We start from the raw sequence: 144,179 nt of genomic DNA on the forward strand, positions 1-144,179 counted from the left end.
AAGCTAAGGCAGCTGTACGAGAGGCAGCTGTACCCTAAGGCAGCTGTACGGGAGTGAAGGCAGGATTCGCCTACAAAATACTCTTCCTATAATGAGCAGTGACGATGTCATAGATGAGGCTCTTCCATTGGCAACAGCCACAAATCAACAGGACTTCAGAGTTACTGTCAAACCTGAAGACCTTGACCGCTTAAGCACACGCGTCGCTGTTTTTGCTTATGTTGGAGGCTTTCGCACTAACTCTGGGGTAAAACCGTTGAAGTGCAACTACTGTCAAGAGAACCTTCTTGCTGATAGTTGCGATGCTGAGTGCAATGGTGATGCTAATTCTTTAATAGCAAGTCTCAATCGAGGTGGCTTGAAATTTCCGAACGCGTGCGTTGTGACAGTAGTGATGCACACTGAAGTTGTTATTGCAAAGTTGCTGCTGAATGAAAAAAAAATGCCGCGTGCTTTCTGCAGGCACGAAATCACAGATGTATTGTTCAACAGCTTGTGAAGAAGAGCTTGGCAGCATTTGAGAAACTGGTGACTTGTGCGAATGGGCACGAACCAGATTTCGTGATAAATATGTTGATAAAATGTGCAACAAATGTTCTACTAAATAATTATTGCAAAGAGAGGAATGACGCAGCCGCTGTTGCTAAAGCCGATGCCCAAGCTGCGGCAAAAGCACGGAAGTTGAAAATTGTTCCTCCAAAATAAAGTGCTCATGTATCATTTGTAATTTTCATTAGTATGTTCATTTATTTGTGTTTTTGATCATTGCTTCGTGCCCCTGTTTCGTGTGTACATGTTGAATAAACTAACTCTTACTACAGGAAGTTTCCACGTTTGACAAGTCTTTTATAATTAACAATACCCTTTGAATACATTCAGACGCGAGAGCAAACAATATTGCTGAGATACAACTGGTTCACTGCGAGAGGATTGCCAGAAGCGGCGCGCTCCCGCAGGATCGGTCGGACGGCGAGTGATGACGTAGCTGACGTCATGTCACGTGAGGCGCAGGCCTGAAGAATTTTAGGAGGTGTTGATCTTCCCGAGTAAGCTGTGTCAATGGCCATGCGATGCGCGAAAAATTAGCAACAAACCGCCGGTAATAGGCACAGAGTCCTAAAAAACGTCGCACTGATTTTTTGTCTGATGGCGTCAGGAAGTTTGCCACGGCGGCAATTTTATCCGGGTCGGGTCGGATCCCTTGGCTGCTCATGACGTGACTGAGGAATTGAAGTTCGTTGAAGCCGAAGTAGCACTTTTCTGGTTTTGGAGTAAGACTGGCCAAGCGTATTGCTTCAAAAACTGCTTCGAGCCTTCGTAAGTGTTCCTCGAAAGTCGCCGAAAAGACAATCACGTCGTCGAGGTACACCAAGCAGGTTTGCCACTTAAGTTCCAACAGAACCGTGTCCATGAGACGCTGGAATGTTGCTGGCGCCGAACACAAACCGAAAGGAAGAACCTGAAATTCATAAAGTCCGTCGGGCGTAACAAAGGCGGTCTTCTCACGGTCTCTCTCATCCACTTCAATTTGCCAGTAGCCGCTTTTTAAGTCCATAGATGAAAAGTAGCGTGCGTTTCGTAGTATATCCAATAAATCATCAACACGCGGAAGAGGCTAGACGTCCTTCTTTGTGATCTGATTAAGCTTACGGTAGTCGACGCAGAAATGCAAGCTACCGTCCTTTTTGACGAGTACTACAGATGATGCCCAAGGACTGTTAGATAGCCGAATAACACCATCTTCTAGCATCGTTTTCACCTGTTTTTGAATTGCCTCACGCTCCTTTGGGGCAACTCGATAAGGATTTTGCCGGATGGGTCTGGCATCGGAATCCGTGATGATGCGGTGTTTCGTCAGTGCCGTTTGACCAACTCTTGATGTGGATGAGAAGCAGCCGTGGAACTTGTTGATCAGAGTGAGAAGGCGGTCTCGCTCAATGGGAGATAACATTGGACCAACGTCGACAGGTGTCGGTGTAGTGATAGTAGACGCTGCTGTATCCTCCACTAAATGACAGTCTTCTGTTTGCGAGAGTTCGTCAAAATAGGCAATAGCCGTGCCTTTAACTATGTGTCGGCGTTCTTTGCTGAAATTTGTCAATAGCAGTTAAGCGCATCCGTCAATTACAGGGATGACAGCCCTGGCAACAGAAATGCCGCTAGTGAATGCGAGCTCCTTGATGTGTTCAGCGATGCCACTACCATTTTCTAATTTGTCACAGTGCACGGATACGAGAGAACAACTTCATGGCGGCAGTATGACGTCGTCATCGGCAATACGGAAGCGAGGTGGCTGGTGTTCTTTATCTGTAGCAGTCTCCGAGCTTACACTGAATGTTACGCTTGTGTCACGGATGTCAATCACAGCCCCATATTCGCGCAAGAAATCCATTCCCAGTATGAGCTGTTTACAGCACTCGTGGAGAATGACGAGGGTGGCGACAAAGGTGGAACCAGCAATGAAGAGTCGGGCCGTGCACTTTCCAACCGGTGTCATCAACTGAACTCCTGCAGTTCTTATATTGGGTCCCTGCCATGGCATTTTCACCTTCCTTAGTCTTTCGGCTAGCTGTAGGCTTATTATAGAAAAGTGGGAGCCAGTGTCCACAAGAGCCGTCACTTGGAGGCCATCAATGTGAACGACGAGGTCAGCGCTGATAACGTCGGTTACGTCAGCGGTTGTCTCATTCGTCGAATTAGTCGTTGCTGTCGTCTTCTTCGGTATCAATGGCTTCGAGCTGTAATTTGTCTGCAATGGGGGCTGTTCAGAATTGCGAATATTGGCAACCCCACCCCCCGAGGTCGCTGCGTCTAGTTTCCCCGTCACGGGCTAGGGGACCTGCCCCTGGTGACGTCGGCAAAACTGCGACGATTAGGTGAACTGGGCCGCGCAGGAGATGGACAACGTGATCTGGGCATTACTGGATTCTGCGGCGGTGTGTTCACAGGGGCGTAGCTGTACATGCGTTGATCGTCGTACGCATTGTAATCAGGGTAGCGAGGAAATCTCGAGTACTGAGCGTCGCGATAATGGCAAACTCTGTAGACGTGCCCAGCTTCGCCACAATGAAAGCATACCGGTCGACGGTCAGCGGTACGCCACAAATTGGTTTTTCGACGCTGGTAGGTAAGGGGAGACTCACTATTGGTCCACGTTGTGGGGCCGCGTTGTGGGGCATGTTGGTTATACGGCATTCGTCTTGTCGGAGGAATCGGTGAGGTTGCGAAAGTGGTCGGTGCTGACAGTGGCTCTGTTTGCAGGGTTGGTGGTGGTCCAGTCATTGGAATCTGCTGTGCTGAAGGCAAGACGACGGGGCGTCGGACTGCATCAGCATAAGTAAAATGTCGTCGCACACCATTATAGCCGGATGAAGAGAAAGCCTGGCGGACCTCCTCCCGGACAACATCAGCGACAAAAGACAATGCCGGCGTCGCTTCAGTTGCTGGAATTAAACTAAGCTGCCGAAGCTCCTCCCTCAAAATCTCCCGGATGACTTCCCGCAGAGGCCTGTCGTTGTCGCAAAGGCTCGCCGCAGTCGTAACAGGGCTATTCGCTCGAACATTGACCGCGTTCTGCTGGTGGTACCGTTGCTGTAGGACCCGCTCAATAGCTGTGGCTTCTTTCGTGAACTCAGCTACTGTTGTTGGCGGATTTCTCACAAGCCCAGCAAACAGTTGCTCCTTCACGCCTCGAATTAGATACTACAGCTTCCTGTCTTCCGGCATCTCGGGATCCGCCCTGCCGAAAAGACGGGTCATGTCCTCGGCGAATATAGCGACGCTCTCGTTTGGTTTTTGAATTCGAGCTTCCAAGAGACGTTGCGCATTCTCCTTTCTGTCAAGACTACTAAAGGTGTCAATCAGCTGGTTGCGGAAGTCGTCCCACGTAGCCATGCTTCTTTCCCTGTTGATGTACCACGTCTGGGCGTTGTCTTTCAGGTAGAACTACACATTCGCGAGCTTGTCTTCTGGGGTGGCCCGCTGGTTGTACTTCGCGCAGGGTTCGAACTGGTCCAGCCAGTCTTGTGCATCTTCATATGTCTCACTTTAAAGCAGTCAGGAATCATGGGATTCTGAAGTGTCATGTGCGATGTAACTGCAGTAGCCATAGTGGTTGAAGGAGGCAAGCGATTGCAGGCAGTTTCTGGAAAGGGATTGAGCTCGGGAGCTAGGCCTCGCAGACGGCGGCTGGAACGGTGGACTGGTGTGTCGACGGGTGGTAGTGATTCCGGGCATGAATGTCGGGTCCGCGAAGGGGTGCCAAGCATGAAGACGTACCCAACACCTCCACCAGTGTGACAACGCGAGATTGACTAGCACACAAAGCGCCTCAAACAAATACGATTTATCGATTGCAGGAAACAGACTGCAATGACTTCTTCGTATTTTGCCCTCGGCCAAGAACACTCGCGCTGCTTCGTTGTCCTCACCACTGGCACATACGTGCGGCAATTTTACCCATACAACAGATTTTTTAGTAGCGGTTAATATTCGGAGGAAAATGGTGATGCGAGAATGCTCTACTTCATCTCTGAGAAATTCCCCGGAGTTCAACCTTCTATTGACACCTTTGAAACCTTCCCCATGTCAATACCGATGCCTGGAAGCTTTAATCACTCGATTGCGCTGTCGTATTCCTTCATTAAATCTTTAGTTGTTTAGAGCAAGCTTTACTACCTCCCTGCATTGTTCTTTTTGATGAGAAGAGGAAACTGTGAAACACTTTTTGATCTCTTGTTGAAACAATAAGAAAGCTATCACTAGAAATACCACTACGAATTCTTGGATTAGCTTTGAGAATGACAAATTTACTATCCCTAGGTGCATACCCTTAGGTACAGCAACGGGAAAGTGTGCGAAGCCGCGCAGGGTTTCATTGAACAGTCTATGAAATTTACTCAATAACCTCAATACAAAAACGTTCTCAGTTAACCAATGCAGGCTACAGGAATTTTTTTTCGATATCAATCATTTAGTGCTCCTTCAGCAGAAGCTAGTTCATCAATGTTTTTCTCAAGAATAGTTTGCAAAAAATTATTATTTCTGTTAATATTTTTTCGCAAGTATTTAAAAATATATAATCCTTTTTTTGTTAAGCTAACCCATTCTTGACCGATCCCCCAGGATGAATGGTTGGTTGGTTGGTTCCTCAACAACTTGGCGCAACCCACCCATGGGGATAGGCCATGAATTGGACACCGACTTGCTTTTTAAATTAATTCACTTCTTGAAATGAAGATTTCAATTCAATACGTAATATAGGTAATAATTAAAATTTGTTGGATTTCTTAACAAACAAAAAACCTTGAAAACGATAACAGCATAAACGCACACAAAAAATGGAAAATTCTATACATAAAACAACTGAACTTAGCTATGTTTAGCATTTCGTTCTTTTTGTGCCGCAGCGTTAAGATCTACATCTTTATCTACATCTACCATCTTCAGAAGTGTTTAATCCTATTGGCCAACTGCTGTACACCCTCGTGTATTCTGTCATGCAGTGTGCTTGTTCCGAAGGTCGCTTACATTACAGGCAACCCTGACGCACATTTAGAGCGCGGCTACTAAGGCGGCTTACGGCAGGTCACTGAAGAACTAACACAAATGTTCAAATTTCACTTCTACTTTTGATCGAAACAACAACAAAAGGAGAAACGAAAAGGGCATCAAAGAAGAAGAAGAAGTTTCTTTCCCTGCCATGAGCCACTTTTTAGGCGACCAAATGAAACAAAACAATGGGTGGAAAACAACCTCGTCATCCCCTCACGGACCGAAGACGCCGGTGAGTGCTCATGGAACTCCTACAGGGCCACTCAGTGCAGCTGAAGCTGCTGCAACAGAGGACCTCACAACGATGGGCCGTTCCTTTCTGTCACCAACCAAAACCGCAGTGTCCCCGAGCCTCCAGCCAGTTGCTTACGCTAAGGGCTTCGAGCCATTTGTCGTCTCCAATGGGCCACCAAGAATAGTTCAGCCCCGCACATCGGAACCGGAAGCTGTAGCTCCACCCCGTGCACCTGTGGAAGCTCCTGGGAAGCTCAGAACGTACAAAAACTGGCGTGTAAGTATGCACACTGATTTTTGGCAGCATAACCCGCTTTGAATGCAGAACACGACAGGACACGTATGAGGAGGCATTGGTGTACACTTCTATGACAAGCCCTTCTGCGAAATTATAATAGGTAGAAGAAGAAGTAGGTAGGAGAAAGTTGGCAACGCGTTTGCAGCGGAAAGCAACAACTTATGCACTTGTTCGACAGACGCGCAACTGTTGTAGAGACGTGAAGACCTGTGCTACGTGTAGACTTGTGCGGCGGCCTTCATTGATTCAGGTATATATAGAAATAGCAGTTTTAGGATATATTGTCACTGTGCCCTAAATGGTCAGTCCATTTCAGTGCGCCATATTATTTTCAATCCGACAAGCACAGAGGGGGGGGGGGGTTGAAAGTTTGCCAGCACGTGGAGACATCCCATGCTGGCGGAATAATATATGCCTTGAATGTTTTGGAGAATGTCGACTACAAACGATCAGTTGCGTTTTCTGACGACTACATTGAAAAGTGCCACAGGACCCGTTTAGCATTCATGCTTACAGTTCCGTGTGTGCGAGTATCGACAAACTATTTAAAGTACTGAACACGAAGTGGCGGTGACCTACGGCGCTTCATGCCGCAAACATGCGACGTAATCTCATCTACCAATAAATGCAATTTTCTGCCCACCTGAAATCGCTACAGCTGCAGAACTTTATCCCGCGGCTCCTACATGCAATCCTTCTAGACAATAAAAGTGGTACACTCTTTACAAATCCTGGCTCGAATAGACACCTGCAGGGAGGAAATCCGGTCAAATTATGGTTGCTTCTATATATATGTGCACACTCGGTTTGTTACGTGGCTCCGTAGCCATGTCTCTGAGGTAGCGGCCCTGTTTAAAGTGGCCTTCAGAATAGCCGTAACAGAGATTATCCGCGCTTTTAAGTCATATTTTTCCTGGCTAGGCACGACCTGCCATAACGCGTGACAGCCCGTAGGGCAGCCTATTTGTATGCGGCCCTAATCAGGTTGGTGAAGAAAAGCAAACTAATTAGAAAACGGGCACTAGCAGATTCGCACAAAGCTGTGACATTAACCTACAAATTACATACATCACTGCAATCGAACTTGCAACCGCGTGCATTCGAAGCACACACCTTACCCATAGCATCACATCACCGCATAATCGATTGTATTTTTTCGGGGGTATATATCAACCAGTGTAGTACGAAACGCCGTTCCAAGGAACGACGTTGGAAAAACTAGTTCCTTTTTGGAAGACCGAAGGAACGCCATCATTGCATTCCGAATAGGAGAACTGTAACAGCAACGCGTTACATATATGATGAAATGTCAGGGAGAATGACGTCCCTTTTATAAACGTCCTACTCTAAGCAACTGGCGCGCGCACGCACGCAGCACACCACGAAGAGCAGGTAATTTATTTTTTTATTTATTTTACACTGTCAGCCCCGTGCTGAGGACCATTACAGGGAGGGTGTCACATAATACATAGTATTCACACAATAAAACAGTATTGAATAGCACATAGGAATAACAGATGAAGAATTATCAACAGGAAAAAAAGGAACAAACAGCAGTGACTATGTCAATTAAAAATCGAGAAACGAATGCTTGCACCAGAAGTTAGCAGCTATCACTGCATAGGAATCTCTCTAAAGCGTCTTTAAAGTTGAATGGCGTCCTTTGTTGCACAACCAAATCAGGTAATCTATTCCACATTTCTATTACGTCTGAAAAAAAAGGAGTGGCGGAGAGCATTCGTGCGTGTGAAATTGCGTTGAATAGCTCTGAGCTCTGTTATCATTAAACGATCACATTGTCTTCCAGGTGGTTGAAAATATTTACACTGCACCTTGACCCCTCTTCCCTTTCCTACGCATGAGCACCAAAATCTTTAAATCGAGAACAATAACGTAAACGAGGTGACGTAGTTTTACAAGGGTATTGCATGGAGTTAGTTGGTACCTAAGTATATCTTATTTGTGGAGAGAAACTCAACAGGAGGTACAAAAGGAGGGCGGACAAGCGACGACGTCCTTGTGAACCCTTTTGTTCTTCGTTCCCAGTGTCATTGTTCAAACCACTGCAATCTTGCACTTCATAAAACATAATTTCCACTCGACTTTTCAGGTACCAGCATCATCTTGTCCTTCACCATCGCCCCTTCCCGGAGATGAGCCAACCACTAAAGTCACGCAAGGTGGCCAGCCAGTTCCCGATGGCGGTCGCATTGTTGGTGGTTTTAAGATGACAAACTCCAGGAACGTCGCTATCGAACGTGCCATGGAAGCAACGCCTGCCACCCACAAAGACTGGGTGCCTTTTATACACCTCTACTTCTGCGTGCTTTTTATAATCGTCATGATCCTCGTGCTTCATTTAGCTATCGCCATTAAGCAGGGTTCCGAGGTGACGACGTTGGCTCTCACCGATCTGCTGAGCTACTACCCCGTGAGGCCGTTGCCGAACGTCACTGCCGACGCGTGTCAGCACACAGGAGAAGAAGGCTTATTGTTGAAGTCCGAAGTGGCAACTGGAATTGCTGTGGTCATTGTGGAAGAAGGAGACGAAGCTAGCGTCAGGTTTGTCAGTTGAGTTGAATAAACTGTTGTCGCTGTGCCCGGGGCTAGGCTGCCAGGGACACATCGTTCGAGGAACATCTTTTGAGGTCCTCGGCGACGGCCCTGGCCCTCTGGACGGGCCACACCTGGTCTTCGAGGGCCTCGCTAAAAAGGGCGGCTTGCCATTGCTCAGCAAGGTGCCCCATTTCGGTGGGTCCCTCAGTTGACGTCATCTTTTCTCGTGGCCTATCTTGATCTCTTTCGCATTGCCAAAGTATGTGTGCCATATCGGCCCGTTCGTGGGCACACCACGGGCAACCAGGCGACGGGTGCAGCGTGGGCCATAAGTGGTGCAGATGGTAGGGGTTGGTGAACGTGCCCGTCTGCAGCCTTCTCAGGACCACCGCCTGCGACCTGTAGAGGCGCACGTGGGGTTGCGGAAATTTCTTCCGGTATTTCCTATAGTACGCAAGCACGTCGTGGTACGTGGCAGGAAATTCTTCTCCATAGTAGTCGGTGCACCTCTGTTGTCTCGCCTCTCCCGCAACAACTTCAGTTGCTGCAGCAACGGACGTGGTGGAGGTGGTAACTTCGGCATTGCCAGTGCCTGTGGCCACCACCGTGCCTCGGCCGGTGCTCCTCTTAACCACGGTGGCGGCTACTCCCTGGGTGGCTGCGTCATGGCGGGTAAGTTGCCTCGCGACGAGGTGGGCGCGCTCGTTATGGTTGGGTGAGATGCCGGTTATTCTTCGGCTGTTGGCGTTGTTGCTGCTAGTTTTACGGCTGTTGTTGTTGATAGTTCCTCTGTTCCCCATGTGAGCGGGAAACCACTTGAGGGCCTTGTCAGTAATCTTGCCTGACGCGAAGTCTCCAGCTCTGGCGTTAAGCATGCGTGCCACCTCCTCGGACACCCAGCCCTTAATATAGCTCCGATTCGCTGATTTAGAATTGCTAATAATTAGGCTTCGTCTGCACCGCTGTGGAGCACCGCTAAAGCTATGGCCATTTCTTCTGCAGCTTCGGATGATGGCAGCCGTGCTGATGCCGTGACCCGAACTTTCCTGTTCTATCCAGGACCGCCATAGAGAAAGCAGGTCCCTCCGCCGCTGACCGGACTCGCTGTAGATGTTGCCGCTGTCGCTGCAGTCGTTGTTGTTGTAGCAGTAGCAGTGGTGGTAGTGTTAGCGCCTCGACTTCTCCTTGCTCGTTCACGGGTAGCGGCGGGGGTTCCGAGCATCCCCCATCGCCTCCTCCGGCTGACAGCGGATACCTGGCCGCATCGACGCAGAGGACACCCTCTTGGCTTCCATGCGCCTTCAGGATTGCCGCAGCTCTGCATTTGCGTCATTGCAAGTCGTGAACGGGGTGCATGTTCCTGGGGATGTTTTCTGTCAGTGTGGCGTCCCTGACTTCTGGTAGCAATGCTTCCTTCAGTCCACGCGCCTCGTGATATTGAATGCCAAGCAGATCGAGAATGCGTCTTCCCGTCTTGTGCCAGACAACCTCTCGAGCTGCGCGATCCTCTGCGCTTCTGCTATCTTGTCGAGGGTGTTGTGCACACCCAGTTCCAGAAGCCGACGGGTTTCCGTGTACTGGGGCCCACCCAGGGCTACCTTGAACGCTCGACAAATCGCCGCTTTCAGCTTCTCGATTTCGCTTCTGTTCCAGTCGGCATACGCGGCGACATTGGCTACGTGGCTCAGCGCATACGCACGTATTAACTTCGTCACGTTGTGTTCCTTTATCCCTTTTATTTTTGTCGCTACCTGACGCACGAGGTGCGTTGCGGCGGCCACTTCCTTTTGCAGTCGTGCTACCAGCTCATTGTTCGCACCGTTCTCTTCCAGCCACAGGCCGAGCACTCGTATTTTGGACACCATTGGTATTTGGGTCCCCTCTTTCGTCATGACGCGGATGCCCAAGCGACGGGCGTCCAGTACAGCCTGCGGGTGAAGTCCTTTCTTGCGTGGTCTATGCAGGAGTATTTCCGATTTATCGGGAGAGCAGACAAGTCCCGTGCCTTCGAGGTGCCGCTCCACGGCCCGGACGGCCTGCTGCATTCTCTCTCGCATTTCACCAACGATCGTATTCGCTGTTGTCCACACGGTCACGTCGTCCGCGTAGATCGTGTGATTGATGCCCTCTATTGCGTCGAGACGGTCCGGTAGTCTGATCATGCTGTGGTTGAAAAGCATGGGAGAGAGCACCGAGCCCTGTGGCGTACCCGCACCCCCCTTGTCAACTGTTCGTGGTGGGGAACCGTCGACCTTCACCGTCACCTTTCATCCGGTCAGGAAGCTGCTGACGTACCGGTGGAACCTTGAACCAAGACCTAGTTGGCTGATCTTGTCCAAAATGGCAGCATGTTTTACTGTACCGAAGGCGCTTTTGAGGTCTAACCCGAGCAGGGCGCGCACGTGCGTGCTTGGTGCGTTAATGACCTGTTTCTTGATTTGCAGCATACCATCCTGCGTCGAAAGTCCTTTGAGGTAGCCGATGATGTGTGTGCTGAAGGCATCCCACTTCTCGAGAAACGTCATCACCCTGTTGAGGCAGGCGTGCTCCATGACTTTCTCGACACAGGACGTCAGAGATATCGGCCTTATATTTCGAACCTCAAGCGGTTTACCTAGCTTGGGTATTAGTATGACATCCGCTGTCTTCCATTCTTGTGGAATACGGCCTTCCTTCCAGCATGCGTTGATATACTGACGTAGCTTCTCGATGGCGTCATCATTCAGGTTCCACAGAATTCTGTTGGTGATCTTGTCAGGACCGGGCGCCGATTTAGTCTTCAGTAGCTGGAGGACTTCTCTAATTTCCTGCATGGTAAATTCCGCATCTAGTTCCTCGTCGGGAGCCCCACAGTAGTCCATGTGACTCTCGCCTGCCGGGCGAGTGAGGTGCGTCAGGATGATCTCCTCCACGAAGGCCTGTGGGTCGTCTTTGTACTTGTGTCGCAGCTTGGCCATCTGGACACGAGTCACCGTTCTAGTGCTGGTTGGATCCAGCAGGTGCCTGAGAATCTTCCATGTGCCCCCTGCACTCATGTTTCCGTCCATCGTATCGCACAGCTCCTGCCATTCCTGTTCGCACAGTCGAACGCAGTGGGCCTCAATCTCTCGGTTGATCTCGGCAATCTCCTTGCGTATCTTCCTGTTCAGTTTCTGCTGACTCGCTCTTTGCTGCATAGATTTCTTGGCCTCTACAAGATGCGCAAGCCGGCTGTCCACCCTGGACGGCTCGGGAACACTGTCGTCGACGCTTCCGCAGGGCCTGTCGCCACCTTCAGGCTATTTGCTGTTTATTGTTTGTAATTTTGCTCATGTAACCCCCCCTATGTAATACCCTCTCACGAGGGCCTTTAGGGGTATTATGAATAAATAAATAAATAAATAGATTTCGCCTGTCTGGCCATTCAAGTTTTTTTGTAGCTTTTCCTACGTCCGCGAGTAGTTCCCTGCTCCATTCCCCGATATTCTCGATCGGGCCCTCCTGCTTCTCTCGTTCTCTTTGCTCTCGAAATTTGTCCAAGTCCACGACTCTAGCTTTTTGGCGGCCGTCCAATTTGCCTCTATCCTCTCCCATTGTCATGCACAGGACTCTGTGGTCGCCTCCCAGATCTTCAAAGGTGTTCGACCAGGTGAACGCGCCCGCGTCTAACCAAAGGGAGAGATCAGGGGACGTGTCGCGGCACGCGCCTTGTCCAACCCGGGTGTGCGATGCCGGTTCATTGAGTAGAACCAAGCCAAGCTCGTCCATAAGTTCGGCCAGCCTCTTTCCTTTGGGCGAGTCGGCTTCATATCCCCATTGAGTGTGCGGTGCATTGAAGTCTCCGCAGATAAAGAGGGGACTGGAGGCGGCCTTCGCCATCGCTTTGCGAAAAAGGTTGCCAAAGTTGTGCGTAACGCCCCTTTTTGAAGGGGGACTGTACACGTTAAGCACGAATAGGCCGTTCTTCTGGTTTCCAATGCAGGGCACGACCTCAATCAGGTTGTGGTCTATGTCCTACTCCTCGCTGATATCAAGTGAATGGTCAATAAAGGCCGTCCCTCACTTAACTAGGGTACACACCTTTATGTCCTTCTGCGTGCATTCACACGGAGAGTCACACGCCACATAGCCTGGTAGCTGAGCCCGGTTTAATGGTTCTTGCAAAGCAATCACGTCGGGAAGTTTGCTTTTCGATAAGTTTTCATATATTGCACCATTGTAGCCTTTTGTTTTTGATGCCCCTACAGTTCCATTGCAAGACGATGCGTCTGCCGACAAACTTGCTGGACGCAGCCATGGTTGCTATTCATAAGCGTTAGGGGAACGCGACTCTCCGTGCGTCCCTCCTTTTTCAGTGTGGGTGGTGTTGACATTGCTGCTTCTATTGAGGATGGTCGATGCATCCCCTCCCAATTCGTCGTGGCCTCGTCCCTGTTGCTGCAACTGCGCCGTCCCGCGTTCCAGATATTCGATGCGCTTATTCACAGCTGCAAGTTGGTTATTGACCGCGGCATACTGTGCCTTCCTTTCGGCGTCAGACTCGTTCAGCCGAATTAGGAGCGCCTCAAACTGTCGCTCTGTCTTGTTGGTTAGTTTGTCTACCATTTCTTCGATCACGTCTATCTTTCGGCCTGCCGGGCGTGCCCGCTTAGGCTCTTGCGTGTGACTTTCAGCGCCTTCAAAATATTGAGAATCGCTTGGGCTCTTACACTTAAAGCCCACCGCCACCGGCGCTTCATATTCACCTCCACAGCCCATGTCTGTGTCCCCGTCTCCTACTGCTGAAGTTGTGTCGCGTTCATCGGCAGCTCCACGAAACGAGGAGGCGCCAGAGGATGGGGTCTCTGCGGGGTGTCCTCCCATTCGCTTGAGGATTTCGTTCAGTGTCTGTTGTAGCTCCTCAATTTTCCGCGTTGATTTTTCATTCTGCTTTCTGGCCTTGGCCAACTCTTGTCTAAGCTCCCTATTCTCTTTCTTCATATTCTCCATCCTCGCTGCCAGGCCGGGGTCGGCGGCTGCACGCGGGCGGCTGGAGAGAGGGTGCCCCTGTGCGGAGTCCGCCTTTGTTCCCGTGACTACGTCACGCCAGGTGATTTTGCGTGGCCCTTTCTGTTTCCCACCAGGTGTGGCCCCTTCTATGTCTTGTTGGGAATGGTGTCGGTTCTCGCTGCGGCTTCTGCTCCGACTTCGACTTCTGCTCGTACTACGACTTTTGCTCCGTCTTTTAACGGCGAGGGGGATCCGGATCTGGTTGAACGACCCATGAACTGTTGAGAGCGGGTTCTGGATCTCGAGCGACTAGGGTGGCCTCCTTCCCACGCACCAGCATTGCTATCCGATGGTGACGGGGTTCGCTCTTGGAAGTCTCTGAACCTGCCTTCCACCTTTTCTGATTTACTATGTGCGGCACCTTGTATTTGGCCTTGCACATCCGGTCAGCCGTGAGGTGCACCTCACCACATATTCGGCACTGGGGCGTACACTCGTGTCCATTGATGGGGTTCTTTATTCCACAAATTGGGCACAGTTTGATATCTGGTCTTGGGCACACGTCAGGTCTGTGGCCGAGCCTGCCACATTCCTTGCAAAAGTCTATCTGTTTCCTATACAGAGATACTCTTATCATAACGCTGTCCAAGTAAACCCACGAAGGAGCTCGGTTTCCTTCATAGAGCAGTATCACGTTTGTCGTACTACCGAGCCTCTTCGTATTCGTTAGAGAGGGGTTTCTTGTGTTCACCAGTGCTTCCACGAGCTGATCTTGATTATATTTAAGAGGTACATTGCGTATGATTCCTTTTGTGATATTTTCAGGCGCTGAAACATATGCGTGCGTTTCGTACCTTTTTCCGCTGATAGTCAAAACCTTCATCTTGGCGATTTTCGTCGCTGTGGTTTCCTCCGGTGTGCTTATCACCAAAATGTTTTGCGTGGGGTAGGGGCAGATCGTGATCATCTCGTCGTCGCCCACTCCTGCTTCGTTGCGTATGGCCTCATCAAGACTCGCACCGCCCGTGCTCCTTATATTGTCGTGACGTCAAGACAGAGGTCGTACTTGAAGACGCTGAGAAAACAGCAGCGGGTCGGTCTTTTTATTCACCGCGCGCGAGAGAGAGTTCCTCGTCTTTCTCGTTGTTGCGTTTTGCATAAGAGCGTGCAGATGCGCGTATGCGCTGTCGCCTTCGTCTTTCTCGCGGGACGCACGTGACAATATTCAGTCCATCCCTCGGTCGCACAATTACCTTGATATCGTCCCTGGGCAGTCTGGGCATCTTGCTTGCTCGTAGAACCTTGCTGACAATGCTTCGGCGGCCTTGATGCATCGGGCTTGGTGAACGGGCGTCTTCTTGTCTCACCACCTTGTTTAGGCGCGCGCGTCGTCTTTTTTTTTTTTCGTGTAACTTCAATCCAGCCATCTGCAACGCTGTCAGCGTCATCGTCTTCACTCGTGAAAACGCTTCTTGTTTGTTCAGTTCTGTGGTCCATGGCTTTCCCTGTCCCTGCCTTGTCTACATTCATCTTGGCTGTTCTTTCAGTCTTCGAGTTAGACGTGGTATGCGCCAGGCCCAACCACCGTTAGGCCTATACGTTCACTCGTATAGTTCTTGCAGTTTACAAGCCTTAAAGCTCGTAAAGCTCACGCTGACCCAAAAAGCTGGTATCCATGGGTTCGCGGTGACTTGATCTGTCCCATGGTGTGCCACTTTCAAGGGTAGAGTTCGAAAAACCTCCGGAAACATTCACAAATCGACGGAGCCGATGTGACATGCGTTTGCTCCCACTGGCGACCGTAGCGCCTCCTTTGTCAGTGACGATGAGGACAATCATGATGTAATGACGCAACTGAGACAAAAGAACCAGGTAGCCACAGCCACAGCATCTGAGAAAAATGTTACAGACGTCCATGACACCCTGGCCAGGGTTCAAAAGCTTCGAAACTCTGATGCCGCGTCTCCGTCTCGAGCTTGAAAGTACCGCCACCAACACCCATTCGAACGTAGAGTTGATTCGTGTGGCCGATTGCAACACGAGTCTTTCTTAGGGGATGCTCAGTCAGCCATTTCAATTAGACGTCGTGCTTTTTTTTACCAAAAGTACCTCATTATTTCATTTACTGATTCGGCCATTTCAAAAAATGAAACGTTTTGCGTGGGGTGATTCTGAAAGTTACTGGTTGCTAAAGGACCGTTAGTTTGCAAAATACATCATTCACAATGTATATAGAAGAGAACCAAAAAATTGCTTCCATTGTTTATTTGTACGCATCATATACTTCAACAATTCTCACAAATCAGTGCTGAGATCACATGGTGTTGTCTTGATGAACACCTACATGTGTTCCCTTATCAGCACCTTAATGGTTTCAAGATCGTTTAGGAATTCTCTCATGTCGAATTGCACCCCACTTTATTCTACCATACTGAAATTTCGAAAGCTGGCGATTTCATTTATTACCTTCGCAACTGTACCCCGCAGATCTCCGCAGTTCGTCGATTTCGAATTTGAATGCATACCGAATGTTGGCGGGTAGAACCATCTCGTTACGTTAATTTTAGATTTTTATTTCATTGTTGAGAGAGCTGCGGAAGCAAAAAAAAACAAGGGTAAAAGATAGATGAAGATTGGCCGCCTCACGCACGCCTAGTTTTTACCATGCACTGGTGTTTGCTACGCTGGGGCAAGTTCTATTGATAAAAAGAGCGACCTGATAAGGAGCGTCATCAAAGAATGCGTACTGACGCCTCTTTTTGTCATTGAAATACGCATAGGCAAGTCACTGAGCATGGCATCTGTGCTCCTTGCATGACGCTGATAATTCCGTTGAGAAAGCCTACGAGATCCTGTAGAAGACATAAGGGGACACTTTGCGGCAAGGACCGCACGTTGAATAGTTGGCTAAGCAGGGCACTTTGGAGTCATTGTTGGCAAACGTTGTGTTATAGATCTGATATGTCAGGATAGCGTCCGATTTAGAAAGACATTCGCATTTGATGGTAGAACAGAGTTCCCAAACATTGAGATCCCGCAACCTCCCGGATCACATTTTATGGCCGCGGTATCCAACGACTTCAACCCGGCAAGCCTTATTTGCCGTACTAATATTACTAGTCTCGCTTGTCTCACGAAGTCGTGGCCTTGACATTTTCTGTGCATTACCGGCAACGGTGCAGCTTTATGAAGTAATGCTTTGCTTTGTAGCCATACATGCTTTGCATGCGCACGCTTACATATACCGAGCAGCTTACCTCAAATTATTAGGGCACAAGCTACCGCGCGGTGTTACAGTGCCCTGTAATTCTGAAAAATGTACCTTAATATTTGGCACCATAACTCGGGCACCCACCCCAGGTTGTCGAAATTTACGGCAGTGTAGTTTTGAGACGTTGAACGTCAACAAATATTAATGCTCTTGAATGAAAGAGCTCGCTTCGCAGAAATTATTGCGTCGGCATCAGTGTCTGCATGGGCGTCGTTGTTCGTGAGCGAAAAATCATCTTAAGCGTGACCTAAAAATTCAAAGACGCAAATAAAATGAATAATTGTGGGTAGAAGTGAGGATCGTACATATGCAGCTTTCGTGGCAAGCAGGCGTTCTACTTATATACGCAGTTAAATAACTTCCTCTGCTTGGAAATGCAATGAAAATAACCATGTTTTAAAGACACGAGTCATACAAGCTTCAAATTGAAACCTGTAATATCGCAGTAATGATTCGTGGTACAAGTGTACATTGCTATCGGGCGTCAGAACATGTCATCATACCCACTTCATAGTTTAGAGTCGGCCACCGATAACAAAACGCACACACGTTACGGCGCGTATTTTCTTGGACCATGTGGTGGGTCCATAGCAATTTGGAAGACTTTCACGCGGATAAGTGCTCGTGATCTAAAGCATGCCACCCGTTATGCATAATGCAGCCATCTGTGAATGCTTCCTAGACACAAGCAACTTTCACCATTATGAATTACATTGCGGCAATCTACAATTTGAACTTTTTGTGTAACATCAAACAATTGAAGTACGCACTAAGTCGTTGAGGCACGCACTAGGGACAAGATATTGCTATCGAATCCAACACTTGAAGATGTAGATAAGGGTATACCCCAATTTTCCCTCTCACGTGTATACCATTTCCTTAATTAAAAAAACACGGTTGATCCTTCCGTCTAAGGAATTGGTTTAGCCAGAAAATGAAATGTATATTTTTAGAAGTAGTTGAATGTAAAGATTCATCTTCAGTGACACCTATTTAGCATGAAACTGCGTAAAAAGAAAAGAATTGGCAGATCCCACGTACAGTGGGAATTGCTGATTTGCAAAGCACAGAGCAGGAAGGTTGATATGTCACTTTAAAGTTAGCACAGCATTACAAAACGGAGGTAAATTATTCCGTACATGACTTTCATGTCATGATTATCACATTTGGACGGGCCATTTATTTTCGTCATCTATGCACGTTCCTTGATACCAAATTTGGTATATGTAGTGCTAGCCAAATGGCCGTGAGCGGGCTATGAGCATAGCATATAGTCAAGTTTTACATGGCACGAATATCATGATTATCAGGTTTGGACGTGTCACACACCTTCGTCGTCCATTAACGTACCGTAATACCAAACTTGGTATATGTGAAGCTTGCGAAACGGCGGCGCGCAGACGTAACATTGACGCGCGCGCACGCTGCGCGCAGGGTCGCTACTCTAGCAAAACGCGAGAACTCTTTAGTCCGACCACGGACGCCTGGAACGACGTTACCCAAACAGCACCGCGTCTGTTTAGCTTCGTGAAGGAAGGACGCCAGGCGCGCTCAAACGCGCATGCGTCAAAGCAACGCAGCGCGCCGTGCGCCTGCGAGTATATGCCAGGCTAATCGGCGCCTGGCGTGGAGTCGCCGGCGTGACGCGACGAAACGAACGCCGACGTGCACGCGCGCCGGGTCACGTAGAAGTCTTTTGGCGTCTTGAGTGTGGTACGAATCATGTTTTTACATAACACACGTCTCATGATTATCATGTTTATACCAGTGACATACCTTCGCCACACACTCAAGTGACGTAATACCAAATTTGGCGTATACGAACCCAGCGAAACGGCTGCGAGCACATCATGCGTGTGGCATGTAGTCATGTCGTTACATGACATGCATGTCATGATTATCATGATTGGACGTGTTATTTACATGTCATCCGTTGACGTAACGTAATACCAAATTTGGTACATGTGAAGCTAACGAAATGGCAGCGAGCGCATCATGAGCGTAGCGTGTAGTCATTTTCTTAAATGACACGCATCTCATGATTACCATGTTTGCATGAGTCACATACCTTCGTCATCCATTCCCGTCCCGTATTACCCAATTTGGTGTATGTGAAGCTAGCGAAACGACCGCGAGCACATAACGAGTGTGGCATGTAGTCTTGTTACATGACATGCGTCTCATGATTATCATGTTTGCACCAGTCATATACCTTCGTATCCATTCACGTCACGTAATACCAAATGTGGTGTATGTGAATAGGGAAACGACAGCAAGTGTACCATGATCATGGAGCGAAGTCATGAATCATGACTTACAAGGTTTAAATGACATGCATGTCATGATTTCTACGTTAGGGTCTGTCACTTGTGTTCGCAGTGCAGTCATTTCATATCATGCCAATTTTGCAACATGTTATGTGAACAAAACCACCGCAAGAGCAACAAGACCATGAATTGTAAATCATGACATTCATGACATGACATGACAGTCATGGTATGACTAGCCAGTTATACTCGCCATACAGTCATGTTATGCCATGCCAAATTTGGTATTTATAGCACTAACGGAACGGCCAGGAGAGCTAAAAGCCGTAAGCGGATAGATAGATAGATAGATAGATAGATAGATAGATAGATAGATAGATAGATAGATAGATAGATAGATAGATAGATAGATAGATAGATAGATAGATAGATAGATAGATAGATAGATAGATAGATAGATAGATAGATAGATACGCTCAATATCGCCGAAGTTCGCTAAGAATTGATTCACATTTAAAATAAAACAAGCTTTTACTTTGAAAAAAGTATTGAACAGAGTCGAGCGTTGCGGTTGGTGGAGAAAGTGCAGCGACAAAGAAGTGTGTTGGGAGTGGGCGGAGAAGCCGACAGGTGCGTGTGCTGGGGCGAGCGTGCTGCGTGTGACGGTGAGAGTGACGTCAGGGTGCATCTGCGACAGAAGCGTGTGAGGGGAGCGTGATGTGTATGTGCAGCTGCGGCTTAACCCCCTTGGCAGAGCTCCAACATCTGTGGCGAGGAGAACGCGTCGCGGCACGTTCGTACAGACGCACGTACGTATGGCATGGCGCGCGTGGGTCAAAAAGCTGCTGCGCATTTAAAAATGAACACAAAAGGCACTAAAAACAGTGATGTTGTGTTTCTGACTTGCCTTCGTTCTTTTGAGCTGCCATTGTGAGACATCCATATATCATAAAACATGAACACAGAAGGCACTAAAAACGGTGATGTTGTGTTTCTGACTTGCCTTTGTTCTTTTGAGCTGCCACTGTAAGACATCCATATATCATGAAACCCAGAGCGCTTTGAATCAGATGAGATTGATAATAACACCGTAGTATAGCAGTGCTACTACATATGTCGGATGTTTCTCTGTTGAATACAAAAGGGGTGGGTGGAATTCCCCCAGAAGAGCTCTAGAATATTTGTCGGGCTATATGTAAAACTGCTATGATGCTTCTGGCCATTTGCTTTTGACAGAGGCGCCATCGTGGCAACGCGTTTCTTTTTACAACTAAACCCGTTACCACAACATGGACCATTTTTGGCTCCATAGTTGTCCACCGCCACTCCCACCAGTGTCCTCAATATCACTCGAAATGAAAAAAATCGCAGCATATGCATGAAGTGAATGATAATGAGTGGGGCGAAACGTTCATTCGTCCGTGTGTACGAACGTGCGAGCGGGCTGATGGACGCATGAATGGACGGACGAACAGAAGCTTGGATGGACAAACGCATTGACGGACGTTCTTCCAGCACCCGCGTCGATGCCTGTTTCAACCGGGTTAACGCCTTGAGCACCACTGCTGCTTCGCATCCCATCACGGTTTCCTTCAGGGAGATGGTGAATATTTTCCACTTTCTCACTCTAATGTTACGTGTACCGACACGCCCAACTGTCGATTCAAACGCATGTACGGGGGTAGCGTTTCATTGTTCCTTTTGTTGCCTAAAAGATATTGACTTATAACGAAAATGTAAGTTCAATGCTTGTTAAAAGAGAGAATCCAGATGAGAAGGAAAGAATAACAACGTACATTTAAAACACATTGACTCATCTTTACATATTACTGTTAGCACGACTACTTCCACTTTCAATCACTCGAGCCCACAGTGTCGTGTCGCAATTGTGTACGTAACTTTGCGTTTAAATACTGATCATTGCCACCTCACTACCTAATACTTTTATGAACTTTATATTGCGAAGCAGACAGCCTAAGAGTGAGAACATGCGAGTAACTGGGTTTGTTCTGCATCAGTGCTCCAATGTTTATGTACAGATATCACGCGTACTGTTAAGGGGAACACTTGCGTAGCCGCCATACTTGGATTTAAATCTTGAAAAATCACAGTGGCTCAAGTTTACGAAAAACCACCGGTGGTCGAGAGTTTCACTCCTTTTGACAGACTTGGGCCATGCATGAACATTTTTTTTATCGACGCGCTGTTCGAGGGTCGGGAAATGAACGGTGCCCCTTGTAGTGTTTTATCTAATAGTGGTCCACTCGTGCTGCAAGTTTGGGTGCTTTGTTATCGCAATATATGCCACTGAATTATTCACTACAATATCAATGAGAACCAACACACAGAGATACCAGTATTCTACATATATACACCACAAAGTAGAAGGGGGAGGGGGGAGGCCACTGTTGTAGCTCAGTTGGTAGAGCATCGGACGCGTTATTTCAAGGTTGTAGGTTCGGTCTCTTCCAACGACAAGTAATTTTTTGTCCACTTTTCTTTCTTCCCATTCGCATTGATGTGACACCTTTAAGATACCCTCTACATTCATTGACCTGTCGTATTTCTCAATAATACTGCGTCTATCAAAAACAAAAACAAGCTTGTAAGTTGGCACTTCTAAACCACGATATCAAAAACACGTTTATCAATTATTTATCAATTAACTCATTTGATACGATGCAAAGACACTTTACCGGGTGACGACTGAATCTAAACACTGCTGTAAGCTTTGAAGATCAGTGTACATGTCAACGCTCAGAAAATATCGCTTTTTTTTTGTAGTGGTCATGTCCCGGACAATGCGCTGTAACAACACGTCAAAAGTACACATTAAAAACTGCCGCATATACGTTTTTATTACTGTTGTTGGCAGGATATTACGTATGTACAAGTATGCTGCTCGCCGTTTGGTCTGGCTATAAATGAAACACGTGAATCTATCTCGTCAGCTTTAGCCTGGTCATATACCCAGAGAGGTCGCAGATGGGTTGTTCGTCCGTCGTAGTGCTGCAGCAGCTGCCTCGCTCACTTGCTTGCGCGTCACACTGAGGAAGATTTGCTCTAGTGAAGTGTCGGTGATATAGAAGTCCTGCAGCTTGAAGCGCTTCTTTATCCTTGCCATGCGGGTGAACATCTCGCTCCAGAGCATCTGAATCCGAAATACCCGGAACTCAAGCAGTCCCTGCACTCCAGAAAAGAAGCGATGCGGCTCTTTGAAGTTCGATACTATTGGCACAAAAGTGCTCCCATTTCTGATTTTGTGTCAACGACCCGTTCGTTACACGCCTAACAATTGCCTAGCACAGGTTGTGCCGAGATATCTCGGAAAGTTCCCAAATAATTAGAATCCTGCGATAAGATTACGCGCACATTGCTAATGTTAGAGTTTATCCTAGGACTAATGCAGCCACCAACAATGCTCCAGGAATATTTCAGGTTACAAGCATGAATGCCGACCTGCTTTACAGGCATTTGTGCTTGTGAATACAAAATACATTATGGTTGTGCACCGTGTCGAAGGCCCAACGCCGCCGATATTTCCTCGCGAGCATACGTCGATCCCAGACCCAACATTGATGTCGACCAGTGACATTGATATCGACCAGTAACCTCGGTTGTCATGACACATGGTGCGCAGCAGTGTAAACGCTACTGAATGTTATGGGTCGCGTGCGCCCTTCTGGCATTTGTGTATATGAAATGTCGCTACCATCGATTGCATACCAGGCGTCTGCCACCAGCTCCTTCACTTCCTCCGTTGCCGCCACAACAAAGTGATCCTGCTACCCTTCCTCTGGTTCTCTTTTACTTCACTGTACGCCTTAGAGCTAATTAGATCACTTGACGATCGATGAGGTTGCGCGCCGTTACGCATTCAGTATCAATATTTTTCTTGGCACAAGTTCAACAATAATTGTTTTCTCCAACGTCACAATCACGTGGCATTATCTGATTCATACAATCTTTAAAAGCACTCCTTCATGACAAAATGGTTTTTAAAAAATACGAAATATAAAACAACGCATTTTCGTTAGAAGCATTTTGTAATGCGTGGCAGAATCTTAAAATTCCACCAGGGGTCAAAACGTGCACATTTAAGAAGTACGCAGCTGCGCCGGTACGCGTGCAACCTTACGGACTTATTATCAGGTATTTCGGAAAATTTAAATCGAAAAAAATATGTCGTAGAAGGCACTTTGAAGCAGAATTTGCTGTAGGCATTCTAGGATTCCTTGGAACGGTCAGTCATACACCTTCAAGTATTTCTCTCTAGAAGTGTGCTTGAAGCGAAGCTATACAGCGTTCTTCAGCTTTTCTGCATGAACGCATGTACAGCTGTCAGCACCTTTACCTTGAACGCTCCGGCACGTGTCCTCAGCTTGCTTGGACTGAGGTCAACACCACCAAGCGTTGAAAATGATATTGTTACACAAGGCGAGGTGAATTAATGGGGGTTTTTAATGGGCCGTGAGTCCGCGATCACCGTATAATGATGATGATCTCCACCGCCATGGCTCGTACCCACTCAGAGGGATCGCAGTGGAGGCAACGTTGTCTTCATTCTCTACCCGCGCTTCCCTTGTTTTTCCTGGTAGTGAAACTTCTTATCATTCCTCCGGTCTCAGACGAAGCCCTCTGGGTGAGTCATCCTTGCATACTCCATGTAAACGGCTTCAGGCGGGCAACATGCGTCACCTCTGTCTTGCTTGAACGTCGGCCACTAGTGGTGACACGTGCAATTTCATAGTTGACCTCGCTTAAACGATGAAGTATCAAGAAAGGACCGGCGTAGTGTGCCAGTAGCTTTTGGCTCAAGCCACGTCTGCGTATTGGGGTCCACACCCACACTAGATCACCGGGGGCATAGGTTACATGCCTGTGTTGACTGTCGTAGCGAGTTTTGGAGGACTCTTGCGCTGCCAGTGTACGTAGGCAGGCAACTCGACGTGTCTCTTCCGCACGACACAAAGTTTCCGCAATTGTTAAATCGTCATGGACGACAAAAGGAAAGATAGTGTCCAGCGTATGTCGAGGTGAGCGATCGTGGAGCAGATAGAAAGGGCTGTAGCCTGTCGTTTCGTGTTTCGACGTGTTGAAGGCGTACGTGACGAATGGTAAAACTTCATCCCAGTGTTTGTGGTCGGAGGCGACGTACATTGACAACATGTTGATCAACGTTCGGTTTGTGCGCTCGGTGAGGCCCTTAGTTTGTGGATGATACGCAGTTGAGTGTCGAAACTTGGAAGCACACAAATGAAGTAATGATTCGACAATATCAGCGGTAAATTGTCGTCCACGGTCACTTATTATCACGCGAGGAGGTCCGTGTCGGAGGATGACTGAATTCAACAGGAACTCCGAAACCTGGAATGCCGTCGCGGAGCATAAGGCAGCCGTCTCGCAGTACCACGTCAGGTAGTCGGCGCATACAATTATCCACCGGTTACCTTTTGAGGAGCGTGGAAATGGTCCCATCAGATCGATGCCGACCTTATCAAAAGGGGAACCGGGAGGCTTTACAGGTTGCAAGTGACCAACTGGACCCGAGGAGGGCCGCTTGTGGCTCTGGCACTGCATACAGCTGGCCACGTAGTTCTTAATTGTCTTGCTCCATTTCGGCCAATAGAACCGCTCTTTCGTGCGACAAAGTGTTCGTGCGGTGCCTAGATGGCCAGAGGTGGGGTCGTCATGCGTGAGACGCAGAACAGACGTTTGGAGAGACGCAGGAACAACTAGCAGAAAGCGGGTGCCCGTCGTGGACAAGTTTCTCTGGTAAAGAAGACCATTTTGGACGCAGAATCGGCCTTCGCTTTATGAATTTCTCGCTCCAGGGAAGAGAGCTTTCAAGCTTGGGTCATTACGCTGCTCAGCGGCGAAAGTCACGGCATCGGGAAAGCCAGACGACAGCGAAGCGATAAGGTGGTCAAAGTTATCGCCTTCACAATCTGTCGATGGTAGCGGCATTCTAGAGAGGCAATCCGCATCAGCGTGTAGACGGCCGGTCTTGTATGAAATGGTGAAGACATGTTCTTGCAAACGAATGGCCCATCGTGCGAGGCGGCCGGATGGGTCACGAAGGTTGACCAGCCAACACAGGGAATGGTGATCTGTGACGATAGTGAACGGGTGACCATAGATGTATGAGCGAAACCGTACCACGGCAAAGACTACCGCTAGGCATTCCTGTTCGGTCACTGTGTAGTTGCGTTCAGGCTTGCTTAAAGAACGACTTGCGTACGTCACAACGTGTTCCTTCTTGCCAGAACGCTGAACGAGAACAGCACCGATACCGATGCCACTTGCGTCTGTGTGAATTTCCGTGGGCGACGAAGGATTGAAGTGCCGAAGTATTGGCTGCGAAGTTAACAAACACTTCAGCTTGTGAAAAGCGGCATCGCACTCGGAGGTCCACTGAAACGGGCTGTTCTTGCGTAGAAGGCTCGTCAGGGGGTGAACGACACCCGCAAACTTGGGTACGAACCGGCGGAAATACGAGCAGCGCCCAATGAAGCTACGCAGTTGTTTCACAGATTTAGGACGCTCGAACGATTCAACGGCCGCTGTCTTTTGCGGGTCAGGTCTAATGCCATCTTTGTGGACGAGATGTCCTAACACCAATGTCTGTCGCTCGCCAAAGTGGCACTTTTTTAAATTCAATACAAGGCCAGCTTTTTCAATGCAGCTGAGCACGAGGTCTAGGCGAGTGTTGTGCTCCTCAAACGTATGGCCGAAAATTACATCATCAAGGTAACACATACATATATGCCATTTTCAACCACGCAATATAGAGTTCATAAATCTTTCGAATGTCGCAGGAGCATTACATAATCCGAATGGCACAACGTTGAACTCGTAAAGTCCGTCGGTCTTAACAAATGCCGTCTTTTCTTTGTCAGCTGCGTGCATCGGAATTTGCCAGTAACCTGATCTCAGGTCGACAGATGAAAAGTAGGACGCGGAATGCAGGCAGTCAGGAGCGTCATCGATGCGCGGCAGTGTATAGACGTCTTTCTTGGTAACAGAATTCAGTCGGCGGTAGTCAACGCAAAATCTCCACGTACCATCCTTCTTCCTCACTAGAATGACGGGAGCAGCCCACGTACTCGCCGATTCCTGTATTATTCCCTTTTCCAGCATCTCTTGAACTTGCTCGTTGATGATATTGCGCTCCAATGGTGCCACTCGGTAAGGTTTCTGCCTAATGGGATGCGCCGATTCGGTGTGGATCTGATGAAGTATCCGGGACGCTGGGATTAAGGGCCTTTGGCTGTGTTTAGAAAAATCGAACACTTTCGAGTGCTTAGAGAGAACGTCGAGCAGGGTATGACGTTCGCTTTGGTCAAGTGACTTGCTGACCATTTGTAGCAATTGGGCATCTTCTGAACCTTCTAAGCCTAGATGTTCATTTTGGCTTGTAGCATCAACAAGCGCAACCAGCGTCATACATGACTCGGGTCTAAATACTGCAAGTTTCACGCCGGCTGGCAGAATTGCAGGCTTCATGGAACTGTTCATAGTCCACACACCTGCCCGTCCATCAACGACTGACACTATACAATGGGGAATGAGAATGTTCTTTTTCAGGCATGCCGAGGGAATTGGTTCGAGCGTGGCGTCAAACGTGCCACAGTTGTTACTGGAACATGTCACAGGAACACACACAGCAGAAAATGCAGGAACGACTTTATCCACGGAGACGAAAAAGATGCATTCCTCCGGACAAGAATTTTCCAAGAGCGCCGTTGGGAAAGTACCGTGTATAGAAAGATGTCCACTTCTGCAGTCTACAGTTGCCCCACACTCACACAAGAAGTAAATACCCAAGATAACGTCATGTGTAGACCGCGGAATAACCGCGAATTCTGTGCAAAACACCTTGCCACACAGCGAGACGTCCACAGTACAATATCCCACCCGACACAACACGTCACCACTTACACCACGAAATGTCACCCCACGGTTCAGGCAAAACATCACTTTTGGTCCTAGCAGGTTCTTAAAATTTACACTCATCACCGAGACTGTCGCGCCTGTATCCACAAGTGCCATAGTAGCCACTTCATCGACACCCTTACGGAAACGCCATACATGGCCCATATATAAGTTATATCTGGCCATATATAAGCATATATGGCAGCATATGTGGCCATATATAGGCATATATGGCCGCATATGTGGCCACATATAAGCATATATGGATGTATATCTGGCGGAGTCGGTTCATGTATGGGGTTATATACGGCCATATATGACGCGGTTGGCCCATATAAGGAGTCAAATCTGGCCAAATAAGGCACGGCCACACCATATATAACATATCAAGTGGATCCTTATATGTGGAAGTGCTCTGTTATTTGGGATGAACCACGTATATATTTAGCAACGTGATCACACTTTTATGCGAATTGTAATATATAACAATTTGTACACAAAGCTGACCTGCTTGTTTTTCATAACAATAGGAGTATTAAATATATATGTTGTTTCTGCCATGCAAAAAAACCGAAATTTCAGGTCAGCTTTGTGTACGTGATAGTTGCAACTCAGTTGAATGCATATATGCATGCATTCGTGTAATTTAACTCGTACATTTTTCATAGCATTTAGGTTTAAAACAATAAGTTGCAATTAATACGACGTAAATAATGTATACAAGAGCAGACATGTTTTACGAGGAAGGAATCGTGTCAAGTCGCAAAACGTATTGAAGCTTCCGAACCTCGCTATTATTATAGAGCCATCCTATATAGTATTATGTAAAGACAAAATGCATGCAACTTATATCGTTCACATTAATGCATTGTTTAAAGTGGCAGCAAGAAAGAGTAATTTCAATGCACTTTTAGCTTCCACATCGGTGGACAAAATTTCTGATTATTTGAAAGTTTTGATGGCTATATGCTCCCTTCATATAAAAAGATTTTTCTTAATCCTGTTGACCCCTCATCTGCGATTGCTTTCAGCAGCCATTCACTATAATTGCATGCGCAGTGCAATGTTTAAGGGAGTATTTTCAAAAACAAAAAGAACTTACGTGAATGCAACTTGCAGGCACTATTATGATTACATTCAAGATGGAAGTTGTACTAATTTATTGCAAAAATACATCTTGCGTTTCCTTTGGCTACGTATAATGTTCCTGGCTGTGCACATAGTAAATTTATCGAAAATTTTATGATTGCACAAGTGAACAAATAATTTAGTATAATGTTTGCAAGCGTCAAATAAATCTCACGTCATAGACATGTACGTTAAGAAAGGTGCAACTGACTCACACGTGATACATATTTAATGGACCATGTAATGAAATGCTGAAGCTTTATAGCAACATTTAACGTAGGCTGCCGAATTCACAAAACTTCTATTTTGTGTCGGTGTGTCATTACTTAGTCGAGGTCACTAAAGGGCACGTGCCATCATCAGGATTAGCCTAAACATTGCCTTGTGAATACAATTAGTATGACACATTTTTTGCGGGCTGGCGTGATACCTAAGCCAAACTCTACATTATGTAAACAGCCCCTTGTTGTGCAGGCGCATAACGATTCAAACTGCTTGCGAACATATCCTTTCAACACCAACACGGTAGTGCACTTACTTATAAGATATGTATGCCGGTACATACCCACCAAACTGCGCAAGTGCACACTCACGTATAGAGATTCATGGGCACCCGGACACTGGCATTTCATTCAATGTGGCTAGATATTTTCGGCCATGTCAGAATGGTATGAGTGTATTATTATTATTATTATTATTATTATTATTATTATTATTATTATTATTGTTGTTGTTGTTGTTGTTGTTGTTGTTGTTGTTGTTGTTGTTGTTGTTGTTGTTGTTGTTGTTGTTGTTGCTGTATTTCGCAAAACGCCCAACAGCAAATCCATATGCTGTCATACTGCGTCGTTATGTAAGTTTTTTGAGATCAGTTATCTTGGTGTTCTTTTTGATAGCATGCTGAATTTTTTCTACTTGCATTAAATGTGCTGCCATGCGAGGCCTTCATTCTCTTCCTGTTGGCTCAACATCTCGCGAGAATCCGGTTCTTTTACAGCCTTCTACAAATTGTACACCGCGATATGTCGTGGTCAACTTGAGTACATATGCATATTTGATTTGGAATGGCCTTGCTAAATCCAACAGTAGCGCCACTGAGTGAGTCCAGAAAAATTTCATAAGTATTTACCCTCATCGTTTCACTAGAATCCTTTCAACACTGCTAGAATATTATATTTGCCATCAGTTAACGGCCGGCAAAATCGCGCTGAGCTGTTATTTCTTTACAAGCTAGTTCAGGGTGAGATATTCTGCCCTTCTCGGTTGTAATAATTTTGAAACTCCGCGTAAGTTATCGAGAGAGAATCTGCCGTTGCATGTACCTGCCAGCTTCTTTCAACACTCTATCCTTTACAGAATACCGAGTCTATCTAACGTCAACTTTCTCAATTCGTTATGTTTTTCATAGTCTACAGTCATTTTTTTTTGTCAGTGAGGGCTGCCCTGTCCTAACGTAGCTTTGCACATGCACAGATTCTTCCCTTTTCCGTCTTTCAGGAAGCCTTCGCCACGGTTATGTATATTCTACATTATTTTTCAGTCCGATTCCATGAATATCTACTCTTTTATTTGTTGTTTCCATTGTGCGTTGATTTCTTTTCGACTGCTCGTTTTTGCTCTTTTTTTGCATTTCTGTGGACAGTCTGTAATGTATTGTTTGTTTTTGTTTTCTTTTCGCGCGCGCCAGCATGAAAGACCCTATGGTTGTTCTTGGGTAGGTTAAAAAATGATTGATTATTGGTTGATTGAATATTATTATTATCATTTTAAATGCTTGCGAAATAAGATGAAAATTCCGCTGAAACGCGTCTTCGTAGCCAGCGTACACGAAGCAGCGATTTCAGCTCCACGGAATGCCTGTCTCAAAGGTCTTGCACGTGCAGCTTTCTGGGCCCACGGGAGGAAGTTGAAGTCCATTGTTCGAAAAAACTCGCCTGACTGCATTGATTGCAAGGGGTGCGCACAGTAAAAAAAATACAAAAAAGGGCGCCCGTCGGATGAGTGGACGCTTCGGAGAAAGTTGTTCGAAGAAGCGCGGCGCGTAGGCACCATGTAGCCCTGCCGTACGTGGCATACAACAGTCTGTCGACAGTCGACACAGCAGGAAAGAGAGTGCCGCGGCCCATTTCAAGTAATGACGAAGAAAATAGTTTGCACAAACATTCAGTCGTATGGTAATAACATTGCGTCAATAATAGTTAAAAAATGAAACGTCGTTCACCAATAAGCTCAGGAAAATTTAGTTCTAGTGAAAAGTGCGTAAATCATTGATCTCAAGGAGTAATGTAGTATCCATTGCAATATTCATTGTCAAGCCTGCGTGCACTGTATCCGTCCGCGTCATTGTTGTTTTTTTTTTTTTTGCTCGCTGGAGTCATGGGTGCCGTACGTGCTGATCGAGTTTGTTAATTTTCATTCCTTTTGCTCTTATTTCGTGTTCAACTACTGCTCCAATTTACACAAGATAATCGCGCAGCTCTCAGGAATCTACTTCGCTGTACGTGGCGAAATTGTGGACGGACGTGGAAGTGTTTTTGTGTGCGTGTGCGTCTGTACGCTGCTGGATTGGCGATTGTCAACTTTTCGTGCGAGAAGAAAATGGATACCCACGCTTGCGGGCAAGCGTTACTTCAAAACTTCTTCCTAAAGCAGTACGAATGTACGTGGTGGCTTTAAGGTGTGAATAGGTTATCAGGATTAACAGGCTCCTTGAAAGACAAGTCTCGGTTAAATGTTGAGGTAAGTTCATCATTTTCATTACCTTCGCACGTTGTTTATAAATATTATGATAACTCGAAAACATACCACATTGCATGCTTGCTGAGTAAATAACTTTATGCTAATCGTGGTTACGTCATTGGGCTGTTTTGTTGAAGCGATACGACAACACTTTCTTTTTTTTTCACTTGATGCAGACAGTGCTCTATTTAATCAAAAAATCTACGCCAGGAAAATGTTGGTTTTGTGCCATTGTACTTTTTATAAATATATTGATGTAAATATACTGCTGTTTTATTTTTCTCATTTTAACGCTTGAAGAAAAACCAAGGATAAATTACAACTTGCGCAATTACAAATAAAAAAGAGTTGCATATCTCAAACTCCAAGGGTGTCATGAGATTTATGAGCCCACGTTTGAATTTGTCTTGCGTTTGAGTTTATCTTTCTTCGTCTACGTTCTACTTGTTTTTATATTTACGTGTGTTTTGATAAGGACACGCAGTTAAAAATTTTGTTGCTAGTTTGATTCTTCAAAGCAGGGTGCTATGTCACGGATCCAAATGGAAAAACTTAAGAATAGCCCGTAATTTAGTTTCCGCCATCTACAACCAGGGTGATATAAGTGTAAATTTGACTGCAATGCGTATATCACAGGCGACATTATCGTTACTGATGTCGCAAAATCGCGTGGTTATCTTGAGGAACTGCGCATACCCGCATACATAGTTACACAAAATAATGTGATGTCACGTTTTAATCCGTGAGCACTGTAGATAGTTTTACGCAAGCCGACAAATAAACTGGTATGATGCATTAGGGCTTGCAATGTGTGAAAAAACTGGGGGACCGTTAAGCTCCGTTTTTCACAGTTGAACGTGATAGCAGTATTGATCCTGTTTCTTGTGCGTAATTCAATCACTCAGTGTGTACTCTTTATTGCATGATGCTACTTGAACAAATTTAATTGTGGAATAGTACTGTGTAATTGAGAAGGTTGAAAGTGTCTCAATGAAGGTTTCGCACATGGCTGCGTTTTGTGTAAAAAAAGGGTAACATAGTTTAAAGAACAAGAAATATTATGTAATTACTGAGTTGCGCCAAAAAAATTGAAATACAAAAGGAAGACACCTAGACGCAGCACCCACTGACAACTGAAACATTGTTGGAGAAAACAGACATACGTATATATGCGGTTACGAGAACACGTGCGGTGAAAGAAAAGGATTAGATGAGCAGACAGATTGTATAAATGATGCGCTTCCAGGAAAGCTACCTCAGTAGCAAGCAACATAAGTGAGAGTTACGTGACACATGAATCCCCAGCTTTGTTTATGAAATACGCCTCTCCGATTTCCCGCGCTATACCGTGCCACTGAATTTAGCTTTAACTACCGTATTCCAAACAAGGGCGCAGCCACACTCTCTACAGTATGATGATTGGTTAAAGAATGGTTGTTAATTCCTTTAAAGAAGCTTCGTGATCTACAATTATATAAATAAATTCTAAATAATACTTCCCACACAACAGCGCAGTGCCGTCCACCACACGATGTCCACACTGTGAAAGAAAATGATCAGATGTCTGCTTATCTAATCATTTTTTTCCACCTCACGTGTTGTCGTAATCGCATACATATGTCTGTTTTCTTCAATAAAGTTTCAGTTGTTAGTGTGCGCTGTGTCCAGGTGTCTTCCTTTCGCACTTCAAATTTTTTCGCGCAACTAAGTTAAGATGAAGTACCAACTCGCCCAGCAGAACGTGCTTCTCAATATAATGTGTGTAAAATGTTTTAGAACTTTTTGCACCCACTACGCAGTCGTGAGGAAATACGTTCAGTAACCAGTGTGCCTTTTGTAATGGTTGGCTGTCATAAGACCACGAAGTCACTTTGGTAATAACGTGCTGTGATGCTTGATGACAATGCACGCTTGTATTATGCAAATAGCTGCGATATTAAATGTGTTGTAAAACCTGCATGCAGGATATATGTATTTATTAAGCATGACAGTTATTTTCCTTGCATTTACAACAAGAGGAACTTATTCATGCTTTATTTCCAAGCAGATGCATAGCTGTGTTGTAGAGCACTTGCATGCCATGCAAATTGCCTGCATGATTTCGATCATCACTCAAACCCGAAAATTTATAATATTTGTTTTATTTGCATTCTCTCAATTTTCGATCATTGACAAGACGATTTTTCATGGAGAGCCACCGATGCCTACACCGGAATTTCTGCAGAATGAGCTCTTTACCACTGTTACGTTAATGATGCATTATTGGCAAAATGGAAAGCGGATTACGTTTACAAAGTACATTTTTAGTGTCCCGTTGGCAAGAAATATTGTTAAATGCCTCCGTTCCCACGCGCACAGAGACCTATAGACACGAGTTTTAGCAGTCGTTCTATAGGTCATTAGTCACAATACTTGTACATAACAAGCTTGCATACCAATCACTTTCGACCGAACTTCTTAAAAGTTGATTATCAACTCATTTAAGTTATTCAATGCACACGCAGTTCATACGGTCAATAGCAAGTCATATTTCGTTTTGACTGACTATGGACGCTCCATTGACACGTGTCAATGGAGCGTCCATTGACACGTGTACACGAGAAACTTTTCTCGTGTACACGAGAAAAGTTTCAAACATAACACACTGTGAAAGATATCTTTACGAAACTCAAATTGGGTTCTTTTATGCTATTTATTTTTGTCAAGTCGGAATCGATAAAGCGGAATATTTACTTGCGCCGTACTAAGTCCCAGACCGTGTTGACCATAGGTTCAAGATAAGAATAATCGCATGCAATTCTGACGTGTTTCAAAATGATTTGTTACCAAAAAAAAATTACAAGATGGAACCAGCTGCCTTCTAGCATTGCCTCTACACTCCCAAATTTTTGTTTTATTTCATGTTAGAATTGTTCCGATTTATATGTTAGAACATGTTCCGATTTATATATGAATTTCTCTTGCAGATTGTGATTCAGGTGACCTTGATTATTTGTTTGGCTGACTATGTATTTTTTTGTATTCTACTTTTCGTAAATGCTCCCCCAATGTAATGCCAATTGGTGCTGTGGGTAATGAAATAAATAGATAAATAAAAAAGTGTCGATAAGTAAGCAATAAATTTAAGCACAAAGAATGTATCTCTTCAGGAAAAGTGGACTAACAGTGACATGTGCCCACCACAAACTTTAAATATGATGCCAAGTTACATTTTAGCAAATTGTTGTTGAGAATAACTTGAGATATATTGAGGATAACTTAATTGAACAAGAATGTTCTGGGGTATGTACTGCCTTTGTTTTGGAGATGATAGTGACTGCATGCAGACCTTTCAACAAACAGGTATATTTCTAGCTGAAGAATGATTTGAGCAGCTATATTTTTTGCCGGTGACACAGGCTGAACTAATATAGATGAATCATATTTGAATGGCTTTATATAAAGGTATCCATATAAGGCCATATATGAAAGCACGGATGCCTCTATATATAGCCATATATGGCCATATACAGCAGCACCCATATATGGGGATATAAGGCCCATATATGGCTATATCAGGATTTGAACATATCAGTTTATATACGGCCCATATATGGGGATTCCGTATATGGGCCAGATATGCCCAATTCCTGATGTAGCCATATATGGGGATTTTTATATAAGTCCATATATAGGATTTTTGTAAGGGCAACTACACAAACTTTGTTCTTCAACATAAACGCTGACGGGGGTATATCTGTAGATAGCACTTGTGATCTTGCGGCTTCACCCCCACTGGCCGCACCGACTAGTTTTCCGGCGGCGGTGTACGTGCGCGTCGCCGTGGCGACGGTGATCGTGGAGCACGGGGAGCTGAAGGTGGCGTCCAACTTCGATCAGAGGCCGGCGAGGGGTAGCGTGACTCGGTAGGTGCTCGTGGTTTCCGTGACGTGGAGTGCGGATAGTCGAAATGGTGATACAAAGGCCAAGACTGTCGCTGATATGGGCGGTGGTCACAAAAACGTGCGATACGACCCGGGACGCCACAGTTGTAGCATACCGGAATCGGTCGAGGGGCACGTGGCTGCCCAGAGTAACGACTCCTCTCGGAAGGCATGGGATAGTGGTGCCGCCCTTCAGGGGCACTGTATGCAGGCGATGTTGGGTAAACAGGCGGGCGAAAACTTCGTTCGTAGTTGGGAGTTGGATGACGGGGGAATCCAGCCTGCCGTGTGCCTTGATATTCATAAGCGTCTGCAGCGTTGATCGATGGTTGCCATGGTGGAAGAGAAACAGGAGTCCGCACACGTTCTGGTTCGTTTACGTACACATCCTGAAAATCACTGAGGCGATGATAGGTCTGCTGAGATCGAAGCAGCTCTTCTCTGACAATCTGCCATATGGTCAAAACAAGCTCGTTAGGCGGCACTGTTTCAACACTAGCAACAGTGGGGACGTTGGACAGACGGCCGAATTTAGGAGAAATTCGTCGCATCTTGAGGGATTCAAAGGTACGACAATGCTTCATCACGTCAGACACGGAGTTCAAGCAGTCTTTCCCAATTAAGAAATTATACACGTCTTCGGCTATACCCTTGAGAACGTGTCCAACTTTGTCTTCTTCAGACATCCTCCCATTCACGATCTTGCACAGCTTCAATATTTCTTCAATGTATGTCGTACATGTTTCTCCTGGAAGCTGTGCCCTCTGAGACAATGTCTGCTCCGCGCGTTTCTTCTTTGCATCTGAATCACCGAAACACTTCTGCACTTCTTCAACAAAACGTTCCCAAGTAGTGAACATGTCCTCGTGGTTCTCGTACCACATGAGGGCGGTGTCAGTTAACGAGAATACGACGTGATTGAGCTGTTCGTTTGAGTCTCAGCCATTGCTTCTGCTCACCCGCTTGTAGTTCTTGAGCCACACGTCGCCGTCTTCTTCTGAGGTTCCGCCGAAGTTTGGCGGCACTCTGTAGTACGGCGCGGAACCCATCGGAGTTGGCCTCGAAGCGTTGGATGGCTGCTCTTGGGCCATTACGATCGATGAAGGTGGAAGTCCGGCGAGGCGGCGGCTGCGACGAAGTCCTGGTAGTGAAGCTCCCGTCTTTGGGTTCGTCCTACCCAGCACCTCCACCAAATTGTTACACAAGGCGAGGTAAATTAATGGGGGTTTTTAATGGGCCCTGAGTCCGCGATCACCGTATAATGATGGTGATCTCCACCGCCATGGCTCGTACCCACTCAGAGGGATCGCAGTGGAGGCAACGTTGTCTTCATTCTCTACCCGCGCTTCCCTTGTTTTTCCTGGTAGTGATACTTCTTATCAATATGTTTGTTGCAGTTAAGGATAGATGTAGCGCGCGTATGTTTCACTGAGCTTCATCGATTTACCAAGTCCCGGATCACTCGCCAGCGGCCCGCAGACGCCTCGGCTCATGGGCGGCTACGTCACAAGCACGTGATCTTAAAGTCCCGAACGGGCCTGATCGGCCTCGGGCCATCTGCGCGCTTCATGCTGGCTGCATCCGCTGTGGCATCTGCTATGTCAGGCTATGCCGTCTGCTCCCTCTATAGCTGTCACACAGGCCACAACGACGACCCGATTCCAACCTAAGCAGCAGTTAGGTAGTGAATAATACCTATTTCTGCTGTGATGCAACTTACTGTAAGTGAACTACTCGAGCACGTGCGCACCATAGACCAGTCCTGTAGTTCTACCGCTGTTTCTATTCGCGAGTATAACGCATGTTTGCCCGACTTTCGAGAATACGCACATCCTCGACGTGGCTCAGAACACCGATGACAAGAACTGTGTGCGCACAAAATGCGAAATCCAGAAACATGCAAGAAGCGGACAGCAAAGCAAAGAGAGAGCAAGAGCACGTCAAACATTTCTGTGTCTAACTTAAGGTGGCTGCACTGGCATGCGTCCAGCGCTGTCGGCTGCCAGCTGCCTGAAAGAAAACATTCGCAGAGTCCCGGGCCACCCGCAGGCCGCCAGGCACGCGAAAAAGCGAACATGCGCCCGAGCGATCCCGGACCAGTGGGTGGAGGTTCCAGTTCGTCCCCAAGAAAAAGGAATGTGGCGCCGGCGTCCAGGGCCGTACGCAGCCGTCCGGGACGTGTAAATCAATTAAGCTCACTATTACATTGCCGTTTCCAGTCTGCCTGACAAGTGGGTCGAATGCATTCACTTCGCATCCCGTTTTCGCCACGTTTCGCTCGTGTCTCTGTTATCGCGTGCACCCATGGCGTTTGTTGTCTTATATTTATCTCGACAATGAACCATTGCGTGCGACAGATCACGCAATTTTCGTGCAGGAAAGAACGCCATGGGCACGTGATAGCGTGGCCACGAGCGATACGTGGCAAAAACTGGATGCTAAGTGAGTGCATTCGACCCGCTGGCCAGGCACACTGGAAACAAAAATTTACTAGTGAAACAGACGCGCGCTGCATCTATCCTTAACTGCAGGAAGCATATCACTTTCAACGCTTGGTGAGGTGGACTTCCAAGCGAGTCGAGACAACGCGTCGGAGCGTTCAGATTAAAGGTGCTGACGGCTGTACAAGCGTAATAGGGTAGTTTGTGGTCCTTAAGTTTCATCCTTGACTACCTTGCTACGAAGCTCTGCAAGAGTTCCACGCACATATTTTTTGTACTCATAGAGAATGTCAAGCGGAACCTTATCTTGACGGTGGCATAGCCACAACGAATTAGGTTTATCAATTTTATGCTCTCATCCTGGTCACCACAATCACAATGAAATGGCGGCAAGTTCTCCTTGTACAGTTGACTTGAGTCCACATGAAATCAGAAGTGGGGCTCCTTAGTGTCTAGCAATCCTGACATAAATGACTAGGAGCTTGAGAGGGTAACTCTAGACGTTGTTTTAACGAAACTTGCCTCGTAGCTGTGCATAAGCTCCACGTCTTGGAAATTCTTCCTGACTTCCCGGGCCACATCTCGCTGATACAAGATGTCTTGTTTGCGGTCCGGGTATGTTTTCACGGTGATAGTGTAGCCCTGGCCGAACTTTTGTTTCAAGTGTGCCAGCGAACCCAGGCACTGCAGCCTTCCGTCTCCAAGAATGGCAATGCGATTGCATAGAAACTCCACATCTGCGAGGCTACAGATGACAGAGTTCAGAGCCCATTATTCATTACAGCGAAACAAGAATATTGCTTCGCAAATATACAGAAAAGTCCCAGTTTCGCCACAAGGGGGAATCAGTGAATGAAATAACAGCAAATTAGACTGTCATATGAAAACAGCCTAACCACTCGCACAGTTACTAAGCCTGGGTGCTACAGTAAACGAGGTGACCTTCGTTTCGTCTGTGGCTTCGATGCCCTGTGCGTCTAAGTAGGGCGTGTTACCGCCACCTTGCGGGTGGCAGCGAATAAGCCTCAGCCATGGCTTAATCATCTTCGCAGTGTATTGTGAGGGCAGCTCCGTGCTGGCAATTACTCCGTGTGTGCAGTTCTATTTGTGCCCTTCGTTATATACTTAGCGAGTTTTTAACAGATTGATTTAGTCCGCCAACACGAAATGCTTCCCTGAAGCTTCGACAGCAAGTGTGGTGTCTCGTAATTGTGCACAGCCTTAAAAAAAAAGAAGAGAAAGGTCTAGTGGTCCATTGTTAAAAACACTCGCTATATTGAACCACAGAGACCCGCAGGCAGAGCTTAGCCGCAGAAAAACAAAATATTTTTATTTATTAGTAAAGCAAAGGGCATATACGTCATCAAACATGAAACTTCAAGAAATTATCTTGACACTGCCGCGTTGGCAGTGTCAAGATAATTCCTACAAAAATATAACCACGCGATGACGTCACACGTGGTGGGTACATTCCCCCATAGGGTTAAGTTTAGGAAACTCTATGCATTCCCAACTAAGTTCCTTGGCGAGCATAATGTCCGAGATCAACCACATTTTGTCATTAAGACTTAACTAGGTCGTCAAATGGTGCCGTCATTCATGACATCATCGTTTGGGCAAAGGTGGGTCAATCATGGAGGCAGTGTTAAACCAGGTGGGTCGCTCCCATCTTGGAGGCAGTGCATAACTGCATTTAGTGCGCTAATCCCTTGGCGGGCGGTGGGACTGGTTTAATTATTCGACTGAGAAGAAAAAGATTGCTTTCGCCTTTCTGTAGGGTCAGGTGTATACATAAAAGACGCCGTGAACTATTTCCTTTCTGTACGCAAGCTGGGGATGAGGCCGGATTTTGCAACATCGCCAGCTGCACAAGTTAATTCTATTCACCTTAAGTTCATCGGAAAGAATACTTAAAATAATTTCGGTGACATTTTCGCCCGCGTTTTGCTGACATCATTTCTGTGAGAAAAAAACGACGTCCAAAAAATTCGCTGAACGCTGGCGCAAAGCGCTTCCGTTTTCAAAGATGTTGACCTTGGTTGGTTGGTTAGTCTACTCGATTTCGCCATGTATGGGTTAGCTCGAGTCTCTTACCTGTGAGAGGATAGCACAATAGAAATCTTCGTGCGCCTCTGCAGGGAGCTGATGTAGTTGACAATTCGCTTCCGCGAAAGGATTCCTATTCCGGAGTAAGGCTCGTCCAGCAGGAGCATCCTCGGCATTTCGATGAGCGACACGCACAGGCACAGCTTGCGCCGGTTCCCTGCGCTGCACATGCACGTGGCAGTAACGCATGTAGGCACCTGCACACTTTCATAAGCAGGCTTAGTGCTTTTTCAAAGACATATTCTTCACCAGTCGGGGTGTTGTAAGACGAGCCGCTCTGTCTATATTGTTTCTTAAGAAAACAATAAATTAATGAGGTGCTTTTGGCCAAATTATTGGGCGCGAAAAACAAGAGATTTCAGTCTGCAGCCTGACGAACATTTCACGAGGTCGGCTGCATTTAAAAAGAAACAGATTTGAGAACGCTTGAGCCCCACCCTCAAAAGAGCAACGCGATAGGAAAACTGGATTCCCCTGACCACTGCCTTCTCAAACGCTGTGCTAGCAGTGTGGCAGTTTGGGCTAGTTGGTATGACATGACGATAGCTTTAGCGTGAAAACAGAACGACAAAAAAGACAAGAAGGACACGAAGGACACGAGCGCTCGTGTCCTTCGTGTCCTTCGTGTCCTTCTTGTCTCTTTGTCGTCGTTCTGTTCTCGCGCTATAATTATCGTCGTGCTGTGCTAGCATCAGTTCTCGGCTCATGCCAGAACCATGCTGTAAGAAAATGAATGACTATGCGTGTAACGTTGGCCGTTTCAAAGTATCCTTGAAGGTATACAGTCAGTTCAGTTGTAGGGCCTCCACTACCCCATAAACTATGCCTCTTGCAAACATAGAAGGGCTCACTATGCTTCCGTAAGGCGACACGCGAACCTACGCAGCTGTATATTCGCTCCATATCCACGCACTCGGCTGTTCGCGTTTTACTTTATGCCACTAGTAGACTCATTGGTGACCTATGGCGCCACATTTAGTAGCTGTAAATATTGGACTAATTCAATTTTCAGACATTCCTGCGGCTTACACATAGGAATTACAAATTTCCCCTGAATAGTTGGCAAGCTGTATCATTCATTACAGAACAGGATGACCCAAATTTGTTCCAACACATCATGTCTTGCTACCAGCTCCAAATAGGCACTTTGATCACAGCCCTAATTTGGCCGGCATACTGACCTACTTTTTCCCAATTAAAGGTGACGCACATTGACTTGGCTGAAAGTAAGCTTCGCTTCTCCCTAATTAACGAAACAGAGTGGCAGAAGTGTAAATTACAATTGAATATGTATGCGCAGTAAAAATGAAGTTCAGGTAAAGGGCCAGTGGCAGAGAAGTGAACGAGATATTTAGTGTTGTGACGGGCAGATAGAAAAAAGCGTCGCAGAAGAAACTTGTAGCAAGAAAACAGACAGTGTCATGATTAGCTGAACAGTATATTCTTAAGTTTACGCCAATTCTTTTTAACGCGGCAGCGTTAAACAGCTTGTTTCACCGAAATCCAGGTGTCTGCATCGCAGTCGGCGGCGCCTTCATTGATTGTGAGGCGAAAATTGGCATTTTACGACCGTAAGAATTGAACATCAAGGCAAATAACTAATATACGATCTTCGGTCTGAGTGAACAAAAAAACCGGGCATGCTGCATAGCAGGCAAATGTTCTACCATTGCAGGGCTAATGTCATTTTCGTAAGAAAGCGCTATAAGAATTTAGAGAGAGGAGTCTCCTTAACGCATGTAATATATTGCATGTGAGAATTGTAGCAAAACTTCACGGTGTCTAAATATTTGACTTGCGCAGCGAGTGGGTGGTTTACACCAGCGAACCCAGCACAGAGTGTGTAACTCGGCAGGTGCACTCGCCACCTCATACAAACGCGTAGCGGCACCTTAATTTAAAAAAAAATGAAGGATTCGGTTTAGTGGAAATTTCGCAGCGCCACTTGCAGTTGCATTTACCTTCAAACAGAATATGTTACGAACACAAATGTTCCTTTCCTTGCGGTGCAACTGAAAGCGATCAGCACTGGGCCCAGTTGCGCTGTGGCATTCTGCTCTTGATGTTGAAGCTCAAGCAACGCCCAAGTTTTCATTTCTTTCTAAGAGCGTGAGTACTCGACCACGTGACGTAACTATAAGACGATCGAGTGCCGTAATTTGCGAAAATTGTGCCTACCTATACGTGCCGACTAGATGATCTCCGACGTCATTCAGATTGAAAATCTCCAGCAACGCCTCCACGTATTCTATGGTGATCGGAATCCCGCGCAGCCGGATGTACAGCATCAATGTCTCGATGCCCGTCAGAGCATCCAGCAGGGCGTTGCTTTGCGGGCAGTAGCCGAGGTGGCTCTGAAACTGTTGGGACGAGAAACAGCGTGAGTGACTTTAACGCACATACCCGAATTTTGGAACGTACATCTGCATAGCGCTGTTCAACGATAGTTGCGAAGTATCTGCCCAGAATAATAAATTACTGCAAGCGTGCTGCGCCTTAGTGCAAAGAAAACAAAAAAAACGCATCAACTGGCGTAGGCTATTCTCGAGTAATACTTTTACTAAAATAAAGGTGTAAATGAAAAACTTGATAAAAGTGAAGGAAGGAAGTTTGGATAGCTTGTTTTTGTTAACACAAAAATATGTATTCCCTAGGTCCCTCCACTGGCGTGTTTCTGTCATGAAGGTGATGTTATAAAAATAATTTACTGACACATTTCAAAAAAGAAATGACAGCATATCCACGGGATGAATGATGGAGAGTGGGGCGAAGCTGGATCTGCACACCGCTGCCGCGTCGCTTGGGCCTCCCGCTGTCGTACGCTGGGATCTTGTCGGCACTGCCTCACAGCTTCACAGCACGCTTCTGCCTCACACGATCGCACATCGGGGTTCTGTCTTCGAGCACGAGCCGCGACCGCCTTGCGCGCACGCCACTCTGCAACTTGGCCCATCCGCCGACCTTCTCAACACGCACGTGCGCCAAAACAGCTTTTGCTTTGCTACACCACGCCCCCTAGCGTACGGCACCGCCGACAAACACGCGATCGCTAGCGTCTTCGTGTAACGTCATTCCTATTTTCTCGCGCGCTCGCACATAGGGCGCAAGGCGCGCTCGCACATCGCGCCTTGCGCGTATGATACTTTTTTCGGCAAACCATGAATCATCCACTGGCCGCGTCCATCCGTCGTCTGGCTGTCTGTGTTTCTGACGCATACAAGAAAGAATGAACGGACACATGTACAAATCCATGAACGGACGGACGCATGGATGTACGCGCGAGAGGATGGATGGACGCATGAACGGACGGATGGACGCATGGACGAACACGGGGCTTGAGGCTTGGACGGATGGATGGACGGACGCACAGATGAACGCACGGATGAACGCACGAGAGGATGAACGGTCCCACGGATAGACGGATGTATGGACGCACAGACGCATGGACGGATGCACGAATGGACGGACGTACGGATGAAGGGATGGATGCATGGCCGGACGGAAGCGCGGAAGAAAGCGCGAAAGGAAGTGCGCACGGACTGATGGACGCTTCGCCCCCCTCATCATCACTCATTTCATGGATATGCTGCGATTTTTATTATTTATAATATTACAAATAACATCCTTTAGTATCGTACCATTTTCATTTTTCAGCGCATATGCATTTCGTTCAATGTACAAGTACCGCCCACTACGGCCGAATCAAGAACTAACGAGAGGTGGCTACATACGATTACGATGGGACGCTTACCCCACGCTTTAAGGAGCATCTCTCCTAAAATAAAAAGGAGAGCACAAGGCACTGTTGCGGAGCATCAAACCAGCAACCTTCCGATTTGCAGGGTACGACGCTAACCACTCGGCCACAGAACGTACGTTGTCAAGCTTGCTAATGGGAAGCCCTTTAGTAGACCTTGGAGCTCTAACTTCGGCGAGTTGTCGTCGTCAGTAGTGCGACGCGCTCGCGTTGGGCGCGCTAAGCTTGTCGCCTCTTGCGTTTTGTTGAGCACCCCCTGCACAGAGCGTGGTCTGTCCAGCACACGCGATTATGAGACTCGTGATTCGGGAGGACACAAAGGTCATTTCTTTTGCTGCCGCGGCCGCGTTTACGAAAAGAGCACGCTGCTCCCGCAGGAAAAATCACGAATTGAGGCAGTTATTCGCGCTTGTTCTGTGTAAAATTGTGTATTCGTTTCGTACGTAATTCTTTCTGTTTGAACAACGCACTTCAATGGTAGATCTCCAAAAACTGGTTGTCCACATTTGCCCTGTGCATGCTCATTTCATGAGTGCTTTTTGTGGAGGAGGGCGCTGCGAATTTCAAGCTCCTTGCCATTCTACGCGGGACTTCGCGATTCGTTGCTGTAGCATTCATTCATTCACCCCTTAGCGAAATAATGCACATTAAACGCTCAACTACCTCTGTGATGACATGTCTCACTTTTGTGTTATACCGATTCCTAGAACGATGGATCAGCTATGCTTTTTGACGAAATTCTGATGAAAACCACAGAATAATGAAACCAATGATTTTACAATTGCGTTAACGGTACTGTTTGAGGTGAACTTTATAGGTTGTGACAAAGATGCGGGAAAACATGTGGACGAAGAGACAACTTGCCACCGGCTGGGTGGAAAGTTGTCACTTGGCCGTTAGTGCTCTGTCCTATTGTGTCGGGCAGCTCAGCCCCTTTTTTTGTATTCCGTAAAGCGCTACACCTGTTCAAGTACAAACAACCGACCTGCTCAACCTTTAACACTTGTGGACCGAGCTGGAACCTATGGATTACGCACCCAATGCTCTTATTCATTGTGTTACAGAGTGGCACTTAGTGTGTTCGGGGGAAGAGGGGTATAAATTTACATGCACACCCTGGGAGTGTTGCCGCTTGCAGCCATAACGGTGAGGTTGGGGCCCTAGTTTGCCAGCGTGCGTCACTTAGAAAATGAACATTTTATTGAATGAGCAGCCGACCTATCAATAAGGCTTCGCATTCCGCATCATATCTCCTGAAACGCGACCCGCGCTATGACCCTCCTTGGCATCTTTATCTCCTATAGTTTCATTTTTATAAAGGTTGTGCCAAACGAAGAAACGAACTGAAGGCAAGCAGATTGGGCGAGTCAATGAGGTTTCATAATAAAAATTTCAAACCGTATCTCAACACAGGAGACAGGAAAGAAAAAACACACGCGGCGCAGAAATTGCAACTCTAAGTTCACGTTGCATGTTCAGCGCCGTTTGTGTATCTTCTTTTCTGTCGCCTGGGTTAAATAGCTGCTTTATATTTTTATCACGGAATAGACAAAACATCCAAGTTATGCTCATTTATTCATCGCAAGAATCCCACTCCGGCAGAATTTAGGCCTTCAGGTAGAATGGTAAATTTTAATGAAAGCTCGGCTGCCCATTCGTAAAAGTTATCACGGGATTTGATCCCCCAACCTACTATAGTCAGCACTCGAGCACCGTGGAGGGTTTACAGACTGGATAGATGCGCAGATTCTTTGCAAATTAATTATATTCATTGCCCTGATTCTGCCACCTTGCTTCTCACATTGCTTGGCAACATTGTGTGTGTCAAGTCATTCAGAAGCAAGCGACGGAAGTGATGGAACCGACGTACCACTAAAGCGTCCGCATTCTGCAAGGCAACAAGCACACGTGTTTGGTCAGCGCTTAGTTGGTTGTCCATGTGAATTTCCGCGCAATCTCAGTGTGCTTGCGATGAGCGCCAAGTGTCGCACTGTGGGCGACGCATGAATACCTTTGGCAGTCAGCAGTCGCAAAACACTCGCACCAAACGATTACCGCGGCTTGTACTGGCATGCTTTATGTTTCATTGACCCTACCAATGCAGAGTTAAATGCCATTATCTGCAAGTTTATGCATTGTTCCGATAGCGATCACAAACAGCTTTTTCCCATCCTCAAAGTTTTAGATCTGGCTTTTGTCCGAGTGCTGCGGCTACACAATTGGGCCTTTAGGATTGCCTGGGCAGCAATGTCATCTAGCGACGGAATACACAACCAGGAGAGCCCAAAACTGAGCAGGTTGTAAAGGTGGTTTATTGAAGGACTGAGCAAGCGGGTGGTAGCTCTAAACGAACGCAGGCGAACCCAGGTGACGGTGCTTGATCGCCGATCTCGTGCCTTTTTCTTGTGTTGATGATAGCTGAGCTGATGGTATCAACGTCTTTCTTATTCACTACAATTACCCCCGTCGAAAAAGTTGAAGCCATCCTGGCAATCTAACACGTGGGGACAAGCGGGTCAAAGTATATAGGGCTTCAGACGGTTTACGTGAACGATATCACGTCCACGCCAACGACGGTCGCTCGGTGGCGTGAGGGGTTCAATGGCGTAGTTCACGGGTGAAGTACGCTCTACCACGCGTTAGGGACCATGATAATTAGAGAGTAGCTTGGGTGATACACCAGGAGCGCAGGGCCGTACATGAAGCCATACAAGTGCTCCAGGAACGAACGTTGGTGCAGAACGATGGCCGTCGTCACGGGTCTCCTTCTGGCACTGTTGGTTGGATGTAGTAAACCGCTTGGCTAGCTTGCGGCACTCTTCTGCGTAACGAGCGGCTTCCGAGACAGGCTTGAATTCGGAGGGATCTGGCGAGTATGGCAGTAAAGTGTCGATGGTGTGCGATGGTTGGCGACCGTACAGGAGAAAAATGGGGAAAACCTGCTAGTGACTTGCGTAGCGATGTTATACGCGTATGTCACAAATGGGAGAACGAGGTCCCAGTTTGTTTCATCAGAAGCTATATGCGTAGCGAGCATGTCCCCCAGAGTACGATTGAACCGCTCAGTCAAGCCGTTCGTCTGTGGGTGGTAGGCTGTACTCTTCCGGTGAACAATACGGCACTGTTGAAAAAGTGCTTGTATTACATCGGAGAAGAAAACACGCCCTTGGTCACTGAGGAGTTCTCGAGGAGGACCATGACGAAGCACAAAACGATTGAGTATGAAAGTTGCGACGTCTTGTGCTGCAGCTGTGGGGAGAGCAGCAGTTTCAGCGTACCGTGTTAGATGATCCACTGCCACGATAGCCCATCGGTTGCCTGCCGTTGTTAACGGTAGTGGTCCATAGAGGTCGATTCCTACACGGTCGAATGGGCGGTCTGGGCATGGAAGCGGTTGCAATGAACCTGTTGCAGGATGTGGCGGGCTTTTCCGCCGCTGACATTTGTGGCAGACGCGAATGAACTGGCGGACGAAGGTAAACATTCCGCGCCAGTAATAACTTTTTCGTAGGTGCTCGTAGGTCTTGAGAACACCAGCGTGAGCACATTGCGAGTCGGAATGAAACGACGCGCAGATGGTAGAGCGCAGCGTTCGGGGAATGACTAGTAGCCATTTCCTACCATCTGCTGAATAGTTGCGCCGGTACAAAAGGCCATCCCGGATACTGAAGTGCGGAGCCTGGCGGCGAAGGGTTCGAAAGGTTGGAAGTGTCGGTGCCTAGGATAACGCGTAAAGAAGTGAAGCGATCCATGGGTCATTGCGTTGTGCAGAAGAGATGGTGTCCTCGTGAAGAGCTGACAACGTGTTGTCCGAGGAAACAGATGCAATGTCCGGGGATAGGGGAGATCGTGACAGTGCATCAGCATCGGTATGCTTGTGGCTGGAACGATATACAACGCGAATGTCATAATTTTGAAGCCGAAGAGGCCAACGGGCAAGACGACCCGATGGGTGCTTAAGCGAAGATAACCAGCATAATGCGTGGTGGTTCGTTACTACATCAAAAGCACGGCCATAAAGGTATGGGCGTAACTTGACAAGCGCCCAAACGATCGCTAAGCATTCCTTCTCGGTGACGCTGTAGTTTGATTCAGCCTTGGTGAGAGTTCTGCTAGCGTAGGCGACGACATACTTGGTGAATCCAGACTTGCGTTGCACGAGAACCGCACTCGGGCCTTTTTCTTGTGTTGATGATAGCTGAGCTGATGGAATCAACGTCTTTCTTATTCACTACAAGGTATACTTTACCGAAGAGGAATGGCGATTCCAGTTGGTCACCAACTGTGTCCGAATCTCAGTTGACATTGTCCGACGTCTAATTGGTACGTCTAATTCAATAAGGTTGAGAGCTGAGCTAGTTGGTAACTGATCATTATACCATATGGTTTAGAAGCCCACTTTTTATGGGACAAAATTGACAAGAAAGACACTACACTTGTGGTGAATGTCGTGTCTTTTCTCTTTTGTCTCTCTAAAAATGGCAGCATATCTACGGAGTGAATGATAGAGAGTGGGGCGAAGCATCCGTCCGTCCATTTCTTCTTGCTTCCGTCCGTTCATGCGTGCGTTTGTGTGGCCGCCCGTGCGTCCATCCGCCCGTCCGTGCGTGCGTCTGTTAGTGCATCCACACGTCCATCTGTGCGTCCGTCCATGCGTTCGTTCATGATTCCGCTCCTGCGTCCGTCCATGCGTCTATCCATCCGTGCAGCCATCTGTGCGTCCGTCCGTGCACCTGTCTGTGTGTCCGTTCGTCCACCTATTCAACACTTCTAGTACCACCATCTCGCATCTTCTCGTCATATATTTCTCATATAGACGTACCGCCATCCAGCAGACATTCCAAGGAATGAACGAGAGGAGGCACACACACACTTTCTTACGGTTTGCGCTTCATGTATACTTTCCACCTTTAACCTCCTCGTGTTCATGGTATATACTAGTCCACTGTATTCGTGGCACTACGGTCCAACGCTCGCTAAACCTTTCTAAAATCAAGGAGGTTACGCCCAGCGAGTATAACGTAGCAATCCTTTCTTGTCAGATAGTGTTCAATGTACATGCCAATGGCGGCTATGGGGAAACGAGAGAGAGAGGAGAATTGGGCTTTTAGTTAACGCGCACACTGCGAATTTTTTATTGTTCAAGAACGCACAAAAGAAATCTCCCACCGGCACCACCTTGGAGGTCAAAATGTAAGACTGGTTACACACTACTACTACTACTACGACTACGAGGGACGAACGGGCGCCACTATGAGGAGCTTCGCCCCTGTAAACGCGCTAATTAACAATACGGTATAGTGGTACGTGTGTTGCGGCGTGGTCACCTTTCCATTGAGCGTTTGCTCTACGCCGCTTTCAAAGATTTCATACTCCGCGCTGCGGCATGTTGCGATAGTTCCACTTTTTACCATATTTTACGGGACAAAGAGAAACTACTGCTTGGTTAAGTTTCCTTTTCGTGGGGCATTTCCATGCCTACTTGAACCTATTGTTAAACTTACCGAGTATTTCTACTATCAGGCCTGTGACAGGAGCGTCTCAGGAACGCAGAATCACTGCGACTACGACTTGATCGAAAATTGCCGGAGTTCACCTTTGACGCGACTGAACGCTACATTGTGCAGCTATGTGCAGCCAGCTGCCCAGCGTCATTAACCTACCTCGTACACATTACGCACGACGGACACGCCACCAGTGTATGCATCACCCTCCTGCGGCAGGATTTCGCCCGTCAGTATCTTGAAGGTGGTGGTCTTTCCAGCACCATTGACTCCGAGAAGGCCGAAGCACTCGCCCGAGCGCACGCTGAAGCTCAGGCCCTGCATCAGTGCAGATGACGTTCGAAATTGGTTTCATGCAGCAGTCCTTGTGAACATTCAATGCATATTCATACTATTTGTTCCCTTATTCAATGCGCACCACCCTGACCTTGCAATTGCAGCGAGTAAGAGTGTCCTAATGAAAAAAATTTCTCACCTCACGTGCCCGTTGCCTGACACAAGTATGAGGCTGTGAATGCAACGAATTTTTTTTTTATTACAGTTGACTTGTTCCTTGTTCAAGGAACCTTGCTCAAGGAAAATCCTTGTTCTTTTTACGTCCACCCATTCTAAGCTAGTCAATTGAAGCATTGCTTTTTCCGGTCTAAAAGCAATTCTAACTGGCTCTTGTCACCACCAGATAGAGTGCAGTTTCTCGCTCTTAGTTCACCGCCTTCAACAAGCAGGCTTTTCTAATCCCCTGCTAACTTCTATTGCCGAGGCTCTCCTAACGTTACTAAGATTGCCTGATAAGACACAAAGCAACAGTTAACTCAATAAGCCTCATTATAGCAAGGCTGTTATTCCCTACGTACACGAATTTTCCCATAGGCTAAAGAAGGTCGCTGGAAAAGGTGCCGGTTCCGGTGCGTGACACCACTTATCGTCTGCGCAGCGCATCGAATTGCGCGCGGCAGCGGCGGAGCATCATTGCGCATGCGCAGACCAGTGTCACGCGAATTTGGCTCAGTGAGGCCATTGTACCTAACGCTACAAAATAGTGTAAGTGTTGCGTTCTGCGCATGCGAAAAGCTCGCTGACCTATGTCGCAGAGTCAACAGTGAAGGACCTAAGAAAGAAGCAGGCACTAAGAAACACGCTATGTGCCATGTTGAATGTGTTTTAGCGATTTTCTACAAGATATTATTTACTTGTGGACAATGGCCAAACAGAGCGATGCATGAATGATCGGTTCAGGAAGCACGCTAACTTTCTTAAAGGTTTTCTTCCCAGCCACTTGGCAGATCATTGTAATAGGTCTTGTTGTCAGCCAATTCTTGACAAGTGTTTGATCACGGGGGATATAAAAATCGGCGCGAGCACGAGATTAGTGAAGCCTTCTATTTTCAACAACTTGGTGCTTCCTGTGTTAGCGTACCCTCAATTTTTCTTAACTGCTATGAAGTTAGTTATCTGGGGTCCACTTATATGACCGGTTGTTGATAAGGTAGGCCGTATGGTGAATGTATGCAATTCTGCTTATAATGCGTGGTTATGTGCAGATCCTGTTTTCTATATATTGCAGTTAGTTTGCAGTAAACTTTGATTGTTTTTTCAGGGCTCTGTTCTCGTCTCTTCTTTCCCTTCTTGTCGTTTGCGCTGTTAAGCACTTTCTTCGTCTACCACGCCTTCAAGAACTTAGCCAAGATGTATGATATTTGCATTTTTTCTATTGTAATACTGCGCTTTCTATGAATGTCTGAGTAATAAATACTGATTTGTGGGGTTTAACGTCCCAAAAGAGTAATGAATACTAACTACACAAAAGGTATGTTTTGAGGAAATAATATTATGAGACCTCTTAAGCTGCTAAACAATACAAGAAAAATTACAAATTTCGCAGAATCGTCATTTTCGTCTATATTGAGACGTGATTTTTACTGTCGAGTGTTTCAAATAAATATGACCTTCAAACCTAAACAGGAAGAGAAAGACGAGGTATTTTCATATGCCAATTGTTATCATTACATATTTTTGTTTTAAGGAAGAAAATAGGTTTTGAACTTTCCCATTGATGAAAATAGGGAGTTTCAAGGCGGCAGCTGTCATATGACCAAATGGGAAGATAGGCGCCAATAAGAATGCTAAAAAAATATTTTCTTCCTTAAAACAAAAAACGTAATGATAGTATAGGAGAAGAACTGTTTTTTTTTTTGCTTTCAATTTATGTGTAAAGGTAATTTTTATATGAGCCACCGCATGGCGTAAATTGCATCCTAATATGGACAAAAATTACGATTTTGTAGAATTTGTGATTTTTTCTCATAAAGTTTACCAACTTGAGAGGTCTCAATTATTTTTTTTCTCAAAATATACATTGCGTGGAGTAAGTACTCACTACTCAGATATTCATAGAAACTGCAGTACTCCAATAAATAATTGCAAACATAACACATTTTGGATAAATTCTTAGAAGCATATGTGCCAGTATTATTGCAATATTATTACTGAGCTTCAAACACTTTACACAAGAATCTTTACTCAACATGTAGACAAAATTTGGTATTGAACGTACTTTTAAAATAAATTTTTTTCATAAACAACACCCAAACGACATTCCGGAAAGTTCCGAAGGCAACCACGTGACTAAACATTTTTTTCTCTCCGAAATATGCTACCGTTTCACTGCTTTCAATACAGTTAATCAGCACAATACTTTTCGTATGAATTTGAGATGGTCGCCAAAAAGGCTGCGCTTTTGGCATAAAATCACCCTAACAGCTTGTCATGAACACAGAAAAAGGTCCTATGCTTATTAAACCCTTTATTTACCAAGAAATATATTGTAAGTGCCTCCTCTCAGGCACTGTATAACGCTGCTTTTTTTTCACAGTTCTAAGGCGGCTGCACGTGCTATTGTTGTTAACATGTGCAGCAGCGGCATTCATATCTAGTAGAACTTGCTGTTGGGATAGTTGGTGCATGTTTGCATTAAATATTAGTCAATTTTTGCGCCAAAATGATGACCACACAAACAAAGAAAACACATAAACAGGATGGGCACTCATTTGCAATTGTTTATTTCTTGAGGAAACAGGCTGATATAAACCCACTTTTCGCCAACGCATGTGCAACCTACTCGGGCCGTCCCTTACCTAATGACGCTATAGGACACATGAACGCTAGATACCGTGCTTTCAGCTCATACACGATGAGTGAAGTTTTGCTAACGCAATTGATACCCCGTTTCTTTTCTGAAAGCCCTTCGAAATTGCTCTGGGTGTGAATCCACATGAAGTGACATACGCTCTTGAACGGGCACCGTCGTTATTCTTTGCCGTAAGGGCGTGTTTTCTCGCTCGATCATTGACGCAGCGCCTCGTCGTCTGGCTAACATGTCTCTTTCTGCACGATAGGGGTATCTTGTAAACCACTTCAATGGCAGACTTCGTGAATGGCCACGTATGCTTCTTTTTACAGCCTTTCAGGTGCTCAGCATGATCTTCAGCGATGCACCGGCGCAATTTTGCTAGTTTGTTAGGGGCACCAACACCATCAGTACTTCATGCTGACTCGCCACCTTTTTATGGTTGTACGTATGAATATATGGTATATTATGAATATATGGTACAAACAGCTGCTGGTGAGCACCCCTCCTGTCCATGTGTTTTTTTTTTTTGCGGTCGTGGTTTCGACGTAAAATTGACTATTCAATTCAGGCATTCATGTCTATTTACAGCACATGTTTAATGTCTGTAGCACAATATTACATGATATGTTTGTATTCATATTTGCATGTTCAAGAGAACAGCAGCCGTGCCAATTTTGTCGATTGGATACTATTTCATAATTCTGCACAAAACTATTATGAAATGCCCACCCACCCTCAATTATTTCTTAGTATTGTTAATTTAATCAAGAAACATAAAATCCATTATTCAACTTAGGTTTGCGCATCACCATCCAATTGATTGATGTGTGCAGTTTAATGTCCTAAAGCCACCGTTTGATTATGAGACGCTTTAGGGGAGGGCTCCAGAAATTTCGGCCACCTGGGGTTCTTGTGCACCCAAATCTAAGGAAATAGGCTTACAGCATTTCTGCCTGCATGAAAAATGCAGCTGAGTACTTTGGCGACTAAACCACCAAGGCGGGGTCATCATCATCCAAACTAATACAGATGTGCCAACCGTAATTATAGCTTTTAATTGACTATATTCTAACCTCACAGCAAAAGAAAAGAGTAGAACGGTTTAAAAGAAAGTTCTCCCCCCTCCTTTCTATGATGTCCATAACGCTTTTTAAGTCGCTTTTGCTAGGGTACGCTTTCGCTCTGCGGAAAAGTGCTTTTTGATTTGGAAGTGGCTCGCTGTCACAGGACACAAAAAATTTTTTTCCTATATTACTCTGCCATGCAGATGCCATTCAATAATGAGTACTAGTATAAGTGCTGGCCGTCTTTCAGAGTGATTTATGAAGTTTTTGCAGCCTTAAGCGACGATAAAGAAAATCGTATGCCACTTTTTTCTTTTCGCCACCCCCTTGAGCTCCTCCTTTACGAATATCTGGAATTTCTGGGTCGCCTGTCAAACAGTTTGACGAGCTCGCCAAATGCTACTGCGAGTTTTACACCCGTATTTTAGAATGTCCCTTCACTAAATGCTTCACCTTGACTTGAGAAAATTGATTCCAGCGCAGTCTCTAGACAGAGCAAGTCACTCAATATCAGGGATAATCTGCTGTGATTCTCAAAAAACGCAGCATGATTTTTAGACAAGCGGTGGCGTTGTGCTCAGCTAGTACAAGTGAAGGACGAGATTCGTGTCGAGGAGCGTTCGTATATAGGGACGATAGCATTGTTTGCACTGTGGGACAGTTCAAGAGTGATTTTGTTGAAATAGCTGCGCTCTCGTGTATTTTGAATGAATTAGCGTATGTCAAATAATTTCTACATATACTTTTATACTTTTTTGCGTGATTCAGTCTAATTTGTTGTACTGCTGTAAATTTGGAGCCCCACCGCGGTGGTCTAGGGGCTATGATACTCGGCTGCTGACCCCCAGGTCGTAGGATCGAATCACGGCTGCGGTGTCTGCACTTCCAATGAAGGAAGAAAACCTGTAGGCCCGTGTGCTCAGATTTGGGTGCACAACAAAGAACCCCAGGTGTTTAAAATTTCTGGAGCCCTCCACTACGACGTTTCTCATAACCATATGGTGGTTTGGGGACGTTAAACTGCACATATCAATCAATGCTGTAAATTTGGAATTTCAAGCTCAAAAATGCTGTGTTTGTTTTTCCTGAAACCTGCTCCAAATTTAAATTTTCTCCCTGGAAAAGCAAGATATAATGCTCCAAAATATTGCTCCTGATGATAGCTTGGTTGCTCCACCTCTGCTAGCTGTAAGTGATTACTCTTTCACCCTGCTTTTGTGTGTCCATTTTATGTTCTTTGATGTTGCATTGTTTCAGGGGGACATATTATGTGATGTGCTTGATATTTTACATCTTTAAATCAATTGTTCTGCGTGGTTAGTATCTAGTGACACTGTTAAGCTATTGTAATTTTGCCTATTGTTTTCACTCCTGTATTATTGTTTCGCCAGTATTCTGAATGTCTGAACAAACAAGGGTTATTGTGAAATGAAAATGCCATTTTAAGACTGTTTTGTCATTACATTCATTAGAATACCACTAGCCTCGCATAATATGCATAAGGCATGCCACAACACATGCAAACTGTGGCGTATCAATGTGGTAATTGTAGTGTGCATTGATATCACGAGTGTTGAAGATTGGGCGAGTTGGTTCGTCGTACTTGAACTGGTATAGTGCATTACGGGGAAGAAGAAACGGCCGAGCAGACCGACACAAGAGGACAGAGTGCTATGTCCTCTTGTGTCGGTCTGCTCGGCCGTTTCTTCTTTCCCGTAATGCGCTATACCAGTTCAAGTGCATTGATATATTATTTGAGTATATTGGAGAAATAAGGCATGCTGCATTGCACTACTCTTCCTGCTGTTTGTATGCTTCACTGTATTGTGCTTTTGTGCTGCATTGAAGCGTGTTCAAATTAGTTCTTCATATTTAAGTGCAAATAAAGGCTCTTCTGTTGTACTTCGATATACATGCATCGGTCGTTAGAGCTCCATGCCGTACCATTGACGTCTGATTTTCGGTCTTCCTTTGTAGCAAATGGCATTCAGCTCTGCACAGCTGAAAAGCGCTTTTGATGAAGATACAATTTGTCTATGAAGCCTGTATGTGCTCTGTGTCTAATAAAATAAAGCTTGATTTCATTTTGCAGTATGGCATGACTTTGTGAACGTTCTGTTATGTGGGACAGCTCATTTTGAGTGATGCCTTCGCATTCAGCTAGGATTACATGTTATATGTGAGAGCATTATATGCAGTGCTTCATATATGCACCATAAAAACTGTGCTAGGGCCAGGATTACCACACGGCGGCAGGAGCTACTACAATAGGACATCTGCACATGAAAGGTCTAGCTAAAGGGTAAGCTTTCACGTGCTTCTACAAGGGCCTACTGGAAAGGGGTAACACTCGAATTATGGAAAGGGGTAACACTCGAATTAGGGGTAGGAGTTATAGACACTATAAAACACCTATATGGGTGTAATTTGGTTTACAGTCTTTTCTACGAATTTACCTCACCCATAAACCACGAGGTTGCTAAAGATGAGACGAGTAAGCACTCAAGATATTGTGTATCCACATAAAATATTCTCTCAGCGACAAGATGATGTAAAAAAGTAGCATAACTTCCCTATCCACTGAAGTACGTAATACGCGAATTCCACTAGTCGTACCGCAGTTAGCGGGGCTTTTATGGAGGCCGGAGGCAATCGTTCGGTTCGATTACCGTAATGCAATGCTTTATTTTTGGTTGCAACAGGTCGATTCAGACCTAACAGGTCGAACAGACCCTAACACTAAGTAGAGTACTCGTTAAATAGTTAACAACTTTTTCTAAACACGTCACGTCTGCTGATCAGAGTGCAGTTCGGCATCATTGGCAAGCAGAATAATAAGGCCCAACTCGTCGTTTAACAAATAATTTAAGTGCAACTAACCTCATTATTACTTTATTTGGGCCATGAGTGCAACTCTATGTGGTTATCACGTGCAATGGCAAAATATTGTTCACGAACTTCTTGCTTAATAAACACTCATAAAAATTTTATTCAACCTGCAGTTCTAATTGCAACGTTGCAAGTCTCAATGATGATGCAGCAAGATAAGCCCCGAAGCTGAACTAGTTGACTCATAAGTTGAGCTCTGAGTTGGTTCAAGTCGTAAGACAATTACGAAAGCTCCTTGACCGAAACGTGACAAATTATGCTTATTTTTGTATGTTCTACAGTCTTTCACACGCAAATTTTTGGGGCGGTACTTAGCAATTACAATAGCTTTTGTGTGAGCGTTGAAACCGAACGTTGTTTCATCCGATACATTACTTGTGTTAAAAGCTGAGCGCTCAGTGCAGGCTGAAGTTCGTGGCACCAAGTTTCAATTATAGAACGATGTTCACCTGTAGCACAATGTGGCCTTCCAGGTAACCGTAAGCCTTGTGGAGGCGGTACACCACCATGGCCGGCTGCGTGCTGTCTGGAACCTGGGACGGCATCATTGGTTGCTGCTTAGCCTGCAACTGGGTCTGTGATTTGGAAGGCTGGTTTGTCAACGCCTGTGGAATTGGCGAAGGCGTCACCGGATTCTGGACAAGATTCGCTACAAGTTTGTCTTCATCCACAACATCCGTGTCCTCGTGGTGCTTGACGGCCGGCTGAAAGTATGATTGAAATCGCAAAGAAAGAAAAAACGGTATGTGATCACGTTTATGACAGCACCAAACTATCTCAAGAAAAAAACAACCTTCAGCCGCATTTGAGTTCAAGTGAAAAACATTTAGCTGCCTAAAATAAAGATGTAGTGTGTGCAAAAGGATGTCAAGGAGCAAAATCTTAAATTATTCTGTCATTGGTTTGCCATGGTTAGCAGAGACTGATTCGTGCGATGACGTTTTCGTTCGGTTGCTATTACCTTTGTTTCTGCAAAATAATTTTTTCTTACAAGAATCGTATGTTCACTGTGAGATTAATCTTAGTGTAACGAATAATGTAAAGCGTAAACAACCTTCCTATACCTATTACTGCTATAGCTGCATTGTTTTCACAGCTTTTGTCACCACTAATGTCGTTTATTCTTAATTCCGTATGTATTCACCCTGTCATGCGCATACGATGCCCACAGGAGTCTTCTTTACCAATTGGACGTGTCATCATCATTTCTATAATTTCCTTATCTGTAGATATCGTCATCATCATTTGTATAATTTCCTCATCGGTAGATATTGTCATCAGTGTGTGCCAGCTCGAGCTCGCCTCGAATAAATCTCTTCCTCATAAGTGGTGGAGGTGCTTCTCGATCCCCAAGTCCTCTCGCACGTTACCACTGGAGCTCCGCTCGGGTCGTCGTCTACTACCACCTGCTATCGCAGTGCAAGACAATGCTGCTCCATCCAACACCACCAGCCCAGTGCAGCCTCCGCCGTCGACCGTGGCCATCCACAGCCACCAGCGTGATCCGCCAGTATTCTCGGGTCTCAAAGGGGGTGACGTTGAAGAATTGCTACACACCTACGACCTCGTCAGCGAGTTGAACAGGTGGGATACTCTACATAAGTTGCGTACGGTTCCTTTCTACCTAACTGATGTTGCCGAAACCTGGTTTTAAAACCACCTCCAAGATCTTCCCGACTGGGACACATTCGCACGGCAGCTCCTTCAGATTTTCGGTTCCCCCAGTGTTCGCGCCGAAGCAGCAACAAAAAAAGCTTGCTGAAAGCATTCAGCAGGCGGGTGAATCATACACCTCGTACATTGAGTATGTTCTTGCCTTGTGCAAGCGTGTAAATTCTGCTATGCCTCAAAGCGAACACATACGCCATATTATCAGAGGCATAAATACTATCGCATTCAACGCCCTTGCATCGGAAAACCCTACCACGACTCAAGATGTCGTCACCATTTGCCAGAGACTAGAAGAACTTCAGTCTCTTCGTCTTTGCCATGATGCCTCGGACATTCGTCTTCCTGCGGCCCTCGACATCCGTGCCCTCGTCCGTGACATCATTCGTGAAGAGCTTCATGGGCGCTGCTCTTCCTGCGCCCCACCATCTACTTTAGCCTCAGCTCCAACCAACTTGCGGGACATCATTAGGCAAGAGATTGCATCTGCGTCACGTTCACCTTGTTCCGCCGAATCCAGACCTCATCAGGTAACAATGTACGCATAAGTCGCGGCGCTCTCAGCATCCACCGCTATCCCTGCGGCTACACCGGGTGACCATGTACCTGTGGCGTCAGTGTCACCACCGATGCGCCCACAGCTGTATTACGCTATGCCGCGTCCTCAACGCTCAATATGTTATTATTGCGGCTCAGGGGTCATATATCTACCTCGCTTTTGCCTATAGCGTCAACAGGACGAGCAACGTGGCTACGCTCCAGAGGAACGCGGACGCTTCAGTTCACTCACGAACTACCAGCGCACGCCTTACCGGTCTTCTTTTCAGCGTTCGCCCTCTCCACCTTACAGTAGTGTTCTGCCTGTGAACTCCCGTGAGTCTCGCCGCCGCTCACCATCTCCCAATCGCCGTTCCGTGTCCCCTCTGCGACCCGCCTCCAATGTTCTGAATGCCCACTCGGAAAACTCCCCAATGCAGTTTTAGGAGGGGAAACTGCATCCACCGGACAGCCAGCAATTTCTCCAGACAGACCATCGACAGTGTTAGTCGAAGGTATACGCGTCGAAGCTCTAGTGGATACCGGCGCTGCTATTTCCATTATTCGCTCTGACCTTTGCTCCCGTCTCCGCAAAGTAACAACACCTTACTCGGGCCCGTTTCTCCGTGCTGCGACGAACGCCATTTGTCGTCCACTCGCCCAGTGTACAGTTCGTGTTTTCATAGACGGCATTCGTCATCATATTGCTGTTGCAGTTCTCCGTGAGTGCACCCACGAACTCGTTTTGGGGTAGGATTTTCTGTCGTCTGCACGCGCTTCTATATCTTGTCGTCAGCGCCTCATCCACCTCAATCCCACCGACTCTTCTGTATCGGAACCCGTACAGCGCATTCGTCTCGTCACCGCTTCAGATTATGTTCTTTGGCCATTCCGAAAAGAAGTAATTAGCGTTGATTGCAGCAACATTGTGGATGGCGACGTGCTTCTATTACCTTACGGCCACACGGTACATCGAGACATTCTGATCATTCCAGGCCTTGTTCGTTTTTCTGAAGGGTCTGCTTTTATCACTGCGTTAAATCAGACCCCCGAACCTTTATTGTTGCCCTGTGGATCAACAGTCACATGCGCTATTGACCCGCATCCTGTTGCAATTGTTGCCCTTCCAAGTCAAGAAGACCTACCAGAGCCAAGCACGCCACCACTCAACTCTCCCACTCCTCTATCGGTGACGATAAGCCCTGATTTGACAGCAGCCTAGAGTCAAGAATTGCTGAATTTATTGTACAGACATCGCCCTTTGTTTGACGTTCATTCCGCTGTCCTAGGTATGACAACTTCTGCGACTCACCGAATTCACACTGACGGCTTCCGCATAGTTCACCGGCGCCCATATCGCGTGTCTCTCGCAGAAAGGAAGATAATCGAGGTAAACGTATCAGGCATGCTTCGACGAAATATCATACGTCCTTCCTCGAGTCCGCGGTCTTCGCCAGTTGTGTTGGTGCAAAAGAAAGACGGAACGGTACGTTTTTGCGTTGATTACCGGGCACTGAACAAAATAACGCGCAAAGATGTTTACCCTCTACCACGAATTGATGACGCACTAGATTCGTTGCATGGCGCAGAGTATTTTTCGAGCCTTTACCTGCGATTGGGCTACTGGCAAATACCAGTGTCTGAATCTGACAAAGAGAGGACGGCTTTTACCACCCCAGATGGGCTATATGAATTCAACGTAATGCCTTTCGGACTTTGTAACGCGCCTGCTACCTTCGAACGTATGATCGACAGCGTACTGCGTGGCCTGAAGTGTAAAACCTGCTTATGCTACCTAGACGACATCATAGTGTTTTCGTGTACCTTTTCGCAACATTCACAGTGTCTCGAAGAAGTCCTAGGTTGCCTTGCAGAAGCTCGTTTACAGCTGAATACGAAAAAATGCACCTTCGCAAGCAAGACGATCAAGGTTCTAGAGCACTTAGTCAGCAAAGACGGTATTCGGCCGGATCCTGAAAAACTTGCCGCCGTCCTCGAGTTTCCCCGTCCGTTGTGTCAAAAAGACCTGCGCAGTTTTCTCGGCTTGGCATCCTACTTTCGGCGCTTCATACGCAATTTCGAGAGGCTTGCCTCTCCGCTCCATCAACTGCTCGCAAGTAACATGGCATTCGTCTAGTTTGAAGACTGTGAAAAGGCTTTGCTGGCGTTGAAGCAAGCCCTGACATCCGACCCGGTACTATGTCATTTCGATCCAGGTGCACCCACAATTCTTCACACTGACGCCAGTGGTCATGATCTCGGTGCCGTTCTACTGCAGCGTGACAACACCGCACGCGAACGTGTCATCGCTTACGCCAGCCGTGCTTTGACTGCTGCCGAGAAAATTTATACAATAACCGAACAAGGGTGCCTTGCTGTTGTATGGGCGGTACAAAAATTTCGTCCATACCTCCACGGCCGCCACTTCACAGTCGTCACCGACCACAACGCATTGTGCTGGCTTTCGTCGCTAAAGAACTTATCGGGTCGTCTTGGCCGCTGGGTGCTTCGTTTACAAGAGCACAACTTTGATTTCGTCTACAGGTCTGGTAAGAAGCACCAAGATGCTGACGCTCTCTCTCGCTGCCCTCTACCCAACCATGATAACCCACCGTCACTAATTTCCACCGCTGCATTACTCATCGCAGGTCTCAGTTGGCTAAGATCCGGCCACCCTTCCACCCTTGTGTCGCATCAATGCGTTGACCCTTACTGCCGCTCCATACTAGCACGCTTAGAAGGTACATCCACTCCTCCGAACGCTTGACTTCGCCGACAACTGAAACAATTCAAGCTTCACGGTGGTGTTTTACATCGCTATATTTACCACGTTGAAGGAAACAAATGGGTCTCCGTTATACCAAGTTGTCTACAACGTCAAGTTCTTGAGACATTCCACGATGACTCTGCTGCTGGGCATCTCGGCTATCACAAAACGTACTACAAAATACACAGTCGGTTCACCTGGCCTGGCCTCTCATCCGCGATTGCCAAATGTGTTTCTTCTTGTGCCTTATGTCAACGGCGAAAATGACCCACTACTGCTCCTTCTGGCTTTCTCCAACCTCTTCCTTGTCGCACTTTGCCATTCGAAGTCGTCGGGATAGACGTGTACGGCCCCCTTCCCGTGACCTCCAATGAAAATCGTTGGATTGTAACGGTTGGTGATCACCTCACTCGTTACGCGGAAACCGCCTCACTGCACGCTGGTACAGCCACTGAAGTAGCAGATTTTTTTCTGCGTAACATATTTTTACGCCACTGAGCTCCACGTGTTCTGCTCAGTGACCGCGGCAAGGTCTTTCTTTCCTCTATTGTTGCCATGGTTCTACGAGCCGCCAACACCATCCACAAAACAACTTCTACTTATCATCCTCAAACAAATGACTTGACTGAACGCTTTCATCGTACCCTCTCGGACATGATTGCCCTGACCACATGAACTGGGACGCCATTTTGGCTATTCGTAACGTTCGCCTACAATACAGCTACGCAACGCACAACCGGCTTTTCTCCCTATTATTTTCTGTTTCATGGCCGCTCTCCAAGTGTAACTCTGGACGTCTCCTTCCTTTCGGCTCCTGCTACCTCAGCAAGCCCTTTATCCACACAATTTTTGTCTCGCCTCGAGCACTGCCGTCATCTGGCCCGAATCAACACCGGCATCTCTCAGGAAGCTCGCAAGTCTCGCTACGACTCAACACACCGTGCTGTCACCTTTTCCCCAGGAGACGAAGTTATTCTGTGGACTCCCGTGCGTGTGCCCGGCTTATGTGAAAAATTCCTCAGTCCTTTTAAAGGGCCTTATACGGTGATTGAACAAACTTCCCCCGTCAATAACCGTATCTCACCACTTAACGCTCCCTCTGACCACCGTTGCCATGGGACAGAAATTGTGCACGTTTCTCGGCTGAAACTGTACACCCGACGCAATTCCTAATATTGTCTCTCGCGCGGCCAGGAGGCTGCTTTCAGCGTGACTGGGAATCAGTGTGAGCGCAGTCACCGACCCTTCTTTATCAATTGTACATGTCATCATCATTTGTATAATTTCCTCATCTGTAGATATCATCATCAGTGTGTGCCAGCTCGAGCTCACCTCGAATAAAGCTCTTCCTCATAATATCAGCAAATGGACATTCTTACGTTGTGTGAGATGCCAAAAGGCTTAATCAAACCGAAAGGAACGACCGAGTTGCCGGTTCAAGATTTTGCTCGTGTTATTGATGTATTCATTACTGGTTCCCGGCATAACGTTTATAGACCCGTCAGTGTAGCTTATATAGAACCCGAAATCACGTAAGCAATGAAATTCTAATTCGGTACTTTAAGGAAGCATCTCGGGCCCTTTACTTGCGGGTAGTTTCTGCACAAGTGAGATGTGTCGAAGTTTCAAATTCCACGCTGCATGTGTGCTCACAAGTTCAGTTCAGAATAGCAGAGATCTATGATTATGAGAGTACAACCTGCGTCAAGGGTATATGAATCATTCGGAAAGTGTTGCAATTTAAATCTTTGTCTCTACAGAACATAACACAAAATGGCCTGTATTACCGCTATATGCGCGCTTCCAGGTCAGGATGTAGGAATATTTTATTAAGCTCCCGAGGTTTTTTAATATTACTGCGTCATAATACATATTGCCTACGATAGAAGTGGGGTAGCACAGCGCTGCCAAGATGGGTTCTTGCATGTACAGGAGTCCCTGCCGCGTGACATACATTTTATATCCCTGTGGACAAAAATTGCTGCAGATTCAACGCACCCAGTCAGCACTCGCTTGCAGCCAACCTCCTAACCATCAACTCTTTTCTACAACGCAGCAATCCGCATGATAAGAAGTGTCTTCTTGGACCACTTACACATACTTTTCGCTCCAGTGCATCAGGCCCGTGATGTCGACAATTTTTGACCGAGGTTCTCTCAGATGCTTACCTTAGCACAGTTGTAACCGGAAGTGAAGTATAGACCAAAAGGGCAGGCGCGACGATGCTTACCTTAGCACGTATAAAACCGGAGGTGAAGCATAGACCAAAAGGGCATACACAAAGTGATAGACGCGAAGCACGTACACGAAGTGGAAGAACTACTGAACCGAAACACTGAAAATGGACATCTGCTGTTGACAATGGAAGTTGTTAAAAGTGGCGTAGCTGAACTTCGGTGTCATGAACCAAGCACCTAGTTGGCATCGGTACACCGGCGACAGTGTGACCATGATTTGGCATGCAGCCCCCATGCGATAACTATGACCAGTGTGCTTCATCTCTGCTTAGTCCGAGTTTGTTACCAGCGTTGGCAAGCTTCCACTCCCAAAAACGGAGACAGCACCATCTCCACGAAATGAATAATGGCCAGTCAGTGAAGCTCTGGGCATCGTATGTGTGAGTAACCATACGTTACCCGAGCATCTATTCATGTAATGTAAGTAAAGATACATCAGTGAATTATTATATAAGTGTAAATTTATTTCGCCTTCTTGTTGTATTAGGTCATTCAAGGATGATTTGGGAAATCGCTAGAGTGTAGGGTGCATGAAAGCGAATAGGAGAACGCGCCATCTTAATGGTGCCGAGATGTGTGTATGGCGAAAGTGTTTCATTATTCAGAGTGTTTGGTACTCTTCGATGGGAGAGCAAAGGCCGTCCCACCGCTGCTGGCAGAGGCCCGCAAAACATTTGTGTTTAGAAAACGTGGTTAACGATTTAGACTACTCGGTACTCTATACTATTTAAATATGGAAACTTATATACGGAATGATGGAAAATATGAGAAATTAATGAGGGATGTATAGTTCTCGACGTGTGCTTTTGTGTGGCAGGTTTGCTTGAGAAGCCTCGACGTTTAGGCACAATTTACAAGAAATAAACTCTTCTCGATAGGTTATTTTTCACTGGTAACAGCGATCTTTTACCTTGCCGTCCACTGTAAAAGTTTTCTTTTTAGTTTCACATAATCTGACTATAGCAGCGATTGCATGCCGTGACCACAACAGAAGACAAGGCCAAATCTAAGGAGCTTCATCCATAAAAAATGCAGACGTCCCTAATCATGGGCTCTGCTGACCGGCAGTGAAACTTCCCGTGGCGCTCAAGGGCCTTGTTGTATTTTCGTGGTCGACTTAGCGTTTGATCGTGGTGCGGAAGCGGATCTCAGAACTCACGTCGCAAAAATCTCGCGATTCAGATCTCCCTCATCGGGTGTTTCGAAAATCCCAGATGCTCATAACAAAAAACCGTGCACTTTATAATGAAGTCCTTAAATACGTTGACATTATTTAAGGGCGAATGGGGCTTGGCAACATATTAAGCAAACTTGTACTGTGATACAGCGTGTATCATAGTTACTGTTCGCTTCAGCCAGCATCATAACCTTCGTTCCAGTTTTGTGTTCTACGAGACTTCTGATTATTCTAAAAACCACAAGCCCGCACCCAACCAGAAGTGCTTGGAGTTGGAACACGAGCTTTGCACGGTACTCATGCCACTAATGAACGGTTTTGAGAACTTCCAGCGTAACGCACCCGACAGAACGTCATTCATATATACCTTGGAGAGCGATAATCCTCCGATGACTCCTTGTTCTGCAGGCGGGACTAGGAGGCGCAGATTGTTTTCGGCCTCAGGCGCAGTCAAGTGTCGGTCGAGTTGGCGCAGCAAGTAGTATTCGGCGTACACTAGCAGACCGAAAAGCAGCGGCCCTTCCAGAAACAGGGTGAGCACCTTGTAAAAAGCAGAGTACGAGTGCACGTCCAGAGGGCTGATTGCGTAACGATAAGGGTCAGGTTCAGCGATGTCTGCACGCATAGAAAAAGAGAAGAAATTCAGTATGTTAAGAGATTTCTTTAGCTATTCTTAGCCAGCACCTCATTGAAAAATTTAGAGGCGCGGCCTTAGCTCATTTTTCTGACGGTGGCTTATGGACAAAAGCAAAGCGTGTTTAGAAAAAAAAATATGTATCAAAAGAGCACTTGATACTTTACCATGAGAGAGCATAAAGCCGTCCCTGGTGTAATAAACTTGTATCTATCCAAAGCGTGTTTAGAAGTAGTGGTTAACAATTTAGAGTACTCAGTACTCAACTATGGGAGCGCATAAATCCATCCACTAACATCCGTTCATTCAAGATTTAAATGGTGGCATCGTCATAGCAGGAAGCAGCTGGTGTCAGCAGCCCTACATAAGTGCCCCTCAGAGGTGCGCCGGTCGTATGTGAATTTGCATGTACTACTTTTAATTACCTCATGCTCACTCAATGCTGAACTTATCAATTATTAGCGTTTTTTATATGCAGATTGTTCAAATGTTTAACTGATTTGAACGCATATCAACCAATCGTGGCAAAAGACTCACATTCGGGGCCAGCACCGGAACGTGAGTCTTGTGTCACGATTTGGTGCAGTTACCGTCGTGTTTAATGTGACGAAAAAAAATCACAGTATATCCACGAAGAGAATATTGATGAGTGGGGTGAAGCGTCCATCAGTCCGTCCGCGCTTCCGTGCATCTGTTTGTTCTCGCTTACGTCCGTCTGTGCGTCTGCCCATCCATCTGTGCGTCCATCCGTCCGTCCAAGCATCTGTCCGTTTGTCTGCGCGTCCGTGCTTGCATCTGGGTGTTCATCCGTGCGTCCATCCGTCCATACGTCCCTCCATCCATGCGTCCCTCTGAGTGTCCGTCCATCTGTTTGTACTCCGTGCGTCCGTCCATGCGTCCTTCCATGCGTTCGTCTGTGCGTCTGTTCATCCGTCCATCCATGCGTCCATCCGTGCGTAAAGCATACATACATACATACATACATACATACATACATACATACATACATACATACATACATACATACATACATACATACATACATACATACATACATACATACATACATACATACATACATACAAACATACAAAGATACATACATACATACATACATACATACATACATACATACATACATACATACATACATACATACAGACAGGCAGGCAGGCAGGCAGGCAGACAGACAGACAGACAGACAGACAGACAGACAGACAGACAGACAGACAGACAGACAGACAGACAGACAGACAGACAGATGACGGACGGACGCGGCCAGCAGAGGATTCATGGTTTCCCGATAAAAACCTCCAAAGCTTCGCCCCACTCATCATCATTCACTCCGTGGGTATGCTGTGAGGTGGTTACTACATACACGCATGCATACAGGTGACGACCGACCTACGCCTTAAGGAGCTTCACCCCTAAAAAGACAGGAAGCAATAAAAAATCACAGCCCCAGCACTCCATGCAAACGGTTAACAAGCGAAACCTGACACGTGCGGCCCCTGTGTTTAGCAATGGTTTCAACCCGACGTGACATTGAAGAGTTCCACAAATATAGTTTACATGTTCGTGCAGCTTAATGAGATTCGACACGCGTTTCGCTCGGGTTCATCGCAGTGTCTATCTCACATGCGGCATACTGTGTCTCGCACGATGACGGTCATGGTGGAATGTAATAAGCTGGTAAATTCGTTACGCTATGCGTTAACGAAAGTGGTAGTTCTTGAACCACAGGCGGTCCCAGACGTCGCAGCCAAAGCCAATGTGCCGCAGGAGAAACTCCCGCCAAAAGTGGCGTTTGCAGCAGTGAACGTGTTCTTGCTATCATCACATTGACGCCGAAACATCACGTTGTTGCAAGCATCTGACATCGCGAACCAAGTCGACCGGATGTTTCAGGAGAAACGGTTGGATGTGGGCTTGGCACCACGGCTGCAAAGATGTCACTCGGAACCCAGCCAATGGCGCACGTGATTGCAAACGGCGTAACTGATAATACAGCCAATGGAGGACGCTTGTGACCCCACTTCCAGATGACTTCTCATTTCTCCTAGCCATACATACAGCTTTCGCAGCAAAAAAAGCTGTATTTGAGGCACGCACTTGACAAGCTTAGTTTCTTAAATTTTCCGCTAGTAAAGGGTTCTTGAAACTTTTGTTTTCTATACAAAACTTTTTTGCACAGTGTACTTTCCAGAATGCGCAAACAAAAGGCAAGACCTATATTTCACTTATGCGTGACGTGCGAAATCTCTTACGCTTGCAGCACTGCAGCAGTGACATCTTGAAGGCAACAGACTTTTCTTGGCAGGTATTCTCGAGGTCCTCTCCACCGCGTTGGCACACCGCGTTTTCGGTGGCCAACTGCAGCACTTTCGTCATGCCACGCGAGTACGAGTAGGAAGGCAGAAGCCGCGCCATTTGGAGTATCGTCTCGATGAAGACCACGAGTGGAAAGTTGTTCAGCGTTTCCGCGTAGTGCTCCATGAACACGGCACCCGTGCAGCAAAGTGACGCTGGACATGAACGATAGACAGATATGAGCATTCTTGATTAACCGGTTTGACGTGAACAATTTGTTTGCACACAATATGTGTGTAATTACGAGTGTGACGAAATTTACCCTGTCAGCGAACACCATGATTAAAAAGCTGTGGTTATTTACAAAGTCAGTGTGACAAACAACAAAAGAAAACAGAAATATCGAAAAGCTTGAAAAGTAAGTCTGGAATCCACACGTTTTCCGCGATCACGCAAAGTATGCACATTTGCAGGCGTCCGATCATACGCGAACAGTTATGTGCCGGCTTAACCCTGTCATAGAGGCACTTTTGTTCGGTGGAGAGGCGAGATTGGCAGTATTCACTGTTACGGTGACGATACAAATACCACTGAAACCCAAACAGCGCATCACTTCAACTCAGGCTGGTGAGGCCGACGGAGACGCACGCCAGCTGCACAATATCACTGCATTTGCTTTGTGCCGCAAAAGTTGGCGCGCACTCATCGAAAATACGAACCCTTTTGGCACCATAAGATCAGTTCGTGTCTTCGCAGGCGACCAAAGAAATACTTTTCAGAAGCGGAGAATTCTGTTTTCTGAAATCACGCAGACAAATTGATCACCTCTGTCACTTCGCAGTCGTGTCTATGGCATAGACCATACCTCAATACCAATGCCCATTCACCGTCGTCTTCCACTGGTCGTATTGTTAGTGTGTATTTTAGGATAAAAAGGCCTAACAGCTGATAAGAACATCTCAAAATTGGCCGCCATAGGTAATCATGAGAAAAAATCGAACCAAACACTTTCTTTGCAGTCGGCTAGCTTAACCGGATTTCCTGGCAAAATATGGCCGCTAATTGGTGGATCCATAAATTCTTGTCTATACATAGAGAAGCCTAAACTAAAGAGAACTGGTTTAACGTTATTGGTGTGTGGGCACTAGGCACACCATGTTCTTCTCAAAGTATAGTGAAGCTCGCATCTTCAATCATATGCAAGTTTTTCTAGCATGAAGAGAATAATCACAAGCAGCATAAATGTTCTCGTGAACCCATGGTACACTTCAAATCAAAGGAGTGTTCGCGGATTAGTTGAAGCTTAACTGTGCCTGATTTGTGAAATAAAATTAAACTGAGGCTAGCTATGCCCCATACATTGCGACAGTGCAAAGCTCATTGCCTACAAACATATTATAAACGTAGAGATGGCAAGCGCAGAGAATCCGAAGCCAGGGTTGTCGAAACAGAAGGAACATATGTAGATGAACGGTAGCGCAGCGTAGCCATGCAGTATATTCAATATAAATATGAGTTCTGCAAGCCGAGAAGAGAGAGATTAAGATAACAACACTGATTAGTACTGGTTGGAGGATGCACCGCAATACCCTGGGAAGTTATTTAAACCGAGAGCAATTTGATATATGTGCTTACAGTAAAGGCCGCAGAGGGTGAAAGGCCTGCAGCCTCTTCGGACGCGAATTATCAACAGTACAAAAAGGAATCAAATTCATACAGCCGGATTCTACAGCACTGGACATTATAACCGAAGAAAAAAAATTCATATGTCTTTGTGTGTGTTTCAGCAATTATTGCTCATTGGCCTAAAATAAATATTTATTTTCTCTACAGCCAGTCATATTCTATTATTACATGAATAGACACATACCTTAGGTTTTGAAAACGTGCGTAAATTTTTGTGGCTGTGTTCATTTGAGCTTAACTTTTGACTGTGGTCTTGGAACGTGTCACGGCGAAATAGCTGTCGAACATCCTAAGTGGTCAGTTGTAAGCTTACGAAGCACATAAAAAAATGGCTACGCAATAAGCGCGTTTCATCTTTTTGCACAATGTAACTTGCTTTTTCTTGGCCACTAGTGCAAATAATTGCAAAATGAACTTACGACCACGTATGTGTACAATGCACCTCAATGGGTAGCCTGAATAAAGGTCTCTTTTTTAATATTTATTTATAGAAATGTCATCTACAGTTTAATATTAAAAAATATGGCAGATCTCGTGCACCTGGGAATCAACGTTATGCGAAGCATGTGGAGGTAAGGTGACTGCGTTGCAATTTTATTGTGTGACACTTCATGAAGTGACGCTAAATATATGTGCAAACATTGCACGCACAGACATATGTTGAACAGTTGCAGATGTTTATATAAGAAGTTATTTGCACTCGCGCAACGATGCCAACTGGAACATACGCATTAGCAACACCAGAAGCTGATATGAAGCGGTGATGCTCGCGAGGATGCTGGCCCTGAACACTGCGACATGAATCAACTTCAGCGGATGGCAACCACAATTAACGTTGACCCGACGTGATGGAGAGGTGAAAGGAGCAAATGTGTAATGTTAATTGGGTAGGCAGCATTGCAACCACTATTGACGTTTCATAAAGATTAACGTCTATTTGAAAAGTATTTCCGAGAACTAGCGTAGCACTGTGGTAAAATGCTTCATTGCAACGCAGAATGCTTGGTTTCGATTCCAGCTGGGACACTGACATTTATTCTTTGCATTTGTGGGGTTGACGCTACCGATTTCGGGTATTTCTTAACGCTCGCACGTTAGAATTGCCCATGTGTGTTCGCGTCATTCCTCGGTAGACACTAAGTGTCAATCACCTGTGGCACAAACCCACACACCAGCGGCACATACCCGCCCGTGGGTAATGTGCCACTGTCCGGCGGGACGTGTTTGACGACGTACGTGACAAAATTGTGACTTTATTGAGGTCCTCAGCAGCGCCTATTATTCGTCAAACCATCTTATCCTTCCATGCTAATTTTGGTTCAGGCCAAGTTAAGGGGGTGAACACGAGTGCCCTCCAGCGTAAGCGGATAGATAGATAGATCGATAGATAGATAGATAGATAGATAGATAGATAGATAGATAGATAGATAGACGGATAGATAGATAGATAGATAGATAGATAGATAGATAGATAGATAGATAGATAGATAGATAGATAGATAGATAGATAGATAGATAGATAGATAGATAGATAGATAGATAGATAGATAGATAGATAGATAGATAGATAGATAGATAGATAGATAGATAGATAGATAGATAGATAGATAGATAGATAGATAGATAGATAGATAGATAGATAGATAGATTCGCTTAAAGTCGCTGAAGTTCACTAAGAAACTCTTCGCATTTAATATAATGCTATTTGGCCTTATAATCAAACTGTCACTGTGCGCAAATACCTACAAATGAATAAACGAACCTTCTGAAAGGCAAATGTACGTTAACTCTCTTCTACCCGGAAATATGGGCACAAAACATCATAGCGTGTGTGGTACAACAACTGCCTTTGACTCGGGCAACCGCATTTACCTTTTGACCCAACAACCACTCATAATCGACGAAAGTTTCTTGCATGTGGAGGTTCTGCTTATCTAGACTACATTTGAATTATTGCCAAAGACATGAAGAGGAGCGAAGACGCCCTATGGGCGTGTGGGCGAAGGTGTACCCTAACCTACGTAACTCGAGGACTTACGAATGTAGTTGAAATCCAGCGAGTCGGCGTGGAAGTAAGCAATGGGCGGCAAGATGAAAATGGCGGTGCCCATGTAAAACATAAAATCCCAGAGGAAATTGGTGATCCAGTAGAGGAACGGCCCAATTCCCGTAATGATATGCAGGTGCTTCACCTGAGAGTAAAAAACAATGAAGCAAGCTTTAAGTGCTCTTCCAGCGAGGAGAAATGCATAAAGCTTCACGCACTGAACTATGCAGTGTAATCGAAGCCGAGCAATACACCCTTTTAGCAGAATTAGATGTGAGTAGGAGGCAGTGGGCACGTGTTCAAGTTCACCGTTCCTGCGAACCTCATAGCTATGGCTGGGTATGACCGCTCTCTAAGCATGAACGCTCCGTAAGTTTGAAAGTGCGTGTTGTGTCCTTCGCAAAGCAAAACGTTGAAGTACACCTAGAAAATATGACCAACATACAGTGTAGAGCTTCTTTGTGTCTGCACCACCCGGGTGAACCTGTGATTTTTTTTTTGAATTTTTAAACTTTTAAAACTATTTAGCGTAGTCCTTGGGGGCCAGCTTACGCGCTTGACGCTAAATTAATCCGATTATATTTTACTTGCACGCTCTTTATCCCACATTTTTGGCAGTGCTGCTCATCCGAACCTCTAAAAATAATTCGACGCAGGGACATATCTTTAACTCCTAAACAAGTAGCCTAATTTACCCTTCCAGTGATCTGGACAGATTATGGATTAAAAGACCGCATTCCCGAGGCTTGTAATTTAATGTAGCTGGCCGATCGGTCACTAGCAAAGCACACTGAATACAAATGGTATGTCCAAATTCAGCCTTTCGGTCCCGTCCCATCAGCATTCAGCATCCCGAACGCACGTGTTTTGAGCGCGGAGATCCCACAAAGTCGGAGCAATCAATGCTATTGCAAAGTTTTCTTTCAGAATTTCGCGTGGTATCACGTAATCTCGTCATGTCAAGCCAAGTCACAACAAATCACCACACCCTGTCGATTTCCCTTAATACAGCCATTCATTCAAACACTATAGAATCGGTGTATATAAGGTCTGACCTCCGGTACTTTTTTTCAATAAGGTGTATTTGCTCCTCGTTCTTTAGAGTATCCATAGAGTAAAACGCCGAGCCACACCTGGACATCAATATGGCAGATACACAAAATAAAGAGCACTCTTTTGTTAGTTAATGTTTACAGCCCGCATTACCGAGGCTTGTAATTTAATGCAGCTGACTGATCGCTGTTTCACCAGTAAAGCACACTGAATACAAGTGGTATGTACAAAATCAGCCTTTCGGTCACGTCCCATTAGCATTCTGCATTCCGAATAAACTGCGTTCATGCAGGCGAAGAAAACGTGAGGGTTGAATTCCACCCGCTGTAGTTGTATTTCAGTTAAGTCCAAACGCCGTAGGGCCATGCACTTGGCTTTAGGAAGTCCAGATATTCTGGGCGAAAGAGCCCTCCTTTACAGAATTTGTCTTAATGATACCACGGTTTTCGGACGTAAAACTATTCGAACTTCGGAAACGTGGTGGCGGTGGGTGTGGTTTGCCCTTCGAAATAAATACTTCGGGCATTTATAAGACGCTTCTTCTTCGCCTGCAAGTAACCATCATCACAAGGTGTTCTTCATTTTAAACGTTTGGGGGGACATATAATGAGTTTTGTGCCGTAGAAGACTGTTTCTGTTTACGTCTTCTAGGCCTACTAAAGGCGTGTAAAGCACTACATACTGATACTCATTATCTCAAACGAAATGGAAATGCGTTACTAGGAAGGCGCTGCTTGAAAAATATTGTGTCCACTTCATACTTAGAACAAGCAGTATATAAAAAAGTCATGTGTTCAGCAGTGTCTCACACGCATTATCTTGTAAGACGGTAGAAATTAGGGGGCAAGCTGCAATGAAGGTCTTTATCATTTATGAAAACAATGTGATGAAATTTTTACATAATATTCACAAGGGCTTGTGCTGTGCCATGATGCTATTGCTTTTTTATATTCAAAGAGACACATAAATTTTTTAATGTCTTCTACATATTTTCTTGCTCGGACTTTTCACAACAAGCCAAATATAAAAATCTGTACGATGTGCACCTATATGTGGGAAGCTTTATGGTACTCACAAATGTCTTAGGAAGAAGGTGAAGAAAACAAAATGGCTATATCTTCATATGATGTGGAATGGCTCAGAGTTCATTTACAGAAACTGCTCAGAAAATGGAAGCTGAGAAAATGCAGGTCTCAGAAATTGGAGCTAGAGGCTAAGAAAACCAATATAGGAAAAAAGTAGGGACTATTTTTATTGTAGAAATGCAGCGTTAATGCTATCTGGAGCTCGAATATCTCCACTCTACAATTATGTTAATTATGCTTAGTATGGTGACTGTGTGCTAAAGGAAAGCTGCAGATATTCATTTTCCGAAGCTCCACTTTGTCATAGTTTTTGATGAGAACACACTAATAAAATGCTTTTTTTTCTTAACTTACCTTACTTACGTTGGTCTAATAAATCCCCATGCAATAAACAAACATGGTCTCAGTATTGCAGAAAAAGACAAATTGAAAAACTGTACATTTTGACCAAATTAATCATTCTTATTGCCACGTTCCCCCTAAAAAAATAAAAGTTTGGCAAGCTATACCTGCAGTGCCCGCTCGGTGATTGGAAAAAGCACAAAATTGCTGCACATCAGGCTGGACACCATGGGAAGAAATATGGAGCGCAGGATCTGAGGCAGCAGCTCCCTATAGGCGCCATGGCTCTCCCCGTGCTCTCCTTCACCACCCACATTGGCGCTGTCGAGCACAGTCACCTCGAAGCTGAACAGCACATCAGTTTTACCGGTGATGAAGTGCAGGCGCTCATTGTTGAACAGCGTCAGTACCAATAGCGCCATGTGCTGGATCTCGCCGTTGTACCAGAGAACCGTTCTGAGAGGATCGTGAAATGACGAAGCGTTTGGGTGATCAGAATCCTCAATAATTAGTGTCCTAAATGAAAATACAAATTGAGGTGTGGTGTGCTGACCGGCTCAATGGAAACGAATACTAAGCGACTGCTTTCAAGATACGCCGCTAGCGAAAACCTTACCGGTTTCTGGGTGTAATCACATACTAGTAACGCCAAACACAACACGATACGCTTATATTGAAATTTTGTGCTTCAGCATTCGTCGCACTGCCGAAGCGGACCGCAGAAGCCACATAGAAAAAAGATCAGGATTGCCATCTCAGCCTGCAGGAGGCGAAACGGCGCTAGCTGCTGTCATGAAAACCACCTGCTGTTTCAATGAGTTTAACAAGTATCCTGGCAATTAACTGGCCCTTATAGTACTGAGACATAGGCTTCGATATCATATTGATGTAAAATACCTTAGCATAGTGTATAGGTATCGATATCATAGCAAGTTTACTTCTGTTAAGCGCAATTCGTCAATAGCCGCCAAACCTGAAGTAAGTTATCAATTGGGCGTGTTTGGAAGAAGCACACAAAAACTCTAACTCGCTGCCGCTACACCTAATAACACTTATTGAAGTGCAGCGTCCTTCGCTTTGCCCATTCGTGCCTATCACTTATTCTGAACAGTTTTTCGCAGTGGTAGCTTAGTGACCTGACGGTGGTACCTTCCTTGTTCCAGCAGTTGCACGCCAAAGTGCGTCATGAAAACGTAATGACGCAAATCGTCCTTGGCCAACTGGAGCAGCCACTCGTCCACGTTTTCGTCAGAAAGGATGATCTCAACGGTGGTTACACCTGGCCTTAATAAGGGCAATATGTGGTCGACGTAGAACACTCCATCTTCTCTAACTTGTGCGAACCCCTGCAAAGCGAGAATATGTTTGCCACACAGGTACATCAATGAATGCGAAGTAAGGCTATTTGTTTGCTTCTAAATCATAATAATTGATCAAGGTTAACTTCCCAAAATCATGATCCGCTTGTAGAAGACAATCTCATAGAGAGAGAAGTACAGTTTACTATTTTCCGGCAGATTGTTGGGTGGGGCTCCCACCTATATAGGAGCTAACGAAGAGGCCGTGTCTCCCGGCAGCTTTCTTGGCCGGCTCGATCGCCCAAAGTTGCTCCTCCAGACCCCACTTAGCAGCGCGTTCTGCCAATGAGCCCGAATGTCTTCATTGGAGGTCGCCATCTAAGAATCGCTGAATAATGCTGGACATTTTCATAGGATATGGTCAAGAGTGGCTCTGCAGCTACAGTACTGGCGTAGATCAGTGTTATAGACTTTGGGATATACGTGGTGCAAGATTACGGGGATCGTGTACGTGCGTGTTTGTAGCTGCCGCCACTGAACGGACTGGACCCGATTTAGGCTGGCGTGAGGTGGAAGGTACTTCCGCATTTGCATTCGATAGTGTTGAGATATGTCACAAAATTTAGTGAACCGATCGTCCCATTCCCATACCAGCGCAGAAAAGTTCGTTTGCGTGGCCACTTCGTCTAACGCGACTCGGAAAGTATAGATGTCAAGCCACGTTGTAAGCCATGTCATTAGGACTGACATCCGGGTTACTTAAGGGTGTGTGGGCTGGGAATCAAAGGATGTCTACGCATTTGTCCGCCTCGTGAATTTTGCCTGTACATTGCCTCAAGGGGAGATTCTGCCACTGGCGTAGTTCCGAACGGCCGTCAGCGAGTCGTTTTATCACATATGAGACTCCATGTGGTCTATGACCATCGAGATGGTCACGTCCTCTGCCGTTTCTACGTATTGTGAGATGATTGATGCGCTGCTTTTGCATTGTTCTTAGTGGCCTACGACAGCAGCTGCGAAGCGGTGACGTTCTTGGTAGCGTGCTGCATCGACAAAGACCACCTCATGGTTGAGCCCAAAAATCTTGAACATGGCTCTGTCTCTACTGACACGTCATGATTTTGTTGTGTTCAGGGTGCATGTTTCTTGGTATGGCTATTACTGTGAGCTCATCACGGATAGTGCGTGGTATCTTATGTTTGTCTCTGTGTAAAATGTGGTCAGAAATTCCGAGACTGGGTAGAATCTGGCGCAATGGCTTAATCTTGGCTAATCACTTGAATCGGAAGATTTGTTGTGCCTCGATGAGTTCCTCAAGGGTAAAGTGTAAACCCAGTTAAAGAAGGAGTTCAGTTCTGATGTTTTCAGGCAAACCTAGCGTTTGTTTTAATTCTCCTAATTAGAATTTGGAGGTTTGACGTTTCTGCGGTGAGCCATTCATATTAAGTCACAGGACAGCTCCAGAATTTATGTTCATAAGAGGTTTTAAATCTAAGTACATGTAAGTCTACAACTACCTGGGCCTGAATAAGTTTCACCTTCAAAGAAAATGCGGCTGCGGGGCCGTGATTCAATCGTATGACCTGCAATTAAGTCAGCTGTGGAGCGCCGTGACCACTAGATCACCGCTGGTAAACGCAGCCGCTGCATTGAATGGCGCAGCGTTCGTGCTACTTCTGAATTCAAAACTATCTTAGCGATGAGAACTCCACACGCACGAATGCATGAATCGTTGTTTGTACCCTGTAAAGACGCGGCCTGCGCCACCCCGGGTGACTCCACCCAGATGGTAAATGGATGTCCTTTGTTTTGGAGTGACAGGCAAATCCGTGTCTAGAAAATTTTTTGGGAGAGGGGGACACAAGCTAGAAACCTCGACTCTCTAAAACAATACTGATTTTCAGTATTTTTAGTATTTGTTTTCACTAGAACACCACCTTCATAAATATTGCGGGGGAGGCTAGAGCAGCCTTTCTGGCTGTGGTCCTCAACAAAGACGTCTCTACCCACCCCTTTTTTCAGCAACCTTCATGCTTCTTTCGCACGGCGGAGACACCAGGCTCATTTCATCACCGTTCGAGCCATATTCGTCGGAAGAGCTTCGCTGCTTTCACAAAGCACATCATGCCGGAAGATGGTAATCACTTGGACTTGTTTGGAACATGGCAGCGGCAGAAAAACTGCGTCTAACAGTGTCGCTTGCAGATATATCTCTCTCTTTGCTGCACACATGAAGTACACGAGAACTTTCATCATGCAGACTCGCGCATTACCTAATTTGTTCACTGAGTACATTCAAAAAGTGGAATTGTCTTACCGCTTCAAGGGCTGAAGTTAACGACTGTAGTTTTGATGCGTACTTTACAAGTGACCTCACAACTCTTTTTTGCTGTGTTTGGTGAACAAATCGTAACTGCTATGTTTCATATTCTTCCATGTATGGCGATATTTCGCTTTTTAGTGCTTCACGATGTAACTTCTATTTTTTTTTATTTTTTCTCTTTTTCAAATGTCCTGATATAAATTTATTGGCTTACATAGTGTGTTATATTGTAATATTACCACTGTATTACATAATGTAGGTATTATTCTATTTAAGAAAATCACTATTTTTATTCTTGTGATAGTATGCATCGCCCTATTCTAAGTTATGCCTGTGGGCCCTGTGGATAAATGAATAGATGAATAAACCTGAAAATTTAGACAACGACAACTATAGAATTACATCTGTACTTTTGTATTACGCATGCTGTGCTGCGAAGCAAGGGTTGGTGCATCTATCACCAATTTGAGCCCTACGCCAGTACCTGGGTCGTCTTTGAAATGATCTTTGAAATGCCTCTTTCATTGCATTTTACACCAACCCATTCCAATGTTTCACAGTGTGGCACGAAGTCACTAGAACCGCTTATTAAAGCTATGGCGTCATCATTTTAATTTACCACCATTGTCATAATGCTTTTCAACATCGACATATTACCTAATATTACACATCTCTCGCGCAACTCATGCTAGAGCTCGAGACGCGTTCGAGCGAAAAGAACGAGCACGCTGCTGGCGAACTGACCACCGGCAGCCTGAGCTGCTCTGCTTTTGCTGTGTTCGAATAACAGTGGCGAAATTGACACCGACACGATGGCTGCATTCGCGTATCTCACGTTCCTCGCTAGACAACGCAAGGGAATACCGAAAAACCCGCGTCAAAATGGCACACGAGGAAGTAACTACGAACCCACTGATTAGAAGCTGTGTGTTTATGACTTGGCTTAGCCTTTCATACATTGATTTGAGGCCGCCGCACCGTGATCGTAAATGAAAACAAAGAGAGACACAGTTACGTTGATTACGGTCTTATTAACTGCGTGCAAAAGGCTTATGAACACATCAAACGCGCACTTGTTAGTTATCAAAGCAGAGAAAAATTATAGAGGTTAGAGGTAGACGATTCGGGTGAGTTTTTCAAGGTGAAATAATCACTACACTACTTGCTCATCCACGCAGTTTGTGTGCGTTCACATCTTTCCGTGAGACACAGGGAGAGAGCGGAGAAAAGATCCGTTTCTTTCAGTCATGCTGAACCTACTACCCAGGCAGTAAATCCTAACCCACGTAAGGTAACCTGAACGCAGATTGTAAAAAACGTAAAGTTATTTCGAAAAAAGTTGGCACTGTATTTTTCGCAATGAAATTCGTTTTGCATTCCTGTTTCGTGAAATATGACGTGTACTTTTTTAGTATGCTTCAGTAAAACAGCGTTGGTATTTGTAAAGATGTCTTAGAAAGAAACTCAACATTGCTGGGATCAGACACTCGAAAGAGAAAAAGATGACAAGTAAATAGGACCGAAGGAATACATTCGCTTTTCTGCGTTGAGAATGCAGAACTCACCTAACTAAATACAAAATGAGATGTTTTTATTTAACCCTAGGGAAAACGTCAATCCATTCGTAATATAAAAATTTCTAGCTATTCATGCAAAACGCTCCGTTTATGCCTCGCATCTAAAAGTCGAGACCTAGCAATTGCACGTTCTGTGTTGGTTTAGTCAGTTCGAGATTCAATGACAAGACGTTCCTGCGTCTGTCTGTTCTAAATAAAGACAGCATAAAAGGCTAAAATTCTTCTTATTTGATCGCCTCGCATGCGATCTGCATTACTTTTTCGTAATAGGAAGGTATATAATTATCATAAGACGAGGCCTTGGACGTCGGCATCGCTAAACTATCTCCAGTATTGTGTATATACCATACTTAAGTCCACGCATGGTCGTACGGATCTATACCAAGTTCGTCGGCGCATTATAGCGCTTTCTCAATTCGTACTCAGTCACACTGAGCGTGTAAGGGCAAAACTGCTGAATTTCACTGCGGCGTCTGCTTTATTTTCGAAAGATGGAACACCTAATACAGAGAAAATAATAGTTAATAACAAAAAATGACCACGATACTGTTTGTTATGCTGATCAGCATGTCTTCATTTGTTGATATAATATTAGAAGCAATGAATTAAACACACATTCAACAGCGTGCTCCCATTTTAGTTTTTGTTTTTCAGAATCTAGATGGGAGACGACAGATGGAAACGCGTAGTGGGATAATCAGGGTGAGCAGTGGATTTGTCTCAAACAGGCTGGCCAACGTTTCGATAGGAGGACCTATCTTTGTCGAATGCACCTTGTCATCCTTGGCGTGTTAGTTAAAACTAACAAAGGACCACGCTGATAAATAGTCTTACGTTGGCCTTGCCGACAAGCTCGACGAAGCTGTAGGAGAGCGTGTTGCCCACGTGTTCGGCAACGATGGCGTTGCGGTACAGTGCCACGTCCTCGAAAGTGAAGAGCAGCCAGAGCAGCATCATGGGCAGCAGCCAACTGAAGAGCGGGATCTTGAGTTGCCGCGAGACGCAGGTGGCTCGCTTGCAGAACACCGCCCACATGCGGCGTGCGCATCCCGGATTCGAGGAGACCGTGCTCGCCATTACGTTTACTAAGGTGCCTGCACGAAGGCGGAATAGAATTTGTGGATTGATTCCTGTATAGCCTGACCTTTTCAAGCAATGATGAATCGACTAATTTCTGGGTATATCTGCCCCAAAATCACGATACCACGGTTAGGAACGCTATGTGCCCGAATGAAAGAAACAGAATCATTTTAGAACATTGGGACGTTGGGCAAGTTGATGCACAGTTTGATAAAATATTTGTCGCGCAAGTCAGCTAAGCAGGAAAAAAAAGGCGTCGACGAAGTTGAGCGTCGGGCAGCTCGCTTATTTTTTACTCACATCACCCAATCATATACGCTTCCAGAAGGCGCGCAAAGAGGAGGTGCAGCACAAGCAACGCTCACATTGCATAAAAACGGAGCAAAGCTATAGCACAGCGCGATCTAGAAATAGGCGTTCTTTCTTGTACAAAGTGATCGACGGGACACTGACGCATTCGTTCCCTTTTATCTGCATCAAGTACTTCACGTGCTAACGTCTGCCTGCTTCGTCCTATCACATGAGTTCGTCCAAACAGTGGTGCACAGCCACACAAAGCACATCGAAATGGCAAGTCCACGCATGGTCGTGCGCATTTATACTAAGTACATCAGCGCAGCATAGAGCATAGTGCTTTCTCAATTCGTACTCAGTCGCACTTGAGCGTGCAAGGGCAAAACTGCAAAATGTTGCTGAGGCGGCTCCTCTATTCTCAAGAGATGCAACACCAAATACAGAGAATGCAGGCACAGAGCTTCAAAAGCTAATTGGGGGCCGAGAAGATCACTGAAACGTCCCGCCTGTTTGGAACTTTTTTTTCAAATTACTGTGGTAATGGCCCCCAAATAGAAAACCGGCTGAAAACAGCCTTGAAATCTGCTCCTGACAACTGTCCTTCACTGTGGACTCGCACGACTTCAACAACACAGACACATTGTCGCAGGGGCTCTGTGGCAAACACAGTGCACAAACCTGCGCAGCCACGTCTCGCCTCTGGTTAGGCCGGCGTGACACGGCCCCTTGCTGCAACACGCTTCCGATTAGGAACAGTGCCACCGCAGCTTCATCGGAGGCTTACGTCACCACTACTTGCTATAAAACATAAGCTTCCAGGCTCGGTTTCATCATTGCTCTGTTGCTTCTGACAAGCGTGGCGTCAATGTGTTCGATCTGATGCTTTTACTACAGATTGCAGTAACGGTTATATTTCCCTAAATATTTGATTGATATTTATTTATTTATTCATTTATTTTACCCTCAGGGCCATATGGCAATAAAGAGGGTGGGTGGGCTATTTACATTAAAAATATTAGATGAACAAAAAGCAGTCATTATGCTTAGGTCGTACAAATATATCTCTTAAAAGTACAATGTCTGCTAATATACTAGATAATAATACATGTTAGGTAATACAACACCTAACCTAATTATAGAATGTTAGCTATTGCAACAAAAAGAACTTATTACACAATGTTAGCTAATGAAACACGAAAAAGTTGTTATTGCTAATAGCAACATTGTCTCCGGGAAGTCTGTTCCACTCCTTTGATGTGCAACTTTGATGTGCAAGGCAAAAATGAATTGAAGAAAGTTTTTGTGTTACATGAAGGGATACCTACATTGTGATGGTGGTCAATGCGGCGGGAGATGTGCTGTGGCCGAAGTAGTTGTTGGTCATGCAAGATTGAATGATGGTATATCTTATGAAATGGTATATTATGATGGTATATCTTATGATGGTATATCCTAGAGTTGAACGGGCGACTTTTCTGCGAGATTCTAAAGAAGGGAGTGCAAGAAAAGTTTTCATGGTTCAAATGTTCGTCGTTATGTTATAATTGGTCAATATAAAATGAACGGAGTCATTCTGTACAATCTCAAGGAAAGATGGCAAGTTGGGCCAGTTGGATTACGTTCATATTTGAAAATTTTGGTAGAGCGCACTAAAAAACGAGCGGACAGAAGAGGCAAGCGCTGTCCTTGTCAGCCTCTTCTGTCCCTCCGTTTTTTAGTGCGCTTCAACAAAATTTTCAATTATGAAGCTTGAGGGAAGTTACAAGATTAGTATAGGCGGAGTCACACGGTGTTGTAGCATATTCTAGTTTGGAACGTATTCGTGTTTTACAAAGCTGCAGTTTTTAACCATGTGGAACGTTAAAAAGGTTACGTCGTAAATAGTCAAGCCTGTGGTTAGCATTTTTAATAATGTATTCAGTATGAGATGACTAGTTGAGGTTAGTTGTGTGAACTCCAAGATACTTATAACAGTTACCAGAATCCAAAGGAATGTTATTAGGATAACAAACAGGTGAAGTAGTGCAAGTTTTTGATACACGCGCGCTTTTACACTTTTTAAGGTTTAGGTTCGTTATCCGTTTTTCACACCAGTTAGATATAGCGTTAAGGTTAGACTGCTATATAATAATGTCATTATTGCTAGTAATTTATCGAAAAATAAAAGAATTGTTAAGAACAGCTGCGCAATGGTCTTCACTAATTTCGTTACAGGATGCGTCAATCAAGGAAATATGGTTGTCAGATAGGGGGTCAATAAATCGCGAGAATTGTTTTTGCATTATTTTGTAACATAGATGGCAAACCTTGAGTACGGAAGTTGTCTTTAGCGGATTTCAGTGCAGATATGTAGATGGATGATGCAGATTTATAGACAGTCCAACGTGGGTGGTTAGTAGGTAAACATCTTGCTGCACGTTAAGAACAATTCTTTCGGTTAGATAAGCGTTTGATGTAAGCGTTGCGTCATGGCACACGCGTGTTAGATGTGATGGTGCGTTAGATATCTGGGCTTAACGTCGGAAAACCACTGTATGATTAGGAGAGACACCGTAGTGGAGGGCGCCGCAAATTTTCCCCACTTTTAAGATGCACCCAAATCTGAGCACACGGTCCCACAGCATCAACGCCTTCATCGATAATGGATGTTTTCATGTTGATATCCGTCCTTCGTCGACAGAGAATTCCACAGCTGTTTTCATGGTTTTCGAGGGTGCAGATTCGTAAAGTAGAAGGTCTTGAGTGAACGGGGGCTGTATAGTCAAGACGAATGTGCATAGCGCTTAATGACAGGTTGGTGTAAAAAAGAAACTTCATATGATTGTCTTGATGTGGCTCTTGAGTAAACTTCAAGCCTTTATTATGTCGAATAATAGGAGATAAAACTTTTTACATTGTCACAAGAATTTGATTGATATTTAGAGTTTAACGTCCCAAAACCACCACATGATTGGGAAAGACACCGTAGTGGAGGGCGCCGCAAATTTTTCCCACCTGGGCTTCTTTAACAAGCACCCAAATCTGAGCACACGGTCCCACAGCATCAACGCCTTCATCGACAATGGATGTTTTCATGTTGATATCCGTCCTTCGTCGACAGAGAATTCCACAGCTCTTTCCATGGTTTTCGAGGGTGCAGATTCGTAAGGTAGAAGGTCTTGCGTGAACAGGGGCTGTATAGTCAAGACGGCGCTTAATGACAGGTTGGTGTAAAAAAAGAAACTTCATATGATTGTCTTGAAGTGGCTCTTGCGTAAACTTCAAGCCTTTATTATGTCGAATAATAGGAGATAAAACTTTTTTTACATTGTCACAAGAATTTGATTGATATTTAGGGTTTAACGTCCCAAAACCACCACATGATTATGAGACACGTCGTAGTGGAGGGCTCGGGAAATTTCGACCACCTGGGGTTCTTTAACGGGAACCTAAATCTGAGCACACGGGCCCACAACAGTTCCGCCTTCACAGGAAATGCAGCCGCTACAACCGGGATTCCATCCCGCGACCTGCGGGTCCGCAGCCGAGTACCTTAGCCAATATATACCACCGCGGCGGGGCATCGTCACAAGGAATCACAATGTTAAAGGTGCTTAAAATACAAGAAAATTGTCAACTTTCTTTTAGTGCAATGTGATAGTCATTTAGGCGGCGCTCCATCCTTGTGCGTCTTCTGTAATCAAGTATATTTGGGTGATGTGAGGGAATATTCGAGTCTCGCACCCTACCCTGTCTCCTTCTTTATTCCATGCTTATCTAAGTTGCGCCACAAATTATTTATTGAAAAAATCGAAACACACTTGCAGATATGTGTACATGAGCTAAGAACGCCTATTATTCCGTTTTCCTACACCATATCAGTTTTCTACGTTATATTTAAAAAAATGTTGAAAGGCAGCTTACAGCACAGAACCGTGTCTTTATGTCTGCACGTTTTCTACAAAACGAAGTAAGAACTGGCAGTTTAACCAGTTTTCATTTTATTGGCCCTTGTGCCATGACACTCCATAAATCATCAGTTATCATCTCATGGAAGAGCACTAATTCCAGGCATGGTGATTTCAAGCTATGCTCTCTTATGAGTACCGCCCCTAATGATTCTTAAAGCATTCATGACCGTTGGCAATTACACAGTCTTTGTATTTTGTCCCCCGAGTCACAACCGGTGACAGTTGAGAGATGGAGGAGCACAATTGATGATCAAATTAAGATGTCTGCCCTAAAAATCGTTTTGTTTGACCAGATCGGATGGGCAAGCTATAAAATCCTCACTACCCACTCAATACGAATTTTCGCTCTGAAAAAAGAAATAAAATAAATATCTTGTCCCAAAAGTTGCCACGTTACAGCGCGATAAAGAGGAAAGATCACAAGAGAAGAAAGCGACGCTTCGAGCACGCGGCGAAGGGGAATTTCTCCCACAAGTAAGCCCAGAATTAGAGGTTAGAGTGATTTGATAACAACAAATTTCATTCGCTACATAACGATGCCATACAGCACACGCTGGTAATTCTTATTACTTCGTCTACGTGTATAATATAATCCAATTTTTTTGGAAATTTTAAATCAGTTAGGTGTCATTGTGGGATTCGCAGAAAAAAACGTCACCAAAAATGGATTAATTGTTCAAATTTAGCAGTTTTGTGACGTTCACGTAAGGTGGACGTGGACGCACTGATACTGTACAGGAGCTGTATACTGTAGTCCGCGAGTAATTCGGGCCCATTTCGTAGTTGAAATTAAGTGCAACACTTAGGTTGTATGTTAGACCGTTTTCATATAGTTATTTTTTTCATTCGGTTGCCACGTTTTCACAAAACGTAATTTTTTCACACAAATTCAAAGCAATATAAACTTTCGTCCAGCTCGTAGGTAAGCAACAGCAGGCCGAAATTTCGCAATTACTTAAGAAAATAGCTGCGCATGGTGTAAAACTAACCCTTGGTTTCGATCATGGACGCATCATGCTGCTTGATGGTCTCAGTGAGCTTATGGTGGTGCACGTGGTGTTCTTCGGCGACACCTATGAGGACGTCTTCAAGTGAGGTCACTGTCAAGCCCAGCGACTCAATGCCCAAGTGCCTGCTCTGCTTTTCGATGTCCTGTAACGTTGAAAGATTATAATTTTTTTCCTTTGTATTCACTGCACTTCACTTGACTCTTGGTAGCATCTAGAAAATGATGGGGGAGATGATGAAGCAATTTAACGGAAGCTCTGCTATTGCATTCAACGTCTACTTCTGCAACATGGAAGGAGGCTGAATAGGTTCAACGTATAGTGATAGGACACGCATACTGAAAATGATTGCCTACAAAAACACTGAGGTGGCAGGTGGTGCTTTTAGTAAAATGGGGCACGCGCAATAAGTCATTCACTGCGCTCTTTTAAAGATAAACAAATTATGTGTCATCCTCTCCGTGGAGCTCCGACTTGTCACGTATATCATTATCATCATCATCAACCTGACTATGTCCACTGCAGTACAAAGGCCTCTCCCATGTTCCGCCAGTCAACTTGGTCCAATGCTTGCTTCCGCCAATTTCTACGCGCAAACCTCTTAATCTTATCTACCCACCTAACCTTCAGTCTCCCCCTAACCCGCTTGCCTTCTCTGGGAATCCAGTTAGTTACCCTCAATGATCACCGGTTATCCTGTCTATGTGCTACATGACCAGCCCATCTCCATTTACTTTTCTTGATTTCAACTTGATTTCAGTGACAGATATCCTTAACCCCGGTTTGTTCCCTAATCCGCTCTGATCTCTTTTTGTCTCTCAAGGTTACACGTCCCATTTTTTTTTGTCCATTGCTCGTTGCGCCGTTCACAATTTAAGCCTAACCCTCTTTGTAAGTCTCCAGGTTTTTGCTCCGTAGCTAAGTACCGGCAGTATGCAGCTGTTATATACCTTCCTCTTGAGAGATAGAGTGGCAATCTACCAGTCATGAGTTGAGAGTGCTTGCCAAATATGCTCCACCACATTCTGATAGTTCTAGTTACTTCAATCGTGTGGTACGGCTTCGCGGTTGTTACCTGTCCTAAGTAGATGTAGTCTTTTACAACTTCAAGTGCACTGTTGCCTATCTCGAAGCGCTGTTCTCTTCCGAGGTTGTTGTACATTACTTTCGTTTTCTGCAGATTAATTTTCAGACCAACTTTCTTGCTCTTCTTGTCCAACTCCGTAATCATGAGTTGCCATTCGGCCCCTACATTACTCAGCAATGCAATGTCATCGGCAAAACGCAGGTCACTAGGGTACTCTCCATTAACTCTTATGCCTAACTGTTCCTATTCTAGGCCTCTGAAAACCTCCTGTGAGCACGCGGTAAATAGCATCGGGGAGATTGTATCCCCCTGCCTTACACCCTTCTGGATCGATATTTTGTTGTTTTCTTCATGAATCACTATGGTAGTAGTTGATCCCCTGTAGATTTATTTCAGGATGTTTATATATTCTTCGTCGACGCCCTGATTCCGCAGTGTCTGCATGACTGCTGAAATTTTTACTGAATCAAACGTCTTCTCGTAATCTATGAAGGCAATGTATTGCGGTTGGCTATATTTAGAGGATTTCTCTATTACGTGATTGATAGTATGAATGTGGTCGATTGTTGATTGGCCTGTTCGAAATCCTGCTTGTTCCATTGGTTGATTGAATTATATTGTTGTCTTAATTCTCTTAGCAATTACCTTTGTAAATAGCTTGTATACTACGGAGAGCAAGCTGATCGACCTGTGATACTTGGAGTCCTTGTCATCTTCTTTCTTATGTATTAAAATGATGTTGGCATTCTTCCAAGATTCTGGTAATCTTCCCGTCAGGAGACACCTCGTAAACAGGGTCGCTAGTTTTTCTAACACAATCTGTCCTCCATCTTTCAGCAGATCCTCACCAGCAGCTTTGCCTCTTTGCATGCTCTCTATGGGTCTTCTGACTTCTATCATTACTGGTGGAGTGTCATCTGGTTTCCATCTAGTTCTTGTATTAAGGTCGTGGTTGTGCTGGCTACTGTACAGATATCTGTAAAACTTCTCCGCTAGTTTTACTATCCTATTCATATTGGTAGTTACTTTGCCTTCTTTGTACCTTAGTGCATACATCTTGTTTTTGTTTTTTTTGTTGTTGTTTTTTGCCTATCCAAAGTTTTCTCCTAACTGCTTTGACGCTTCCTCCGTTCTTCAGAGCATGTTCAATTCTCTCCATGTTATACCTCTTTGCATTGGATACCTTACGCCTATTAATCAACTTCGAAAGCTCTACCAACTCTATTTTGTCTGTTGTACTTGAGGCTTTCATGCTTTGATGCTTCCTAATGCGATTCTTCGTTTCCTGGGACAGCTAGCTAATGTCCTGTATAACTACAGTACCTCAACCTTCCACTGCACAATCCGTAATGATACTCGTCAGATTATCACTAATTTCGTCAACGCTAATGCTGCTTCCCTCGATAAGAGTCGAGTACCTGTGCTGAATCGAGACTCCGATTTCCTGTACTTTCCCTCTCAGTGCTAACTCATTGATTGGCTTCTGCGAATACGTTTCTGTCGTTCCTTCTTCAAGTCTAGGCAAACTCGGGACCGTACCATTCTATGGTCACTGCATCGTACCTTGCCAGGCACTTCCACATCCTGCACGATGACGGAGTGTGCACTCAGTATAAAGCCTATTTTGTTATTTTCGCGATTAGGGCTCCTTCATAGCCACTTACGGATCCCTCGCTTTCTGTAGTAGAAATGCCGTATGGCATTTCTGCTACCGATGCGATAATTTCCTACTGCCTGCTCTCCAGCTTGTTTCTTTTCTACTTTTGCATTGAAGTCTCCCATCAGTATAGTATACTGTGTTTTTACCTTACTCATCGCTGATTTCACGTCTTTTAAGAGGTGCGTTAACAGCCTTTTGGTTGGTACAACTCTCTAACAATAGCATAAAAATCTCGAAAAAGAACTCACCTGTATTCTTAAAGACACATATAGCCTTTAGTAAGGACTCGCAAAAATGAGTTGGACTGTTTTCTTTAGAATGTGACACTGACTTGCGGCCTGTGTTATATAATGTACGAGTTTTGTACCAAAATTAAGATACCCACATTTTTTACAAATAAAAACTAATATTGTTATCAATTGATACGTCATTAAAAAGCTTACACTTTTGTCTAGTTTTCAACGTAGCTTCCATTCTTCGACACACATTTGAAGATTGTGTTCCAGCGTTTGTATTGCTCAGTTGATAAGCCTCCCACCAACCCATTGAGGAAGCGCATCGCCTCTGCTCAGACATGATCGTCGCTCTTGAAGGGCGGTGGCAGTGAACCAGACTGACGCCACAAACGAGATGATCTGGGGTATGATCAAACACCCACGTTTAATATCCCGTGACGGTAGAGTCCAACAACTTCACTTTGTTTCCTTCCTGCAACAACAATAGGTTGTTTCCCTGCACAATTTGCGGACGTGCTAAACGGACATACACTATTCACAATAAACCTCGGTAATTTGCCTATGAACCTTCATGGGTGGCCGTTTCCGTGCGTGAAGAAAGTGAAGTAATGCTCAAACGTCGCACTCGACGGGAGCGGTGATGAACACTTCATCTCCGTTGGCTGCCAAGCGAACACTGAGGAACGTAGCGAATCAAGCATGGGTGTGCTCGAGTGAGAGAGATCCACTGTTCACGGTACTGCTGTCGGAATTACCCTAGCACCTTCTCTCAAGGCTGTAGCTCACTGGGAACCTCAGTTTTGGTACAGCCCTCGAACAACTGCGTTAAAACATGTCGGGTGAACTCACCCGAAACATGTTGATGATGCGTTTAGTGGAGGGAGTATGTCCCAAAAGGAAGGTGACCTCGTTGAAGGAGTCGCTCTGCAGTTTCACTTTAGGTGCATACTTGCGGAGAAGAGTCTCTATGCGATGCACGTCGCAAGTGGGGCTCTTGTAGATTAACATGCGGTAGCCAGTGTTGAAGCGCTGCTTCAGGAATGTCGGAGAACCAGCGCATCTGGACAAAACAAAAAGAACGAGCTTTCATTTTTATTTGCCTAAATAAATGTCACCGTAATGTTAAAATGAACAAGAGCCTTTTTTTCAGCGCTGTTATTTCGTAAATAACTTATTATAGACAACTCTCTCACTGGGAGTTATAGAAGTGTTGGCATTTGATTAGTTATGTCAACTTCACTTTATATGGAGTTCGGAGATAATCAGTAACGTAGCTTTCTGGGCGAGCCCCGACACGGTGGTCTAGTGGCTAAGGTACTGAGGCGGCTTAATTTCTGATGGAGGCGGAAATCTTGTAGGCCCGTGTGCTCTGATTTGGGGGCACGTTAAAGAACACCAGGTGGTCAAAATTTTCAGAGCCCTCCACTATGGTGTATCTCATAAACATATGGTGGCTTTGGGACGCTAAACCCTACTTATTATCATTGTCAGCATTTTGGTCGAGTTGGTTTATAGTAATAGAAAAGAATAATAAGCAAAAAACCACACGAAGACAGTGAAACAGAACAAGCGCTTATCCTGTGTGGTGTTCTTCTTCACTGTCTCCGTGTGGTTTTTCGCTGGTTCTTTTTTCCTTTTTTTCAAGATAACCATTGCGTATACGAATGACCCCGAGCGAATGATTCTTTATTGCTAAACTTTCTTTCGTATGTGTCTTCAAGGAACACTTGTTTACTTAGAGTCACGTGACGGTGTTTTGTGCACTGTAAGTAGAGCTATTATATAATATGATTATGTGGTAGGCCATTAAGGCGTGCAATATGCTGCATGACTGACTGAAAGGAAAGAGCCACAAAAGATAAACTCCAGGGTGCAGCCCACACCAAGCACGTAGCGTGCCTATACTGTACGCACCCTTACCCCTTTCACCAATAAGCGATCAGTGCAACGAACCTTGGGAACTTTAGTTCGTGTATGCGAATTGTGCCACAAAATCAGCCTGAAGCGTTCTCTTCACTAGCATGGTATAGTGCGTAACTTAAATAGCTCATTACGCGTGCTCTGCTTGTATGAATGTTTCTCAGTGATTTAGTTCTCGAATAAATGAAAACAAATCCCTTATTCACACACTCTACGTACACTTATGTGGGCCAATAACAGATAATAAGGCATCTGTACGGTACCGACTGCTGCCATATTCACACAATTCATGCCATCTTAGCCACTAAGGGTACATGATGTGTAGCTGTGCAGTCTAATACTCGGAGAGGCAGCATCCAGGATCTGTAAGGTGGTACAAAGAAGTAGTGTAAGCTCAGCTCCGAAAGCAGTGTTCTAGTGCTCACACATCCCCTTTAAGACCAAGAAGGAACTATACGAATGGGCATGCACGTGAGCATACATGATGAAGCTTCGAGCTCTGGCACGAAGATCGTCGCAGTATAACCATTTTTTATGGCAGCCCGAAGTAAAAGAAGTCAAAATGGTGAAATTACCATTTCTAAAACCATGCGCGCAATACATTACAGGGATCCCTGTGCTGTGTTGTCAGGGTTTTTGTAACATGCGTGAGAACGGTATAGCTACTCATACATTCCCAACATTCAATGAAAACTGCGGCGCCTACCGAATTCTGCCATTGACTATGATGAGTATGCGGTCAGCCAGGATGTCTGCTTCATCAAGATGCTGGGTCGTGAGGAATAGCGCGCAGCTCCTACGAATCTTAAGGAGAAGCTCCCACATCTCGCGGCGGCCCTCCGGGTCCATGTTGGCCGTGGGCTCATCCAAGATGATCACCTGGGTAGTTGTTTACTGTGATTTAGTCAGTGACACGCTATAGCTATGATAACATTAAGCCCGCGAGAAAAGAAAATGGCACCTGATGAAATCTGGTAAAGTTGCGGCAGTCCACAAATTCACATTCCCCCACTGTCACCCATTCTGTAGAGTTGAAGGTGAAAATCCAGCCTTACAGCGAAACACAGCCTATGGGTGCGAGGAAAACCTTTTTAGAAAGACATATTTAATTACTGTTAAAAGAAAGTCATAAAATGATTGGTGGATCATCAACCACTCCTTCTCAATAACGTTCTGGAGCCACTACACTAACCGAAAAGCAGTGGCAGGCCCAGTTATCAGACCTGGGCCTGAAGAATCAGAGAACCATGTTTCAACGAATGCGAGAAATGGCGAAGGCCCGCGGCTACCTTGAATAAAGAGGTCACCCACCTTGGGCGCATAATGCGTTTCCTACTATAAAAGTCTATTTTAACTCTCTCTATAGCATGCGTGTTTTTCCTGGACTAATTAGCCTAGTTTCGTATATCTGACGTTTGAGCTGTCAATTGCTTCAGTTGGAATCTGGCAGCCTCTTTGTCAGCTAACATGGCAGAACGACTAGGGAACAAAGGATCTAATATCTACTATGACAATGGGCCAGTAAGAATTTTCGATAGGCGGCAAAGATTTATCTAATAGTGGTGGATGGGTGTAGTTTTTAACAGTCTTATGCAATAGCACTTCGATGGCGCTTTTTTCCTTTGTGAGCATCAGCCATCTTCGCTGGCTTTTAAACAGCAAAGCCCATGAGAACGCATGTGATTTGCGACAGTGGTGGACGAAAGCAGCTATTGTTACCCGCTTCTCCGATGCTGCCTCGAACTTTCGTCCACCACCTTCACGTATGAACGAAAGTGGTGTGCGCCTAAAGCGAGCTTCATAGCCTTGAATTAGAATTACTTGTGTATTAAAGCTGCCACAGAGTCCACTATGACAACAGCAGCCACTTTCATCGTATCTTCAGCTTTACCAAGCAATTATCAGTGCTTTATTAAATACGCCTGTGGATAGACAACTGTTTCTGTGCTAGTATGTTCTCGAGAATAAAACATAACTTCGGCGTGCTATCGTTTAGAATAAGAATAAATTGAAGAAGTGCAGCCCCAGCCCAATATCAGGGTAGGTCAGGAAAAGATCGAGCGAATCTACAAACGGGGTTTTCGCACTGTTGCACACTTCTGCAATGTATTATGTGCGCTCTAAGTACCATTGTATTGCTTATGCTACAGCAGTGTGAAGGGAAGTGTTAAAGACGAACCTATTTCAACAATAACAACGCCACAGGGTACAATCATTGCTACCGGACAGGACGCATTGTCAATGCACTGATACGGCATAAAATGAATGGCTCGTATGCATCGTACTATGTCTGGCTGCACAATTACCTTGAATACCGGGTGTACAACACTCCCAACGTTTGCATATTTTCTCCCCTACCTTTGGTTTGGACACGATGGCCAGAGAAGCGCAGAGGCGTCGCTGTTGGCCCAAGGACAACGTGTCCACCAGATCAGAACGGTACTGAATCAGACCAGTTTCGTTCAACAGGGTGACCACTTCCAGCCTAACGCTGTCGTATGGGGTGCCCTTAACCTGGAAATGACAGTGAACAGTCAAGCAGACAAGGTGGTAGTGAAGAATACACAGAGGCCATGTGATGCATGCAACCATACAAGTAATGGGAAGCTTACGACAGCGAAGAAAACTAGATGCTCTTCAACGGTGAGGTCATCAAACAGGATGTTGTCCTGAGCACAGTAGGCGATGCTTTCGCGGGCATCCTTGGTGCACGTCATGACGTCATATCCGCCCACCAGCACAATGCCCGAGGTGGAGTTAGTGAACCCTGAAATGTTAGTTTAAGAAAGCTCGTTGTCGTTGCCAACAGCGTGTCAGAAAATTATCGAAATATCACTACTACTCTTTGGTTTGAGATTTCTCCAGTGCAGATATAAAAGTATAAGGTCAGGAAGAAAATGCATTTCTGTTTTTTTTGTTTTTGGTCATAATGTTGCTCAAATTATTCTGCAGTTTTTTTCAGCAGATAAAAAAAAGTTTTAGACCCCCTCTTACGAACGGGAGTGAAACTGAAAGAGATTATTTTTAACCTTAAAAGTCATAAACTTTCTCTTCATAAACTCGCAATGTCGTACATGTGTTCTTGCACTCAACCAGGTGCGCGTGACTCTAACGATCCTCAAATTTACCTTGCGTGACGCTGTCAGTCAATTGAATGTGTCTGTAAAGACTCATATTTGATGCCGCGTAGCAAGTTCTCATTGAACTTGCCTCCACACTGCATGAGCTTGCCTCACAAGCAAACGACACTGCATCGGAGAAAGCATATTGTGCCACTGACACTGAAAACCAAGTTACAAATAAAAAATTTGACTGCTGCTATAACTTCAAGAAATATAACCCTCCATGAAAGTATATCATGGAGGCTTCTTCTGCAATGGTGTCAATGGTGTCCCTGTTGCCAAAGCAATATTTTTCGTAATATACCTTCATGTTTTATTTATTATCTTGTCTGATTTGTTTTAGTTGATTGCGCTGGTAAAAGCTTCTTTCATGTGTCTAGAGCAAATCAGTTATTCGTTAGAATTTAAGTGAGGAGTGTTTAAGCAGTCCCTCTTTTAATGAAACATTTTACTTTTGAAAATAACAAAAAGAACAACTTGCTTTCAAATTCCTCCATATGCACAAGAAGGTGTGCTTTAAAATGCATACTTCTGTATAAGACTTGGCCTTATTTTAACATTTTCCGTGCACTTATTCTTATATTTTATACTTTTTACGATTTTACGTAACCTCACTGAAATTGAGCTCATCGCAAGGCATTCTCGCTGCCATCGATGTGGATATTAGCATAAGTAGAAAGCCGCCGTTGCATAATGGCATTAGAGGTTGCATGGTTTTAATGTAATGGTATCTGAGCTTTAACACCGCGTCAATGCATATGAAAACTACGCTTCGTCGTACAAGGTTTTTCGTTTGGAATAGGTTCTCGCAGCGCTTATTCCCAAACTGAGTCTCTGCTTGATGATCAATGTGCTGGTGGAATAATTTAAGGAGGAATGGAGTCATATAAAAGCAGAAATTCAAGTCACTATTTTGTTAACTCAAAAATCTCTGATCTGTGAATTATCGGAAGCGCATTGGATCAAGATGTACAAAAAGAAAACGGAGGCTCTGTTCAATCACGATAAAATTCCACTGTGGCAGGTGATGTCTAAACAACTTTCTACACGAACTCGAAAACAGTAGCAATGCTGCTTTTTGCAGTCACACTCATAGATGTTTAGTTTGTGTGGAAGTAGCCCAAGCCTTCCCTCTCAGGCATCGCCAGTACTACACATATAGCCCAAGTGAGTTCACTTGCTTCAACGGAGAACTTGCTTTAACATTTATGCAGTTCCAATTCATTAATGTCTTTGTACTAAGTTCTCGGTATCGCATGTCAACATAAAAGTCTACTGAGAGTGCGTCACAAAGGAAGTCTTAAAATGCCGGCAAATCAATAGTTATTCAATGCAATTTGCGCCGAAACATACTGCACTATGCAACCGCAATACTAAGAGTGAATATTAAGAATTGAGAGCTCCACACATATAGTGTAGCCAAGGTTGGTCGCTTGGTTGCAGATACCCAGCCTCGGCAACCAAATTTCGGCGTCCAAGTAAGCCCGCGAACTGGTGGTGAGGCATATAGCCTCGACGCCTCCACATGGGAGATCAAAAGCATGGTTAGAGAAAGCTCTGCAGGACTGCTAGTGAGCATGGTACCAACCAAAAGAAATGAACGCTGTAGTAGCTGATCCTCTGCAGAGACATCTAGTGGGTCTGTCCCTGCGGCGTACTGCTTGTGGACGCCCCTTGCTCGCAGGCACCGTGGATTGAGCCTCTGAAAAACCTTGTCAAACTTACCGGTGATCATGTTCAGTAACGTTGTCTTGCCGGCGCCGTTGTGACCAAGAAGCACGGTAATCTGGTTGTTGAAGATGCGCAAACTGACGTCATGAACGGCTTCCACGCCATCGTAATCCTGCGACACGTACGCATGAGAAGCGACGTGTCAAACTCCCTTTCAGTGCAGTTTAACTACTTGTGAATTAATCAATCAAAAACAACTTTTATTAGGTCCATCAGGATGTCAACTGGTATTCACTTTTCATGGTCATATGACTGCATGAGATCACATATATCGGAAGTGCCTAGTTGTATGTACGTGGCCCTTTGCTTTACCAATTGATTGAAAACTGTTTATGCTTATCTAGCTGCTAGAAGCAGACCATCTCGTTGTGAAAGCTCTTTTCGGTCCTGAAAGCTTATGCGACGCAAGCCCTGTGTTTAATGTAATCGGACGGAAGGTGATTAGACAATTCGTTTTTGTTTTGGCACACTCTCAGTACATGGAACTATTCAAAATGTTCCCCGAGACGCCAAGACAACCAAGTGCAAAATTTAAACTATTAAGAACTAGTATACAAGTATATTTATTAGGGGAAAGTAACAGCGATATCATACTTGCTTCGGGTCGCGGTGTTGATGGCGATTGGTGCTTGCCTTGCTGACGTGAAAGAGGTCTATAGCGACACATTGATCTCTTGGTTCCGGCTCGAAGTTTGCAACCTCTTTAGCCGACCTCAAAGGCTCCTTGAGGTACGTCATACTGGGCAGCCAGTACTCCATCTGCGCAGTATATTGGGAGGAAAACCATATGATTGCTGGATTAGCACTATTTTTATGAATATTTATGAAGACTGCAGGCATATTTCTTACTTTCAAACTTTACATACAACAACGAGATGAGGATACCTCTCAAGTTCAACCCATGTATTACAGTGCCATCTTTTAAAGGTCCTCTCTCGTGTTCACGTAGAGGTTTGAATCACGGGGCAAATATAAAACTGGGTCTGTACGATATTGTGGAAAAACATTCTTTATCGATAGTTTCACCATTAAATATATTCAGTGGCACGATTCGCTTGTACCTTGCAAAGTGACCCCGAAGCGGCAGCTATGTACGTTTGTGTGAATGCGATGAGGTATGTATGGTCGTCCTGCTGATCACTTCATACATGGCGTCCTCCTCCCTAACACTTCATTTTCAGATTGGCTACAAAAAGCCTACCTTATTCAGGCTCCCGAGTACGCCACATCCATTTCAGGCCAATACATGACCTGAGATGGACGAGCGGTCATTACTAGTGTCTTCCGCCATTTTTACGCGACAAGTGCACAGTGCATTGTCCTTTTCTTGGTAACTGGTGCAATTTACATCAGTGCACCTCTTTCTCCTTTTTCCACGCATACGCCGATCGTTGTGGCCTCTGTATTATATTCGAGGAAACGCTGTAAGACTCTAAACCTGTTTCTGCTGTGGGAGTAGACCATTAGTCGGTGCTTCGCAATGAACTAAGACGTCAGTCACCTTGAATAGGTAAAGAAGGGGCTTGGCGATTCCGGGCCCAATAGGCATTACGTTGTCCAAGTACCAGACCACGACTCCGATTAAGCAGTCGCACATCAGGCCCACGAACACGATCTCGGCAAGGGTCACGTTGTCAGGTGTGGCGGCGTGGCTAGCGAAGTTGGACCAGTTTGCCCCAAAGGGCACTGCAAAGCCCCCCGAGAATAAAGCGACCACAGAGAACTCTGAAAATAAAGCAATGATAACAACAGTAATTGTAGAAACATAACTTGAGCTTTATATCTAAATTATAGTAAGTCATGCAGGTAACTAAGTTTCCAACAGTACCCGTTAGTCTGAGAGATTCTGCAATCAAGCGTTGCTTTCAAAAAGCCGCCCGCATCTTCCCACGGTGAAACTCGAGTAAATGCGCCGCCGAGTGAGATGGGGGGGGGGGGGGGTGGAGGGGGTATCGCGCGAAAATTGTGTAACTGGGTGTGGTTTGGGAATGCTTAATTGTTATTTCGTCTTTATTGTTCCTAGTTAACAAATGAAAGAAAAGCGTTATTTCCACGAGTGGTGGGACGCTGATGTTGAGTTGTGCCCTACTACTGGTTGAAGATACTGTTACTTCCATCGCATCTACTGGAGTCAATCAAAGCTACAAGTCAAGCGAAAGCCTGCTATAGACGCCCTTGACAGAATTCCTAACGCCCGCTCTACCGCTCATGTACACATCGCCAGTGTTTTAGGGAGAGTAGTACGGGGACGCGCATACACACCGGAGCAGGCGTCTCGTCGCTAGATCGCGCGTCGATGCCTTTGGCCATGCGATCCGGTGGTCTGCACACTTATGATCACGCCTGCGTGTGTTCTTGAGCTGTATATTGCGCTGAGTCACATTGAAAATTTGAATTCGAACAGTGAATTAACCAAATGCTTACTTCCAGCTAACTTTTGTCTAGAACAAGAACATAGCCCTCTGACCTCCAATGTGGCCTGTCCAGACAAATAGTTCCCTATTTGATACGATCCCTGTACAATGCTATTCGCAAAAGGTCACAAAACCGGCTCTTACATTGTACTTCTAAAAAACTGTACAATTAGGATCATCGTCAAAGATTCGATATGCTGTTGGCGGCCCTCTCTCACGATTAATTATTTTGAAAAAAAAAATGCCAACTCCGTGAAGCTAAAAACAGGCAAAAGAAATGCAAATTGGCTGGTGTGAAAGACTGCATATATGTTCGTTGAGCTTCATGCTGTCATGTCAACCGCTATATACTACCCTGGTAATTTTCTTCTCAGAGCGAATATTACAACGCATATCTGCTCAAACAGCTTCCTGCGCGCGCGTGTGCACACACACACACACACTCACACACACATACACGCACACACACGCACACGCACACACACACACAAACACACGCACACGCACACACACGCACACACACACACGCACACACGCACACGCACACACACACACGCACACACACACTAATGCACACACACACGCACACGCACACACACACGCACAAGCACACGCACACACATACGCTCAAGCACACGCACTCGCACACACACGCGCACACGCACACACACGCACACGCACACACATGCACACGCACACGCACACACACACACACACAAACGCACACACACGCACACGCACACACACACACGCAGACGCACACGCACACACACACACACGCACGCACACACGCACGCACACGCACACGCAAACACACGCACGCACATTCACGCACGCACACGCACGTACGCACACGCACGCACACGCACACACGCACACACACACGCGCACGCACACGCACACACACACGAATCACTCAAGAAAACTCTCACGAATCACGATCACGAATCACTCAAGAAAACACTCAAGAAACGCAAAAAAGCAGTAAATTGGAACAGATTCACATATGACGTGTAACGTGAAGCAATTTTCTTCCCGAGTTAAAACGGCAGTAAAGGAAATTCAATATTCCCATTCCGAACTCCAAAAAAACGTGTACGCCACCTTCTGATAAAGGCTTCTTCACCCTGAGTTTCAATCTGTTCGGTAAGGTACCGAACCATGATCATGCTAATATTCAGTAACGCTCGGTATGCAGCTCGTTGGGGTGGTCGCCGTGCTTCGGCCATACAGATGGCGTTACTTTGTCGATTTCTTAGTTTTTCTGGAGGAAAACGGCGTAAGTGGCCTTTATTAATCGCGTGGCCATATTACCAGAACTTCTTTCTGGATTCATTAGTTTTGTTGGCATATTGAAACTTCAGCCGGACCAAGCGAACGTAAAATGCCTGAAAAGTGAGTGTGTCCCCATTGTGGCCAATGTATATATATATATATATATATATATATATATATATATATATATATATATATATATATATATATATATATATATATATGTTGATAAGACAGCACGCAATGTGAGACGTGGGCACAATTTCCCTCTCAGTACTTTGCGCACTTCGAAAGGCACGCAGTAAGTTGCAGTGTCTCACCGAACTTCTCGAAGCGCTCGAGAACGCGGAAGCTCCAGTGCAAACTCATGCCGGGGAAGACGGACGTCACCAATTTGTGGCTTCGCTTGATGAAGTGATAGCCCTGGCCACCGGCATTCTCGAGCGCGAGGAACGGCATCAGGCAGCTGAAGGTCCAGTACAACATGGCAGCGGCTACCGCAGTGTGTGCTGCGCCGGAAAAAAGGTAGTGCAAAGGGCTAGGTGTGCAGAACCACAAATCTGAGAGTTTTAAGCCATATTTCTACTCTGTCCACTCAATACTAGGTGACATTAGGTGCAATTGAGGCCCTTCCGGCTCTACTCGTGGTAAGTTCATCACGTGTCTTCGATATGCTTTTCAGCTCTGTTCGAGGCTCTGTAAACATTGCGCTTGCAACGTTCTGTTCCCAGACACTCATTGGCCAAAAATGTCGCTTCATATTGCTCTCGGGAGTTAGGGACAAGAGCTATAGAAGCCCCACTGCTTCACCAAGTGCATGCGTTCAACACTGCGAACTCGAAAGAACAAAGGGCTGAGGACCTCAGTAGTTAGCGGGATGATATTGCCATCGGTATCAATGTCGTATACCTTTCATTAAATTGACACATTGTCAGGAGTTAAGTGAGGGGCTGCGGAATACTTTCATTGGCATGAAATGGTACCTCTGCACTGCGTATTTCAAAAATGTGAATCTGTAAATAGGTTCGTAAGTAATATATAAGCACATAATTTACAGTGATTGGTTACGGACGACATAAAAATAATAGACTGATTATGAACATAATGATAGAGGGGACGAAAGCTCAAGCAAGAACTCCGGCTGAGCAGTTGCCACCTTGCGCGGATAATAATTTAGAGCTGCTTGTTAGATATATAATATTTAATATAATATAATATTATATAATATAATAAAATATAATAAGATATATAAAGAAGCTGCACGTAAACGAATATGCACCTAAGTATTACGGGCAGATTGAAGTGCAATTTGTATTTACACATGGCGGCAATGTAGACGAATTCACAAAGTCGGCGTCCAATACAAAAGCGTGCAGGCTAATAACTGGAAAAAAACAACATGGCGGCTGAACAGAATGCGTGTGCTGGCACGCTGGTCTGCTCACAGAAAGGCCTGGGGCCGGTTTCTAATGTGCTTTAAGTAAGCTGCTATGAATTCTCTACAGATTCGAACATAAAATAAACTGAAGAAGTAAGGATTTCATAGGCTTTGCTTAGCTTACTATAGGCATCATGAATTGGTTCATGCGGCACATCAGGTGCTACCTATTACTACTTGCACTCGTGGCTTTCTCTTCAGCATTCAGCCTAACTGTTGGCAAGACTGGCGCGATTTGGAACTCCCACCTGACGGCAGTTATATCAAGGTTCCCTAGAGCTAATTCTGCCGACTTGTAAGTAAGTAGCAGAGCTTTCTTGAAAAGGAGGGATAGTCAGATACTGACATAATGAAGCGCTGATTCTGAAATTGCATTTTTGTTCAACTAAGCACAAAAAATTATAAACCATGATGGGATGCGAAGCAGCAGTGGTGCGCATGGCGTCGACTTAGTTGGAACGAACGTCAACGCGGGTGCTGCAAGAACGGTTTGAAGCGAAACTTAGTGCAACGTTTACTGAGTAAACGTTTGTTTGAAACGCAAAGACAAGGGAGCCGAGTTGGGTTATATCTAAGTTTCACCGCAGTGAAACGAGCCGCAAAAGTTTTTCCACTCGACGTGTGGTTGAGCGCTGCAGGTGGCGAAGAGAGTGACGCGAGAGAGAATCGAGTTGCGAGTGGGCGCTGCGGCGAGCGTGCTGCGGGTGAGAGAGAAAGTGACGTCAACGCACAGCTATGGCGTGACCTACTCGGCACCGTTCCAATAGCTATAGCGTGGGTAACGCGTTGCGACGCATTTGTGCAGATACACGCTGGTACAGCATTATATACGTGAATCAAAAGCTGCTTCACATCTAAAAATGCGGGAAACGTTTCATAAATAGATGCTGGATCACTGTAGCTGCATAGACAAATCCATGCGTGAGAAAACAATACTAGCGTCGCAGTTTGCTCAGCTGCGCAAATTTTGGCATAATTAGTGCATTACATTATCATATACAGTATGAAGCTTGGGCAGGTTTTGCTACACCAATCTTTGAAGCCACGAAACTGGGTGCATTTTGTGGTAGGAAAACCACTAGGTGCAGACAAAAATTTCAGAAAATTGCTGTGGTCCTCGACCAAAACCAAAGTCTAGCGTACACATTTGAAAATAATGGAAGGGTTGCTTAAGCAAGCTAGAGCCCTATAAGTACGGATAGCCAAGTGCTGTTTGGTTTGTGTGTATGGTTTGTTCACATCTTGGTCGGGCTAACAAGGGATTTGCCTCAGAGCAGATATTTGAAGAGCTTTTCTTCTCTTCACAAACAATTGACACGTTTTACTGGTACCTAGTCTTAACTACGCCCCATATACCTTACAAGGAAATTGTGAGACAGCAAATAATGTAGCAGAACTGCCCAATATTATGCAAGCTAGCAACTACTTGTACCCTTTGCGTTTGAGAGAGTCCAGTATAGATCATATGTCGGCTGTGCTACCATGAATGCAAAAAACAAGAACTACACAAAAGTCATTGAACTCCTGTCCTGGTAAAATATGTTCCCATAACGGTAAATACGCAAATATCTTTTGACGTAGAGAGCGCATGTAAAAAAAACTGGCAGAATAATCATACAGTTGGAATCAATGACATGCGAAGCACGAATGAAGAAGGTTGCTAGGTCACTTTAAAATCAGCACAACGTTTAGAGGTGGAGGTAAACGGTGCCGTACATGAGAACCATGTCATGATTATCATGTTTGGACGTGTCATATACCTTCGTCATCTATTCACATCACGTGGAACCAAATTAGGTATATGTGGAGCTAGCGAAATGGCGGCGAGCGCATCATGAGTGTGTCATGTAGTCATGTGGTTAAATGACACGCATGCCATGATTATCATATTTGCACCAGTCGCATACCTTCGTCATTCTTTCACCTACCGTAACACCAAATCTAGTATATGTGAGTCAAGCGAAACGACCGCGAGCGCATCATGAACGTTGAATGTAGTCATGTTTTTACATGACACGGATCTCATGACTATCATGTTTGCATCAGTCACATACCTCCGTCATCCATTCACGTCCAGTAATACTAAATTTGGCATATGCGAAGCTAGTGGAACAGCCGCGAGCGCATCACGAGCGCGGCATGTAGTCATGTTGTTACATGACACCGATGTCATGAGTTTCATGTTACAGTCTGTCGCTTGTGTTCGCCATGCCGTCATGTCATACCATACCAGTTTTACAACATGTCATGTGAACGAAACCACCGCAAGAGCAGCAAGACCATGATTGTAAATCATGACATTCATGACGTACATGTCTTGATTTTCATGTTATGACTAGTCACTTATGCTCATCATACAGTCATGTTATGCCATACCAATTTTGGTATCAATACCATTACCGATACGGCCAGGAGAGCTACAAGTCCTAGGCGGTTAGATAGATAGATAGATAGATAGATAGATAGATAGATAGATAGATAGATAGATAGATAGATAGATAGATAGATAGATAGATAGATAGATAGATAGATAGATAGATAGATAGATAGATAGATAGATAGATAAATAGATAGATAGATAGATAGATAGATAGATAGATAGATAGATAGATAGATAGACAGATAGATAGATAGATAGATAGATAGATAGATAGATAGATAGATAGATAGATAGATAGATAGATAGATAGATAGATAGATAGATAGATAGATAGATAGATAGATAGATAGATAGATAGATAGATACGCTGAGTCGCCGAAGTTCGTTAAGAAATGCTTCGCTTTTAAAAATACTCACTACTGGCGAAAATCATGGAGAGCAACGTGGCGTGCATGAGACACGAGCTGCAGAAGCACATAAGGATGCAGAACAAAAGGAACGGATCGCTGAACTGGATGAACGCGCGTCCATCTTCGTTCCTTTTGACGCACAGAATGAGCATCATCAGGGTCACGATGATCAGGTGCATGAAGAAGCCACTGATGTAGTGGCTCACCCAGTAGACGCAATCGTTGAGGCCCACCACGCGCAACATCTCTTTCATACCTGAGCGAAAGGCAACCACTCGTTAAAATATAGGATTATAGGTGAACCCGTGTGGTCGGAAGCTCGTGGCGAAATCAATCAAGCGCTGGCCAATTGCACACAAACACACACGAAAACACAGAGCCGTTTTGGTGCGGCTACGAGAACCTAGATGGTGCCCCGCCAAGGTAGTCCAGGGGCTAAGGTACTAGGCTGCTGACCTGGAGGTCGTGGGATCGAATCCCGATTGCAGTGTGTGCATTTTCGATGGAGACCAGAATGCTGTTGGCCCATGTGTTCACATATGTCTGGACATTAAAGAACCCCAAGTAGTCGAAATTTCCAGAGCCCTCCACTACGGCGTCTCTCATCATCATGCTGGTTTGGGACGTTCAACCCCTCATATCAATCAAGAACTTATATCAACGTCCCCATATTGTCAACGAAACGTCTTTGCCTTTATGCGTTTTGAACGATCGGTCGGCCCTTGATTTTTGTCACCAAGCATGTTTTAAGAAAGAAGCCCTAAATGCTTCATCTAGTCATGAAATCGGGAAATTCGGTGCATCCTTCCGTATCATTGCGAGACGGTGATGTCAGCACGAATGATGCGAAAAAGACCAACCAAGTGATAGTAAACTGTCAAAACTAACGTAGTACTCATGTGCCCGTACGTGGGCCGATGGCATACCGATGGTTCCAAAGTTTCATCTTGACATGACATGCCGTCATTTAAGCAGAAAGGTGTAACGTCAGAGAGTTCCTGTAGCACCACAACGTCGTCACCATGGCCTCATATAAGGACATCATCACGTGACATCGGCGTTAGGTGCCGAAAACAGGCCGATAACCGAGACCATGCAAAGCCATCTAAGCTGCAGAAAACTTATGGAGATAGGGTCAGTACAGTACATACAGAAGACGAAGAGTAATTATAAAAACAGGATGGCTTTTGACTTCCATTAGTCTTAGGCGCGTGAGTTTCAACAGTTCAACTGCTTAAGCCTCTTGTTGTACCGCGTAGTGAGAAGAAAGAGAGGTTGAGGAAAGGAAAAGACGTGACTTCTGCAGCCCGAACTGCGAGCATGGCTAAGGGCCATGTAGGAGGAAGAGCATGTATCGTGAAACCATCAGTGACATGCGCTCGCTTAATTTTGTACTCCACTTCCGTCTTTCACGTGCTCCGATTCGTTAAGAATGAGAATTCGGAAATCAGGGTGGACAAATATTTAACGTGCAACGCCACTTAAATACTTAATGAGCAGGCAAAAATCCCGCAACATCACGTACCTGCTAATCTCGTAACCAAATATTACACAATATTATGCAACAATAGTCAAATGCTCAAAATGACATAACATCACGTAACTAGTGACGTGACTAAAATCAAGTAAAATCAAGTCACGATACCAAAATCACGCATCTTCACGTAGCAACTCCTCACGTCCCTAATATATATACACGCAATATCACGAAGCATATGGTCATTTCACTAAAAGCGAGAAATCTCATGCGAAAACTAGTCACATGACAGAAATAAATATGATGTCAGATCAACCTTAGTCGCATGGCTAAAAATGACGTGTGATAACGTGACTAAAATCATGTACCATCACGTAACCAAGTGACATCAGGGACACGGGCACTGATGTCACTTGGTTACGTGTCAATAGTAACGTAACTATATATCACGTAACCGCCAGTCTCATGACTTGTTGTCACAAAAAAAACTGCGTATAACTAAACATGTAACCACTATTGTGTAACATCACAAGACATACACACGCGACTAAATGACATGGTGTCGGTGTCGGGTAAAAGCGTGTCACTTGACAAAAAATTATGTCATATCGAGGAAAAACTGTAGTTTGGCTCAAATCACGTAACGCCCGTAATAATCAGTCACGTCGCTATGTTCGCGCAACATCATATTACATGTCAAGTGCTACGTTCCCGACAGAAACCACGTAACAGCAATATTCCCCGCCAAAATCACGCAAGAATTACGTAGTGTGGCGAACCGATCCAAATAGATGAATTACCATGTGGGACCCTACTTAGTACTACTGTGACCATACCAACAGCATTACAAGCAAAAACTTTGAATGTCAGTTGGCCACCGGCGCAGCTCTTTCTTTCAAACTTGCGCCACTTGTGCTAGCTGTAATTTTTTCTATAAAAAGAGGGCCGTTGCACGTAAGTTCTAAGTTTACTTGGAAACACGGTATCTCTAGAAAAAAATAGTACTACAAGCAAAAAATTCTAAAAAAAAGGCATGCTGAGTGCCAACGCTAACGAAGCATGAATTAGCAACGTTTTACATTGAAGTGTAAAGTCGTGTTACTCAGAAAACCTCCTACAGCAATTCTTTCCCAGCATTTCCCATATGTACTGACACTCTTCAATTTATTTCTTTGAAGTAAGGTTCCTAACTATTCGCTAACGCACAATGCCCCGCTAAAAAATATAGTGATGGTACAAAGCTGGATATGTTGCCAGAAAGAGAATTTAGATGTTTCAGATACAATGACAAAATATATAAAGCAAACTGATTTTCTGCATGCAAACTAATTACTGCATGCATTTAGCAACGAATGAAACTGCATTAGAGCAATTATACTGTAGCCAATGTGAGTGATAGGCGCTTTTCGTCGAAACTTGATAGTCATTTACTTGTAAAAAGATGCTCAAATTACCAGCCAAAAGCTACCTCTGTGATACTGCAGTCATATTTCGGAGCCTGTTATGGCATAGCACTTAGTAGTGACGGCTTTCAGAACGTGTTATTCGAACAACATGCATAGTAAGCTCTTGATTATACAAAAATTCCACCTTCTGCTGCCTTCGATTGAACTGCTCTTTTCAGTTATTGGAAGGAAAGTGGGCTCCTGTGGGGATGCGGTTCAAGCTCGTGCCACATGCGCGAACATGCTCAGCCCCAGTGATCCCGTTTTCGCCTTTATCCAGCTTCGGCACACGGAACACCTTGGCTTTTCTTCTGCTGTATCACGCACTCATGCAGACTACCTGGTAGCATTGAGTTCAGTGTATCTAAACACATAACAGGAACTCATTATTCAAACTCATATTATATCCATGTTTTATTTCAGATGTGCCGAATATAGCACCCTTAAATTTATTGATGAACATGTGATTATTCGTTATGCCATATAGGTTGCGTACGATTCACGCGATGAACACCAAGTACTGGCAATAGAATTGTTCTTAATGGACAATGTCGCTTAACATGAAGGTAGGGATTTCAATTTCGTATAATAAACGGTAGCATTAAAGAACTCATATCGGAGAACTTCTAGCGCCGGGCTCGGTTGTGGGAAAAAAATACTTTGTCCGTCATCAAATATATTGAGAAAAGTTAAATAAAATAAAGAAATATAAATTTTCCGGCCCTAAATGAGGATTGAATTCACTTGGGTCGTTTGTGGGACCGGTAAATGTTCTACCACACAGCCACGTATCTGCTTGAAAAAAAAACTGGAGGTACCTTCCGCTGGTTGGAAATTCAGTGAAAGTATTTTACAGGATGTATAAACGCTTTCTGTACACAGGATTCGTAATTCAACATGCAATGTCACATTAATGTCGCGTGGTTCAAGCGTATAACTTTCCATCGGGTGTCGGAACATGTGATTATTATAATGACTTTGTGCTGTAAAACCGGCGAGCCAACAGAAAGGCCCACAGGCTACTGGGCGTTTTCCCTTAAGACCACGTATTGGGTGCATAGCCAGTTCAAAGACATTTCACCTGCACAATTGCTTGTAGTTTAAGGTATTCTACCCATTACACCTAATACAGCCATATGCGAAAGCTGCACTAGCGCAAGTAAATTTCAGCATTGATTGATTGATTGATATGTGGGGTTTAACGTCCCAAAACCACTCTATGATTTTGAGAGACGCCGTAGTGGAGGGCTCCGGAAATTTAGACCACCTGGGGTTCTTTAACGTGCACCCAAATCTGAGCACACGGGCCTACAACATTTCCGCCTCCATCGGAAATGCAGCCGCCGACGCCGGGATTCGAACCCGCGCCCTGCGGGTCAGCAGCCGAGTACCTTAGCCACTAGACCACCGCGGCGGGGCTAAATTTCAGCATTATCGATTACCTAGTAGCGATCTCCAAATGAAACTTCCTATTATTACCATACAATAAAAAAGCAGAGCCCAAGCCCTCCTCACAAATCATGAACCAGTGAAAGCTAGAACGTGTGGCCTTGGTGTTTAGCAGTGGGATCAAGCCGACGTAGCCCTGAAGCCTTTCACAATTATTGATAGACTGTCATGTGCAGTTTGACGTCCCGAAACCGCCATATGCTTATGACAGATGCCGTATTGGTGGGCTCCGAAAATTTCGACTACCTGGGGTTCTTTAACGTGCAGCCAAATCTGACCACACGGGCCTACAGCGTTTTCACGTCCATCGAAAATGCAGCCACTGCAACAGGGTTTCGATCTCGTGACCTGAGGGTCAGCGGCCGAGTACCTTGGCCACTAGACCACCATGGCGGGGCTTTCACAATTATTTGTTGCATGTTCGTTCTTCTTAATGAATTCACACACCCGTTGTTTGCCTTGGGGTTACCACAATGCTTATTTCACTTGCAGCACATATACCTTGCATGATCACGGTCATTCAGAACTGTAATGAGCGGTTAAGTCCGTTCTACAAAGCGTCAATCACAGTGGCTGTTCTCGAACCACAGGCGGTCACACACGTTGCCTGTGACTCCAGTGGTCACAGATGACAGCTGCAGAAACTACCTGCGATTGCGTGCCCGCAATCACCACGTTGATGCCGCCACTTCGCGTTGGGGCAAGCGTTTGACATCGCAAGGTAACTCGGTTGCGTGGTTCTGTAGCATCCGCCGGCCACCAGCGCTTGCATTCCCGTTCGCGATTTAGCGCGGCTTGAAAAGTTGCCGCAGTCCAGTCAAGGGAGCGGCCGCGTCAGCAGCACGTGTAAGTGAGCTCTGCACATATCTGCCTATAACTTTAGCAATTTTGGTTCTAGGAGGGTCAGAGTGGTGTCTATTTGTTCGTGAAGGTACAAGTAGTTCAACCGCTACAAATACTGGTAATATAAACGAAAATTTTAAATTTTAGGAGGGGAAAACAGTGTGAATCTGAAAAAACAACAACAGTCGCACCACGTGTTTTTTACGATCGCTTGTAGCTTCGTTAATATTCTAGCTAGAAGGTTCTTACTTATAAAATTGAAAGTCCTTAGGGTAGACCTGACGCTACTGAAGTTTGATCAGGCTAGGTTTAATAGTACCAGAGTTATTCCGCAATCAAAATTAAGCCTAATCACTAAAAAGATCAAATTGGTAATATCACTTCGCAAACGCAGTTAAATTTTGTCCGCTTAATATAATAATAAACCGCACCCCATAGGCTACCAGGAGGCCCAATTCTGTACACTCTAGGCCCTTAATTAAGGTGTTAATCAGCAAAAAGCTCATTTCATTAAAACAAATTTTCAAAAGGAGCTACAAACGCCACCGAGAAATAGCTAATATCTTCTTTTAGAACACAACAGTCCGGTTTTTTCTGTGTAAAAATAATTTTAAAAACTTAAGGTAACCGGAATATACAGAGTTAGAAAGAATATAACGAAAACCGCTAATAAACGTGTGGCGCCCACGTCTTCCCTCGCTCAGAGGAGGAGGGTGACTCACTGCTCGGGGGAAAGGTACGCCCGTCAGATCAGTCTTGAAGCACGTATTTCTTTTCCCTTTTACGATCGCTTTTAACTTTGCTAATAACCTACCGGGAAACTTCTAACTCATACAGTGCAAAGCCCTAATTGTAGACCTGTCGCCGCTCAGGTTTCATCAGGACAAGAGTAATAGTACTGGAACTATTTCGTGACCAAAATTAAGCCTAATCACTAAAAAGATCACCTCACAAACAAGTTTAAATTTTGTACGCTTAATATAATGATAAACAGCACCCCATAGGCTAATCGGAGGCCCAACTCCGTACTCGCTCGACCCTTAATTAAGGGGGTAATCAGCAGAAATCTCATTTCATTAAAACATTTTTATAAAAATAACCACAAACTTGACTGATACACCACTGAAACCTACATTTAGAACATAGATAGATAGATAGATAGATAGATAGATAGATAGATAGATAGATAGATAGATAGATAGATAGATAGATAGATAGATAGATAGATAGATAGATAGATAGATAGATAGATAGATAGATAGATAGATAGATAGATAGATAGATAGATAGATAGATAGATAGATAGATAGATAGATAGATAGATAGATAGATAGATAGATAGATAGATAGATAGATAGATAGATAGATAGATAGATAATGCTCAAAGTGTCCGAAGTTCCCTAAGAAACGCTTCGCTTTTAAAGTTGTTGCCCACGTACGGCAGTCCGTGGCCATGTGGTCCGGAGACATCAGATCGTTCATGATTTGCCGCAAGAAGCATTACAGGTCCTTTTTCGTGGCTTTCAATGAAGAGATAAAAATACAAAGCACCCTCTCATGAAAAAGAAAAAAAAACAGGGTTCATTTAAGTCAATGCGGCGGAAAATCTTCACATCCATGAGGGCACCTCATTTGAGGTTCTGGGATGTTGTCAGTCCCTTTAAATCCAACGTGCTCAGGTGAATATGAATTTACATCTCCTGCTTGCACTCTCCGCCCAGCAAATGTAAAGGGACATGACGGCGATCATATTCCCCATCACTTACGACTTATGTTTCCTCGGAGCTCAAGCTTCGATATAGAAGTTGCTTGTCTTGTCACAGAGGTAAGCTATGGCGCGAAGTGAAAAGGAAACTGACAAAAAGTGAAGTACGAACTGGAACTAGATTGAAATAGGAGACCGAAAGGAAAGACTAAAACTGAGCGTAGGAAGTCAATTTATCACTAGAAAGTAATTTTTTAGGCAGCAGCAGCAAAAGTCAGCTGAACCAGTGGCGGTTCACGATGAAAGATTATTCCACATTATAATAGAGCGCCAAATTCTGTCATTTTACTTGCTGCTTACCTTTTTCACGACATCGCTTTGCATCGGTTTGTTCTGATACGACCAAACGAAAGATCGCAAAACAAATCCGTACATTTCCTGGTTTTCAACAAACTCATCACCGGTCTGTGTCGTTTTGTTGTCTATTCCCTCGGTGTGTTCCAGGCCACCCTGATTATTTTATTTATGATTTTATAACTTGGAAACAAGAATAAGGTAAGGTGTGAGTTCATTTTACTATCGCCCCAACAGGTCCGCGCCAGGTGTTTCTAAGCGACTGTGGCGCGCAATCTGTGCCATCAAAAGATGTGCAGTTGCTGAGTGAAAGTAATAAAACAGATGTGACTTGACATCAAACAGATTTCACATTGCAACGTTTGCATCGTTATCGCGAAATATAGTGTGCTGGATGTGAACCTTCTGAAGTTGCTTTTTTGGGGCACGCAAACTGACTTTACTGCACCAATTCAAATGGTCTCAAAAATTGCCGCTTCCTCTTTCGATCGTAAGACGTTGCCATTCAGAAGTTGTAGGTGTAGCTAGCTGAATTTCAATCTGAACTTACCGTTCCTGCGGAAGTTCAAGCGCACCTATAAGCCCATCTAATAATAAAATGACCCTCACGCGGTACATGCCAGTTCCTGCTAGACACCTTGATAAAGACTTATTTTACTCGAGGTAACTACAAATCAGTGAGCAATAATCGCCAACATTGTGTACAACGTCATATTGTAGTACGGAAGTAGGGCGGCAGCATCACACAAGAAGAGCACCTTCAAAATACACTCAGTGCTGATTTGGCGATCGAAGCCCGAGGGGACCCAACAAGTGGAAAGCTCTGGGGGGGGGGGGGGGCAGTTTAATTAGCCTTTAGGCTTTCTGGTGATTATGAAAAATAAATCACTACGTCCGCACTCTTTCTTTTCGTTTTTTTTTCTGCACCTTGGTCGAGGTGATTGTGCCATGCAGCACATTTACAGCACTCAAAATATTTTGGGGAACGCCACTGTAAGAAACTCCAGAATAATTTTATCCGCCCAGTGTTCCTAAACATTCACGTATATTTAATACGTCGGTGTTCTTTCACTTTGGCGCCATCGACCGCGAAATGGCGAGGCAACGCGACGCCTTTCATGTTTAGCAACCACTAGAGTTTCATGGCAAACACATACCTCCCAGTTTTTACTGGTGCCTCCCTACTGGTATTCTTCCCAGCTTTAACTGAATACCAACAACGTAAATCATGCAGTGGGCGACTAGAACTGGTTACACCAGTACATTCTACGAAACATTGCATACACAACGATGGCGGAAGACTGGTTGGAAGTTATCTGTGACAGCTATCACAGTAATGATGTTTCTTTATGATTTTGCTGTCGAAAGCTTCGTCTCACTTCCTTACTGTTACTTCGTTACTGTTATATGCCTGCTTGAATCCGTCGTGGCATCTCGTGTACTTACGCGCACGTCGAACGGTAGCCGACCTCCGAAAAAGTTGACGTTCAGGCTGACTGGCACGCTGTCTCGGTCCCCTGGAGCCACGTCCGTATACAGCAGCGCCACTGTGTGCGCAAGCGTGCCGTTTTGGAGGCGCATGGCTTCCACGAGCTCCTTTTCGGTCGCGAAGCCAGTCAAGTGGACCACCCGCAGATCCGCCATGGCATCATGCGTTAATCTCGCAAGGTACCTGTTCTCTACGGGCGCGAAGTACACCTGAAGGCCCGTGAGCAAAGTGCAAATGAGTACGGAACATGCAAGCAATTATAATTTAAGTGAACAACATTGAGTATTTATGCCTCAACAATTAATGACGTGTCTTTCTATATACATAGCAAAGTGCGGGGCCTGTACGGTCCGCACCCCACAGTCAAGTCAACCAGGACAGGACGATGCTTGTCTCTAAAAATTATTGTAAACGCTCGTTCTTACTTTCGCGTTAAATATAGCGGCATTCTCAATTATTTATCAGTGATAATAAGGTATTTGATTAGCTTCAACTCACGTCACCTCCAATGGCACCTTAACGGACGGCAAAGTCATGGTTGTAAGCAGGGTTGTGGGGTGCAACGCCATGGAGCAAGAATACTTACGTCGTTCCCGAAGGTCACGTGTAGCCAATGAATGTCATGCTGGTGTTGTGATAATTTTGACTGCTGAGTTTCTGTGGTGGGGTGTAAAGTGGCTCTAATGCTGACGAAAGAGTTAAAATGACGACTGCGTGCAACTTCAACAACACGCAATGATGGAAGCTACCTATTTCTATCTCCACAATATGGCGCAGGGTCTTAAGTTTTGGTATTGCAGAGTTGTCAGGGTGCATTATGAGAAAAGAAGAGGTCGAGAAAGTAATGCACTCTCATATTTTGTTGATATCGTCTCATCATGGGCGAGAACATTGCACATTACCATGGCGCTGTGAAAAAAGGCAAGGTCTGCTTTCAAAAAAACAGACGTTCGAACACCGTCCTCATCACAAAAAACGGCGGTTTCTGCTCGTTCTCCACACTTCGATATCCACTGTCGTCGGGTCGGTTTTTGATCATGACAATATCAATTACTAGGAAGCTCGGGCAATTTCAGCCGTGGTCATGATGTTCTGCCTGGAGGCTTTTAAAAATTTAACAAAGTGCAAGCATCTTTCCAAGTATAGTAAAACTTGTTTTAGTGTCGTCGCCAAGTTCATTATCGTCCTATTGTGCGGAAAATTATACCATAATGCGGCCATTACGTGTTTCTTAAACGTATCAGAAAAAGTTAACAGTCTTAGTTTCTTCCAGCATTTCATATGCGAGTTGCTGTCTTATCAACTCGGATGGGCACTATATGGTAATTAGGACGAGTTGCTGGTTAAATTTGTTTTATAAAACAGTGCGTTATGAAACGAAGGACATCTCTGGAGCTGGGTTTATATGCTTCAAGTCATGTGAGTACCTCTCCCGTACATTCTTTTTCTCGTTGTTCGTTTCGTATCAAGCTGTCTTATCAGAGCACGAATACGTGCTCATGGTACATAAGCACACTATTAAATAAAAGTAAGACTCAGAGAAAAAAAATTTGTATCATGTCATCGCTCGGACTAACTAGGCCAATTTTGATGATGATATATGGCGTTTTTTGGCGCAAGGGCCATTTGATGGCCAAAGAGCGCCAGTTCATAGGACAAGGAATGTGGACGATGATTGTGATTAGCGGCTGTATAAGGGCCATAAAATTCCTCGCGGTAAGGCGGGTAAAAACGTACAAGTAGTAAAATCATGACCATGCCGTGAAAGGTGTGTGGTGCGAATAGGTGATGAAAGTTGGTGATAATAAAAGACGATGATGGATATGTATGGCATTAGCACAAGTGCCTCACTCGTTCATACCCTTGCGTCCAAGGGCCGTGAGGCAAGTGCTTTCTTGTGTAGCCAGCGCAGCGTAAACCTCCCAGGAGAGGTCGTGCTACGGAATGCCGGGGAATATGATATGAAAACTATGAATTTCTCTTAAAAACGCGAATAATGACTTATGACTAAAAAGCGGTTCCCTACCGACGAACATTGCAGGGTGTAAAGGTATATGTTGTCGGTAGGGTAATGGAAAGTGTTGTTTTCTTAGAGCGTCCAATTGTTTGCACTGAATTAAAATGTGAAGGACTGTTAATCCTTCACCACATCTGTCACACAATGGTGGATCCCCACCCGACAGAAGATGTGTGTGTGTCGTGTATGTGTGTCCTATCCTGAGTCTTGTAAGTATTACCTCTGTATGACGCGATTTCGATACGGGCAGCCAATGACCAAGGTGTGGCTTAACAATGTGTAGTTTGTTTTGTGTGTGTGTATCCCACTTGCTCTGCCAGTAGTCCCTGAGATTTCGTTTGAGAGACGGCTTAAGATCAAGGGCCGGGATCGATAAAGGTGTAATGGCGGTGCTTTCGTGGGCGGATGCAGCAAGCTGATCCGCCATCATGTTGCCTTGAATCTCACGGTGCCCTGGCACCCAGCACACAACAACATGTCGGTTGAGTGTGTACAGTGGGCATAAAATGGAGTAGAGTGAAACGAGGACAGGGTTTTTTTGTTTTTTAAGACTGTGCAGAGCCGTTACCACACTGAGGGAGTCTGTATAAATTACTGCTTTTTGTATTTGTGATTGTTTTATGTGTTTAGCTGCCACGAGTATCGCGTAAGCTTCCGCTGTGAAGATACTTGTGCCTGGATGTAGCGGGCCAGCATCCGAAAAGGAAGGGCCAACAGCAGCGTAGGACACAGAGGAGTTAGAGGCATCTGTAAAAAACTCGGGACGTGTGTATTTGTGTTGAAGTTCCAAGAAGTATGTTCGAATATGGGCAATATGCGCATGTTTAGTAACTTCTAGGAAAGACACATCGCAATCTATAGTCTGCCACTGCCACGGTGGCGGGTATGCTACAGGAGCCATTAAACTGTGTTCAAGTGAGACTCCAGTTTCCTCAGCTAGACCCTTCAGGCGAACTGAGAAAGGCTGCCTCATTGAAGGCCTGTTTTGGAAAAGAATGGAGCTCGACAAGTCATTAATAGTAGAGTATGAGGGGTGCCTCTTGTCTGCCTTCACCTTAAGGAAATATACAAAGGACATGTAGGTTCTTTGCAGATGAAGCGACCACTCATTTGACTCAACGTAAAGGCTTTCTACGGGGCTGGTGCGAAAAGCACCCGTAGAAAGGCGGATGCCGGAATGGTGCACGGGATCCAGCATCTTCAAAGCACTTTGAGTCGCAGACTGATAAACAATGGCCCCATAATCTAAGCGGGTGCGAATTAGGCTTCTATACAGGTTCATGAGGCATTTCCTGTCACTACCCCACGTAGTATGCGACAACACTTTTATAACATTCATGGCTTTTAAACATTTTGTTTTTAAATACTTTATGTGGGGTACGAAGGTCAACTTGTTGTCCACGATTAAGCCTAAGAATTTATGCTCGGCTTTGACGGACAGACGTTGCCCGTTCAGTCGAATGTCAGGTTCCGAGTGCGTGCCTCTCTTTCGAGAGAACAAGACACACGTGCTTTTTTGCGGGTTAAGCCGAAATCCGTTTTCATCTGCCCATTTGGAGACCTTATTTAAACCCAGCTGAACCTGCCGCTCACACATGGCCAAGTTGCATGACTTGAAGCCAAGCTGAGCGTCGTCGACATATGTACAATAGAACATATTGCGGGGAATGGACAAGTGCAAAGAATTCATTTTAATAATAAAAAGTGTGCAACTAAGCACACCACCTTGTGGCACGCCTGTTTCCTGGATAAATGTTTGAGAGAGCACACTGCCCAGACAGACACGGAATGTCCGGTTTGACAGGTAACTTTCGATTATATGAAACATTCTTCCGCGCACGCCAAGGTGTGACAGGTCTCTTAGAATTCCGAAACGCCATGTTGTATCATAAGCCTTTTCGATATCTAGGAACACAGAGAGAAAATATTGTTTATGAACGAAGGCGTCTCTGATCTGTGCCTCGATACGAACAAGGTGGTCTGTGGTGGATCTACTTTCTCGAAACCCGCACTGAAATGGATCGAGCAAATTATTTGTTTCAAGAAAATGTACAAGTCGGCAGTTTATCATTTTTTCGAAGACTTTGCACAAGCAGCTTGTAAGTGCTATAGGCCTATAACTCGAGGGTAAAGAAGGGTCCTTGCCCTCTTTCAAAATGGGAATAACAATAGCCTCTTTCCAGGCGGTAGGAATAGTGACAGAAGACCAAATAGCATTGTACAAACAAAGTAGGGTTTTTCGGGTTTCGTTTGGTAGGTTTTTTAACATTTCATACATCACACGGTCAGAGCCTGGGGCAGAAGTACTGCAGGAGTTTAGAGATGTTCGGAGCTCAGCTAGACTGAAAGCTTGGTTATATGCCTCGTATCTAGTGGATTTGTGTTCGAGTTTCTGCTTTTCTATTCTTGTTCTGTATTTTTGGAAAGTGTCAGTATAGTGGGACGAGCTGGATACCTGTTCGAAGTGTGCACCGAGGAAGTTTGCCTGATCTTCCAAGGTATCACCCTGAGTGTTTACGAGTGGAAGTGCGTGTACTTGTTTTCCTGCTATCCTACTGACCATGTTCCATACTTTAGCCTCCTGTGTATATGAATTAACCCCTGATAAAAACTTCTGCCAGCTTTCTCTTCTGGCCTGCCGACGCGTTCTCCTGCCTTGAGACTTTATTTTCTTGAAGGTTTCAAGATTTTCGGGGTGAGTTACGAAGCAGCCTCCAAGCTCTGTTTTGCTGTTTGCGCGCGTTTCGGCATTCATCGTTCCACCATGGCACACATCGTTTTCCAGGGTGTCCATTTGTTTGTGGGATGCATTTTGTTGCAGCATCAATCAAAAACGCTGTGAAGTAGTTCACAGCAACATCAATGTTCAAAGTACAGATGTCATTCCAACCTAGACAAGCGATAGTATAAAACTGTTCCCAGTCGGCTCTGTTTATGAGCCACTTGGGAACGCGTGGTGGACACTCAGTTACTGTCGTTGTGCTCAAAACTACGGGGAAGTGGTCACTTCCGTACAGATTACTGACGACTTTCCACTGTAGTAGAGGCACAAGAGATGGAGATACTATGGTCAGGTCTATAGAGGAGTAGCTGTTATTAGCGAGGTTATAATAGGTTGGTACTTTTCGATTTAGGAGACACGCGCTCGATGAGATAAGGAACTGTTCGATCAGCCGACCTCGCGCGTCATACCGAGAGTCACCCCATAGCCTGCTATGCGCATTAAAGTCTCCAAGGAGAACATAAGGTTCCGGAAGTTGATCAATTAGAGAGTGTAAATCACGTTTTTGCAGCTGATAGCTAGGAGGAATGTAGATAGTGCAGATTGTGATCAGTTTATCAAAAAGAACCGCTCGAACAGCCACTGCCTCAAGGGATGTTTGTAGTTGTAGGTGTGTGCATGCAGTTCCTTGTTTCACTATGATGGCAACACCTCCGGATGATGTCATGGCATCATCACGGTCCTTTCGAAAAATAACGTGTTTGCGAAGAAAATTTGTGTGTTTTAAATTAAGGTGTGTTTCTTGTACACACAGCACTTTTGGTGTGTGTTCGTGTAAGAGTTCTTTGATGTCGTCGAGGTTTCTGAGAAGGCCCCTGACGTTCCATTGTATAATTTGAGTGTTCATGGTGAATGTAAAATAATGCTGTGTGTACGAAGAGCGAGTGGCTGTTTAGACGGGGAGTTTGAGTTCACTTAACAGGGCCATCACCAGGCCCTGTTATTTGCTTTTTTGTTTTCTTGGCGCGCTCCAAGGAGCCACGCCGCTCTTTCGGCACCAAGGGTGCCGACGTATCCATTGCCTCCTCGGAGGCACTGGATTCCCGCACGTGCGGGCTGTTAGTTCGGATTTTAGGCCTCGCCTGGTGAGGGGAGGCCTTGAGACCCGAAGACTCTGGAGTCTCCGGCCTCTGTTTGGGAGCAGGCGGTGTAGCCTGGGCTACAGCCGCTTTGGGGGCAGGTGCCACAACCGCCGGCTCGGTATGCGCGGGCCGAAGGTGGGGCGAGGGCTGGTGCGGCGGTGCCCCCTGACGCGCCGCATCAGCGTATGTAGGTCCATAGAATGGAGCGACTCTTCGCCGTGCTTCCTTAAACGTAATGTTCTCCTTCACCTTCAATGTAATTATTTCTTTTTCTTTTTTCCAGTAGGTGCAGGAGCGTGAATATGCGGCATGGTTTCCTTCGCAGTTTACACAGTGTGGCGGTTGTTTGCAGTTCTCAGACACGTGGCCTAGGACTCCACATTGTGCACAAGTCTGGCGACCACGACAGGTTTTAGAGCCATGGGCATACCTCTGGCATTGGAAGCAACGACGAGGGTTTGGTATATACGGTCTGATAGATGTCTTTGTGTACCCTGTTTGTATGGAATCTGGTAGTTTACTGGATGCAAACGTGAGTATCAAGTGTTTCGTTGGTATTTCCTTATTATCTCTTCTGATTATAATTCTCTGTACATTATTGACATTTTGGCTCTTCCACCCTTCCAAAAGTTCAGTTTCGGTGAGTTCAAGTAAGTCTGCATCAGATACTACTCCGCGAGTGATGTTCATGAATCTGTGTGGTGTTACGGTGATCGGCACGTCACCAAACGTTGAGAGGCTGTCTAGCTTTACAAATTGTGCTTTGTCCCGAATTTCGAGAAGAAGGTCTCCGCTAGCCATTTTGGTTACTTTGTATCCAGCCCCGAAAGTTTCATTAAGACACCTGGCAACTACGAAAGGAGATACGGTCCTGGCTTGCTTTCCGGTTTTTTCGCAGTGAATGACGTGGAAGCGGGGAAAAGTTTCTACTGGCTGGTTGAAGAAGTTTGTGTCGTCGGTGCGTACCCGCTTTAGGCCGGTACGATCAGACAGTTGAGGGAATGCTCCATGCATGCCGGTCTTATTTTTGTTCGGCAGCGTTGGCGGCCACCCACCACGGAGCCCAACGAGGGGACGCTACAAGTTTACAGATGCTGAAAACTGCAGACGCCAGCCGTACAACGCCACTATAACCCAATGCGCCTAGACCAAGGTAGGCTATTTGCACAGGGTTAACCCTTGCCGCCAGGAAAATTGGAAGTAAACAGAAGAGAGAAGTAGACAGGAAAGCTAAAAAAGTCAGAAAGACGAAGATGTAGGGAGAGAGAGATAGGAAAAGGCGACTGCCGATTTCCCCTGGGTGGGTCAGCCCAGGGGTGCCGTCTACGTGAAGCCGGGGCCAAAGGGGTGTGTTGCCTCTGCCGGGGGGCCTTAAAGGTCCAATCACCCAGAGTTGGCTCAACCCCCAGGATCCCCTTTTCCCCGGACACGGCAAAGCCACGCACGGCTAGGCGTGGGAGGGAGTCGAAACTCCCCCGTTAGCTCGGGTCCGTGGTGTCGCTACACACCAAACGCCTACTTGCGCAGGCGCCCCTGCGGGGACTAGGCCTCTTTTGATTACTGCGAAATAGTGGATACCGATACTTCATTGGTTCTGGTGTAAACCTGGTGACCTGATCTCTCCTTTTCGAATTTTCTTTGTAACCTCCATCTGTTGTATTGTGCCGTGGTTCAAGTTTACTATATCCTGCTACAGAGCAGTCAGTGTGGTGACTACAGTATGGTGACTTGAGCCTTCAACAACTAATTTTTCTAGTATATACTGTCGGAACAAATCATGGTGATTTGTTTTTTTTTGCTAAGCAATGTTGCAATACATTACGCGTTGGCAGAGCTTCCCTTCTTTATATCAAAGCATATTGAAGTAACAGCGATGGGTGCTTTCATGGACGCTGTAACGTTCTGCAGTGCTGCCGGCTTCTCTGGTGGAGGTGCTTGGAGGGAGTAAGGCCCGAAGCAGTTCTACGTGAGAGTCAATTTAAGACGCGATAGCACGTTCAGTACGGAGGGCTTAGGTACTCTCCACAATACTGTACTAGGAATGAACTATATCGGGAAAGGTGCCGCTGTCTACGCCATGATATGCAATAGGTTGGTGCAATTCCTGCCCTTATCGATTCACACCGCAATATACAAAAAGGAGGAAACACTCGTTTCGTGAGAACTGGCTAACCTCCCTGTCCTTTTTTCAATGCTTCTCTTCCTCCTCCTCCTCGTTTAACAAGCCAAAATGGCGGTGCCCATGTGTTTCACGTAAACATAATCTGTAGCACCTCGTCATTCTTACGACTGCTCAGCCACTGTGCTTGAATATATTCTGTGAAATCGTGATACACCGTAGAAGTGTACTGGAGACTGACGTATACGTTCCCACCTGGGTTATCTGTGCCATGTCGGGCTGCGTGTTCCAGTAGGTATAGGCGCTGATGGGCCGAAAGTAAGTGTCGCCTCTGCGCACTAGTGGTTCAACAACCACGGCATCATCCTGGATGCCCAGCAGCAGCACCACCATCAGCACAATCTCGAGAAGCGTGGTGGTGTAGTGGCGCTGCATGCGCTTTATGTAGATATTCTTCCACAGCACCATCAGAAGCTGGCGCCAGGGAGATGCGCCGGGATGAAGCGCCTCTGAGGCCGCACACTCGGGGCTACCCGCTTTAACATCGTCAGCTGCATTGGCACCTGCAATAGTAGCGGGCCACTGCTGTGAGGTATACGTCACAATGAGTCCTAAGTTAGTGCCCTTTGAAGCGCTTTATAAGACCCCTTTCATCGTAATGGTGCTAAACAACGAACAACCTTTATTGGAAAGGCGTTGTGTTACCTCGGAATATCCGCTTTGGGTTTTGTTCATCGCACGCCCACAGAACATTACGTAATTGAGCTAGGTGGAGTGTGTATTATGTGGCTGCGGCAAAAATACCAACCGCCTTGCCTAAAAAAAAAAAAGATATTTGCCTCAATTCCTTCCAAGCTTTGCCTACCGATATCCTTCGTGACCGCGCTGCTCCTGTGTTCGAACATACAATGTCCTTTATGCGACAACATCAGTGGCATTTCAATAGAGTAAACAATATTCCACTAAAGCTTTTGACATAAAAATAAAGCCTCTATTGTCGCTCGCGGCGATTCGCCCAAACGTTTCATTCCACACACAACACTGCCATTGAATGCAGTGTAAATATTGTTTTTCTTTAGCCATAGCGCACGCCTTTATGTCTGTAAATATCTGGGAAACATATTTTAGAGCCTATTTCAGCAATGCTGGCTCTGTACTGTCGCCTCATAATTATGAAACGCCTGGTGAGTAGGATATGAAAAGTCCGGAGCGGCACCGTCTCGGTGACCGAAGCAGGTTAGCTGATGGCCTCCGTGACCAATGTAATAGTCCGGCTATTTTTAGATTTGTAACGCTTTTGTAGTTTTTTCGAAAACACATGACTTGTATTTGCTGTGTGCGCCGGGTAGACAGTAGGTACTTCTACCCCTGTCACACGTAGCAACTTAAGTGCGCCTTGAGCGAGTACACTTAGCTGCGAGTGTCATTTGAGTGCTGTCACACGAGCAAATGTAGTGTCACTCGCTGCTAAGTACACTTGGTGGCAAGCGCGTTCCTTAACCTTACTTCACTGCGACAGCTGCGATGAAGTGCGTAGCCTCGGTATACCAGTGGCTTGTACAGAAGGACGCTGTTGCCTAAAGCGGCGCTCATAATATATTTAAACCGTTGTTCTTGTTATGATGGATATTGTTGTGTATAAAACAAGTGATAATATAGGACAATAAGCTCGCTACTTTCCCCGTTGGGCTGTTTCCAACCACCCCGCTAGGGGGATGCGGAAGCACATGCACAGCAATGGCTGCGTCCGTCACATTGTTTACTTCCAGATGCACTTGCACATGTGTAGGTGAGGTGTTTTCTAGTAATTTAAGATGACATGTACCACAACTGCTACTTCCACGAAGACAACGTGGTCTGAAGATGATAGGCAGGTGCGAAAATAACAAATATACCTTTTGCTACAAATCTGTCAATCGCCACTGCCATCATTTTCTAAGTGCACTTCGCTTTCTCATGTAGCAGCGAACCGCCAAAATGACTCTCCGTGAGCGTAAGTACACTCTCCCAAAGTGCACTTAAGGTGCCACGTGTGACAGGGGTATTAGTCTGAGTTAATGTGGAAGTATGTACTAACTGGCCCAGCATTCCGCTTCATTAGTCTGAGTTCTTGCGGAGGAACTCACTTTTTACCATGTGGTCGCTGACTGACCTACAAAAATTACCATTCGTTTCTGAATCACCGAGCCTTCAAGGGTTAACTGTCATGAAAGTAAACTGGCCTTCATTTTGTAAATTTTATGTGCCGATAATATGAATATCAGGCATGACTGCCAGTTTTATTTTTCAAACATTTACGGAAGTGCTTCATTGAAAAAGGTCTGTTTCACCGCGAAGGCGAAGCAATAAATCCGATAGTGACAAATCGGAATGTCACGCTAATCACGGCAAGCAACTCGGAACTAGCAGCGCGCTGCTCAAGCACAACGAGTGCACGAAAATGACACACATGGGATGACCGCCAACTTCAAACTGTCACAGTTTAGTACTTAAAACACACTCCTCGAACACAAAAGAGAACGCTCAGGTATACAAAGGACAGCTGAGAAATGAGCCCTGTTACAGTTCCTGCTTCGTGTTTCAGCAGAACGCTCTTTTGACAGAAGTGGTCACTGCGGTGAGGGAAGTAACAATTGTTTGCTACGTGACGTCAATACAAACTTTCTAGAGAAAACAGAAACCGTGCAAACCACCCGAACATGAGGTAAGCTCGTGCGCATGGGTGACCACACCCTGTAGGGCAATTAACAGGTGGTAGAGTTAGCGACATGCAACGATCGGAGTGACGATTTTTAAAGAACGTGTTTCGTGCCTTCTTATTGGTGATCAAAATAACACGATAAACCTCTTCCAAGATCTGCCTACCGCACTCAGTTAATGGTGTATATAGTTAATACGCTGTCGATATTCTGAAAGACATACCCTCTGTGGCCATGTCATCAAAGGCCGCGTACTGTGAACCGAGGAATCGCAAGCAGATATCTTTACCACGAAAAATATGTTCCTTTGTTGCGCCCTACAGCAAAATTGTGTGGCATGACGTAGTACATTGAAAAGGAGAGCCGTAACGATGCTTTGTGGATGCGTCTGGCCCACCAAAATATTGCCACCTACTATAGCACACAACTCCCGCCTATTAGCGCTGTAGCTCAAAACAAACTATAACGGCAGCCCGCTATGGTTTTGCAACGGCTGGAAGCTTACGCGTCAGGTGCATCATCCAAGACAGTTTTCCTGTCGCATGTAATGTAAACAATCATTATTCGTGGTATTTGCGCCACAATATCTATCCGCACTATAAGAAGTCATGTAGGAATTGTTAAGGGAATAATTAACTGGCGCTGACTTACCTTGGGGCGCTTGCAGAGCAGGTTCCCCAGGCTCTTCGAAAGCAACATGCATCTTCAATATCAGGCCTAGTGTTCGTGAAAGAACGCTTGAAGCTGATGCTGATGCTGATGACCTTTGATGGATGGCGCTTACCCACAAAGGGGGATGGGCCAAGTACCGGGCGGCAGGATACTTAAATGAAACTAAACTGAAAATGAAGCCAATCTGAAAAAGTAGCTTAAAACAATACTACCAAAAAACAAAAATGTGTGCTGAGCAAGCGGTCAAACCATCTTTTGTTTTTGAAAGACATAACTACGAATCATAAACTAAAGATCTGAAAAGGTAGTGGTTCACTAGCATGGTAATCTTTTAGTTGCGTTGAAGCAGCGCGTGCTAAATCACGGACAGATTCTTCTTCCTCTATTGCGATGGCACGTTGTCGTTGTTGTTGTTGTTGTTGTTGTTGTTGTTTCCCTGTAGAAATGGCTCGTACCCAAAGAAGGGGATTGGCCGATTTTAAGGTGAATTTGCCCTAAACTTTCAGCATTGTGTCATTCCTACAATTTTTTTTCGTAACTTAATTTTGATTTGAAATACCGATATCAAGTTTGCAGGAAAAAAAACAAGAAAAATTTTGAGACAGCAATTTAGCAAGAAAATCGTTTAGTCGCAGTGATGTATTCTCGAACGGCGAATAAAACATCCCTGTGGCTGAAACCCAGTGTAGAGGCTCCAAATGAAAGAAGATCAGGCTGTGATAGTTGCAAGCCCAGTCTTTGAAGAGGTGGTGCTAGTATGCTTTGCCTGAATAAATCGAAACGGCGACAATGTAATAAAAAATGACTGATCGTTTCCTCTTGATTACAGTAAATGCACATAGGGGAATTCAATATGCCTGATCTATGCAAGTAAAAATTGAGGGAGGTAACGCGGCAACGAAATTTCGTGATGACAACTTCCATCATCCTTGATTTAGTCAGTTCACTGCGCCAGGGAAATAACAAGTGTTTGTACTCTGGAGAAGCCGTCAGTGCAGGGTCAGATAAATTTTGCCTGATTTTAAGTGTGCGAAATCGCGCCACCGTAATGTATACTGTATGGGGGAAAATAGGAATAATTAGTGTCGAAAGGGATGCCTTCGCAAGAGAATCAGCTATTTCGTTTAACAACAAACCTTTGTGCCCTGGTGTCCAGATTAAATGAATACTTCGGAGATGACAGGGGATCAATGATTTAAAAAGTTTCACTATAGGTGAGTGACCAGATGCGGACAGAGAAGAGCACACTGATAATGAATCAGTTATGACTGCTACAACTGGAATGGAAATATTTACCTTTCGCAAAGCTAACATTATTGCCATGAATTCAGCCAGAAAGACAGGAAGAAAGTCCGGTAAGCGAAGTGAAAATGACCAATCAAGTACGGGGCAATATATTCCAACGCCTGATTTTTCATGTGATTGAGATGCGTCCGTTGCTATAATGACATTTGTTGGCAGAGTACTTAAATGGTCCTGCAATAAACCATTCAAAATGCCTGTAGGTAATAGCTTTGCGTGAGTTGGGAAGATATCATGGTAAACAATTTATGGAGAATTTTGTTGCTCAGTTAAAGGAATCAGATCACGAACGTGTACATTTAGGGGCTCAAGTAACGATTGAACAAATACTATTTGTGGTTTGGTAAATCTGGGCCAATGCACGGAGAAGAATAGGTCAGGATTGGAAATAAAAATAATTTGTTCAGGGTTAAACGGTGCTTCATATAGTCGTAAAAAGGTCTGCTCAGTAAGAATGTTAAAGCGACATAATAAGGTTGGTATTCGTGCTTCAAGGTATAACACTGCATTTGCAGTATACTTTGGAAGTCCTAAGCAGAGCCGTAAAGCCTCTCTTTCCAACAGAACGAGCGGCCGAAGTTTGTAGGCTGGCGCACCAGAAAAAAAGAATGCAGCCAAACTCCAACACAGGTCGGACATACATTTTATATATAATCAAAAGTGCCTTTCTTCTCATACCTGATCTGCAATTGCTCAACCTCCGCAATACCCCCATCGCGCGGACTGCTTTTGTCGCGATGTATTCAATGGGAGGGCGCCAATTTAGATGCTCATTATACATAACTCCAAGATATTTCTATGATTGTACTTGTGGGATATCTTGATGCTTGTAATTAATAGATATGTGCACGGGCTCTTTGATTGGAAAAACGAGAATAGCACATTTATCGGTATTGAGGTTCAACATCAATCCATCCAACCAATGTTCTATTTTATTAAGATATGTTTGCAAGATAGTGTAGAGACAGTGGAAGTCATGTGACATAGCAAAGAAAGCAATGTCATCGGCATAAACATAGGTTTTCACTTCTGGATGAACGGGGATGGTACTAAGCAATATGTTGAATAAAACCGGGGAAAGTACTGACCCCTGAGGTACACCTCGGGTTTGCTTGTGCTTACAGGAAGAGAAACCGCCTTGATAACAATAGAATTCTCTTCTACTTAAAAATTCCGTCACCCATGCTACTATATAAGGTGGAAGTCCATGACTCCATAACTGATTAGTCAAGATAGAATACTCTACATTATCATATGCTTTACATATGTCTAACGTTACTAAAGCCGCAAAGTGCTTTTTGTGACGGGCAACATGAATACGACTTTCCAGATCTACATGTGCATGCCATATGGAATATCCAGATCTAAAGCCAATTTGGGAAGAACTCAATAGTTGTTTCTCGTTAATAAACCTAATTAAACGACCATGAAGTACCCTTTCAATAAGTTTTACTACATTAGATGTTAAGGCTATCGGTCGTATGTTGTCTAAATTATAGCCTGCCCCCTGTTTCTTAAGCAATGGTATAATTTTCGCAATCTTTCATTCAGAAGGGATCCATGCTCTTCTAAGGGAATAATTGACGAGACCTAACAGATCATTCGGATATTCCCTGTGAAGTATTTTTAGCATTGTATTTGTTATTCCATCGGGGCCTGGTGCTGCATTTGGCAATCTTTCCATAGCCTGATTTAATTCGGAAGTCGATATTTCTGTGTAGTCATAGATGGTTGTTGTGTAAGCCGAATTAGGAAGATGCGTTGAGAACCTGTTTTCTAATTTTTTAGCCAACTGATTCAAAGATTCCTGTAGTTCCTGTGAGGTGTAAACTACTGAGTCAACGTTTCCTGGTATAGGGGTCTTCTTCCTACCACGAAGGAAGTTGAATAAAGCACGTTTGTTATTTGATTTAGACAGGTACTCGAAATGTTCTTGGTCATATTGCTCTTTCGCTCGCGATACAGTGCGTTTAAATGTTGCCGCAATGAACTGATAATCCTTCCAATTTTTTGGCCTCTGACTACATATAAGTCTTTTCCATGCGGCTTTTCTTCTTCTATAATCTCGTGTGCACTCATCATTCCACCATCTACTAGGTTGGGCACTTTTGGATGACGACGAAGCAATTACAAATTCTGAAGTGTTCTTGGAGATTTTTAAAGCAGAACAGAGATTTCTGCCGAGGTCTTCATTTTGACCACTGGACACTGCCCTAATGTTGGAACGCAAGCAGTCTTTAAATTTTTTGTAATTGATCAATGTTTTCTTTGTCCTTTCAATAGATTTCACAGCACATGAGATTTCAAAGTATACAGGAAGATGGTCACTGTTTGAAGAGAAATCGATTGTTTTCCAAGACTTTATTGAAACACTTGGGCTGCAAAACGTGAGATCTAATACCGATCGTGTCCGTCCGCGAATAAAAGTAGGCTGTCTATCATTTAGGCAGGTAAGATTTTTATTAATCATCCAATCCCACAGAAGAGTACCAGAATGGTCTGTTCGAAATCCCCATGAAACATGATGTGAGTTGAAATCACCACTCAGAAGGAAATCATTCTTGCAATTAGCTAAGGCAGTATCTTATTGTTGAGTATTATGCAAACCCGTTGGAAAATATGCGTTTATAAGTAAAAAAGGGTGGTGCCCGGGCAGACAGAGGTCTATTGCCAAAATTTCACAGTCTGTGGACATAAGCTGGAAAGCTATGCTCGCTGTGCGGCCAAATTTATTCGAGACTAGTATAATTAGACCACCTCCTAGTGATGGACGGTCTAACCGAAATGCTCTAAAATTGTTTAAATGATAATTCGTAACATAGTTAAGCCAGGTTTCTTGTAATAAGATTATATCCGGATATAACTGATTAATTAAGCAAAGTAAGTCAGTAGAAGCAGAAATCAAAGACCTACAATTCCACTGCAGTACTTTCAAGGTATCTATGTTGACGAGCGAAACACTTCAGCAACGGCAGCTTCTAAAATACTCTCCTTAAAAAGTGCACTGGCATTTCCGCTGCCCTTTTTGGGTTTTGTGTTTGGGCAAGGAGATTTTAATGGAGATCCAGTGCGCTTCTGACGCCTGAAATCTTGGCATACGTCCATTTCATTCTGATCCTCCACGTGGGTCGACGTAGAAGGTACGGACAAAATTGGGGTTTTCTCCTCGCGGGATTGTCGCTGTGGGGCTAAATTCGGTATAACTTCCACTGCACAAGGTGCCGACTTGGCCATCGGTACTGCTATCGCAGAAGCCAGCTGTGTCATCTGTGAGCAAAACACTTGAGAGATGCACTCACTCACGCTCGTAACTATGTGTTCCAGCGCTTTCGACATCGCCTTTTCTACTGCAGCCTCAATAAGATTAAGAATCTTCGTCTCACTTAGTTGTTCGTGCCTCGACGCGACTCCGGCATATCCAAAGGCTCTATCCTTCACAACTGTTATTGCTTCTCGCCGCGAGCAACGACGTCTGTCCATGATTTCTAGAAGTTGCGTTTCATTAGACCTTGCGGTGCAGTTCAGATAATCGGCCGCGTGATTTCCTGCACAAAGGCAGCACTTTTCGATTTCGGCGATGCACTCCTTCGATGGGTGGGTATCGCCACAGATGCGGCAACGTGAATTTAATTTACAGCCCCCTGCACTGTGACCAAAACGCCAACAGTTTTGACATTGGAGAGGACGAGAAGCGAGACGTTCGACTCTGAAAATGAGCGGCCATATTTTCAACTCGGATGGACAGGAAGTGCCGGCAAAGGTAGCAATAACCGACTCAGTGGGGACTTTCTCACCGTTAACTAATTGGTTGCATCGGTACACAGCTATGACCCCAGCATCAGACAGCTTTTCCAGAGTCTCAGCGGGCGTTAATGTAGAGTCGACTCCTCGTACAACTTCCTTAGTGCACGCTAAATGAGGCGGGATAAATGCACTTACCGGGACCGAAGCAAATGTCTTGCATTTTAGGATGTCAGAAACGCACGAAGGATCTGACGATCTGCATACCAAACCACCTCTTCCGAACTGACGAACATCACTTATCAACTGAAAGTGCGGCGTCATGGCGTGCAACCCCACCTGGATCGCCTTCGGGTTGTTGAGCCTAATAAATCCACCACTGGAGGGCACCAGCACAACAGGGATGCTTCCAACACCACTGCGTAAAAAATATTCCAATGGCAATTCATCATTAGGCAAGGAGGCTGACCAAGGGCTATGCCCTTGGCCGGGAGATGAATTAGACATTAGCACTAATTCGATTGCTTAAAGAAGTAATATGCCACGTCAGCTAGTTTCAACAGGTCAAATTCACCCAAAAACGCAGCCAAACCACCGTCCGAAAGAGTCCGAAGGGACGAGCCCGGTTCAGAACGAAGCCCGGTTCAGCGGAAGATCAGCGGTGATGGCGTCCGGTGATCAGCGTGGCAGTCAAGGAGCGAGTCCTCGAGCATCGCCGCCTCTACTGAGCTTTTTTTTTCTTTTCGAATGAAAGTTAAAGTAGGACAGACGCCAAAATTGGACGGTAACCTGACACGAAACTGGCTGCAACGTGTATTTTACCTGTTCGCATGAAGAGCTGCATGTTTATTGTGAACACTGTACCGGATACTAGCCTTCCCATGCTATCGGTCTTACTGAGGCCTTAGCTCTCTTAAATTACAAAGCGTAGGTTCACTAAATAAGCTACAATATAGCAGTTGATTAGTAGTTTTATGAGTCAAAACCTATTTACTGTTTTACTTTATAAAATATTTTATATAGAAGCTCCACAATGACTGCCTTGTGATTACGTCGAAGCCCGGAACGTGGTGGCCTGGTCTGCATTAAATGTCAGCCGGAAAACAGGCCGTTGGCACAGCCCCTATATCATTCCCGATGAGGCCACGTTGCCACGGTGACAGTGAAGATGAACACTGTCATGTGCTCGAAGATGACTGTCAAACCCCGCTTTTCTTCATGTGCTCACGTCGCGTTCAATTGATTCGGGGGAATCGCACAACAGTCCAAAAATCTCTCATAGAAAGCCATCTATTCGCCGCTGGCTGATTTTAACGTGGCGCGCTGGTTCATTACAGAGATTGCCGCAGCAGGCCTTGACTTGTCCACGCGTGCACACCCGATTACACTGAAGAAGCCACGTATTCCAAAAAAAAAAGTGCTTAATGTCGCGAGGCGCGTGACGTATTTTCTTTGCCCCCGCCATCCCTGCCTGCTTAGCTTCCAGCTCTTTTGTCGGGACGACAGAAGAAAGAATGCAATTGCAGCAGGCGTCAAATTTTGGTAACTTCACTCGCACCGAACGGATTCTTAAAATTTTCGTGCCGTTATATTAATGAGAAAACGCATGTTCTTGGAGTGTAGAAACACCCCTTTCGGCTCCACCTCAAACAAGTGGGAGAGGTCCCACAGGAGCTCACTTCTCATTTCTTAGGCTCTTTCACTGAACTCATTCCATCGGTACTTGAAAAAGTGTGTCAGGGCCACTTTAACGTAGGTTACTTTGACCTATCATAGAAGGTAGTTTCGCAGACTTCGGAAATGCATTTCGCGTTAAGTCAGGTGTAGCTATCGTCTGCTTCACAACGTAGACGTTATTGAACTCTTCTGCTTTGATTAAGTTTGCTTTTTGAAGTGCCTGTCCTGCTGGGAGATTTTTTTTAAGCTTTGCACATCGCGGCGCTGCAAATGCCCTGCACGTGCACGGGAGCGAGCGGCGGCACGGTGTAGAGGAGGGAAAACGCGCGACGTACATCCCCAGTTTCAATTTTAGGGGCGAAGCTCCTTAGGGCGTGGGCTGTGCGTCCCCTGTAGCCTGTATGTAGCCACCTCTAGTTTAGTTCTTGCAGTGTTCACTAGATGGCGGTACCGTCTCCTGTATGTAGCCACCTCTCGTTTAGTTCTTGTAGTGTTTACTAGATAGTGGTACTTGTAGCTGATGATGAAAAGATGCAAGATGTTATAAACTAGAAAGCGGTACTTGTGGTTGATGTAAGACGCGAGATCTTATAAAATAGGAATGATGTCACATATGGCGCGTGTCATTGGTTGAAGGCAATCGTTCGATTTAGTGCGGAGAATATGCAGCCATCAAACTCTTTGACTCTGGAATCGTCCTCATGACCATGTACCTCGCCCCCAACCTGTCGACCGGGAACATCAAGACATTCATAGACACTGCGTTACGAAATTATGAGAACAAATACAAGAATGGACCATTTGTACTACTTGGAGACTTTAACGTGGCTATCATAGACAATAATTGGCTTATCCAACATATGGCTTCTAGATATGCACTCAGACGTATATCGTTTGACCATATGAAACCTACCACGATCCGAGGAACATGCATAGACCTAGTATTTGCAAATTGCCCACTGCAACCCATACAGGAACCGCTCTCCCTTCATTTCACAGACCATAAAGCCGTCATAATGAAGGGACATCGCAAGCCATCCATCGTCTAAGAACAAATAAAAGTTGATTTGTGTATATACACACACAGCGTTTCTCACGTCTTTACATGATGATCGACTGGGCGAATTACACGGAAGATTCACAGTTTACCGATGAATCCCTCCGGAGCTTCGCTCATTCATCATCATTCACCCCGTGAACATGCCGTAATTTTTTTCTGCCAGGGATGGCGCTGACTATCAAGAGTAGCAGTGCCACCAAGCGTTGCGTTGGGAGCCTATTACGGCACCATTTAGAGAACTTCTCACGAGTCCATTGTCGTTGTACACTCGTGCGAATCTTCCCCATAGCAACTTAAAGTCGACCTTTGGGTGGTTTAGAGGCCATTTAAGGTCTCGAACTGGCTGGCCGCCTATTTTTTTGCTCCTGGTTCGCGCCTCTTCAGAGAGGTTTTAACCACTCCCTGAAGATTGGCTACAAAACATCACTGGAGTGCATTAACAATCGTGCACATTCTTTTTCGTGATATCTGGGCTTTCACATGCCAAAACCTTGACATGATTATGGGACGCACTGTAGTGAACGGCTCCGCAAATTGCGACCCTCTGGTGTTCTTTACCTTGCACTGACATCTAACAGTACACGAGCCTATGGCACCTTCACCTCCATCGAAATGCTATCACCTCGGCTCGGGTCTAACCTGCAACCAATCACGACCATAACAATGTTAACCATAATTACCGCAACCACTCTACCGCTGAAGTGGACGGCGCAATGTCTTTTAAAGAATCGGGTTGGAACTATAACACGACCATAACAATCTTAACCATAACCAGACATTGCGCAGTCCGCTTCGGCGGTACAGTGGTTGTGGCGGTTATGGTTAAGGTTGTTATGGTCATGGTTTTTACCTTATAGTTCAAACCCGATTCTTTGAGAGACATTGCGCAGTCCGCTTCAGTGGTACAGTGGTTGCGGTGGTTATAGTTAAGGTTGTTATGGTCATGTCTGATCGCGCTCCTAAAACGCGAGTATAATATTAAATTCGAGTTTCAGGAGCTGGAGTTCATCAACATTTTTACTGAAGAACGTGCTCGCAACTTGAAATTAGTATTGCATTCAAGTTTCGTAACGCTTGAGGCCACTTGTGTTATTCAAAGCTTAATTGGAAACCAACGAATCACAGGGTGCGAGTTTTGTTCCCGGCAGCATTTAGATAGAACCGAAAAGCATGAAACTCCCGTGTCCTAAAGTGAAGGTGCACGTTATTACCCCAAGTGGTCAAAATTTCCGAAGCCATTCCCCATAACGGCATCTCTCAATCATATCCAGGTTTTGAAACGTTAAACCCAATTCATTATTATTATTAACAAACGGAGCGCAAATGCTCTTTTGTAGAAAATGGAGCGTGAGGAAAGAATCGTGCGAACATGTGCGCTGACCTCAGCAGACGACGAGTATTAAATCCATGCCCTCGAGCTTAGCAGTGTGACTCCTCACCTTCCAGTGGGTCACTGCTGAGACATGCATTTGCATTTTCACTGTCTCCTCTGCTTCATTAAATGCCAGTGCAAACGCGCGCTCTTCGACGGGAGCCACCATTGCACCTTAGTTCAGAGAGTGGTCGGGGGTGACGCCACAAGAGGGGCATGGCTGCATGCATCACACGTGCTTCCGAGCAGTTTCCGCTGGAAATGCGATGTAAGTACGTGTTTCCCACTCCTATATCCTACGAACGGCAGCTCGCTATGCGTCTGTCAGGTTTTTTCCATCGTATTCCTTCTTTGTGGCTGGAAGCAATGCCACCGCCACCTCACAGCACTACAGTCGGTGGGAAGCTAAGCACAAAAAGTAAAGTGTACCGCAGTTCATTTGTATGCGAGAAAATTATTGTCCTTTTTTTTGGAACTACTACTCTTGTAGCGCGGAGGCATGAAAAATAGAAGCAATGCGGAATCGTGGGTGGAGCTTGCATTTATTCTTAGATTGTCACCGACTATAGTTTTGCAGCAGTGTCACCATGACGTGTTCCCATTTGTTGCCCGCATAGCACCTTAAACGGCGACACGCTAGCTCGAAACATCGTAGCACTTACAGAGCCAGCGTGACCGCCAACATTGTGATGAGGAGGAATGCAAGACACCACCCCACGGATATGTACACAACTGAACAAAAACACTTTATATTACTCTCGTGGTGAGGCACTGCATGAACATCTCTCTTCCCCGTGGCCGCAAAGCCCACGCGAAGGCTCGGCAATGGGCGAGAGCAGGAAAGGGCTAGAGGAGAGAGTAATGAACGGCTGCATTGGGTGCATCTGGCTAGCATTCAAAAAATAGAGGAAGCACTGGTATATCACGCGTGACAAGCCACTTGCTTTAGCAGTAAATATATGTTCATTTTTTAAGTTGGCTTACCTTGTTTCAATGGCCCCTGCACGCAACGCATTAAAAAGACACACAAACAGACACGCACGCGCATACATTTCACCATGAAACCTTTCCTTCTCCAGTCATGATAATCGCGAGCATTAAGCGATTATGCGCATATTTAAATTGTCCTAAAGATACCCGGCAAATGCCGGCGACGAGAATCTCACCACCTTTTTTTGTTTTCTCTCTCTCTCTCTTTCTCTTTCTGCTTTTTTTTTAAGTCAGATTGTCAGTTGAGCTCAAACAGTCTTCTTCTCTCTTTCCCTTTCGGGCCACAAGCATTTCCCTAATCCTGTTCAAAGTGGATGGTCTCCGACCTTGCGTCTAGGTGTAACCAGCTTGAGCCGTCGATATTCGAACCAATTTGTCGCCGCGGTAAAATGAACGACGTTCTATGGCGTCTTGTGGCCACGCCAGAGCCCACAGCCATAGTTCTCTGTTTACGCCCTCATGCGCATGCGCTTCTGTGCCACCTCAACGCCAAGCACGCGACAACATGATATGCTCGGCAATACGTGGCGCTTCTGGCGATGATTAAGTGACGTATCAGTCGTTGCTGATAAGAGCGCGGCCGCTACCGAGCCCAGCACCGCTACTGCTGCGCAGCAGCAACAAAGGTGTCTGGGACTCGACCGCCGCGGACGAGGTAGGGATTGTCTGCTACTAACAGGGCGCGTTTATATTGAGTTGTTTGCCGACCTACTTGTACTACTTCTGTGCTCCTCTTGTTTCTTCTTTGTTTTAGGGGGTATTACTAACACGGATACAATAAGTGGTAACTTGGATGAGCGCTCTTTGCACTAGCTTCAACTTTAACCTTGGCCTGAATATGTAGCGGTACCTTTGTTGTTGCGTATCACAACAGACACGCATTACAAGAAACTTGCAAGAGGTTAACTCACAAGTGTTTTTTTGCGAGCCGTCATCACTGGTAACACGTAATGTGTTGACTTGACTCTGGAAAACGATGTTCTGAAAAGGGAAATGACTGTTGCTTTGTGTTGTGAAATACGTTTATGGCAAGTCAAGCTAGGAGGACGAAAGACTCGCGGTATTACTGTTTCGAGAGAAGTAAAAGTTGTCGCATCTAAGGCGATAGAGGTCATGAGGGCGTCACCGAATTATCGTCGTTAACTTAGTGCTCTCGGAAATGCTACAGCTTCACCGGATCGGTGATTAATTTTTTGAAGTACCAGCATTGGCTATGAAGGTGACGGCTTCACTTCATCAATGGTAAAGAAGATTGTTTGCCAAGCCAGCCTGCCATTACAAAATCGCGGAAACTTTACGAGCGTTGAAAATGGCGTACATATAGTGCCGGCCGTCTTCTCGTGTTGTCGCAAGCAATTGCAGTTTGTAGGTACGAGAGGATAATCCGTCGTATGCGATATATGAGTGTGGCCTTCGAGAAGGGCTTGCAGAGGACAGTACCAAATGCAGTAAAGTGTTTTTGTTTCATTTTCTAGCTGATAGAGCGCAGCATTGAAAGATTAACGACAAGTAGTTACGTTGAAGAGTTCAGAGGGCAAGGACTGCATTCTAAGACTCACGGTGAATGTGTCACTCGGCACGTGGTGTAACCTGTCACATCCTGTCACCACCACGACAACATGCCTGCCTTCGACAACCATCGCATCAGCGTGTACCAATAGCGATATTATGGTGACATTTACAATTTTGAATATGGCCCAAAGAAATTCTGCGCAGCGATGGAAGTAGGACACACACTGCAAAAAATGGCGAATGGACTCATCGGTTACTAAAGTCTTGTCTGACTCGTTGCTTTACTTGCATGTGCCAAATTTCAGAACCGATTCGGGTACTCGCGCGCGATTGAGGTGGAACTGCACTTGTCATGGGAAATTCACCGAGTTAAGAACCAACCAAGCCAATTTGTAATGATTGTATGCCCAAAGCATGACATGTGTCGAACCTCTGGCTGCTTAAAGGCCAACTGTCTCTATTTTAGCCATTTAAACTTCTTCCAGTGAAAAAAAAGTGATTTACACGTAGCAATACGGAGTCCATGTAAAACCGCTCAGTGGAGCCGTTGATCGCATCATGGTGCACCAAAATAGCTATGCTTATACGCGACCACTGGCGAGAAAGCCCTTGGCAAACAGAAGGCGTACAGCATCAAGTCGCATGGTCTATCGCGAAGGGATTCACGAGCGGGTGTGGTGGCGGGCGTAACAGCGACGATGGAATTGGGGGATCACACGCCATGACGACAGTAGTTAGGGGTTTTGGCTTATCTCAAAGAAGAGGATCCACAGTGATGACGGAACATTTTCTTGCGAGCTTCACTGGGAAGGCCAAGGAGCGTTTAGGCTGCTCCCGCCGAGGGTCGGTGCGGGCCTAACAACAAGATTGTCGTAAAACGGGATGGCAAGTCGACGTGCCGAGCCCACGTCCTTCCATTTCAAGAATGAACAGAAAATTGTGCGGTGGGTTTCATTTTGCCAGTAAATAATTAATTCCTGCATGTTGGGTCGTATTTTCAGGTGTCGAGAAGCCTTCGAGTTTGTGGCGATAGGATAGTGAAACGAGATAATAGTGCAGGGCCATAGTGACGACATGCACGCTCCAAATTACAAGCTTAAATGGTGAAATAAGATGGGCAACCATTTTCTGCTTGTGCAGCCACTCGTGATAAGAGAGTGAGGTGGAGAGTAGAGAATATATGCCTGTCAGTGACACGAGTGCGAAGTGCGGTGCTTTTGTTAGAAGGGAATTTACTAGCACGCAGTGTATTTACAGTGGTGAATTCAGCGTGATAAGAAACCAGAAAATCTGACCAGCTCGACACCAACTACGCTGCATTATTGTATGCTGAAATTACGCTGCATCAGTGTACAGAAGAGCTGCATAAACTCCAGAGCCCTATAACCTTGCGCAGTACCAAGGTATTGATACAAGGATTGAAAGTGTCCAGGAACGGCAATGGGGCGAGAAAGAATCGTTAAGAGCCTCGGAACAACTGATACGAGCCGTCCATACCATTGCAAGAACAGTCACCACAACTGTAGACAATTTGATGGAGATGACATTTATTAAGTTAATGGCTTGTCATGCAGGTCTGCTTTTTAAAGTTTATTGGCTGGACAATAGAAGCGGCCAGGTTAGTCCGAAGGCGACGATGCAAGAGAAGGGTATTCCTATGAATCTCACAGTGCAAATGTCTGCAGTGCCACCGCTTTTATGGACAGTCTTTAACGATGGCAACGCATGAGATCGCACGAGTGAAAGGCGAAAACTCGACTGTGAATGGCGCGCAGATGAAAGCGAGAGTTTCCAAGCAAGTGTAAGACAGAGCCCCGTGGATCTAAGCACCTCATCAAGTGCCGACGAGACTACGCAACGAGCGTTTTAATGTGGATGTGGATACGAGTGCAAGAGGGGCATCCATCGTTCCCGCCTGTGTTAAATCCGTGTGCGTCACTTTGCCGAGATTAGTGGTAGCGCCGCGCAAATATGGCGGCCAAGTATTCTGCACGCGGCGCATGGTAAAATGACGCCTGCTGACCGGGAAAGAGTGAGGAATAACATCTCGGTGCTGATCAATGATGCTGTCGAGCAGTCGCATAGTTTCAAGCTTTTCAAGTCAACCACATTTTGCCTTAAAAGAACGGGGCTAGTGTGGTCGGGGTCGGTCCTGTCTCAAACGCTATCATAACATGGAGCGGCGACAAAGCAGCGATTCATAGGTCACTGCCGCAGTTGAGCGGCTCGCATGGCATCACTTCGTCTACGTTCTTCTGAGTGAACGAGAGCGTGACTATAGTTGTGGCCGTGGCTTCCAGCCTCGCCAATGCCACTCAGCAATTGAACCTTCTGCAGTCCTAGTGGCATTGGAGCCAGAGCCACCGGTTTTGACGTATTGCCCTGTTTGTGGCAAGAAACTTGGTTAGATGTGGGGCGTTAATTCTTCTTCTCTTTTAATTAATTTTCTCTTTTTATTAATTTTTCTCTTTTAATTTTTTCTCGTTAATTCTCTTTTAGAACTGTGCTCTTCATAAGGGAAGGCAAAGTTAGGATTGTATATCAAGAGTAGCAGGTATAATGTCGCAGAATGAATGATTACGTAAATACAAAGCAAGAATGTTGAATGACCGACTGGATTCACATGCCACTGGAACGGCACCAAATGACTCACGTATATTTACTCTCCACGGTGACAAACAGCTGGCCAGGACGCATTCGGACAAGAAGATTGAATTCTTCGGCATGTCTAACCGCTGTCCAGCGCAGCACAAGCCCAATTGGGTCGAAACACGGAAACAGCTGTGTAGTCTTTCGATATAGGTGCACTTTCAATCAACCATGAATATCAATACAAATCTGGAGTTCCTTCGCTACAACTTGCCTCGTCACCATATGGTGGTTTTGATTCGTGAGACCTCAGTATCTCGAATGAGCACTCCATCCAACCTGGCGAGCACTCACAAACCTGTTATAAAAGATTTTATTAGAAGTGGCACCACCTACACTGGCTGTAAAAACGTTAAACTAACACAAAGTCCAAACGCACCGCTCTGGCTATCCGTGTTAATAAACACCCGTACAAGTGGCGCAGGGGACTACGCCAAGTATTCATCCTGGAACTCCCGATTCTCTTCATCGGGACAAAGTTGATTATTGTTGATCCGCTTAGTGTTTGTAGTGCAAGTGTAGGTAAGCTTGCATGATTTAAAATTTTTATTGTTGGCTTGTGTTGTTTCTTATAAATGTGATGTGGGCTGTTCCACTTCGTACGCTACTAATCCGATCTTACTCGAAGTTCTCGGGTACCAACAGCGTCTTTGCAGAGCTGCCGCGGTAACCTATCAAGACTTGGACTGGTTACCCGCTTATCATATGCGATGTTGACATGTGCAATGAAATTGAAGCGTCTCTTTTTGTTTACAAAAGATACGGTGACCACGGTACGAGTTCACGGCCGCGTTTATTGTTGCTGCTCGGGCTTGAGTGAAATTCGACGTGCTCCAAGCTGAATTTTAGTTGCCGTCTCACGCCTTCCTTGGCCCACTGCCTGCCTTTACGGATTTGTAGACCACGCCTTCGTCACCAGCGACAGCCATGGTGAGTTCGCGCTTTCTCTCGTTCATTTTCAATCTCTAACAATCGTCTCATTTCTGCTTTCAGAACCACGGGCTTTTTCTTTGTTCACTGCCTCTGAAAGCCTTATAAGGTAAGTATTGTTCTACCTGGATAGAAAATGCGCGAGCGTGTGGCCGACCCTTTTGGTGATGAAGGAAGGAAGGAAGGAAAATAGAGGGAAAAGAAAGGCAGGGAGGTTAACCAGCCTATAGGCCGCCGGTTTGCTTCCCTGCGCATTGGAAAGGGATGGGGGAGATGAAAGAGAGCAGAGAGGGAAGACAGAAACAGCACATTCGGCAGCACACGCGCGCACACTCAGTAATAGTCTAGTCTTGTCTTTAGTTGTGTGTGACATTGCTGTTACAGTCGCTTGTTCAAGTCGGTGTCGCGTAGGAATTTCAACAGAGCTTTCGTCACCTTCTGTTGCAATGTATTTGGTGATGAAGACGTATATATATGTATATGGACTTGTGTTTCACCTGTTTTCAACTCACTTTCATCTGAAAATGCAGCGAGGTGAAATAGGCACACTATCTAAAGACATAACTGAAAGATCACTTCTTTTTTATAGTGAGAAGTCGCGTATCGCGAAAGCAATACACAAATGTCAATCACATCGATGCGCTTTCGTCACTTTTCATAGATACGGAAATCCCGAAAATATTTTGCATCAAAGGTGCGTGAAAGTCGCAGTTTTCGTCATTCGTAACGTCCTTCACGACGTTAACCATCGGGTTCTATTCCGAAACGTGCCACGAACCCATACCTTATTCCGAAACAAGACGAGATTGTGGATACCGACTACGCCTTTCCGGCCGCACGCAGTCGTTCTGGCTGTCCGCGAATGCTATTTTTGTTTCTTTGCGTCGGATATTTTAGCCGCTTTGCGCTCGGCGTGCTCCGTGGATCATCGGAATGAACTGCGTTTTGGCCAACTGGGATGGAGGAGGAGGAGAGAAACTTTATGCCAAAAGGGAAAGGTGTGGTGGAGTGTCAGAGGAGGCTACCCAGCGTAGGTCTCCGCTACCCTCTTGGCCCAATCCAAGATCTGGTCCTGGACCTCGGGCACCGAGCTGCACATAGCAGCCTCCCACTTCTCCTTACTATTAATGTGTAGAGAATCGGGTGGTGGGTTTCGAATACACCCCCATATGATATGGTCTACGTTAGCTCTTTGTTGACAGAAAGTGCACAAAGGGGAGGGGTATATTGCAGGGTGTATAAGATGGCGAAAAAATGGGGTAGGAACAGTACGCGTCTGCAACTGGCGCCATAGTATTTCATGGTAGCGCGAAGCTCCATGATGTAAGGGGGGTATATAGTGCGCTGTAGGCGGTAGTGATTTGTTATATCGTGGAAGGTCAAAATACGATCTCTCGCGCTGAAAAAGGCCGCGTGGTCTAAGACACCATTAGAGGCCTGCGCTCGGCCGGTCATTCCTCGAGCACAAATATGAGCCGCCTCATTGCCACTCCACCCCGCATGCGCGGGCGTCCATATGAGAGCAACGTCTTGCGTGGGAGGATGTTTCTTAAGAATTGAAAGGGCAGTTGATGAGATGCGACCTGCGCTGAAGTTGCTTATGGCAGTTTTGGAGTCACAATCATAGTGATATTGGGGATGGATAGACCTAAAGCGATGGCAGCCTCCTCTGCCTCCTCCGAAGAGTTGACCGTGAAGGATGCCATTGTGAGCGCCTTGCCGTTATAGTCGACAGCACAGAGGGCATAGGATGAGGAGGATGGGTGTTCTGCCACATCGACATAGAGCACATCATTGGCTCCATGCAATTTTTTCTGAAGAGCTTTTGCTCTTTGGACTCTACGCTTTCTATGATATGTCGGATGCATGTTTTTAGGACGGGGCGGTATGAGTAATTGTTTGTGTATGTTTTGGGGAATGTTGTATTTAGCATTGGTGAGGGAGGTGGAGTTTATTCGGGTATTTATGACTCCTGTCTGGTGGAGTAGCGCGTTAGAGGTATTGATTGGAATGTCTAGAGCGTATTTGTAAACTATGCGGAGGAGGGTGATGACCGATTCCTCCTCTGCTAATTTAAGGTGAACGTAAGGGAGGGTATATTATTTTACTAATCACAAAAGCTTGTATTATACGAAGTAGCTCTGACTCTCGGAGCCCTCCATTTTTCCCTGAGATTCTTCCTATCATGGTTAGGGTGTTTTCAACGGTATTGCGTAAAGCTTCGAGTGTGTGCGTATTAAGTCGGTTGTTTTGGATAAACCTAGCACACGAATGCGTGATATTCTAGGAATAAGGCACCCATTTATGTGAACTTCGATCATTGGAACATGTTTGTTCCGACGATGAGCTGGTAGAAGGAGTAACTCTGATTTACTCGGGGTACAATAGAGATTCATCTGAGATGTTAGCGCTGTTATTATATCTACAGCTGTTTGTAGGGTGTCTTGAATGTGTTCATCTGAGCTTCCTTTCACGCATAAGGTGATATCATCGGCATATATGGAGAAGTTCAAGTCAGGGATACGTTGAAGAGCGTTGGGTATCGGTAGCATAGCCAGGTTAAAAAGGATTGGAGAGAGCACTGACCCTTGAGGTGTTTGAAGCTGCCTAGTGTATAGGGCGAGGAATGCTCTGGTCCTAATGTTAATGTAGCTGTGCGGTCTGTGAGGAAGCTTTTGATGTAAGCGTACATTTTAGCGCCACAAGTAATGCAGTTGAGGCCAGCATATATAAATGAGTGGGCTACGTTATTGAATGCTCCATGTATGTCCAGACCAAGGATTGCCCCAGTATCCTCGCTCTGGTTAGGAGTTATGATGTCCTGTTGAAGGCGAAGCATCGCATCTTGCGCTGAAAGTGAGGCCCTAAAACCAATCATTTCTGAAGGCAGTAGTCCATTATCCTCCACGTGTCTCTGGAGGCGTGCAAGCATACCATGCTCCATAGTCTTTCCGAGACACGATGTTAAGGAAATGGGCCTCAGATTTTCTATTAAGAGAGCTTTTTTCGGTTTAGGTATAAATATGACTCTGGCTCTGACTGGTATGACTCTGAGGAAACCAACCTTAGCATAAATACAATGAATGATAATCTGACGAGTATCATTACGGAGTGTACAGTGGAAGTTGGAGGAAAGGTAGTTAGACAGGACACTACACTGGCAAGCTTTCCCAGGAAACGAAGAATCTCAATAAGAAGCGTCAAAACATGAAAGTCTCAAGTACAACAGACAAACTCGAACTGGCAGAGCTTTCAAAGTTGATTAATAGGCGTAAGATATGCGACGTAAGAAGGTATAACATGGAGAGAAATGAACACGCTCTGAAAACGGAGGAAGCGTCAAAGCAGTGAATAGGAAACTTGGGATAGGCAAAAATTGAATGTATGCACTAAGAGACAAAGAAGGCAAAATAACTACCAATATGGATAGGATAGTTAAAATAGCGGAGGAGTTTTACAGAGATCTGTACAGTAGCCGGAACAACCATGACTTTAATACTATAAGAACTAGCAGTAACCCAGATGACACCCCACTAGTATTGATAGAAGAAGTCAGAAAAACTTTGGAGAGCATGCAAAGAGGAAAAGCTGCTGGTGAGAATCAGGTAACATCAGATCCGCTGAAAGACGGAAGACAGATTGTGTTAGAAAAACTAGCCACCCTGTTTACGAGGTGTCTCCTGATGGGAAGAGTACCAGAGTCTTGGAAGAACGCTAACATCATCTTAATACATAAGAAAGGAGATGACAAGGGCTTTAAGAATTGCAAGCCGATTAGCTTGATCTCTGTAGAATACAAGCTATTTATAAAAGTAATTGCTAACAGAGTAAAGAAAACATTTGAATTCAATCAACCAAAGGAACAAGCAGGATTTCGAACAGGCTACTCAACAATCGACCACATTCATACTATCAATCAGGTAATAGAGAAATGCTCAGAATATAACCAACCACTATACATAGCCTTCATAGATTACGAGAAGGCGTTTGATTCAGTAGAAATATCAGCCGTCATGCAGACACTGCGGAATAAGGGCGTCAATGAATTATATATAAACATCCTGGAAGAAATCTACAGGGTATCAACTGCTACCATAGTGCTTCATAAAGAAAGCAACAGAATACCAATCAAGAAGGGTGTAAGGCAGGGGGACACAATCTCCCCAATGCTATTTACCGCGTGCTTACAGGAGTTTTTCAGAAGCCTAGAATGGGAACAGTTAGGGGTAAGAGTTAATGAAAGCATTTTAGTAACCTGCGCTTCGCCGATGACATTGCATTGCTGAGTAACTCAGGGGAAAAATTGCAACTAATGATTACAGAGTTAGACACGGAGAGCAGGAAGGTAGGTCTCAAAATGAATCTGCAAAAAAACGAAAGTAATGTACAACAACCTCGGAAAAGAGCAGCGCTTTGAGATAGGTAATAGTGCACTTCAAGTTGTAAAAGACTACGTCTACCTAGGCCAGGTAATAACGACGGAGCCGAACCACGAGATTGAAGTAACTAGAAGAATAAGAATAGGGTGGAGCACATTTGGCAAGCACTCTCAAATTATGACAGGTAGATTGCCACTATCCCTCAAGAGAAAGGTATATAACAGCTGTATATTGCCGGTACTTAGCTACGGAGCAGAAACCTGAAGACTTACAAAGAGGGTTCAGCCTAAATTGAGGACGACGCAGCGAGCAATGGAAAGAAAAATAGTAGGTGTAACCTTAAGAGACAAGAAGAGAGCAGAGTGGATTAGGGAACAAACGGGGGTTAAGGATATCTTAGCTGAAATCAAGAAGAAATTGACATGGGCTGGGCGTGTAGCGCGTAGACAGGATAACCGCTGGTCGTTAAGGGTAACTAACTGGATTCCCAGAGAAGGAAAGCGGGTAAGGGGGAGACAGAAGGTTAGGTGGGCAGTTAAGATTAAGAAGTTTGCGGGTATAAATTGGTAGCAGCAAGCACAGGACCGGGTTAACTGGCGGAACATGCGAGAGGCCTTTGTCCTGCAGTGGACGTAGTCAGGCTTATGATGGTGATGATGACTCTGGCATCTTTCCGCGATGGTAGAAGGGTGCCCGTGTCAAAACAGTCGTTAAAGTACTCAGTCAAAGCTTTATTAGAAATAGGGTGAAGATTTCTAAGTCATTTGTTGTTAACGCGGTCTGGGCCTGAAACCGACGTGGTGCGTAGTGTTGCAAGGGCGTGCCTTGCTTCCGCTTCTGTTGTCGGCACATCTAATGACTCATTAGGTTTCCCTGTGTAAGATGATATAGAATCCTTACGTAACTGAGGTAAATGCAACGTGCGGAGGTTATCGAACAGCTGTCCTAAATGGTCACTGTGCTCGTGTAACAGTTTAGTGATAGCGTGGGAGTGTCGTGCGCGAGAAGTGCTGGGGTCTAGCAGATGTCTAAAAAGTTGCCACGTTCGTTTATTACTGATGTAGTCATGCATTCCTTCACAAAGCTGACCCCATTGTTTCGCCGCCAATGGAGTTGTGTATCGCTCGATTTGTTGGTCTAGCTTCGCTATACTAATGCGGAGTTTCCTGTTGTGGCGCTGGTGTTTCCACCGTCGTAGAAGTGACTCTTTTGCTTCCCACATATGGAGAAGCTTGGAGTCGAGAGTAGTTATTTGGGTGTCGGGGGGTAGAGTTTTCGTGTGAATTTCAACATCTTTTTGAAGATCTTGAGTCCACTCGGTAAGGCCTGCAATACGTGAGGGAGCGGTGCTGTTGCGGGTCTCTCTAATTTTGTCCCATTTTGTGAGCATCCGTGGTTTAGGTGCAATGGGTCTGTGTTTTAGTTGTAATGTTGTGCTAATAATGTAATGATCACTGCCAAGATTATTTTGGATGTTAGTCCAAACCATTGTGGGGCCATTGTGAGTGAGGGTAAGATCGGGGGATGTATCTTTGTTCACACTGTTCCTCAAACGAGTAGGCTCCTCCGGGTCGTTGTGCAGCGTAAAACGATGTGCCTGAATATGGGACCAGAGGGCTCTACCTTTCGGTGTAGATGCGGTGTAACCCCACGCTGGGTGGGAGGCATTTAAATCCCCCACTATGAGGAGGGTGTGTTTGCCTGCCGAGGATGTAGCTCGGGCAAATAGGAAATCGTAGCGGTGCCTTTGCTCTTGTGGTCTACTATATACGTTAAGAAGGTATAAGAATGGCGAGTTAAGTTTATCAGGTAGTATTTGGAGAAAGTCGTGCTCAATGTCGATGTCAGCAAATTTTGCATAGGTTACTGTAAGATGCTTCTTAGTTAAGACAGCAGTGTTTGGTTTGGCATCAGCCGGATTTTGAT

The 144,179-nt window shown here is 45.2% G+C and overlaps 1 protein-coding gene and 1 long non-coding RNA gene across 2 annotated transcripts in view; one reads left to right on the top strand and one right to left on the bottom strand.

Annotated features, from left to right (window-relative positions):
* Positions 1–22,109: 22,109 nt before the first annotated feature.
* Positions 22,110–90,587, bottom strand: LOC142785160 (phospholipid-transporting ATPase ABCA3-like). Its single transcript, XM_075883615.1, has 15 exons — positions 90,445–90,587; positions 88,668–88,878; positions 84,818–84,980; positions 79,339–79,598; positions 74,456–74,652; positions 73,474–73,762; positions 70,818–70,971; positions 67,051–67,308; positions 64,517–64,764; positions 56,213–56,467; positions 48,840–48,998; positions 41,598–41,779; positions 39,408–39,581; positions 37,836–38,058; positions 22,110–22,331 (listed from the first exon to the last, which is right to left on the bottom strand). Exons 1-15 carry the CDS (start codon positions 90,585–90,587, stop codon positions 22,110–22,112), a joined length of 3,138 nt encoding a protein of 1,045 aa, XP_075739730.1.
* A 46,413-nt stretch (positions 90,588–137,000) lies between these two features.
* Positions 137,001–144,179, top strand: part of LOC142785143 (uncharacterized) — a 10,011-nt gene continuing 2,832 nt past the window's right edge. The window contains exons 1-2 of the long non-coding RNA XR_012888862.1: positions 137,001–137,874; positions 137,938–137,983. This is a non-coding gene — a long non-coding RNA (uncharacterized LOC142785143). The remainder of the gene's footprint in view (positions 137,875–137,937; positions 137,984–144,179) is intronic.

The sequence above is a fragment of the Rhipicephalus microplus genome, unplaced genomic scaffold (assembly GCF_043290135.1).
Source record: "Rhipicephalus microplus isolate Deutch F79 unplaced genomic scaffold, USDA_Rmic scaffold_18, whole genome shotgun sequence".
Taxonomy (NCBI): domain Eukaryota; kingdom Metazoa; phylum Arthropoda; class Arachnida; order Ixodida; family Ixodidae; genus Rhipicephalus; species Rhipicephalus microplus.

Coding starts and splice junctions, on each gene's coding strand:
- LOC142785160 (XM_075883615.1), bottom strand. CDS start 90,587: ATGGACCCGGAGGGCCGCCGCGAGATGTGGGAGCTTCTCCTTAAGATT. Junction 84,981..88,667: donor GCATCATCAACATGTTTCGG/GTGAGTTCACCC, acceptor TCAACGTTACAG/GACATCGAAAAGCAGAGCAG. Junction 73,763..74,455: donor CAACTGCTGGAACAAGGAAG/GTACCACCGTCA, acceptor CGATCCTCTCAG/AACGGTTCTCTGGTACAACG.